General features: G+C 37.4%; 1 protein-coding gene and 1 long non-coding RNA gene across 5 annotated transcripts; one reads left to right on the plus strand and one right to left on the minus strand.

The window, feature by feature from the left end:
- Positions 1 to 1,418: 1,418 nt before the first annotated feature.
- Positions 1,419 to 69,276, minus strand: UBE2K (ubiquitin conjugating enzyme E2 K). Of its 3 annotated transcripts, XM_038533448.1 has the most exons (7): positions 68,977 to 69,272; positions 35,259 to 35,352; positions 30,748 to 30,806; positions 21,095 to 21,177; positions 10,081 to 10,180; positions 6,125 to 6,253; positions 1,419 to 5,833 (listed from the first exon to the last, which is right to left on the minus strand). In XM_038533448.1, exons 1-7 carry the CDS (start codon positions 69,037 to 69,039, stop codon positions 5,759 to 5,761), a joined length of 603 nt encoding a protein of 200 aa, XP_038389376.1. In that variant the 5' UTR covers positions 69,040 to 69,272; the 3' UTR covers positions 1,419 to 5,758. The 3 variants fall into 3 exon arrangements, with proteins under 3 accessions (XP_038389376.1, XP_038389378.1, XP_038389377.1); XM_038533450.1 differs by lacking the exon at positions 35,259 to 35,352 and having other exon boundaries at positions 68,977 to 69,254; XM_038533449.1 differs by lacking the exons at positions 30,748 to 30,806; positions 35,259 to 35,352 and having other exon boundaries at positions 68,977 to 69,276.
- Positions 69,277 to 69,381: 105 nt separating this feature from the next.
- LOC102155382 lies at positions 69,382 to 118,171 on the plus strand. 2 transcript variants are annotated; one of them, XR_005357280.1, is made up of 4 exons: positions 69,382 to 69,809; positions 105,858 to 105,970; positions 111,098 to 111,236; positions 118,097 to 118,171. It is a non-coding gene; the product is annotated as an uncharacterized LOC102155382 (long non-coding RNA). The 2 variants fall into 2 exon arrangements; XR_005357279.1 differs by lacking the exon at positions 118,097 to 118,171 and adding an exon at positions 115,476 to 115,626.
- Positions 118,172 to 119,617: the final 1,446 nt, after the last annotated feature.

The following is a 119,617-nucleotide window of genomic DNA, read 5'->3' on the forward strand; positions in this document are numbered from 1 at the left end:
ACCAAGTTTAGTAGGCACATAGAAATACAATATCATGGGGTTTCTACAACAAAACCCCTGTGACTCTAGGTATCCGACTCATGTCATTCATCTCATAATATAATGCAAACAATAATGTGCACAAAGGAAAAATGTATTTCACATATTAAAAACTGAGGAATAAATACCGTAACTAAAGAGCTGTATGTTAGCTGTGTAAGTGAAGAAAAGGCCTGTGACTAGCTGCTCTTACATCAAGTTAGTCATATTCTGTACATGCAGCAAAGCTTTTATGCTGTAAATGAGAAACAAAGTATTAGGTATATTAACTCTGTAAGAAAATACTTTGGGTGTCTCAAATGTCCAGTTTTATTGTATTTGTTTTACCTATATGTATTTATAAAAGGCTCTATATATTGTACACTGAGTATTTAAACAGCTTGGCCTTCTTGATTTTGGTTCTGTATCTTATTAAAAGGTCAGTTTACAATAGGGAGATTAAATAGAATAAAGTTGTGCTTTAATGTCTTTTTACTAAAATTAAATGGGGTAAAAGGAACATTACAACATGAATACATGAGTAGATAGTATATTACTATAGGACATTACTTCTAAAAGGCATTAGAGAATTCATATTATTTCACTGAAAATTTTCAATTCTTCAATGATTGAAACAAAACATATACCAAGTGTTTACTACCCTTGAATCTGACCATCTTTTGCTAGGGGTTGGTATGAGAGCTCACTTGAATTCCATGTTATTCTTGATTTAATATGTAAAGATCCAGCTTGCTCCATGAAAAGAGCACTTCATACTGGTATTCCAGTCAGGAGGAATTCCATCTCCAGGCTACAGAAAAGTCATAGGTCTGCTGAGAGCTGGTTATGAATGCCCTAGAGACATAAAGTAACAATCAGTTTTGCCATGTGAAAAAACTAGTACAAAACCTAACCAATAGAGCCTCTTTTAAATTATCAGTATTGGAGGCAGGGGGTAATCCAAGGATAGTAACCCAGGACTTCCTGAAACAATTCAGTCTTTTCCATGGGAACGGGCACCTTCTTTCCAGAATGATTTGTGTGCATATATGAAAACAGAATAAACATTACTTTCAGTACCAACTCACTCTGGATTACTCTGTATTTTGGATTAGAACCTAGCCAAATAATGTTCTATTTTCAAATAAATAACTTTAATTAAACAGTTTCAACACATTTTTAAATTCAAGGATCCAATATAATTTATCCCATTTATCATCATATCCTCATCACTATGAACCTTGTCTACATGGTTCTTTTTCTTGCTCAAAGTAATGTGGAAGCTTAACTGCCTATCCTTAGAGGAGTACCCAGAAAGAAGATATAAACCATTTTCAGGGGAAAACATGCATGCATTTATTTTTAAGAATTCCCAGTAAGGGGGGAAAAAAAATTCAACATCTTTAAAAATGTGTTTATTTTTAAAAAAATCAGTTGTGTACAAAAGTGTTTCGTAGTTTTTAATTCTCAAGACAAATACCCAACCCTCCACCCACAGCCCACCCTGCTTCAATGGTCTTTCTGGTAACCCTCCCATTTTCCCCTTACAGGAAGTTAATGGCTCAGAATAGACCCTCCTACAGAATTTATCATCACTAACAGATTGTTTAGAATAGAGATCTAGAGAAGCTAACAAGCAAGGTTCTTTTCTCAGTGAGGTTAATGAGAATCCCTATAATGGCAGTAGACTTCCAGCAGACACCACAACAAAGCACCATCAATTGCTGAAAGCTAAAAAATAGATATTATTTTCAATAGCATTTCATTTTCTATTGGAAAAGTCTTTAAATTACATTAAATAAGTCTCTTTCCCCCCAAAGAAATAGTCTAGCTTTTATTATGATGCCTGTAAAAAGTAGGTAACAGCAAGCACACAAAGATCATTTAACAGCACAGTGCAATGATTTGTATTCACTCACCCCCTAGAACCAAACTGATAAAACTGTGCCACACCTGATATATATAGCAGCATGGTTGAAATAACCAAGCAAAAGGTGACACATTCACAACTTACATTTAGGTGAAGATCACAGGTTTATGAGGGTAGATCAGTCCAATAAAGCAGTAACAGAACAAACAGGACAAGGGAGATACTAACATTCCCCTATCCCTATGCCACAAGATTTTTGATCCATATTGCAACAGTGCAAACAGAACATGTGACATTATATGTTAGACAAGGCAGAAAAGTAACATTGGGAAAAGGCTATTTATCAGTAAATACTTCAAGTTACCTTCTTCCCCAGTGATAGCAAACAGCTGATGTTAAGCATTTATATTAAACTGGTACTAAAGGAATGGAAATGCGAATTTTTAAAATCAATGGTTTGTACCCTGGAATTGAAATTTCTTTAACTAGAAAAAGTGATTAATACAACATCATTTTGTAAAAGTCCATGAAATAAAGTTAACTGTAAACAGACGGCTTCCTTTATCATCATATCCAAACATTGTTTCCATCTATGTACAAGAAAGTATACCTGACTCCAAAGCTTCCCTGCCTGAATCCATCTTAAATCTTTAAAACAACAAAAATGCTTTATTTTTTCCTGTGTTGCTATAAGTACTGTGGGAACATTATCATATCCCTACTGCAGAGTTTTAAAAGCTCAAATCAGGCATACACTTATAGCCAAGATCTGCTTTTCATAGCGATAAACTTATTAATAAGCAGCCTAAACAGTAACACAATATGCTGCAATCTATAGTGCATAAATAAGCAATATCCACTTTAACTGCCAATTCTTTCTCATAGATACTTTAAAAATTATTTTTGCATAGTTTTAAGCGCCACCAACAATCGTGAAATACTTCCAAAAAAAAAAAAGTCAGTCTTACTTTCATTTCATAGATTACTCTCCTCAAAAGAAAAATACCCAGAATCCAAACATATATATACTTGAATGTATTATGTGTTTAAGTAAACCACAGTCACAATTCCAAATATTTCGGGGAGCCAACTCAAAGAATTTAATTTAGTACAAAGTTCCTCAAATATTTATATACCACCTACTGTATACTTACTTGGGTGACAAATTGCTATTCATTCATTCAGTCAGTAATCTGTACTGAAATACTATACAATTAAGTATTTGTCTTTTTAAAAGTTGGGGACATACCCAGGAAACACCCAATTATAATAAAAGCCTACTGGAATATCAGTGACCTCTAGCAAATCTGCCTGCCCTAAATGAGGTATCATTTAATATATATATATATGCATTAAATATATATATATTTAACCATCATTTTTGAGGCCTTTACAACTGATGAATCACAAAAAAGTCAGAAATATAAAAAATAATTTCCACCAGGGTATCTTTTCTCTAGACCTGCACTTTTAGTGTCCTTTTCCCAAACACGTTAAGACCAGAGGGGGAAAAATTGCCTTAATTTTTATGTTTGGGGAAATACATTTATCTGTAGAAGAGTGAAAAACAAGAAACTGAAAGACGGTGAGAAATGCACCAGAAAAGAGAGAGGGATTATCACATTTAATGTAAAGGAGGTAAGTAAATTTTTGAAATGAAAATGCATCATGGAGAACCTCTCATACCAAATATTATTCTTTTCAATTTCCTGGGCACTGAGGATGTTGAAGTATAGTTGGATGAGATTACCTATGGGCTAATGTGCATAAAAATCAAAGGCAAGGTATAAAGGTATAGCTGCCTCCAAGAGCTAAGTATGTAATGCTTGACCTTAGTAACCTCTGAGTTCATTCTCTTTTGTCTAACCACAGGACAATTAAATATACCCTGATAATATAGGCAAATAGTTAACTGGGTAGATGTGTTTGATATTTAAAATAATCCAAATATTACCAAACCAACCCTCCACTAAAACAAAACAAAACAAAACAAACTAACCAATAGTGGAACAAAGCTGCCCACATTTTCACACAATCCCAACCTTACTTCAAAATATAAAGAAAAGTACAAGGTTTTAGCTATTTAAAATAAATAAAGAAAAATCTTGTTTCCTTTGGCATCTTTAGAAAGTAACTAAACTATAACAATTAAAGGAGGTGATTGTATAAAGAAATTTATGCTTAAGCAAATATATAGGGGAAAAAAACATAGCAACTTGTGTTTAGTATGCAATAATATCAACTACAAGAGTTTACTATTAATTAGGAAAGCCTTACAAGTTTTTGGAAGAACCTTCACATCTTTAATATTACAATATATTTAATAATGGTTCTTTTATTGCTTCTAAGATTATGGAGAAGTCAAATGAAATTATGCTGAATTTATGGTTCAAAACTATTTTCCAAACACTTAATGATTATAATTTAGGATAAATAACACTTGAAGAAAGCAAACCTTTTATAAATATGACTTTCAATATACAGCCTTACTTTAATTCATTCTCATTCCATTACATTTTTGTTATTCTGCATTGGTCCTGAAAATTTAATAAGAACTGTTTCTATGTATAGAACTGCCTGCATAAATCCATTTCAGTCTTCATAAAATGGTCACATTAGTGTTTGAGCTTGCAAAACTAATAATTTTCAAACTTTTGAACTTAGAATGAAATGTAACTTTAATACGAATAGAAAGTCTGACTATGTACAAGAAAAGGTAAAGTTTTCAATTCTCATATTATCAGAAACATCATAAAGAAAGCTAGATTTATAACACACTTCTATTCCTATGTGTATCTGAAGTATGTACAGTAGAACACCACACAGCTTTCATGTGTCAATAGGGGCAAATGCAATCAAGAGTGACTTTTAAAGTACCTGATAAAGTAATCTCTGTAAAGTCAAAATTAGGCTAAAAAACTGCCAATAGTTGATTGCATCATTTCAAGTTCTCAAAGAAAATTTCATCAGTTTAAAAATAGAAAGATGTCAAATTCACTGAAAAACTAAGTTAGGTTCTTTCATTAAATCTTGGGAATATTGCAACAAGTATTTACTATTTTTGCAAGAGGAACAAAATTGGCAGCTCCATTTTTACATTATTACTCACATTGGAAAGTTTTAAGAGTGAAGAGCTATAACAAAACATTCCAAATGGATGACCTAAAAATGGAGCAAGGGATACTGTCCCTCGGCATATTTCCCCACCAAATATAGAGAAATTTACTATTAGAATATTAGCTGTGTGTGGTAAGAAGGGGAAAAATAGATATGGTGTCCTAGTCTGTTGACAAGGACAAAAAGGCTCTGAATAGGTCACCATCTTCAATTCTGGATAAATCTCATATTTAAGAATTCTCAAATGCTTAAAATGGTGGTCTTTTCAGCTACCCATCCTAAGAAGTCAAGTACAAGCATGCAAGTAAATTCACAGGCACAGAGGATCCATGTTAAAAACAGTTAAGGTAGCTGTGATGCAACACCAACAATTTGAATGGCCCTGACACACTCAAAATATTATCTTAATTATTCAACGAAATCCTGAAGCAAACTCTTGCTAGTCTTGGTACACTGCTAAACACTAAAGTAGCATGTTTTTTCCATGGTTTTAGCTTAGCTCAAAGAATTTTTACACTATTAAGAAAAAAAAAATTAAAGTATTTCCCCTTTTTAAATTTACACAGACGTTTAATTAGCTTTATTTACAGAGCAGGGATTTTTTTTTTTTCAGTCTCCAATGGTGCCTAGATAACATCATTAGGCAAGAATGCCAGTTTAAAAGAAATCTATGCAGAATCCTAAAAATAACAGATGTTGATGCTCCTCAAGAAGGGGCAAGCTTGACTATATCAGCAGCTCTTTCTCTATGCCTCAGTTACTCAGAAGCAATTCTGTTGCAGTCTCTACATCCCATGATTTTGAAGACAAGGCCACTATTACCGCATTCTGTAGGGAAGAAAGGGGACAAAAAAAATCAAATCTCAAAACATATTTTTAAAATACTGAATCATGCACTGTCTTCATATTGAAAAATCACACCTTGTATCTGTAGTGCGTAACAAGCTTCTAAACCAATGACTGGAATTAGCCAAAGGGGAAAAAAATCACTGATTATAATAACAGAAGTTTATAAAACCTGATTTATAGCATCTCTGAACGACTTTTGTCAGCCAAGGATTTGCAGCAATAATTTTAAATCAATAACTACATCAGAAAAGCAAGCTTTTTGGTACTTACCCTATCAAAGCCCATAGCACATAGGTTTTCTATTTTTTTGGTGTATTCTGGACTAGAAACTGGTGCACCAGCATACACATGTGCCCAAAGTCGAGCTGTCTGTTTGAACATTTCGGGATTTTGTTTGTACTATAATGAAGAAAAAAATTGAACAATATGACAATGCAGTCACAATATTCAATACTTAATAACCTAAGAACTGGCTTTTTCTAAGTAAAAATAATTTACATTTAAAATGTGATTGATTCTAGGTAGCCCTGGTGGCTCAGGGGTTTAGCATCGCCTTCAGCCCAGGGCGTGATCTGGGATAGAGTCCCACATTGGGCTTCCTGCATGGAGCCTGCTTCTCCTCTGCCTGCGTCTCTGCCTCTCTTTCTCTCTCTCTCTTTCTGTCTCTCATGAATAAATAAATAAAATAATAAAATAATAAACAAATAAATAAATAAAATGTGATTGATTCAACTTTCTGTTGCAAACAAGGTCACTCAAGAAAAAAAGTCTGACCTGAAGCTCTGATTCACAAATGTTGACCAAAAAAGAAAAGAAAAAGAGCAATTATACTTACCAGTTTTAATCTCCAATTTCAATAGATGTAAGTAACAGAAAACTAATACCAGTGAAGTGATGTACACATATTTTTCTAAACACTGCAAAGTGTGAAACATTATACAACCAAAGAGAATTATCTGCTTCTAAAATTGTAGGGACAGTAACAAATGTGACCAACTTTCATATATATATTTTTAAATTTATTTATTCATGAGAGAGACAAGAGAGAAAGAGAGAGAGGCAGAGACACAGGCAGAGGGAGAAGCAGGCTCCATGCAGGAGCCCGATGCAGAACTCAATCCCGGACCCCAGGATTATGCCCCAAAGCTGAAGGCAGACTCTCAACCACTGAGCCACCCAGGCAAACCAACTTTCATATTAACCACAGCTCAGAATAGAATACAAGTGGACTTTGCTATTTTGCTGAAACTGTATTAATATACAGTGATTCAAGAAAATACCATGTGCAAAGGCTTTTTAAGAAAGATTTTATTCTGGGGGCACCTGGCTGGCTCAGAGGTAAAGCATGCAACTCTTTTACTTGGGGTTTTGAGTTCTGGCTCAATGTTGGGCATGGAGCCAACTTAAAGGAAAAAACAAGATTTTTAAGTAATCTCTGCACCCATCATGGAGCTCAAACTTACAATCCTGAGATCAAGAGTTGCATGCTCCACAGACTGAGTCAGTCAACCAGATGCCCTAATATGCAGTATTTTAATTTATACCATGTTTTGAGATGTTTATGAACCCACCATACAGTACTTTTAGTTTTTTTAAAAGATTTTACTTATTTATTCATGAGAGATACAGAGAAAGAGAGAGAGAGGCAGAGACATAGGCAGAGGGAGAAGCAGGCTCCATGCAGGGAGCTTGACGTGGGACTTGATCCTGGGTCTCCAGGATCACACCCTGGGCTGAAGGTGGCACCAAACCGCTGAGCCACCCAGGCTGCCCAGATAAATTTATTCTTAAATACTTTGGAACCAACATTACTTAATAATGGAAGTATATACATTTAAAGTAACTGTTCAATTCACTTTAGTATTCCTTTTAAAAGTACTTTACATGGGGATGCCTGGGTGGCTCAGTGGTTGAGCATCTGCCTTCGGCTCAGGGCCTGATTCTGGAGTGCTGGCATCCCTTGCAGGGAGCCTGCTTCTCCCTCTGCCTATGTCTCTGCCTCTCTCTGTCTCTCTCATGAATAAAATAAGTAAAATCTTTTGAAAAATAAGTAAAATTATATGTATTGAGTATTCTAAGACTGATATGCTTCTATTATATATTAAAATAATACATCTAGTTTCTACTTGTATTAAGAATTCTTGCGAATTCTAAACAAGGAAATATGTCAAATTATTGAACTGTTCTAGGAGCTGGAGAAAGTTCCATGTCCAGCCTCAGCCCTTGAGGCTCATAACTCCACAGGAAATCAAAGTTGAGACTTCAAGCCATGCCGACTACCAAAAGCGAACGAACAGCACATATATATAGCATGTAAAACCCTAATTCTAAGCACTCTGAAACAAACATTATATTAATAAGGATATACAGAAAATAAGGAGTGAACAGATTTTTTTTTTCAGATCTTAATTATTCATTCGAGAGAGAGAGAGAGAGAGAGAGGGAGGGGGAGAGAGAGAGAGAGAGAGGAAGAGAGAGAGGCTAGCCTGATACAGGACTCGATCCCAGGGCCCAGGATCACGACCTGAGCCAAAGGCAGATGCTCAACTCTGAGCCACCCAGGTACCCCAGAGCAAACAGCTTTTCAAGGGAAAGGAACAGGTTTATTAATAGGAACCAGGCAGAGGAAACATAGCAGACCAGGTGAACTGACGGGTAGAAATGAATGACATCTTAAAAAAAGCAGGAGTCCATAAAAAACGGGAGTCCGAGGAATAATAAGAATTTAGGAGATGAAGCTGGTTTTGTGGACAGTTAAATCATGGAAAAACTCTGCAAACCAAAGAATCTGGATTTACCAAGTAGGTGATATCCGAGCTTCTAATAAGTTTTTAGTAGTAAAGTAAGATTTCTACTTTAAAAAGCTCACTGCTATCAAGTAGATGAAGGAAGGGACAGCTATCAGAGCAGTTGAACTAAGACATTTTTTAAAATGTGAACTAAGGCCGATCAGAGAAGTATGAGAGATATTGGGAATGGAATCACCAAGAGAAAAGAAGGCACAGAGAATTTCAAGTCTGTGGCTTGGATACTTAACTAAATAGGCGATGGTATCATAGAAGGATGGTCACGTTTGCAGGATTTAAGATTTTTTTTTTAAGATTATTTATTCATGAGAGACACGGAGAGAGAGAGAGGCACAGACATAAGCAGAGGGAGAAGTAGGCTCCATACAGGGAGCTGATGTGGGACTCGATCCCAGGTCTCCAGGACCACGCTCTGGGCTGAAGTCGGCACTAAACCACTGAGCCACCCGCGCTGCCCTGAGGATTTAAGATTCTACATTCAGTTTTGGGAATGCTATGCTGAGGTATCCATGAAACATATATAACTATCCAGTTCTGAACAGGCTCTTGCACTCAAGGAGAGGTAATGCCTAAACATTTTCTCAACTTACAGGTGATAGTATCAGTGTAGATATGATCATCCATGTGACCATATACAACAGTAAAAGTAAAAGGAATGATGTCTAAACCAAGGAACTCTTTTTAGAAGGAAGAAAAGAAATAATTGTAGGAACTAAGAAGGAATAACTACAACTACCAAGATGAGAAGAGAGTAGTATGTTAGAAGTTAAGAGAAGAAAAAAATTCCAAGTGGGGGACAAAAAAAAAAGCTCAGTAAATCCTAATGGCGTAGAACAGGGTTTCTCACAGGACCAGATAAGTAAACAAATGGATGTGGCTGTATTCCAATAAAACATTATTTACAAAAACAATAACTCTAGGTGTAATTTGCGGACCTCTGCCTTGGAGATCACATCAACTGAAAGATCAAAACTAAAAAATATTTATTCCATCTGGCAATTTTAAGATCCTTGGTAACTTTTACACTATGCCACTTCAGTCACAGCAAGAGCTGGTTAAAATTACCAGGGAAGGATTATCACTAAATGGAGGGATGGATAGATACGCACATGATAAAGCACGTATAGTAAAATGCTAATCACAGAATCCAGATGCAGGTAGGAATATGCGTATTCACTATATAAATATTTTGACATTGTGTTTGAAAATTTCCATTAAGTTTTTTAAAAAGCATCATATACTCAAAGTAGTGTATTAAAAATCAGTAGGTTTTCGCTATTACATCTGACAAAATAATCTTACCATGAGAAAGAAAACCATTTCCAAATTTAGTCTTTCTAAATAGAACTATGCTCATGTGTTAACACTGCAAATCACTACAGTAGTAGAAATTCATAGGTAAGTACAAGCAAGTCTTACCTGATTTGCTACTACTGCATCTTGTGGATCATCCGGTTCTGCAGCTGCCAAAAGGGCTTGCAATGACAATAATACCGTGCGGAGAGTCATTGCTGCAGCCCTAAAAAAACAAAACAAGAAAACATCTCAGTTAAGAACATGCAGCGTGACAAAAGTTAAGTGATTTTCTGAATATAAAAACTACTGGAGCTAAAAATAATCTAGATTTTTATCTTAATCATATAACTAAGTTATAGAAATTTATATATCTGCCTATCATATTTTTTTCTCCTTGACTTTATAATGAACGAATGAGTCTTTCTATTTCTTTTTTTTTTTCTTTTTTTAATTTTTATTTATTTATGATAGTCACACAGAGAGAGAGAGAGAGAGAGAGAGAGAGAGAGAGAGAGGGGCAGAGACTCAGGCAGAGGGAGAAGCAGGCTCCATGCACCGGGAGCCCGACGTGGGACTCGATCCCGGGTCTCCAGGATCATGCCCTGGGCCAAAGGCAGGCGCTAAACCGCTGCGCCACCCAGGGATCCCCAGTCTTTCTATTTCTAAGAGCAATTCAAACCATCCTGAACTGGATTTACTTTTCTTATTGTTGCCAATATCCTTTTGGTCAGCTTTACTCACTGACTTGACTTTCTATCCATTTCTCTAGACATAAAGTGGTAAACTAGTACGTACATGTAACTTTCTTTCAATGCCACTCCAAAAACACATAAGATACCATCAAGCAAATATTCCTTATTTTCAAGAAAGCCTGAAATCATTTCATAACATACTGAACTAGAGCAAGTTATTTGCTTTAAATATATCAGTTAATTTATGCACCTATATAAAGCAAATATTTATCTAAAAAATGGTATCTACAACCAGCAAGGATTCTTAGCATTTCTGTTAGGGAACTCTTTGATCAATACAGAAATATTATAAATACAAACACAACAATGAAATACATAAAATGCTGAAGAGTACTAAATAATAAACCCATTTTATTTTTGAAAGATTTTAGGGCAGCCCCGGTGGCGCAGCGGTTTAGCGCCGCCTGCAGCCCGGGGTGTGATCCTGGAGACCCGGGATCGAGTCCCACATCGGGCTCGCTGCATGGAGCCTGCTTCTCCCTCTGCCTGTGTCTCTGCCTCTCTCTCTCTCTGTGTCTCTATGAATAAATGAATGAAATCTTTAAAAAAAAAGTTATTATTATTAAAAGATTTTAAAGTAATTTCTACACCCAACGTGGGGCTTAAACTCAAAATCCAGAGATCAAGAGTCACATGCTCTACTGACTGAGCTAGCCAGGCACCCCCCAATATACCCATTTTAACCATACAAATTAGATCATTCTAAATCTTTTTCAAATGGATTCTTCATTATAACCATGGATCAGAGAAAATTACTGAGTCACTTTTTTCTCAATTTTCCAGGACGTCACCATCCTAGATGATTACAATAAAAGTTAATTTTTTTACCAACAATGGACGCCTTAAGGCACTGTATCTCATAAAGTGTAGTTTCACCTACCAGTAGTGTCAACATCACCTGGGGAACTTTAAGAAATGAAAATCTTCAGTCTCATCCCAGACCTACTGAACCAGAAACTCTAGGGTGATTTATAACAAGCACTCCAAGTGATTCTTATGCAACCTAATATCTGAGAAATACTGCTTTAACGGATTACAGTTTGAGCTAATTAAGAAAGGCTGTTCTAGGGGCATGTGGGCGGCCCAGTCAGTTAAGTGTCCAACTCTTGGTTTTAGCTCAGGTAGTGATCTCAGGGTTGTGAGACAGATCCATGTCAGGCTCTCTCAATGCAAAGTCTGCTTAAGACTCTTTCCCTCCCTCTCTAAAATAAATAAAAAGGAAGGAAGGAAGGAAGGAAGGAAGGAAGGAAGGAAGGAAGGAAGGAAGGAAGGAAGGAAGGAAGGAAGGAAGGAAGGAGAGAGAGAGAGAGAGAGAGAGAGAGAGAGAAAGAAAGAAAGAAAGAAAGAAAGAAAGAAAGAAAGAAAGAAAGAAAGACTGTTTTAAAACAATACAATAAAATCAGTACACGACTGTAGATCTGTATCTTATATATTAATTAAAAATTACTTACAAATGAACCATCTAAAATGCAATCAGAGTAAAATTTTTTATTGATCAATCTACCCTTTTAGAAAGGCTTACAAGAATAGGAAAAATTGGTTAGAACACAAAAATTAGCTGAAATGCTAAACTAGCATTAAAGAGAACAGAATTTTTTTTAAAGATTTATATATTTATTTAAAAGAGAAAGAGCACGAGTCAGGGGGAAAAATGAGGGGGGCAGAGGAAGAAGAAGCAGACTCCCCTGAGTACAGAGCCCAATGCAGGGCTCAATCTCAGAACCCTGGGGCTCCCTGGTCAATGGGGAATCTGCTTCTCTCCCTCTACCCCTCTCCCCTGCTCACGCGCACCCTCACTCTCTCAAATAAATAAAATCTTAAGTTATATAATTTTAATTAATACAATTATTTCTTTCAAGGAAATTTATCTGAATACTAAAGAAAAATCTTCATTCAAGGAAGGTTTTTTTTTTTTTTTTTTTTTAAGATTTTATTTGACAGAGTGCGCACAGGCACACACAAAAGCAGGGGGAGTGGCAGGTAGAGGGAGAGGGAGAAGCAGGCAGACACTTAAACCAAGACACCCAGGCACCCTTCAAGGAAGTATTTCATACTAAAACAATTATTAAACCAACAATAATTTGGGGCACCTGGGTGGCTCCTTCTGTTAAGAATCTGCTTTTGGCTCAAGTCATGATCCTGGGATCTGGAATGGAGCCCCACATCTGGCTCCCTGATCAGTGGGAGGTCTGCTTCTCCCTCTGTCCCTCCCCTCACTCATGCATACTCAGTGAGATGAGTAAATAAAATCTTAAAAAAAAAAATAAACTCACAATAATTTTAAGTTGCAATAAAAATAAGAAAACATAAAATAAAAGCTATTTAAATCTCACAAATCTGAGCAAAACCTAATAACACTACATAGCTTTATATATTATATCTCAATAAGCCAAAATATTTTTAAAACTTGAGCCCTCAAAAGCATGAATTTGGATCCTTGTTTTACACATACATAAAAATTAAGTGAAAATGGATCAAAGACCCAAGTGCAAAAGCTAAAATTATACAACTCTCTCTTTTTTTTAAAGATTTTATTTATTTATTCATGAGAGAGAAGAGAGAGAAAGAGAAGAGAGAGAAAGAGAGAAAGAGAGAGAAGCAGACACAGGCAGAGGGAGAAGCAGCTCCACGCAGGGAGCCCAACATGAAACTTGATCCCGGGTCTTCAGGATCATGCCCTGGGCTATAAAGACGGCGCTAAACCGCTAAGCTACCTGGGCTGTCCCAAATTATCCAACTCTTAAAAGAAAACACAGGGGAAGGCTTCATGACACTGGAGTTGACAATGAGTTCTTGGATAGAACATCAAAAGCACAGGCAACAAAAGAAAAAACAGGGAAATTGGTCTAATAGCAAAATTTTTTTTTTTAAATCTTTATTTATTTATGATAGTCACACAGAGAGAGAGAGAGGCAGAGACACAGGCAGAGGGAGAAGCAGGCCCCATGCACCGGGAGCCCGATGTGGGACTCGATCCCGGGTCTCCAGGATCGCGCCCTGGGCCAAAGGCAGGCGCCAAACCGCTGCGCCACCCAGGGATCCCTCTAATAGCAAAATTAACTATGTAGACAGAAAAACCTCCTATGCAAAGGATAAAATGAAAAGCACGCCAGAGAATGTGAGAATATATATGCCAATCATGTATCTGATAAAGGGTTAATCTCTGAAATATATAACTCCTATCACTCAACAACAAAACCCAATTAAAAAATAAGAAAGGACCTGAACAAACATTTCTCCAGAGAAGATATACAAATTACCTGATAAGTGCATGAAAAGATGCTTAGTATCACTAACCCTTAGGGAAACAAATCAAATAATGAAATACTACCTCACATCTGTTAGGATGTTAACAAAACAAAAACAACAGCTGATGGTGAAGATGTGGAGTCATTGGAATCCTTATGCATGGAACAATTACAGAAAACAGTATAGCAATTCTCCAAAAAAATTAAACATAGAATTACTACATGATCTAACAATTCCACTTCTAGGTACATATCCAAAATAACTGAAAGCAGGGACTCAGATATTTGTACACTCATGTTCATAACAAGCATTATTCACAATAGCCAGAAGGTAGAAGTAACTAATTTCCATCAACCCATGAACAAAATGTGGTATATACATACACACAATGGAATATTATTCAGCCTTAAAAAAAAAGGAAGACAAATCAGACACATGCTGCAATGTGAATGAAACCTGATGACATTATGTTAAGTGAAGCCAGGAATACTATGATTCATGAAGTACTGAGAAAAGTCAAATTTAGAGAGACAGAAAGTAGAATGGTGGTTGTCATAGGTTGGAGGGTGAGAGAAATGGGAAGTTATTATTTAAAAGGTATAGATTCAGGTTCAAAAGATGAAAAGGTGGAAGGGAGTAGGGTAGAAGGATGAAGAGAGCACAGAGCACATTTTTAGAGTGCTGAAAATACTCTGTACACAATGATGGATACATGTCATCATACTACTTGTTCAAATGCACAGAATAGACAATACCAAGAGTGAATCATAATATAGACAAAAGGACTTTGGGTGACTGAGAGATGTCAATGCAGATTCATCAGCTGCAACAAATTTACCATTCTGATAGAAGATGTTGATAATGGAGGAGGCTATGCATATGTATATGGGAAATTTCTATACCTTCTTCTCAATTTTGCTGTGAACCTAGTACTGCTTTAAAAAAATTAAGTCCTAGAGACTAGTAGCACACTATGAATATACTTAATAATACTCATCTGTACACTTACCACTTACTTGAAACAGTTAAGATTTCATGTTATATATGTCAATTAAAAAAACTAAGATGATAAATTGTGTCATATGTATTTTACAGTATAAAAAACATTTTTTAAAGTGAGAAACTCTTCCCTTACAGATTTGTAAATTCTTATTATAAATACTTTCTACTTCTTTTATTTATAGTGTCTTAATTTAGAATACACAAACTATTATAAATTCCTGGACTTACAACTTCAAAAAATCAGAAACTAAGGACCTAAAGATGAATGCTGAAAGGGACACTTTGCTCTCAATATGGAAGAAAAAAAAAAATCTTAGATTTGATTCATAACAATCTCAATGAGAAAAAGTTATTTTTTTTTGTATGCTTAAAATTTTTCATAATGAAATATTAGGGGAGGTATTTATCAGCTATTAAGAATTAGTTGGTGGGATCCCTGGGTGGCTCAGCGTGGCGCCTGCTTTTCCCCTCTGTGTCTCTGCTTCTCTCTGTGTCCCTCATGAATAAATAAATAAAATCTTAAAAAAACATTAGTTGGCTAAAAGATACCTAAATGAAACCTGAAACTAATATTGTATGTCAACTACACTTCAATAAAAACAAAAAATGGACTCAGCTGGTTAAGTGTAGGACTCTTGATTTTGGCTCAAGTCATGATCTCAGGATTGTGAGATCAAGCCCCATGTTGGGCTCTGCACTGGGTGTGGAGTCTGCATAGAATTCTCTCCCCTCTCCCTCTCCTTCTGCACCCCTCCCTTAAAACACACACACACACACACACTTTAAGAGTGGGTGCAGGTAAAATGAATAAATAAATAAATAAATAAATAAATAAATAAATAAATAAATAAATAAATAAATAAATAAATAAATAAATACTAGATGCTAGAGGGAAAAATACCCTAAATGCAAAGTTTTAAAAAGCTGGACAAAAAATTAATAACCAGTTGTAATAAAATTATTATCAAACCAAAACCTAGTCTTCTGGCTTTAAATACTGTAATATAGCATCTTTGATAGTGTAAAGAAATGTGCGTATTTTTTGACTGCTCTACATTAATTTTTAAATCTAAATTTAGTAATGTGAAAAAGTATACAAGTGAAAATACAATCTTTCACTACATTTACTGTTCTTTTTACGTAGTACTGACTAAATTCATAATACACTGAGATTTTTAGGATTGTGTGGAAAAAACAAATCCTAACAGGCAAATAAGAATGTAAAATTTCAAAATGTGTCAGCTAATTTTAATAGTCAGTGGATGATGTACCTTGCAAACCTATCTTCAGTAAATTAATTTTGCTCAGATCTCAATAAACAGTTAAGAGGACTAATTAAATATTTATGCACACAGACTCAGTAGGGCTTTCAATCATCATAAATTAGTTTTGGCTTATTTTGAATTTGGTAACAGAATCATACAATATATGCTTCTTTGTGTCTGGCTTTGGTCACTCAGCATGTCTGTGAGAATTATCCATGTTGTTCATGTTAATGTGCTTTTTTTTTTTTAACTGCTGTGTAGCATTTCATTGTATAATTATTCCATTAGTATCCATTTTCTTATTGATAGACATTTGGGTTATTGATTAAACGTGCTATAAATACTCTTGTACAAGTCTTTTAGTGGACAAATGCATTCATCTCTCTTGCATAGAGACCTAGGAGTGGAATTGCTAGGCCATATCAAAGGTACATATTTAGCTTTGGTGGATACTGCAGGTTGAGTGGTTGAACCACATTCCTACCATCAGAGCACAAGAACTATTTATAAGTGTGTAGTAGTATCTAATTGTAATTTTAATTTGCATCTCCCTGATGACTAATAATGCTAAGCACTGCTTATCAACCATCTAGGTATTCTCTTAATGCCTGTTCATGTCTTTTAGAAGGACAATATCACTTAAGTACAATTTTTTTAAAAGATTTTATTTATTCATGAGAGACACAGAGAAGAGAGGCAGATATAGGCAGAGGCAGAAGTAAGCTCCATGTAGAGAGCCCGACGTGGGACTCAATCCCAGGTCTTCAGGATCACGCCCTGGGCTGCAGGTGGCGCTAAACCACTGAGCCACCCGGGCTGCCCACATTTAAGTACAATTTTTATGTGTAGTCGTTTTCTTCTATTTCCCCAGGTAAATAGACACCTATAGTCATAATAGGTTGTCAGTGGAAAAACATCAGAAAATAGTTTCTACATAGGACACATTGTGGAGTTAAAAAAATAAACCATACTAACATAGAGTTGTTAAACATTAAAGGTAACTCACCATCTACATGTATTAACAAAAGACCAAGACAAATTTTTTCTAGTACACCTAGAAATTACTCAATGTTTATTCAATTTATTTTCTTTTTTAAAAATATTCTATTTATTTATTCAGGAGAGATACAGAGAGAAGTAGATTCCCCGTGGGGAACCCGATGTGGGACCTGATTCCAGGATCCCACGATCATGCCCTGAGCCAAAGGCAGACGCTCAACGACTGAGCCATCCAGGCATCCCTTATTTTTCTGAATATTATTATCCTGTAGTTTTCTTTACCAAATTCCAGCTCTGAAGCTAAATAAACATGAATAACCACTGCCAATTATACCTCAATAAATCTGGTGGGAGGCAGCTTAGGGTATTAGATATCCATGTATACCTAATGTCACCTATTTTTATCCAATGTGTCTTTGACATTTTTAAATATTACAATTATATAAATATGAAATGAGACTAAATTCAGCTATTTCACACCAGCCTAAGGAAATGGGACAGTTGACAAAAAGTGTTTCTGTACAAAAGTGCCAAGTTCTCTTTCTACATAATATACCATAATCTTTCAACTGTCTATAGGGAGATAATCAGAAGTGCGGTTATTGCTGGCTTAATTCTGAACAAAAAGGGAAGTCAGTGGAAAATTTTAGTCTGGAGCTTTATTTGTTTTTAAAAGGGGATGTCAGGAGGAGCAGAGAGATAAGTATCATTCTGGCTGCCGAGAACTGCTGAGTAGGGTAAAATCAGAAGCAGAGAGGCAGGCTACAGTAATCATTCAGGAAAGAGGTAATGTGACTCGGGCCAGGTAGTAATAGTGAAACTGCTAATAAAATTTTGGAGGTTTTACCAACAGATTTATAAACAGAGTACAGGGTACCAGAGAAATAAGAACCAAGGATCATGATGAGGTTTTGACCAGAACAAATGCAAGAATGTAGCTGCCAATAACTTAGATGAAGTGATACAGGTTTTGGGTTGGGGGAACATCAATTCAGTTTTCAACATGTTTGAGATGTCTACTACACACATATTGAAGTAGAGATGTTAAGCAGACATGAGAATATGAGTCTGGAGTTCAAGAAAGATAAATTTATGAGTTGCTGGTATTTAAAATCAGATGAGTATACCAAGGAAGTGAGTACAGATGAAAAGCAGCAGAAGTAAAGAGAGGACCAAGGTATTCTCATTTGCAAAGCTCCTAGAAACGAGGGAGGAAATAGTTAAGGAGTCCAGGGAATAGGCACAGAAAGGGGGAGAATAGAAGAACTAATGTCCCAGAAACCAGGTGAAAGAAAGAAGTACAATGTCTGCAAAAATTCATTAGTATCATTGAATGACCAATCTACTCTAAGAGGACTCTGAGATAACTTTATGGATAAAAACACTGAGGCCTACAAAATGTGAAAAGTCACAAAATAAAAGAATGACAGAATCTAATCAAGAAATGGGCAGAAAACATGAAAAGACATTTCTCCTAAAAAGACATACAAATGGCCAACAGATGAAAAAATACTCAACATCACTCGGCATCAGGGAAATACAAATCAAAACCACAATGAGATACCACCTCACGCTGACCAGAATGGCTAAAATTAATAAGTAAATAAAAGACAGATGTTGGTGAGGATATGAAGAAAGGGGAACCTTCTTACACTGTTGGTGGGAATGCAAACTGGTATACCCACTCTGGAAAAAAGTATGGAGGTTCCTCAAAAAATGGAAAATAGAGCTACCCTACGACCGAGCAATTGCACTACTGGATATTTACCAAAAGATACAAATGTAGTGAGCTGAAGGGGCATGTGCACATAGCAGCAATTTCCACAACAGCCATCATGTCCATCAACAGAAGAGTAGATAAAGAAGATGTGGTGTGTGTGTTTGTGTATACTACTATTCAGCCATCAATTTAAAAAAATGAAATCTTTCATTTACCATGACATGGATGGAACTGGAGTATATTATGCAAAGCAAAATAAGTCAGAGAAAGACAATTACATGATCTCACTCAGATGTGGAATTCAAGAAACAAAACAGGATCATAGCGGAAGAAAGGAAAAAATAAAAGATGAAATCAGAGAGGGAGACAAATCATAAGAGACTCTCAATCAAAGGAAACAAACTGACAGTCGATGGAGAGGAGGAAGATGGAGGGATGGGGTAACTGGATGATGGACACTAAGGAGGGCATGTGATGTAATGAACATTGGGCATTATATAAGGCTGATGAATCACTGACCTCTATACCTCTGAAACCAGTAATACATTATATGTTAATGAACTGAATTTAAATAAAAATCTGAAAATTATTCAGTATAGCTACTGTACAGATTTTAAAATAAATAAAAGAGGGATCCCTGGGTGGCGCAGCAGTTTGGCGCCTGCCTTTGGACCAGGGCGCGATCCTGGAGACCCGGAATCGAATCCCACATCGGGCTCCCAGTGCATGGAGCCTGCTTCTCTCTGCCTGTGTCTCTGCTTCTCTCTCTCTCTCTCTCTCTCTCTCTCTCTCTCTCTCTCTATGACTATCATAAATAAAAATAAATAAATGAATAAAATAAAAAAATAAAAAATAAATAAAATAAATAAAAGAGTGACAGAATAAAACAAGGTCTATTCCACACTATTCAATGTTTAAGGGTATGGACTACAGATCACGAAATCAGACCCCAAGAGATGATCCGAGGGAGGAGGCTTTACTCAGATGTTCTATTAGAATGGAAAAGCAAAACCATATCAAGAGTTCTTGTCTGTTTATCCAGACTAAATAAACCAAATCACACAAACATTATATGTCATTCCTGTTTCACTTTGTTCAGGTTCCATTCTTTCCCTTTCTTAACAAATCAAACACATAGCTTATTAGTGTTTTTGCCCATTCTGATGTCCTGTTATATACTTCTTGTCTTAGTTTTTTATAGTCATACTGTTAGAATATGCCAGGCTCTACTCTAAGAAAATTACATAAAACAATTCACTTAATCCTTTTAATATCCTATGAAGTAGGTTTTAACCCCATCTTGTGAGATGAGGACACTAAGGCACAAAGTCTAGGTAATTTGCTCAAGACCACAGCTGAATTAATAGCAGAGTGAGGATTTGAACTTAATGGCTCCAGGGTAGGAACTCCTAAACACTCTGCTACTAACAGCAAATCAGACAAAACATGTTGAAAGCACTATAAAGTGCTATGCAAATAAAGATATCACTTACAAAGATAGGTACTCGTTTCTTTGAATTTGAGAACCTTGACTAAGCTCACTTAACATAACTTTTAAGATTTTTGTTGCCTATATTCCATCCAAATCAGAGCTGATTACTTCAATACTTAATTTTTTTAATCTTTCACAAGTATCTTCCAGAGATCGCAAAGAACCAAATTTACCACAAATGAAATCAAGACTTTTCAAAATATAAAGCTAGCATCTGACATTACCTAATAAGTCACTATGTAAATCACTGTGATCTCAATTCTAACACACTTCAAAAAAAAAAAAAGATTATTTATTGAGAGAGATCGTGAGTCCAAGTGCGCATGCAGAGGTGATGGCAGGGGTAAAGGAAGAGGTAGAGAGAATCTCAAGCAGACTCTGAGCTTATCTTGGGACTCAAAGTGGGGCTGGGGCTATGACTCTGAGATTGTGACCTGAGTTGAAACCAAGAGTCAGACGCTTAACCAACTGCGGCACCCACACATCCCAACACATTTTTGAATATGCACTTAAGAGATGTCATAAAGTTTTAAAATCACAGCCCAAATAAGAGAAAGTATAATATATGCTTATGTTCTGAGGCAATTACATGCGTAACATTCTAAATATAGCCTTGGAATTGATTGAGAGGGAAGAAGGTGAATTCAAAATCTCTTACCATTGATCTTTCAGGATATCCAAACAAATAGCCCCTGTGACGGAACTAATATTAGGATGCCATATTTTAGTGATAAACCGGACCTAGAATATAAAGCACACTTGAGTTTTTAAGTAACAGAAATAAAACACATATAGTTCAAGTATAACTACAAGAAAATGAAAACCTCAGATTAATATTAGGATGCCATATTTTAGTGATAAACCGGACCTAGAATATAAAACACACTTGAGTTTTTAAGTAACAAAAACACATATAATTCAAGTATAACTCCAAGAAAATGAAAACCTCAGATTAAAAAAAAAGTCCATACTTACATTACCATCATTTTGCCTAGCTGACGGGAGGGGCGTGGAAGACAAAGCATTCAGTAAACTGAATGTTGTCAATGACATAAATTCTTTTTAAACCTTTTAATAAATGCTCCACCTCTAAAGAAACCCAACAATTCCAGGTGTTTACAATTTATTTGAAAGGCACTGGCACTGAGGAGAGACTGAGGCTTTGAGTCTAAGAAATTTATCCAAAATCAAATAGTTAGCAATAGAATAACATGCAAACTTACACAATATCATTTCAGATTCTAAGTCTCTAATCACCTATTTGTCTTAGCATGGATGAATAAGAAGCCAACAAAGTGAAAATGCTAACTCTAACAGATCACCTTGAAATGAAATTGATCGAGTCCATCAGTTCTTACTTATGAGCGTTTGAAGGACCAATTACAATTATTATTTTGGGGGGGAACCTGTTACTATTATTTTTATATCTGACACATGTAACAGTCATTTGAGTCAAAACTCCTTTACAATTAATAGATTAATTACTACAAGTCAAGCAATGTCGTTTTTTTTTTTTTTTTTTTTTTTTAAAGTAGGCTCCATGCCCAGCGTGAAGCCCAATTAGGGCCTGACCTCACCATACTGAGATTAAGACCTGAAAGTCAGATGCTTAACCAACTAAGCCACCCAGGTGCCCCAAGTCAAGTAAGTACTCTACAAAAATTAACTCGTCAATATGTGCTCCAAATCTAAGACATTTATGGAAAGAAGCTAAGCAGATGGCTTTCACTCCTTGTGACTCGATTTGTCTATACTACCTGTTACTACTTCCCTACCTAATTACTAACTTATATGCTAAAAAAACATTTCAAGTTACCAATTACTTCAAAACACCTAAAATTGATGGAATTTTTTCATTCCTTGATCCTTTTTAATTCTTAGAATAATTTTACTGCTTTCAAAGATATCCACTTCATCCAAGAATCACCAACTCATTAAACAAGACCATCACTGTATACTTGGGTTACTGAACAGTTTACAGACTTTAATACCTTCAGTTCTGCTTCCTTCAATCCATTTTCGACATTGAAACCAAGAGGATACTTTAAAGTATAACTGACTTATTACCCTACTTAAGGCCCCTGAATGACTGCTCATTCCCTTTACATAAGCCTGCACCCTTAAACTGACCCCTAGCCTATATCTCAAATCATCTTAAAAAAAACTTTTTTTTTTTTTTTGCCTTGGGTCTTTTATATCTGTTTCTTCTCTCAATAACACATCTTGATGCCCTCTTCGGGTTAACTCCTATTTAATCCTTCAATTTTTAGTTTCCATATCACTTCTTCCTATCTGTTCTCATAGCACCCTGTATTTTCCTATGTCATCATATTGGTGACACTTCTATGATCTCTACCTTTTATGTCTGGCCTTCCCTAAAAGGCTGAGTATATATCCTGCTTACTAGAGCATCCCAAGTATCTAAAGTATCTCACACTCAATGAATATGCTATCAACATTATAACAAACCTATTACACAGCTAACCAGCATGCCTCTCAAATATAGAGCAGATCGAAGAAAGGCAAAAATGGCATATGTACAACAAATATCTCTTCATAACAGATATAACCACAATATCCATATCTTAATTTCTACCATTCATTGAGTTTAAAGCATAAAGATATAAAATAACCATATGCCATAATCTCAAGGACATAATCTCAGTAACTCAAGGACACTACAGCATTTTGTGACTTTATTTTTTTATTTTTTATTTTTATTTATTTTTTATTTATTTTATTTTTTTATTTATTTTATTTTATTTTATTTTATTTTATTTTATTTTATTTTATTTTTATTTTTATTTTTATTTTGTGACTTTAAAATGAAAATTGGGGATGCCTGCTGGGAGGCTCAGTGGTTGAGCATTTGCCTTTGGCTCAGGGCATGATGCCCTTGCAGGGAGCCTGCTTCTCTCTCTATGTCTCTGCCTCTCTTTTCATGAATAAATAAATAAAACCTAAAAAAAAAAAAAAAAAAAAAATGAAAATTGGTTTAATCTTTTCAACATTGGAAAAAGAATTTTATTTCATTTTTTGAAAAGTTTTTTTAAGTAACATCTACACTCAACATGGGGTTCCAACTCACAACCCTGAGATAAACAGGCACATGTTACACTGACTGAGCCAGCTAGAGGCCCCAAGAATTTTAAATTACTACTTAAGTCATTAGAAGGTTTATGGGATATGCAAGTGATCCAAGATGTCTTGATTTTTATTTTATTTTATTTTTTTTGATGTCTTGATTTTTAAAGAACAGTCTTTTAATACATGATCTCTATAGGATCTATATGAAAACAAATATGCACATATGCAGGATCAAGAAAATTTTTAAACTACTTTGTTACTTTGTATGAATCTATAGTTTTAGGAATAGACACCTTTGAACTTGTAAATGATGTAATAAAAAAATTTTCAAGAGGACACTCCATTATCCACTAGTATGGATATAAGATATAATTATCTTAGTTTTTTCTGTGATCAACCACTCTTTATCTCCCATTCCTCTTTTGTTATTCTGTATCAACTACCTCATTTCTTAGATTTTTCATGTCTTTCTCTTTCTCAAGCCTTAATATCACTAGTGGTATCCACATGTGTCTCAGAATTTTGTCCTATTATTCCAAACCCAATTAATATCTACTGTATTTGTCACTTTCTCTCATAGTGCTAACACCTCTGTTGTATATCAACAAAAATGTAGAATAAAAAAAAACTTGGAAGGGGTGAAACATAAGAGTAAGTAAGAATTCAATGACATTTATAACCTACTTCAGTCATAGTTGACATTGATTAAAAAACAGGTACAAAATATAGTATTAAGACGACTTACTAATTATAATTCAAGCTTCCTTATTTTCACAAATGAAACTAATGGCGCCATCTGGGTAACTTCAGAACACCTCATTACTTTTGAGGGGCACTCAAGGAATAGAAGTAAATCTTAACACCATGTACATAGTGTTACCAGACCAAAATGAAGGAAAGAGACTATTATTATCTATACTGGCACACCAATACTGAGGTCATCACTAATCTTATCTCCTCCTGGAGGACAATATCCTATTCATTCACTCTTTAGTTCAAACATTTCAGGAACTATTTCACGGTAACGTGAGCTCACACTCCCACATGAATTTCCGGTTTCAACCTTAAAACTCAAGGATGTTATGATATTAAACCAGCCTTAACTAAACTTATTGTACAAAAAAAACTGCTATTTTAAATATGTGTATACAGATGAGCAGATACATTAAAAGTTATTAGCAATGGTATTTAGGGACGCCTGGGGTGGCTCAGTGGTTGAGCGGCTGCCTTTGGCTCGGGGCGTGACCCCGGGATCCAGGATCGAGTCCCACGTTGGGCTCCCTGGGAGCCCTCTGCCTGTGTTTCTGCCTTACTCTCTATGTCTCTCATGAATAAATAAAACCTTTTTTAAAAAATCTTTAAAAAATGGTATTTATACTCAATTTCACATATAGGGACGCCTGGGTGGCTCAGTGGTTGAGTCCCTGCCTTTGGCCCAGGGCGTGATCCTGAGATCCGGGACTGAGTCAGTCCCACATCAGACTCCCCTCAGGAAGCCTGCTTCTCCCTCTGCCTATGTCTCTGTTTCTGTGTCTTTCATAAATAAATAAAATCTTAAAAAAAAAATTTTGACATATACAACTACGTTTATAATATCAAGAAAAAAAACAGGAAAATTCACAACCTAACCTCTAATACATACTGGACAAATCATAGAGCTACAGTTTTCCTATTTTAATGAGTTTTTCATTAATAGTTTATTATAATTCACCTTAGAAATAAAACTGGTTGTATGCATTGATTAAATTCCTTCTACACTATATTCAGCTGACTCAAAGATACATCTTCTCTGTCTAGAAGCAAACATTCTGCTCTTCAGGTTAATAATATACTACAGAATAATAAACAGGAAATACTCTGTGACCACTGTTATCAATGTAAGTTTCAATCAATCTTGTACAATTTTAGTTGCACAGAAGTAAGAGAATATAATCAACTACCTTCAATACTTTTATCTCATGAAGCTTAAAATTAAACTTGAGCCTACATACTAAACATATATGAACACAATGTCTTTACAAGAAATTTACAAATACTCCCCACCTTTTCCATTATATTTACTAATCAGTAAAAATTCTTATCAATGTAATACATATCTAGAATATATTTATATTATGTTCATTAACATTTACTGCAAAAGCTTAATGCCATAAATGGGATGAATATCATATTTAAAAGAATACTAAATTATAACTAAGGTTAATTAGTTGAAGGCAGAGGGAGACACATTAGAATGATTAAAGGAGGGATCCCTGGGTGGCACAGTGGTTTAGCGCCTGCCTTTGGCCCAGGGTGCGATCCTGGAGACCCGGGATCGAATCCCACATCAGGCTCCCGGTGCATGGAGCCTGCTTCTCCCTCTGCCTATGTCTCTGCCTCTCTCTCTCTCTCTGTGGCTATCATAAATAAATAAAAAATTTAAAAAAGTATTCAAAAAAAAGATTTAAAAAAAAAAAAAAAAAAGAATGATTAAAGGAAGACTTTTCTAAATCTTGAAGCTACCTCAATATGGAATGTCTGGAATTAGGATAGTAGTGGCCTGAAGAGCAACAGTTCTATTTTTATATTACAAGGGATTGAGTCCTACACCAGGCTCCCCGCAGGGAGCCTGCTTCTCACTAGGCCTGTGTCTCTGCCTCTCTCTGTCTCTCATAAATAAATAAATAACACCTTTTAAAAAACAAATGAAAAAAAAATTGATTAAATAAAATATCAAGTCTTGAAAAAGAGCCAGGGCTATGTAATCACTTTGGAGCTATATAAGATTACAAAGGGAAATGTTTAAACACTTTCACTGAGAGATCATAATTCATCCATTTAAAGTGCACAACTCCATGATGGTTTTCAGTATATTCACAGAGCAAACTGTGTAACCATCAGCAGTAACTCCCCATTCCTTCACAGAGCCCCAGTGTTAAGCGACCACTGACCTAATTTTTGACTCTCTGGATTTGCTTCTTCCAATGTTTCATATAAATGAAATCTTACAATATGTGGCCTTTTGTGTCTGGCTCCTTTCATGTAGCATGATGTTTGCAAAGCTCACCTATCTTATACCACATTATCAGTACTTCATTTGTTTTTATAACCAAATAATATTCCATGGTATGTATCTACCACACTTTATCCATTCAGTTGATGGAGATTTATGTCATTTCCACTTTTTGGCCATTATGAATACTGCCAGTATAAACATTTGTGTACCAAGTTGTTGTGTGGACATGTTTTCATTTCTACTAGGTAGATAACCAAGTAGAATTGATAGGTCAAAAAGTAACTCTATGTTGGGGCAGCCTGGGTGGCTCAGTGATTTAGCACCGCCTTCAGTCCAGGGCATGATCCTGGAGACCTGGGATCGAGTCCCATGTCGGGCTCCCTGCATGGAGCCTGCTTCTCCCTCTGCCTATGTCTCTGCCTCTCTCTCTCTGCCTGTGTCTCTCATGAATAAATAAATAAAATCTTAAAAAAAAAAAAAAACCCTCTATGTTTACCATTTTGATCAAACTATGTTCCAAACAGCGCCAACATTTTACATTCTCACCAGCAATGAACAAGAATTTCAATTTATACAGGAAATATAAGTATCAATGCTGTATTCTCAAATGATGTCACAGAAGGAAGTCAACAGACTACTTCAAGGAAGGACCTTTTAGAGTGGTAGTCACTGGTTAGTGCTAATATTTACATAATGCTTACTCTACATAGGCAGTTATAAGTATTACTATTTCAGGGACACCTGGGTGGCTCAGTGGTTGAGTGTCTGCCTTGGGTTCAGGTCGTGACCCTGGAGTCCCGGGATTAAGTACCGTTTGGGTCTCCCTGCAGGGAGCCTGCTTCTCCCTCTGCCTATGTCTCCGCCTCTCTCTCTGAGTCTCATGAATAAATAAAATCATTTAAAGAAAAAAAAAGCTTTACTATTTCATTAAATCTCAGATACCATGAATTAATACACCATTACTTTATGTACCCTAAGAAAAAAAACTGCAAATTAAATTATGACACGTCATCACTGAAAGGTATATCTTGATTTTGGAAATATTAAATATGTGAAAAAAAGTTTCATAGAATTATTGTAATAATTTGTCCATGGATTAATTCCTTTAATCTTTATAATCCTAAACGAGGATTTTATAGATAGGGCAACTAGGGCACACAGCAGTGATACAGCTTGCCTAAAATTATAAAGCCAGGGTGTTGGCTGGCTCAGTTGGAGCATGCAGCTCTTGATCTTGGGATACAAAGTTTGAGTTCTACATTGGGTATAGAGATCACTAAAAAATATATATATAAAGCCAGTTAAATGACTGAAGTAGATTTGAACTTTGGTGGACTGCTCTTGTTCTTAGTGGAGTCATATTCACTATTTTAGAGATTTTGCCCTCACTCCTTCCTTATCAGGATCAAAAAAGTAGTGCCCACTGGGTCCCATCATTTAAAATTTTCCTTTGTTAAATTTATGGTATTCAAACAATTAAACTATCCTCAAGTGAGTATTCATTCCAATGATAACACTGAAACCTAGACTGAATCCAGTGGAGGGAAACCAAGAGGAGGATAAAAATTAAGTCACAGATACAAGGTAACAGATCAATAGTGGTCATCTCTAAATGTCATGTTGAAAAATGTTCTCTTTTTTTTTATAATTCACTATGTAACTCTCAAATTTCTATCAAAGCACAAACTATTTTTTCCCCTCAAATGTATATTTATTTATTTTAGAAAGAGAAGAGAGGAACAGAGGGAGAGAATCTTTTTTTTTTTCCACCTTTGCACAAGTAATTTTATTATCTCCTGTGGGAAGGGAGAGAATCTTAAGCAGGCTCCATGCCCAGCATGGAGGAGCCCAACATGGAGACTTGATCCCCACGACCCTGAGATCATGACATGAGCCAAAATCAATAGTCAGATGCTTAACTGACTGGGCCACCCATGCACCCCCAAACTACTTTTATAATAGGAAAAAAAGAATCAACCAGCTAAAAAGGTAAACAACCAAAATGTCCCCTTGACGGTTGGATGGATAACATGGCATATATGAACACTGACTACAATTTAACCTTAAAAAAGAATGAAATTCAGATACATGCTGCAATATGGATAAACTAAATACAAAAGGACAAATATTGTGTGATTCCACTTAATTGAGGTACGTAATCAAATTCATACAGAAAAAGTAGAACAATGGTTACAGAGCTGGGGCATGGAGTAGGGGAAGTTACTGTTTAATTAGGTAAGATGAAAAAGTTCTGGAGATGGATAGTGCTGATGATTGCATATGACTGTATTCAATACCACTGAATGACACAGTTAGAAATGGTTAAAATGGTAAATTTTCTGTTATGTGTATTTTACAACAATTTAAAAAAATCAAATGGGTACTATAGAAAATAGATGTACATAAGATACAGAATAAGAGACACTCCAACCAACAGATGATCCCAATGCACCCTGGAACTTCCATTACTATGCCTATTCTTTTTTTTTTTTTTTTAATTTTTATTTATTTATGATAGTCACAGAGAGAGAGAGAGAGAGAGGCAGAGATATAGGCAGAGGGAGAAGCAGGCTCCATGCACTGGGAGCCCGATGTGGGATTCGATCCCGGGTCTCCAGGATCGCGCCCTGGGCCAAAGGCAGGTGCCAAACCGCTGCGCCACCCAGGGATCCCTACTATGCCTATTCTTAAATGGGAAAAAAACCAATAGACTGAATGAATTCCAGAACATTTTCTGAGTCACTGCTATCAGATGCTCAAGGACACTCAAGGAGCCACAGAAAATGCAAAGACGTATAATACATGATCCTTCACCTCATTAATTGGTACTGTACTTGAGTTGGTACCATAGTTGACCCTCAAACGGTATGGGTTTGAACTGCATTGGTCAACTTATATATGGATTTTTTTTGATACAGTATAGTACTATAAATGGATTTCCTCTTTATGTTTTTAGTATTTTTTTCTCTAGCTTTTATTATAAAAATAAAGTATACAATATATATACAAAATATGTTTTTTTTTTTTCAAAATATATGTTAACTGACTTTGTTATTGGTAAGGTTTCTGGATGACAATAGGCTACTAGTAGTTAAGATTTTGGGGAGTCAAAAGTTATATGTGGATTTCTAAGGCACAGGGAAGTCAGTGTACCTAACCTCTGCATTGTTCACAAAGGCAATTGTATATAAATTATATAAAATGTTAGTGAAGAGGAACAATTTAGTGGATACAGCTTAACATGAAAGGTGATACTTTACCTAGAACTCAAAAAGAATCTAGAATTTTAAGTGATACAGATAATGACTCCAGTGAAAATGAGAGAAAAGTATGAAATAGTAAGCAACATCTACAAACAGCAAATAGTCTAGACTGGAAAATGAGATCTATGTTTTGGGTAGAGGTGGTAAAAAATTAGGATCGAAAGGACAACTTGGGTCAGGCTGTAGGAGGTTTTAAATGCCCAGCTAAGGAGTTTAGACTTTATTAACAAAGAAAGAAAAACATCAAAACTGCACCTTAGGAAGACTTACAAAACAGCACTGCAAGGAATGAATAGGAATGGCAAAGATGGATTAAATTAATAGGCAAAACAGGAACATAATAAAGCTGAATTAGCCTAAAGTGATAATAGCAAAATTAAAGACATAAAGGAAGCTATTCAGTGAGAAAGTTTAGGTTAGGTCTTCTTGTTATACATGATCTAGGGCATTCCATTTCCTCTTTTAATATTTCTCTGTTGCGATTATTTATTCATGATTTTTTTCCTGCTAGAATGTGAGCTCCATGAAAGCAAGGACAGTGTAAGTCTTATTTATCACTACATTGGCACATAGTACTCAAATAACTATTGAATGAATTCAGAATATACTCTTCCCTAAAAGAAAACAAACAAACAAACAAAAAAAACAAAACTTTTTCGAGGCAAGTAAGAATTTGTATAAGGATTCTCTAAATTTGGGAACATTGCAAATTTTTCCAGACCTAGAATTTAAGCCATTGTCAGATGAAAATCCTATTCCTGTCTATAGCCATTACTAGATGCTTCTGAGTAAGCTTGCTTTTCATTCTAATTCCAGAAGCAAACCATCTGCCATTACCTGAAATCTTGTCCATACTAAATTCTAAGACAACAATTCAAAAAGCTGTAATCTTAATAAGCACTAAAATATAAATCAAATGGGAAAAAAATTTTAGAAGTTCATGCACAAAAAATAGGCTTACAATACCTTAGGGGGATTAAATGGATATGTTTCTGGTATTTTTATCTCTAGCTGATATCTTCCTCCTAAAAAATGGGGAAAACAGAAAGTTAAGAAGGCTACTCACCCCAAATATGTGAAGCCAAACATAGTGAAATAGCTTTTCAAACCATGTACTATTTTATATTCAATTACAACAAATTCATTTAAAAGTTGAAATTCAAAAAGTAAATATAAAAACACTAGTTTTTCATTTAGAAGTTATTTAAAACATATAGCCATTTTACACAACTATATCAGTTTATCAGTGAATAACAGAGCTAGAGATAGATAAATACATTAAATCCAAAGACAATGCAATGCGTCACTGGGACAATTAATACAGGTTCCGTCTCCTTTTGTTTCCTCTAGTTCACACTGAGAAGAGTCGCTAAGTAACAGAAAACACAGAAAGAATAAAAAGACATAAAGAACACAAGAAGTATAAAGGCATAGATGGTACAGAAAAAAAGTACATATGGTTATGTCATAAACCGGAAAAATCTACTTCTAGCTCGTTTCTCTCAAATACAAAAATGCCTCCAAACTTTTAACTTGTGCCCAAAATTAAAGGCCAACACTTCTTGTTAAAATTTTTAAAATAAAGTTCAACAATACCAGGTAGGCATAAAGATAAAAACAAAACAAAATAAAACCAAAAAACCCTATTATCGTCCTCTCAACAGGTATACAAAAAGAAACACTTTACAAAGAGGTTGTTTTTTGGGATCCCTGGGTGGCTCAGCAGTTTAGCGCCTGCCTTCGGCCCAGGGAGTGATCCTGGAGTCCCAGGATCGAGTCCTGCATCAGGTTCCCTGCATGGAACCTGCTTCTTCCCCTGCCTGTGTCTCTGCCTCTCTCTCTCTGTGTGTCTCTCATGAATAAATAAATAAAATCCTTAAAAAACAAAAACAAAGAGGTTGTTCTTGCCAATAATATGTAAAGAGAAGGCAACATTCTGTTTTGAAGTTATCGTGAGCAACTAGCAGCCAAATACATATTTTTAAAGAAGTTTATCTAGCATCCCGTAACTGGGTAATTCAAGGGGAAGATAACTGTCACTCAGGGAAACTCTGAAGGGGAAAGTCTTCCATTGGATGAGAGGGTGGATTTGAATTCTAACTTCAAGGAACCTTCTAATCCTAAGATTTTATGATTCATTAACAGAGAATACACACTATTCCAAAACGGAACAAATAAAACTGTCCTACTGAAACACATATGAAACTATGCCTAGGATTTGCTTCAAAATAATAAAGGGATGGATGAGATCAAAGACTGGCCTTAAGGTGATAGTTATTAAAGCTAGATGATGAGCACACCAAAGATTCATTATACCATTTGTCTTCTATATATAACACTTTCCATAATAAAAGTAAAATAAAATAAAAGTATGCATTAGCATTAACTTCATAATTTCATAATTCAACTCTCAGTATATCCTGGGTTCTCTCAAATCCACCTCCCTCCATTGTTAGGAATACATGAATGTGGACCTGGGAGAAAAACAAAAGAACAATTCACTTGGTACCACTTTTTTCAAGCCCTTTTTGGTTCCAATTCTTATTTTCTTGCTAATTCTTTTTAATGGTATCGCACAATGACTGATGCATGAGTTGAACTAGATGCCTAAATCAGAGCATACAGCAATAGTGAAATCAAAATAAAGGAAAGTAGGAAAATAGGAAAGTAGGAAAAGAAAAGAAAAAAAAGAAAAGAAAGAAAAGGAAGAAAAGGAAGAAAAGGAAGGAAGGAAGGAAGGAAGGGATAGGTAAAAGAAGAATACCGGAGAAAATTTTGTGTATATGGATACACCTGTTTTTGTTTAGAGTTATAACTGCTAGCTTCAAATAGAAGTTTGGCCTAAGTATTACATAGGTTCTTTTTCCTTTCTAAGAATCTTACTTTTTCTGATAAATTCTAAGATTACTGTCTCTATAAACTTTCATATAAAGTTCTTCCTTCTTGGATGCTCAAAACAATTTCTTGTTAGCAGTGTGAGAGTCCAGAGATACTATCTAAGTAATGTTGGACCCTAGAGTCCCCCCAATCCTATTTTTGCTCCACATGCTATTAATACCATCTATCAATATGCTCTATCTTGCCTTATTATCTGACAACTCTCAATATATAACCACTGTAACATTAACCATAGCATTATTTGATATATATATATATATACATCAGAGCAACACAACTAAGAGAGCTTTATAACTATATTACTCATAAGTTTTCACTATAAATCATTTCTTTTTAAAGAATAGCTTTTTAATATTAAAAACTTATAATCTTTAACTTCATCTAAAAAGAAGATAGGGAAGGGATGGAATTTTTTTAAATATCAACTATTCCATAAATTCAAAACAACTGTTAGGAAGAAAGGTTCAAGAACTAAACTGTTCCTTTGCCACTATTATAGCAAAAGAAGAAAATAGATTTAAGTATAGTATGTGCAATATGGTAATTTTAACATGGGTGTTCTGCTTTTCAATTTGATTACTTGTAACACACATAAAATAGTTTCCTCATTAGTTAATAATTATAACCAGTTTAACATTACACATGAAAACACTTGCCTTGGCTATGAGATTTAAAAAAACAACAAAAAAATTCTCAAAAACTAGCAAGAACCCGCAATAAATATCAAATACTTCTCATGTTCATGTTTCAAAAAAAAGTACCTTAGTTTATATGCCCTTCAATAGTGCTTTTCCTAAATAAAATGAACTTCTCAACAATCATTTTATTTATGATAAAAAGAATATGATTTATACTCAAAAAGCATATTGAAACTAGGCTTATCAAAACAAAAACAATTAGTATTATCAAACATTAATATCTTATTTAGTGGCAGCAGCAGAAATAAACACTTAAATATGACCAAACTTGTTTCTAATTAATAAAGAATATAGTACATTTATAACTCAAGTATCAAAAAAAATAACTCAATTATCTTTCAAATGAGTACTATCCAATTTTTTAAAATTTGTCTACTTTTCTGCCTACCTAGCTTTAGTTCAGGAGGTGCTTTGTTTATAAATACCAGTTTGCTGAAAGAGTCCTAGAATGATAATGCTACTGCCATACTGTTTTTTAAAAATACATCTAAACCTAAAAAAGATTCAAGAATATTCATAATGCCTGCTTTTAAGAAGTTAGTGTATCATTCCATACAATATCTACTACTAAGAACTTGATTTTTATAAGATAACTAAAGATCTTTTTTCCATCTAATGAATTGTCAAAAGGACTAAGTGAACAGCAGCCATCAAAGTATCCAGACAAGGCCTGGCATATAGGAGGCACTCAATAAACAATATAATACTAAAGGATTTCAAGAAATGGCTCATATGAACTATAAAACAGTAAATAGAATTTTATCATTTAAGATTTAGTAGAATATGCTAAAGACGTTCTAGGATCTTTAAAAATTTAAATGAAAACAAAGATATTCTAGACTATTGGACTTTTCTGATAACTTTTATCTGTTCATTACAGAATTATAGAACCACCTCAGAGTAGACATAACCACCATTTCCAATATTCAGTCAATCCTCATTTATTCAGAAGCAGAGTAATTGGAAACATTGGCTTTGAAGTCAAAGGCTATTAGGACTCAAATTCCAGCTGTGCCACTTAGATGTGTGACCTTAAACAAGGCACTTAATTTCTCTGAGCTTAAATTTCTTCATCTATGAATCAGTGATAACTACTTACCTCATAAGATTTAAGGATTCAATGAGAAAATGCATATAAAGCTCTATTACCACAAATTCTGTTATTATGATTTCTACTAAGCATATATTTGAATGCCTATTATATGCAAGAACCTTGGTTATGCTACATAACCCAAAATTACAATAATATTCATTACTGAAGATTTGCCTAATGAGGAAATAAAAAGCTATAAAGCTTGTTTCTATATCTTACCACCCAATTAGTCTAAAGTAGCTACAAACTTAGTTTGTGAACACAAAGTTCAACAAAGTTGCCTCCTTTCTTTTCTCCGTCTTAAAACGATAACTCAAAGCTTTCCTGAATAAAGAAAATTAAATATCTGGAATATAGCCTGTGTGAAGACATATGAATGAATGAAATGCTAAATGACAAACAAGGGAGAGGAGCTTTTAAAAAAAAATTTTTATCAGAAATTTAAGGCAAGGTTTGTTATAGATACCATATGAAGGGTAACTGAGCATCTATATAGTCCATATATTTGAGGCTTAACATGCTAGATGTTTTCTACTGCTAAATTCTAACCTGTATAACTGTAACTTGGCTCCACTAAATCTATATTGGGGAAAGAAAAAAAATCAGCTAAAATTCAGTAAGAAAAATCCATCTATATAAATATCTAAATTTATTATTAAATGTTGTAATATCCTAAGCCAAATGAAGTTATCTTCCATGTAGTTTATAGATGCTTAAGATTATTCTGATTTAATGTTTCAGATAAGTTCTAATACGCACAATATTTTGATACAGAAAAAAGTACTTGCCTTCATATGGTGTGTCTGGAGGTCCTGCTATTTCTCCTCTTAATTCTGTAAAATTCTCATCTACAAGATCTACTTTAATTTGATTTTTGCTCGTCTTAAAAATAAACAGAAAATAAATGTTAGTTATATCAGCAAGAAAAAAGCCTATTTTAAAGTATTATCTATAAAAAATTTTGAAACCCCCTCTTTAATAAACTTGATTTTCTGCTCTAGTAAAAATAATAGCCTGTGCTTTTCTAGAATTTAATTAGCCAGTTTTAAGAATATTTAAAACAAAAAAACTAACAAATTTTCACTTCATTGTTTTTAATGAAATAACACCACTTTGAACAACACTACAATGGCTTGTTAACTTTATTAGAATGTTTAGAAAAAAATAGCAGACACCTATTTTATATTTGCCAACTTCATGTAAGTTAGGTCCAAAGTGATAAGACTATTCATCTGCAGATGAACACTGCTATACTATACCCCCATATTACATGAGTTCTATCCATATAAACAGTGAGTTCTATCCATATAAACAGAAAACTCAGGATCATTAAAAGTCATTTAGGATATAAGCTCTCACTTAAACTGCAACAACTTGGCTGTTCTGGTTAACTGAAATACTATTCCATCCACCGAGATGGTGAAAACTCTAAGCATCTAATTTCCTTTTCCATTAAAAGTTACTAAAGCCTAAATGCCTCACTAGAATCATCTAATGCCTTCTTCAATTTAAGTTGCTTAGTTTAAACTTTTTAGTTACTTCAGTGGCAACTACCTACTTTTCAAAACAGACTTATTTTAAATTTATCTATATCTATTTATTTTGCAATTTACATATCTCAAAGTCCTTTCACATCTACAGTATCATTTCAATTTCTCAATCCATTCTGAGTCAATGGTGACCTTAAATGATTTAGAAAAATCTCCAGTGGGATTCACATTAATGTTCAAAAGTACCTGTCTACAAACGAGCTCTCCACTTACATTATCTAATCTATACTAGTACCTTACTGGTCCAAGTCTATATTCCTAATATGGTAAATTTTCTCTCTCAATGGTTAAAAACCTAAGTCCTTAATTTACAAGTTATGTTTTCATTTTTTTTGGTTAGGATTTCATATTTTTACCTAAGTAACACAATATAACCACTTTTATGAAAAAAAAGCCTTGCAATATTTCAAGAGTAAACTTTTTGCTTTCAAACCTACCTTCTTAAGCTTGCTTACTGGATGTACAATGTAAGAATTACTGTTTTAAGGTCCTTGGCTTCCTCCCCCCAAGCCTCCAACAAGAAGATAGCATTTTACATTTTCTCTACTAGTTTGTATTAATACAGAATGTTAAGAACTGAAAACATGTATCTTAAAACCCAAGTTTTAAAGATTTCATGACTTCTAATTAATCTTTTAATAACATAAGATTAAAAACTTATTTTATGCACTTAAAATATTCTAATTAGTAGGTTTATTTCATAACCTTTTACATTTGGGATTGTTTTTCATATTTTTCTGAAGTTAGTTTTGCCCCCAAACTAAAATTAATTACAAATCGACACATGAAAAACTTTTTCCTGTGCTCTCAAAAATCATTATCACCTTTGGTATTTGTGGTGGAGGATGAAATATACAATTTTACCAACAATAAATACGTTTCCAGTATGCACAGGAATGAAAAATGTTAAAATGAAAATCAGAGGCATCACACTTTCACGGACCAAGGAAAAAGCCCCAAGTGGAACTAAAGGACTTCCATTTCTCCCCTGAAAGTTCTAAGTAAAACTAGAGTAATCGATCTTACAAATCATCAATGTCTTCAAAGTTCTTTATAGCTTCCCACAATACCCACTTTCCAAAAGTACATAACCCTAAAATGTGAATATAGTAAAGGATGATTAAAGTTTTGGGGAGGAAAAGAAGAGATAAGAGAAATAAGAGAAGCTGCCTTCCAGATTGCCCCCAATTCTTGAGTTAGTAAAATGCTAAATAAACAATTATTAATTTTATTAGTATTCCTCTGTCCTTATTTCTGTCACTACCTCCAAATTATAATTTGAGAAAAATAGGTCTTTTTTTCTCCTCTAGAGAAAGCACACCATTAGTGTATGAAAAATGTACTAAATTAGCTAAAAAAAATACAATCACCATGATGAATCCATTATAAAGAAGAATCCTATATGGTCTAGAGTAGGGCCTTTATCTGCAGATAACCAAAGATAAAAAGAAAATGGAAAGTTAAAAACAGATTTTTCATAGCTTAATTTTTCTATCACACAACAATTATCCTTTATTATCTTCACAGTTTAACCTCCAATTACTCCATAATACAAAATTCTGTTCCCAGTGCCCAACTACCTTAAAATCCCACTTAAGACCAAGAACTGTAAGGAATATAATGAAAAATGGCAAGAGATGTAACAGTATTTTAAAAAGTATGGCCTTTGAAGTTAGATGGGAGTTGAATCCAAGTTGTCACTTACTTGTGGCATTAATTTAGGTAAGTCACATAACATCTCTCAATTTTATTACTGTAAAATGAGAATACAAATCTCAAATTTAAATGAGAATCTTCTGGAAAGCAGCAGCATAGTTACCCTTTCTCTAATAATGTTAGTTACAAAAACCTTTGATTTCAAAGCCCTATTTTAGAAATTTCTTTTCACAGCTCTGTTTCCAGTATAAGAAGGAAATGTTATTCCTAAAAATAAATACCAAAACAATGTGTTATTCATCTTAATGACCAGGAACACTATGGCTTTGGTATGAAACCTTGAAGAACTGTGTTACACATTTTTTGTGAGGACAGCTACAAAATTGCTTTTCTATACTTTCTTCTCCCAACTCAACTAAACACACAGGGGGGCCTCTGGTAGTCCTGGTTTTTCTGATGTTCCTTTGTGGCTCCAATGTGTTTCTAACATGTAAAAGGAAAAGAGATGAATAGAAGCTACAGTTCCTAGTAAAAATTTTAAATGAACTATTAAAATGTAATACAAAATATGCAAAATAGCACATAAGATCACACCTAATCTGAATTTGGTAAATTAGCATTACTGCCAATAAGCAATAGTGTGGAATTTAAAGCAATTCTAATAGATTTCCAAAGCCATGGCACATCTCTTGGTGAATTGACATCATCATCACAAAAATCTTTCAAATTCCTTGAGTATACTATATGCCAGAAAGAAATCTCAAGTGTTAAAGTCAACAAAACTAAGTCCTTGCCCACTTAGAGCTTACATTCTAGTGAGAAAAACTAAAAACTAAGATTTCATCATAAAAGCGCTAAATACATTGTTACTTAACCTGTTTAAACTAACATGTGACCTCAAGAAAGTTAATTAACAACTATGAAACTCAGTTTCATCCTCTATCAACTGGGGATTATCATAGTACTTACTATATACAGTTCCTGGGGGACTTTAACGAATACAGTATATAAAACAGTATAGAATAAATGCTGAATGTATAGTGGTCATTTAACATTGGAATATGTTGACTTTTGACAATGATGTAGGAGCAGAAAACTTCCACCTAAAGCAAATATTGGTTGTTGTTGTTTTTTAAGGAGCCCTTGTCACATTATTCTCACGTGTATTTATTCTGTAAAATTTATTCTAAAACAAAATTTCAATCTAAATTTCAGATAGACAAATATAACTCTGAATTACCCCTAACATTACAGAACATTCTCACATTCTCATATGCTATAAAGAAACTATTGGTTTGTTTCCCAGTCAAATCACAAGAACCAAAATTTAGGAGCACTGTTTATCAGTATCATGCAAATAAATGTGAAATTCAATTCTCCCTAAAATTTGCTGAAAATGCAGATGAAAAGGTTTAATAGTTGCCATTGTTTTCCCCGAATTTAATATGAATGACTTATTTTCCCCTACTAAGGCCCCTCAGGGCCTTATAAGAAAGATTCCCTTATAGGATTTCCCTTTTAAGAAAGATTTCCACCTTCCAAGCAGTTATTAAAAAAAAAAAAAAATTCTGAAGGTTAGGGCATGTCACAAATCCAAAACAGGCTGACATGGAAACAGAGTAGAAGGAAACTGAAGCCATGGGGAACATTTACGATACTCACTAAATACAAGTTCTAGATCGGTTCTAACAGATAGCTAATATGAGCCACAAAATTTTCTACTAATCACACTAAAAAGAATAACATGCAATCAAAATAAAATTTCCTGAGATATTTTCATTTTGTAAAAAGCTCACGTCTTGGGGACCCCTGGGTGGCGCAGCAGTTTAGCGCCTGCCTTTGGCCCAGGGTGAGATCCTGGAACCTGGGATCGAATCCCACATCGGGCTCCCAGTGCATGGAGCCTGCTTCTCCCTCTGCCTTTGTCTCTGCCTCTCTCTCTCTCTCTCTCTCTGTGACTATCATAAATAAATAAAAATAAAAAAATAAAAAAATAAAAATAAAAAAAAACACTGTGCTCATTACATCTATTAAAAAAAAAAGCTCACGTCTTCAAAATTCAGTGTTTAATTTACAAATCATATTCACATTTCGATTTGGATTACCCACATTACATGTGTTCAAAAGCCACATGTGATATTCAAATTCACAGATATAGAAAGTAAATTATTGGCTGTTAAGAAAGGAGAGGGAAGGGAGAGATGGGAAGGATCTGCTAATGGGCATGAGAATTATTTTAGGGGAGATGAAATGTTCTGAAATTACATAGTGGTAAGAGTTGCACAACTTTGTGTGTGAATATACTAATGACTGCTGAATTGTACATTCTAAAAAATCAAGAACAATTTTTTAAAACTTGAAAAAAAAATCACATGTGGCTAGTGGCTACAGTATTGGACAAGTACAGCTATAGAGAACCAGGAAATGACAGCCTTTCCAATTAAAACAGTCTGTCATGGGATCCCTGGGTGGCGCAGTGGTTTGGCACCTGCCTTTGGCCCAGGGCGCGATCCTGGAGACGCGGGATCGAATCCCACGTCGGGCTCCCGGTGCATGGAGCCTGCTTCTCCCTCTGCCTATGTCTCTGCCTCTCTCTCTCTCTCTCTCTCTCTGTGACTATCATAAATAAATAAAAATTAAAAAAAAAACAAAAAAAAACAGTCTGTCATTAAAATTTTATTTTTTGGACTTCTGTCCTCATACTTCAGACAATATGTAATTTGGAATAATTAAAGTTCTGAACATATTAATTCCATGAATATTTACTGAGTACTCATACTATTCACAAGGTTGTAGCATTTAATAGAATGCTACAAACAAAAATAAAGGAGTTTATTTCTGGTTTCCAATCCAGCATGTAAAAACTTAGAAATCATCACTCCCATCCACAAAAGAAAGAAGCTAAACACACTGGAAATCATCTCTTCTAAAATCCATCAGAGAATTGAAGCCACAGGACAAAATGCTGCCCCCAAATCATGGATACACAATGGGCAGAAAATAAAACTCAAACTTACCAGGGCAAAAGCTCACAAGTATGAAGCATTACCCAGGCAGGAAAGCCTAAACTGTAATTGACAAACTGCTGGAGGCACAGTCTGGATGAATTTGAGACTGAAAAACTCTCAAGGGGCCTTCCTGCTTTTGTTCAGTTTTTACCTCCAGGATCCCTACTGGTTCTCACAGTGAAAATCAGAAGAAAATGCCCTCATGCTCCTAGCAGGGGGAAGGTAAAGAAGCCATTTTGAAATAAACCTAGAGTTTTCTGATTTCCAAGGCCTGTCCTCAAGAGAAACTTCCAACAGGGGTCTTAACGTATCTAACCAACCTGAGGGAAGAGAAGTACCCTATTCCAAACCCCTCTAGTCTTCCAGTATTATATGAGGGGGAGGGAGAATGAGAAGTACTTTTGAAGCTTAGGGGTGTAGACTCCCTAAAACACTAAGACCCAATTACAGGACTACAGAATGCTTCCCCTCCTCAAACCACCACTTCAATAGGCCTCCTGTGTAATAACAGGGGATTACAACTCAAAGAACCACATGTCTCAGGCCTGACTTAAGATGTCTCTAAGGAGCCTCAGAGGCAACAGGGAAGACAAAAACAAGAGCATCAGAGATTTTGGATTCTGATATATACAGCAAACAGTAAACAGAGACTAATCCTCCCTGGACAGATAGACATAAAGTCTCACACCAAAGGCCTATTTATTTACTTCAGTTCCTTTTACCCATGACATCATGTATGGCTTTGGCTTTCAAAAGAAAAAAAAAAAATTAAGGCATACTAAAAAACAAAACCACAGAAAAAGACTCAGAAGGTAGAAATGCTAGAATTAGACTAAAAATTTAAACTACGGTTAATATGCTAAGTGCCATTAAGGAAAAAGCTGACAACATCCAAATCAAATGGGTAATGTTAGCAGAGAGATGGTAACTCCAAGAAGGAATTAAAATAATATGCTAGATAATTTTAAAAAATATGGTAACAGAAATTAGAAATGCCTTTGATGGGCTTATTAGTAAGTGAACACAAACAAAAAGTGAGTCCATAAGTTAGAAAAAATGTCAATAGAAACTCTAAAAACCGTAATCAAAGGAAAAACAAATGAAAAAGATAGAATAGAATCTCCAAGGGATGCCTGGGTGGCTCAGTGGCTGAGCATCTGCCTTCAGCTCAGGGCATGATCCTAGAGTCCAGGGATCGCGTCCCACATGGGGCTCCCTGCATGGAGCCTGCTTCTCTCTCTGCTTATGTCTCTGTGAGTCTCTCATGAATAAATAAATAAAATCTTAAAAAAAAAAAAAAACCCACGCAATATGATACACAGATCTATCAGGATGGCTACTATCAAAAAAACTGAAAATAACAAGCGTTGACATAGATGTGGAGAGACCGGGACCTTGTGCACTACTGGTGGGAATGTAAAACAGTGCAGCCACAGTGGAAAACAGTAAGTTGTTCATCAAAAAATTGAAAACAGGGGCACCTGAGTAGCTCAGTCAGTTGAGTGTCTGCCTTTGGCTCAGGTCATGATCCCAGCATCCTGAAATCAGGCCCCACATTCGGCTTCCTGCTCAGAAGGGAGTATGTTTCTCCCTCTCCCACCACACCCCCCCCCCCCCCCCGCTTATGCTCTCTTACTTTCAGTCAAATGAATAAACAAAATCTTTTTTAAAAAATGAAAATGGACTGACCATGTGATCAAGCAATTCCACTTCCAAGTGCATGCTCAAAAAGCAGGGTCTCAATCTGCACACTCATTTCATGGCAGCACTATTCAAAAAAGCCAAAGGGGCGGGGGGTGCAGCTGGGTGGGTGGCTCTCAGTTAAGCGTCTGACTCTTGATTTTGGCTCAGGTCATGATCTTAGGGTCCTGGGATCAAGCCCCACACTGTGTCCCACACTCGGCACGGAGTCTGCTTGAGGATTCCCTCTCCCTCTCCCCCACCAAAATAAATAAATCTTTTAAAAAAATCCTTAAAGTATATATCAGTGTAACAATGGAGTTTCAGAGGTGTCTGGGTGGCTCAATCGTTTAAGCATCCAATTCCTGATTTTGGCTCCGGTCACAATCTCAGGGTTGTGAGATCGACCCCACATTGGGCTCCATATTTAACAGGGAGTCTGCTTGAGATTCTTGCTCTCCCTTTCCCTCTGCCCCTCTCCCTCTCTAAAATAAATAAACAATTTTTAAAAAATGGAATATCAAAATACATAAGGCAGTAAGAACAAAACTGTAATGAGAGGGTGCCAGTCAGTTAAACGTCTGCCTTTGGCTCAGCGCATGATCTCAGAGTCCTGGGATCAAGTCTCACATCAGGCTCCAGCTCAGTGGGGAGTCTGCTTCTCCCTCTACCCATTCATTCCCTCTGCTTATGCTTTCTCATGCTTTGTCAAATAAATAAGACCTTAAAAAAAAAAACACTATAATGAGAAACAGATGAATCCACAACTATCGTCAAACTTTAACATCTCTCTACCACTATTTAATACATCCAGTAGGCAGGCATAGATGGATTGATCAACAAACACTAAATTGAATCTAATGTACATCTACAGACTACTTATGCAACAGTAGCAGAACATACACTCTTCTCAAGTTTACATAGAACATTCACTAGACCATACTCTGGGCCATAAAGCACAAATTCAAAAGAACAAGAATCATAGAAAGTATACTTTTAGGCCACAATGGAATTATGTTGGAAATCAGGGACACCTGGCTGGCTCAAACGGTAGAGCATGCAACTCTTGATCTCAGGTTTGTGAGCTCAAACCCCACACTGGTTGTAGAAATTACTTAAAAATAAAATATTTTAAAAATAAGTAAAAATAAAATACATATCGGGGCACCTGGGTGGCTCAGTGGTTGAGCATCTGCTTTTGGCTCAGGTCATGATCCCAGGGTTCTGGGATTGAGTCCCACATCAGGCTCCTCGCAGGGAGTCTGCTTCTCCCTCTGCCTATTATCTCTGCCTCTCATGAATAAACAAAATCTTAAAAAAAAAAAAAAAAAAAACTAGAAATCAATGATGCAAAGAGAACTAGAAAACCTCAAAACACTTGGAGATTAAACAACACGCTTCTAAATAACACATTTGTCAGAGAAGACATCTTAATAGAAACTTAAAAATATTCTGAACTAAATGAAACAAAAAGACAACTTATCAAAATCTACAGGATGTGATAAGAATAGTACTTTGAGGGAGATTCACATTGAATGCATATCAGAAAAAAGTCAAAATTAATAATCTAAGATTCCACCTATGAAACCAGAAACGGAACAAATTATAAACAAAGTAAAAGGAAAATAATTTAAAAGATGGAGCAATGAAAATGAGAAAAGTTAAACTGAATTCAATTAAACTGAAAATAAGAAATAGAAAAGCCAACTAAACCAAAAATTGGTTCTTTGAAATAATCAACTAAATTGATAAACCTCTAGACAGACTAAGAAAAAAGAGAGAAAACACAAATTACTAAATACCACAAATGAGAGACCCATCTCCACTAATCCCACAGACATTAAAAGGACAAGGTAATATTGCAAACAACACTATGCTCACAAATCTGATAATCTAAGAAGTGAACGGATTCCTTAATAGACACCATCTGCCAAAACTGAAGACAGACTATCTGAAGAGACTAAATAGGATTATATGTATTAAGGAAATTGAATCAATAATGAATAACTTTGGGGCACCTGGGTGGCTCAGTGGATGAGCATCTGCCTTCTGCTTAGGGCGTGATCCCAGAGTCCCGGGATGGAGTCCCACATCAGGCTCTCTGCATGGAGCCTGCTTCTCCTCCCTCTTTCTATGATTCTGCCTCTCTCTCTTGTGTGTCTCTCATGAATAAATAAATAAAATCTTAAAAAAAAAATGAATAACTTTACAGAAGAAAAAGCACCAGCCACAGATACTGTTAATGATGAATTCTACCAAATATTTAAAGAAGAAATTATGCCAGTTCTCTACCTCTTATAATCTCTTTTGTAAGGTAGAAGCAAAGCAGGAAGTATTTCCTAACTCATTCTATGAGGCCAGTATTACCAAACACACACGACAAGTACAGACCAGGGTCTCTCATGAACATGTCCGCAAAAATCCTCAAAAAAAATTAGCAACTTTACTCCAACAATGAAGAGAATCATATGGTTACCCTTGAACAACATGAGGGTCAAGGATGCCAATACCCTGCACAGTTGGGTATCTGCATGTAGCTTTGGATGCCCCCAAAACTTAAGTATTAATAATAGCCCACTACTGACCAGACGCCTTACTAGTAACACAATCAATAAACACTTAATTTGCATGTTACATGCATTAATGCTGTATTCTTATGACAAAGTAAGCTAGACAAAAGAAAATACTAACAAGGCCAAAAGGGAGAGAAAATACATTCACACCACTGTATTATATTTGTCAAAAATGCATAAGAGAATCTGTGCAATTCAACTCTGTGTTGTTCAAGGGTCAATTGTATACCATGACAAGTGGAATTTATCCTGGGTATACATGCTGGCTCAATGTTCAAAAAATCAATTAACATAACCCAATCACATCAACAGGCTACAACAAAAACCACACAATCACATCAATAGATGCAGAAAAAGAATTTCACAAAATCCAAAACCCATGCACAAAAACACTCTACACACTAGGAATAGAATGGAACTTTCTTAACTTGATAAGTAGTATTTACAAAAAAAACCTTACAGCTAACATACTCAATGGTGAGAAACTCAAAGCTTTCTCAGTTAAGATCAGGTATAAGGCAAGGATATCCCCTCTTACCACTCCTTTTCAAAATTACACTAGTTCTAGCTACTGCAATAAGAAAACATATACAAGTTGAGGAAGAAAAAATAAAACTTTGTTTGCAAATGACACCTTTGTAGAAATCTGCAAAAACATGACAAAAGTTAATTCTAAGAATAAGCAATTACAGGAAGGTTGCAGGATACATGGTAAACATATGAAAGTCAACCATTTTCTTATATATCAGCAATGAACAATTGGAATTTAACATTAAAACACAATACTATTTAACATTAGCACCAAAAGGGCAGCCTGGGTGGTTCAGCGGTTTAAACACAATACTATTTAACTTTAGCACCAACAGGGCAGCCTGGGTGGTTCAGCGGTTTAGCACCATCTTCAGCCCAGGGCGTGATCCTGGAGACCCGGGATCAATTCCCACATCAGGCTCCCTGCACGGAGCCTGCTTCTCCTTCTGCCTTTCTCTCTCTCTCTCTCTCATGAATAAATAAAATCTTAAAAAAAAAAAAATAGCACCAACAAGCCAACATACTGAGGTATATAAATCTAACAAAATATGTGCAAGAACTATATGAAGAAAACTTACAAAGCTCTGATGAATGATATCAAAGAACTAAAAAAATGGAGGAGTGAGCTTCAAGATTTACAGTAAAGCTACAGTAATCAAAAAATGGTATTGGCCAAAGAACAAAGGGATCCATGAAACAGAATAGACAACCCAGAAATAGACCCACATAAATATAATATAGTCAACTTGACAAAAGAACAAAGGAAATACAACAGAGCACTGTCTTTTCAACAAATATTTCTGAAACTAGATACACACATGCAAAAAAAAAAAAAAAAAAAAAAAAAAGAGAACCTAGACACAAACCTTACAACACCCTTCAGGAAAATTAACTCAAAATGGATTAGAGGGGCAGCCCCAGTGACACAGTGGTTTAGCGCCACCTTTGGCCCAGGCCTGATCCTGGAGACCCGAGATCGAGTCCCACGTTGGGCTCCCTGCTTCTCCCTCTGCCTGTGTCTCTGCCTCTCTCTCTGTGTCTCTCTCATGAATAAATAAAATCTTTAAAAAATGGATTAGAGATGTAAATGTAAAATACAGAAGTAAAAAACTAGAAAAGAGCAAAGGGGGAAAATCTAGATAAACTTGATATACCTATGACTTTTTAGATATAATACCAAGGTACAATCCGTGAAAGAAAGAAGTGGTAAGTAGGACTTCATTAAAATAAAAAACTACTCTGCAAAGGACAGTTTTGTCACAAGAATAATGAAAAAAGGGACTGTGAGAAAATATCTGCAAAAGACGTATCTGATAAAGGACTATTACTCAAAAAACACAAAGAATTCATAAAACTGAGTAAGAAAACACAATTAAAAAATGAACTTAACAGACATCTGACCAAACAAGATATATAGATTGCAAATAAGCATAGGAAAAGATGGTCCACTTCATATGCCATGGGGGAAATGCAAACTAAAACAATGAGATACTGGGGCAGCCCAGGTGGCTCGGTGGTTTAGCACCGCCTTCAGCCCAGGGCATGATCCTGGAGACAGGAGGTCAAATCCTGCATCGGGCTCCCTGCATGGAGCTTCTCCTTCTGCCTGTGTCTCTGCCTCTCTCTCTCTCTCTCTCTCTCTCTCTCTGTGTGTCTCTCATGAATGGATAAATAAAATCCTTAAAAAACAAACAAACAAACAAACAAAAAACAACACTATTAGAACAGCCAAAATCTGGACCAAATGCTGGCAAGGATATGGAGCAGCAGAAACTCTCAATCAATGGTGGTGGGAGTACAAAATTATGCTGTCACTTTGGAAAACTGAGTTGTGGTTTCCTTCAGAACTAAACATACAAAAAAAAAAAAAAAAAAAAAAAAGAACTAAACATACTCTTTACCATATGATACAACAATCATACTCCCTAATTATTTACCCAAAGGAGTTGAAAACTAACATCCACACAAAAACCTGCGCACAGATGTTTATAGCAGCTTTATTCATGATTGCCAAAACTTGGAGGCAACCAAGAGGTACTTCAGTAGATGAAGGGATAAACTGTAATATATTCAGATAACAGAATATTAAATATATATTAATTACATATGCAACAAATATATAATAAAAATAAATAGCTATGAAGCCACAAAGATACAGAGGAAACTTAAATGCTTATTGCTAAGTGAAAGAAGCCAAAATGAAAACGCTACATATTGTGAAATTCCAACTATATGCCATTCTGCAAAAGCAAAACTATGGAGACAGTAAAAAGGTCAGCAGTAGTGGTGGTGGGATGGAAACAGGATGACACAAAGAAGTTTTAGGGCAATGAAAATACACTGGGCGGGAGCGGGAGAGTGTGCCTGGTTGGCTCAGTTGGAAGAGCATGCAACTTTTGATACTGGGGTCATGAGTTCATGCCCCATGTAGGGTGTGGAGACTACTAATAAATAAACATTAAAAAAAAAGAAAGAAAAGAAAATACTCTATAAGAATTATAATGATGAACACATGTCATTACATACATTGTTTCCAGAATAAAAACCACCAAGAGTGAACCTTAAGGTATGGACTTTGGGTGATTATGATCTATCAGTGTACGTTCATATTTTAACAAATGTAACCGTATATCTTGGTGGTTTGTAGGGAATGCTGATAATGTAAGAAGCTATGCATCTGTGGGAGCAAAGGATGTCAAAAACTTGTTCTTAAGTCTTGTGATACTGCGCAAGCTTTCCTTTACAGTAACTGTCACCACACACAGAGCTGAAATACTTTTAGTGTGGTTGTACACTTGTTCAAATTTATAAAGTTCATAAACTGAAAATTCCTGTATTTACTAAATATATAAATGCATAAAAAATTATTCAAAGTTACTACTGAAAGAAAGGATTAGGACTGAGGAGAGGAAGAAAAGAGTAAGTATGGATAACTTTTACTCTGGGATGCGTGGGTGGCTGGTTAAGCAACCATCTCTTGGTTTTGGCTCAGCTTGTGATCTCTTCCACATTAGGCTCTATGCTCAGCATACAGTCCACTTAAAACTCTCTCCCTCTCTTTCCCACCATGCGTGCTCGCACTCTCCCTCTCTCTCTCTCTCTCAGTAAATAATTTAAAAAGAAAAAAAAAAGAAAACTTTTACTCTGGGCCAACCCTCTCAGGTCCCCTCCCACTTCGGGTGCTTATCACTCAATAAACTTCATGGTCCACCAAAAACAAAACAAAACAAAACAAAACAAAACAAAAACAAAAAACAACAACAACAAAAGCTTTTACTCTGTATTTCTTCTTTGAAAAAATTTTCACAGGGATGCCTGGATGGCTCAGCGGCTGAGCGTCTGCCTTGGGCTCTCAGGTCGTGATCCTGCAGTCCTGAGATCGAGTCCCACAGTGGGTTCCCCACAGGGAGACTGCTTCTCCCTCTGCCTATGTCTCTGTCTCTCTCTGTGTGTCTCTCATGAATAAATAAAATCTTTAAAAAATTACTGGATTTATTCCAAGAATTCAAGAATGATTTCTTTTCTTTCTTCTTCTTCTTCTCCTTCTTTTTTTTTTTTTTTTTTTGTCATTTCCCTTCTTTAGGAAAATAAAATTTTGTCTCAATTTCAGGTCTGTATTTGTCGGGGGTACTTGGGTGGCTCAGTGATTGAGCAACTGCCTTTGGCTCAGGACGTGATCCCGGGGTCCTGGAATTCAGTCCTGCATTGGGCTCCCTGCAGGGAGCCTGCTTCTCCCTCTGCCTCTCTCTCTCTCAAAAAAGGTCTAAGTCAAATTAAGGCATTTCCAAGTCCCTTCTTTTTTTATTTTTAATTTATTTATGATAGTCACAGAGAGAGAGAGAGAGAGAGACAGAGACATAGAAAGAGGGAGAAGCAGGCTCCATGCACTGGGAGCCCGACGTGGGACTCGATCTCGGGTCTCCAGGACCAAAGGCAGGCGCTAAACTGCTGCGCCACCCAGGGATCCCCGTCCCTTTAAAAAAAAAAAAAAAAAAAAAAAAGATTTTATTTATTTATTCATGACAGACACAGATAGAGAGGCAAAGAGATAGAGGGAAAAGCAGGCTCTTTGCAGGGAGCCTGATGCAGGACTGGATCCCGGAACAGGATCACGCCCTGAGCCAAAGGCAGATGGTCAACCTCTGAGCCACCCAGGTGTCCCTCCATGTCCCTTTAAAAAAAAAATTTTTTTTGTTCATTTTTAATATTTACTGGGGCACCAATAAAAAAAACATCACTTCTACCACTTAAGACTAATTTTCCACCTAAACACTTTTATAAAATCCAACATGCAAATCCAAGTTTGCATAAATGTTATTTTAACCACAAGAATATTAAACAACAGAGACAAAGCTCAAATTACTTTTGAAGCTGTAACTTGAAGTCCCCAACCTCCAGAACTTCGTGAGAAAACTAATTTCTGTTGTTTATGCCATCTACTTTATGGTATTTTGTTATGGTAGCCCAAGTTGGCTAAGATCCACACATTCAATCATAAAAGAAGAGAAAGGAAAAAATCATTATTGCCATTGGAGGGGACTATTAAACCAAATATTTACTCTGATAGTAAGTAATTTTCATTCCAGTTGATGATGGAAAACTCTTCTTTCTAGTAGAATATTAGCTAACCAAATTTAAAGCTGGCAATTAGGAAAATCAACTTTCTACAACCCCCCAATGAAATAACTAATGCAGGCAACGATCAAATGACCTAGCATTGCTAACAGTTGAGGACAACCTGATATTATTACACATTTATTAATCACTGAATATGAAACATATACTACAAGTCTTTTTGTCAAAAACATTTATCCTGGGATCCCTGGGTGGCGCAGCGGTTTGGCGCCTGCCTTTGGCCCAGGGCGCGATCCTGGAGACCCGGGATCGATTCCCTCGTCGGGCTCCCGGTGCATGGAGCCTGCTTCTCCCTCTGCCTATGTCTCTGCCTCTCTCTCTCTCTCTGTGACTATCATAAATAAATAAAAATTAAAAAAAAAAAAAAACATTTATCCTGAATCTAGTCAAACCTTTACACATAAACTCCTAGTTTACAAGAATTATAAAAAGCACCACCATAAAGAAATCTCCAAGATTTTCAGTGTCAAAAAGAAAAAAAAAAAAAAGGGTGCGTGTGAGAGAACCACTGTAAATTTTAAATGACTAAAAATAACATTCATATGCAATTTGTAAACCTTAAGTAGATTCTGCTCTCCCAAAAGGCTAATAAACCTGAGGAAATATGAATGTTAGATACCAAGGAATTAACATCTTCTCTGGTAGAATAGTAAAAGAATGTTATTTTTAGCAGATGCAAACTCAAGATTTTGGTAACAGCAATATTAACAATTGTAAAATCTCAGTAGTGGGAATGTAATTATACTTCAACTTTCCATTTGAAAATTTTCTTAATAAAACGTTAAGTAGGGATTCCCTGGGTGGCTCAGCGATTTAGTGCCTGCCTTCAGCCTAGGGCGTGATCCTGGAGTCCCAGGATCAAGTCCTGAATTGGGCTCCCTGCATGGAGCCTGCTTCTCCCTCTGCCTCCCTCTTTCTGTGTCTCTCACAAATAAATAAATCTTTTTTTTTTAAGTTAAGTAAAATTAAAATATAAAATTGGACAATTAATTTTCCTATTTCGTTCTTAAAAAAGATTGTTTTAAAGGTGAGAATATGATGAATCTGGCTGCCCCATGCAGGGCCAGTGCTAGAGTAATTTACAACAAACTTTCTGGGAAGCACTTTAGTCATAAGCATATGAAAAGTTCAGACACTATGATCCAGGATCTTTTTTCCAGGAAATCTATCTTAGAGAAATAAACTCATATAAAAATTATACAAAGATATTCCATTCAGTACACACACACATGCACATAGTGGTATAAAACAGAAACAACTTTTAAACATTCAACCAAAGAACAGTTTAGGGGTACCTGGCTGGCTCAGTCAAAAGAGCGTAAGACTCTTTTTTTTTTTTAATTTTTTTTTTAATTTTTATTTATTTATGATAGTCAGAGAGAGAAAGAGAGACAGACAGAGAAATAGGCAGAGGGAGAAGCAGGCTCCGTGCACCGGGAGCCCGATGTGGGATTCGATCCCGGGTCTCCAGGATCGCGCCCTGGGCCAAAGGCAGGCGACAAACCGCTGCGCCACCCAGGGATCCCGAGCATAAGACTCTTGATCTCAGGGTTTTGAGTTCAACCCCCACACAGAGATTGTATAAATAAGTTTTATTTAAATAAAACTTTAAAAAATATTAAATATATAAATTAAATGCTATTAATATTTAATACTACTTAATATTTAAATATTTCATTTTTAAAAAAGATTTAAGTAATCTCTATACCCAACGTGGGGCTCAAACTCATATTCCCAAGATCAAGAGTTGCCCACTTCACCAACTCAGCCAGCCAACCCTAAAGAGGAAAACATTTTAAAAGAATATTTAATGCCACATAGAAAATATAAGATGTCTCGGATGCCTTGGTGGTTCAGTCAATTAAACATCTCACTCTTGATATCAACTCTGGTCTTGATCTTATCAAGGTGGTGAGTTCAAGCCCCTCTTGGGCATAGAGCCTATGAAGGAAAGGAGGAGGGAGGGAGAAAGGGAGGAAGGAAGGAAGGAAGAAACTAATGAAAGAAAGAAATATAAATTAAGAAAAAAAATACAAAACAGTATACTACATACTAAGACCTTGATTTAGTAAAAAGAAAAAAGTATGTTAATAGCAATGGCTATATTTGGCCTATGAGAGACTGCTACTTACATCTGTCATCTTTGTACATTTTTAAATTTTTTAAAAAAGGTAAGGAGATAGAGACTGTTTCTAATATTTATAGACTGTAAGCTCTTATCCCTATGGTCATACACATAATTTTGTCATCACCAAAAACTGTACTTTCTCTGAAATCCATTTCAAGTTTCTCAGATTTCCAACCTCCTTAGATCAAGTTCACTATTTAGTACTCCAAATTCAGCTATTAGCTGGATTAATTGTACATCACCATTGTGTCATTATCAATCACTCCCTTGCTAACATTGATGCTTTTGTTCCTTCATGGTACTCATATGGCAAAGCCCCACTGCTAGTTAAACTCATTCCTCAATTAACTTAAAACAAAACAAAACAAAACTACCTTCCTGTGTCTGCCCCAAGCAGCACTGCTGGGGAAAGAAACACACACAACCATCATTAATTGGTTTCATGTTCAAGTGAAGACCACAAATCCCAAATGAAAATTTAACATTGCCCTAAGTGTCTCTGCTCCTATTAAAGATTAATCCTTTCATTTATGCTAGTAATACCACTCCTGTTATTCTCAAGGACTTTGCAGGCTCAATTACTCCTCCTTCCTCTAGCATAATCAATTTCTCCCATCCATCAACATATAAACATCATCAACATAATATTAGAAAATTTTTAAGAGGCACTTAGGGAACTCAGTTAAGCACCTGACTCTTGATTTGGGTTCAGGTCATGATCTCAGAGTTATGAGATTGAGCCCCACATCAGGCTCCAAGCAGCTCAGTATAGAGTCTGTCTGTCCCTTTCCCTCCTTGAACTTGGGTACATACCCGTTCCAAAATAAATTAAAAATTTTTTGAAGCCATATTCTTCTGCAGCTCCGCCTCTTCTCTGTTCTCTGTCAGAGTACAACTTTAAAAAGTTGACTACAGCTGCCAGTTCCTCACATTATTCTGTCCAATCATATATCCATCTTCACCATTCCAATCATATATCCATCCTTACCATTCCAATGAAAATATTATAGCCAAGGTCACCAATGATAACTGCGCTGCAAATTCACAGTGGGCATTTCTCTCACTCAGCAGCATGACAAAGTTAACCACTCTTGGAACTGTCTCGGTTTCAGAGATACCACATTCCGCTGGTTTTCCTAATATATCACTAATAGCTCACTTTCCTTATCTTTCCATGTTTTTTCTAAGCTCAACTACAAAAGATGCTTGGGATTCATGGTGAAAACCAGAACTTTGTCCTACTACGTTCCCTCCTTTTCTAACCAAATTCTCCTAGAGTTAGGTTACCCACTCTAAGCTTTAACCTAACAAGAATGAAGCAAAAATTTTATATCTCCCAACTTTTAATGTACTCCACCCACTCTTTCCCATCTCAGAAATTAGCACCATCATCTGTCTGGTTGCTAAAGACAAAAGTCTAGGGGTTTTTCTAAGTTCTTCACTTTTCCTCTACACCATCAGCAAGCCCTTGTGAATCTACCTTTAGTTTAGTTTAGGTTTTTTTTTAAGATTCTATTTATTTATTTACTCATGAGAGACCCACAGAAAGAGAGGCAGACACAGGCAGAGAGGGAAGCAGGCTCCATGCAGGGAGCCCGACGTGGGACTCGATCCCAGGTCTGCAGGATCACATCTTGGGCCAAAGGCAGGCACTCAACTGCTGAGTCACCCAGGCATCCCTGAATCTGCTTTTAATACATATCCCCAATACTCTTCTTTAGTCTCCTATTCAACTGTAAGCTACAATCATCTACAAGCTATAATCATCTCTTGCCCGGGCTATTTAGAAAGACTTCACAAAAGGTCTTCCTAAGAGACACCTGGGTGGCTTAGTGGTTGAGCATCTGCTTTTGGCTCAGGACATGATACCAGTCCCGGGATCGAGTCCCGCATCAGGCTCCCTCCTGCAAGGAGCCTGCTTCTCCCTGTCTGTGTCTCTGCCTCTCTCTCTATCTCGTTTGTGTGTCCCACCTTGCCCCACTCATCACTATATTCCCAGCACATATCATGGCACCAAGGATAAAAGGAGCCCTCAAATATTTGTTAAATAAATTAAAGAGCTGTTGGTACTGAATAGACAAAGATGAGCCACAATGCTTATTCTTGAACTTCTCAAGAATAGGGAGTCTAGTAGGGAAAGACAGCTTCAGATCACTAAAAAAAAAAAAAACATTAAAAATTACAAATTTGGGTTGAAAGTCAGATTGGAATTATATTTAAAAGTCTTTTAAAAACTTCTATATAGGGACGCCTGAGTGGCTCAGCAGTTGAGCACCTACCTGCCTTTGGCTCAGGGCATGAATCCAAGGGTCCAGAATGGAGTCTCACATCAGGCTCCTTGCTGGAAGCCTGCTTTTCCCTCTACCTGTGTCTCTGCCTCTCTCCCTGTCCCTCATGAATAAATAAATAAAATCTTAAAAATAAATAAATAATAAAAACTTCTAAATAAGTGTGTATATATACATATGTAAAAAAAAAATTAAAGAAAAAAGTGGAAGGAAATAACCAAAATTAAGATGTATCTCTACATGTTTGAAATTTCAGACAGACAAAAATATTTTAAAGGAAAGAATTAGGGCGGCCCATGCGGCTCAGCAGTTTAGTACAGCTCAGGGCCTGATCTTGGACTTGATCTGATCAAGTCCCACATCGGGCTCCCAGCATGGAGCCTGCTCTTCTCCCTCTGCCTGTGTCTTTGCGCCTCTCTCTCTGTGTCTCTCGTTAATAAATAAATAAAATCTTAAAAAAAAAAAAAAGAATTATCCCTGGGGTGGGATTACAGATAATTTTTACTTTATTATAATTCGTTATATTTTCAAAAATTCAATAACAAGCAAATGTTTGTTACTTTTGTATTCATAGAAACTGGGTATTTATTTAAAAGGGAAAAGCAATTAAATGGTTTTATATTCTTGACTGTATGATTACTCGTGCTTTTGGTATGCGTGAAAAAATAGATCAACCTAATGTATGACTAAGTTAATTCCAATTTACCCTCCCAAATACCAGTTTAAGGGTTATTCCTAAGGATCTTTCCCTGAGGTTTAGGTTACCCCACCCCAGACAGTTCTCCTTACTTAAACTCAATAAACAAATAATTGTTGAATGTTTCACTGCCTTACTAGGCTATAATTTATTCCATAATAGCATGGACTATGTCTATCTTAATTACCAACAATAGAGGGCATTCAATAAATATTTGTGGAACAGGGACAGCTGGGTGGCTCAGCAGTTGAGCATCTGCCTTGGGCTAAGGGCGTGGTCCCAGGATCTGTGATCCAGTCCCACATTGGGTTCCCTGCAGGGAGCCTGCTTCTCCCTCTGCCTATGTCTCTGCCTCTCTGTCTCTCATGAATAAATAATTAATCTTTAATAAATAAATATTAAGCATGTAGCCTTAAAATAGTTAACCCATAGTGATACACCATAGGTCATAAAGAACACTAAACAGATGCCCCCTAAGATCTTTAACAGGGAAAACTACAGAACTCATGAATAAATAATTAATCTTTAATAAATAAATATTAAGCATGTAGCCTTAAAATAGTTAACCCATAGTGATACACCATAGGTCATAAAGAACACTAAACAGATGCCCCCTAAGATCTTTAACAGGGAAAACTACAGAATAAAGCAAAAAAAAGGCTGCCTTCCTACCACCTTATTTCCCAGTTTTTGCCGTTTATATTATATCACTTCAAATCATGGCCTGACTACATTATCAACACTTAAAATGAACAGAAACCCAACTTCATCTACAGGCCACCTTTCTCAACATATTATAAAGTCCCTAGTCCCAGAAGCAGGATAAGTGGTTACACTTTCATAATGGTTGATGATGAGCTCCTTGGCACTTTAAAAAAAAACAAAACTTAAACTCATGTAGGAAAACAAATGCCTGCTGCTGCCTGGTAATGAGCTAAGCAATGGAAAATTAAAAATATAAGATAGGTCTCTGCCTTCAATGACTCTCACTCACAGTTCCTAAGAGTAAATAAAACATTTAAGTAAACAACTAAGGATATAATCAAAGTATAACCAACCTACAGATATAAATGTCTGAGACATATAACCACCTAATATCTCACCCAAATACCTAACATCTCATCCAAACACTCAATGGCCTAGTAATACGACTCTCAGATATACACTCAAAATTCTTATATATGTGCCCCAGCAAAAAACTGGAAATTACCAGATGTTCAATAGATGAATGAACTTCAGTATATTCTACATATGTAGAATAAAACTGAGCTGGGTGGCTCAGCAGTTGAGCGTGCCTTTGGCTCTTCCCGGGATCAAGTCCCACATCAGGCTTCCTGCATAGAGCCTACTTCTCTCTCTCTGTGTGTCTCCCATGAAGAATAAATAAAATCTCTCAATAAATAAATAAATAAATGAACAGAAAAAATAAAAAGAAGGAACTACTACAGAAAGATTGAAGAAAAATGAAGCAAAGTGTATTATCACTGCTGAAAAGCAACAGTATCAGACAACCAACTCTTGAACTAGTTCACATAAAACATGGGCAGCCCCGGTGGCCCAGCGGTTTAGCACCGCCTTCAGCCTAGAGCGTGATCCTGGAGATCCGGGATCGAGTTCCATGTCGGGCTCCCTGCATGGAGCTTGCTTCTCCCTCTGCCTGTGTCTCTGCCTCTCTTTCTCTCTCATTCTGTGCCTCTTATGAATAAATTAGAAAATCAATAATCTTAAAAAATAATAAAAATAAAGTACCAACCGTCACTTGAGAGAGAAGGCTACATATACTAGCCCTGCATTTGTAATCACTAGAAAAATATGTAATTCCAAAAAGGCTAAAAATAAGTCCTAGAGTACTAGGCCTTCCCTAAAACCTATGAAAGGTTTATGCACTTTCAGCAGCAGCTCCAAAAAAAAGTACATGCCTATCAAAAATTTTTTGGCTTACGGTAAATGTCACTAAGCCTACTAATTCCAGGCACTATATAGAAAAAAAGATGAGTAAGTATCCTCAAGGAGCTCAAGGATATATAGCAGGAACAGAAAGACATATGTACAATTACCAATAATACAGTAACTAACTAAATCCTCAGAAAATGACACTGGAGAACAGGGGTAAATTGTGTTTTCACAAAAGGTTTATCAGAAGTGGCATTTTAGGATAAGTATATTTCAAAAGGCAAAGGAGGAGGTATGGGCTTGTTCCAGGCAGAGCAACTAAACAGTGAGTAATTTAGTGTAGCTGAAGATATGAGAGAGTGAAGTATGCATAGGCATGCAACTGTGTTGAGACTTGACAGGAAGTAGGTCAAGAAAAGTAGGCTAGAACAAAAGTATAAAAGTTTTGACTTTATGCAACAGGCAGTAGAGACCCTAAAGGAAAATGATCATATTTTAAAAATTAAATCCTGTGGCACAGAGGCACCCAGGTGGCTGAGTCAGTTGGGTGTCTGCCTTTGGCTCAGGTCATGATCCCAGAGTCCCTCGATGGAGCTCCACGTTGGGCTCCCTACTCAGCGAGGAGTCTGTTTCTTCCTCTCCCTCTGCTCCTGCTCTCTCAAAAAAATTAAGTATTTTTAGGTAAGCAAGTAAGCAAGTAAATAAATAAATAAAATGAATGAATAAATCCATCCATCCATCCATCCATCCTGTGGCATGGCACCAAGAGGGCTGAACAGAAATTGCAGAGAAATACATGTAAATAAAACTGTTTTACTATAGTCTATCTGAGATATGAAAACCTGACCTAGAGTGATTAATAACACAGGATGAAGGAAAACCAGCAGCATCAGAGCAACCCCAAGAGGAAACCTCTGAGAAATGAAGAGAATGGTATACAAAATGGATTGCTGAGAAGTTACTCTGCATTTGACATATCAGAAGATACTGGTAATGCCTGAAGAAATAGTTTGCATTTGATATGGTAGAGACAGAAGCCTGACTATAGAGGTTAAGGAATACAACTTACAATTGTTCCTAAAACCAAATATGAGGTATCTTTATGATAATCAAAGTAAAGATTTCTTAACGAAATACAAAAAGCATACCATACAAGAAAAAATAGAAAAATGTGACTTACTTCTTTCTAGGTCAACTCTACCCCCAACGTAGGGTTTGAACTCACAACTCCAAGATAGAGTCACACGTTCTACCAACTGAGCCCACCAGGTGCCCCTCTAAAAATGTGACTACTTAAAATTAAACTTCAGTTATATAAAGAATATGCCAAAGTTAAGCCAAATAAAATAGTCACTAGAGAACAAATAACATATAATAGAGTAGTTCATAAAGACAAAAGTAGAACAATGAATGCCATAGGCAGGGCAACAAAGAAGTGACAAGCTAGGATTTTATAGATACAGAGTTTCAATTTTACAAGATGAAATAAATTCTGGAGATGGACAGTAGTAATGGTACGATAATGTACACTGAAACTGTACACTTCAAAATATACAAGATAGTAAGTTTTACATGTGTAATATACCACATTAAAAAAAAAGCATAAAAGTTAAAAAATCAAGCCACATAATGGAAGTAGACAAAATTACACAAACACATAAAGAATTCCTGCCCATCAATAAGAAAAATACAAACCATCCAAATTTTTTTAAATGGATAAGAAATGAAAACACTAAATTTACAAAAGAAAGTCTAATGGCCAAAACACAAAAATATGCTTAATATCTCTACTGGCAATGGAAATTAAAATAAGCTACAATTTCACATCCATCAGACCGACAAGAATGTTATCTTAAAAATGTCAGGTCACTAGAACTCTTATACACTGCTAGAAGAGCATAAATTGATACAATCACGGGTAGAATGAAGTAATATTCAGTAACGCAGAAGATGCAAATACGCTCAGATCCTACAATCCTATTTCCTAGGAAACTCCTAAGTATAATAATGTTCAATGCTTTTTTTTTTTTTTTTTAACACAACTAAAAGTTGAAACTACATGCTGTCCACAGAGAATAAACAACAACAAATCTGATGTGAGGGACTCAGCTGATTAAGCATCTGCCTTCAGCTCAGATCATGATCTCAGGGTACGGGGATCGAGCCCTCCATAGGTCTCCCTGCTCAGCTGCAAGTCTGCTTCTCCCTCTCCCATTGTGCTCTCTTTTGCTCTCACTCTTTCAAGTAAATAAATAAAACCCTAAAAAAAAAAAAAAATGACGTGAAATACTACAATAATTTAAAGAACTAGGGATGCCTGGGTGGCTCAGTGGTTGAGCATCTGCCTTTGGCTCAGGGCATGATGCCCTTGCAGGGAGCCTGCTTCTCTCTCTGCCTATGTCTCTGCCTCTCTCTCTCATGAATAAATAAAATCTAAAAAAAAAAAAAAATTTAAAGAACTAAAACAATATGCATTGTCATAGAGAAATTCTCAAAAGAATAACACTAAGAAGAAAAATTGCAGAAGATGCAGAATACTATAATCATCTATGAAAAAAATGTTAAACTTTTAAAAACACTAAAAAGGGTTTTCACACTCAAAAATACTATGGTTTCAATAGTAAAAACAAACGTATGAATGGGAAGAACAAAGGCATCTTCAGCACAGTGGTTACTTCTAAAAAAGAGAACGGAAGGGCAGCCGGGTGGCTCAGTGGTTTAGCGCCGCCTTCAGCCCAGGACGCAATCCTGGAGTCCTGGGATCGAGTCTCACGTCGGCCTCCTGGCATGAAGCCTGCTTCTCCCTCTGCCTGTGTCTCTGCCTCTCTCTCTCTCTCTCTCTCTCTCTATGTCTATCATAAAAAAGAAAAAAAGATTTTATTTATTTATTCATAAATAAATAAATTGAGCCACCCAGGGATCCCCAATAAATAAAATCTTAAAAAAAAAAAAAAAACGGAAAAGGGAAAAGGTTACAAAGTTAGCTTCATCTGTACGTTTTGTTTTATTCCTTGGGGGAGAGGCAAGTTAACCTAATATGAGAGAGTTAAGATCTGTTAAATCTATACCATGAACATAAAGGTATTCACACCAATGTTTTCTGAACTTTAAATGTAAATTATTCCATAATTGTTTAAAAATCTTCAAAAATAATGGGCAGGTAGCAAGCAGCAGACATGTTTGTATGCTATTCTTTCCACGATAATCAGTAAATATTTGGGAGACTTGGTTTCCAATCCCTGTTCCACCAACAAGTTCCTTGAGACTGAAAAAGTTAAGTAATTTCTTCGGAGCTGCAATTTTCTAATCTGTAAAACAAGAATAACATCAATCTCATAAAGCTGCCATACATATAAAACATCAGATAGTAGGCATTCAACTGTAGGTATTATTTTAAATCTGCAATAAAAGCAAAGAACTAGGGGAGAAAAAGGACAAGGGGTTTTGTTTTTTGTTTTTAAAGATTTTATTTATGTATTCATGAAAGACACAGAGAGAGGGAGAAGCAGAGACACAGGCGGAGGGAGAAGCAGGCTCCATACAGGGAGCCTGACATGGGACTTGATCCTAGGTCTCCAGGATCCCGCTACCCTGGGCTGAAGGCGGCGCTAAACCGCTGAGCCACCAGGGCTGCCCAGGATAAGGGTTTTGAATGAAATTTCTCTCCTTTGCAAAATTACAAAAGAGAACACCATGGATGTCAGACAGATGTGACTGCCACTTTTTATCTTTCAAGACCAATTTTAAAACAGGAATTTTAGGGTCACCTGAATGGCTCATTAGTTAAGCATCTGCCTTCAGCTCTATTCTGAGATGGAGCCCTGCCTCAGGCTCCCTATTCACCCACCCCAATAATCCCCACCCCAGCTCAGGCTCTCACACTCTCTCAGATAAATAAATATTTTTAAAAATAAAATAGGAATTTTACCACGGGATTCAAGATTACATAGACCACAGGATTAGAATCTAGATTTCTTAGTCCAGAGCCACATGAAGAAATCCCAAATAATCCCATAAAGCTGTATTATTTGAAAGGCTTCCAAATAATGTACTTTTTTTTCGCTTAAAAAGGTCACATTTAGGGGATCCCTGGGTGGCTCAGCGGTTTAGCGCCTGCCTTCGGCCCAGGGCGTGATCCTGGAGACCAGGGATGGAGTCCCACATCAGGCTTCCTGCCTGGAGCCTGCCTCTCTCTCGAATACATAAACAAAATCTTAAAAAAAAAAAGGTCACATTTTTTTAAAAAGTCACATTTTAACACAAACTCTTCCTCAATTTATAACTGGCCCCTAAAGAAAGATTAATTAACCCCTTGAGAATAAGGCCCACATATATTCTTTTGTATTCCCCTTGGCCACAGTTGTTTGCACATAGATGACAAAGAAACACTATCAGAAGTACTAAACCCCCTTCATTTTAAATCTTTTCTTCAGGCAAATTCACATAGAGCTATCACTACACCACTGTAGGAAACCTTTATGATCCAAGAACAATAAGCAGAATATGAACATACAGCTAATTTTGACATCTTAACAGCTATCCATTCACATAGCCCTGGAATTGCTCTGAGCACTGTAAAGACTCTCTTATCTTCCTATATTCCTACAGATAAGAAAACTAAGATACAGTCAGTCCTGCAGGTATTAAGTAGAAAAGCCAGGACTCAAAGCAAATCTAATTCCAAAGCCCACGCTCTTAATCACTAAGCTAAATTTACTGTATCATGCTTAAGGAGTGAAATATCTCTGCCTCCTGCCAGATTTAAGTTCTCACACCAAGAGAGGGAAAAAAAGGTATACTTAAACACAACAGCCAATTTTTTTTAAAGATTTTATTTATTTATTCATAGAGATGCAGAGAGAGAGAGAGAGAGAGGCAGAGACACAGGCAGAGGGAGAAGCAGGCTCCATGCAGAGAGCCTGACGTGGGACTTGATCCAGGGTCTCCAGATCACGCCCAGAGCTGCAGGCGGCGCTAAACCGCTGCACCACCGGGGCTGCCCCCAAAAGCCAATTTTAAAAATTTTTTTATTTATTTACTCATGAGACAGAGAGAGAGAAGCAGAGACATAGGCAGAGGGAGAAGCAGGCTCCCGGTAGGGAGCCCAATGTGGGACTCGATCCCAGGACTCTGGGATCATGCGCTGAACCAAAAGCAGATGCTCAACTGCTGAGCCACCCAGGCACCCCTATGATAGTCAATATTAAACGTCACTCCTTCTTGGAAGTTTTATTAGCATTCAGCACTTACAGTATTATGGGGGGGAGAGAGAAGTCCCATAAAGCAACCATATATAATGGTTAGAATGGACCAGATGCCAAAAGCCTGGGTTCATTAACCAGATCTGTATCACTGAATAACAATCAATGTCTTCGGGCCTCAGTTTCCTAATCTTTTAGGTATGGGATTTGGCCTAGATCTAAGGTCTCTTTCAACTTGAATACTTAATGCATTTTAACACATTTTCTAAGATACGACTAACACATTTTTTGAACAAAGATTTTTTTGTTTTGTTTTTTAAAGATTTTATTTATTCATGAGAGACACAGAGAGAGAGGCAGAGACACAGGCAGATGGAGAAGCAGGCTCCACGCAGGGAGCCCGACATGGGACTCGATCCCGGGTCTCCAAGGATCATACCCTGGGCTGAAGGCGGCGCTAAAATGCTGAGCCACCCAGGCTGCCCCTTGTTTTTTTTTTTTAAAGCAGGCTCAATGCCCAGTGTGGAGCCCAATGGCAGGGCACAAACTCACAACTCTGAGTTGGAGAACTGAGCCAAGATCAAGAGTCAGAAGCTTAACTAACTGAACCACCCAGGCGTCACCTGAACAAAGAATTTGAAGGGCATCTTTTGAAGACCTTTAATATTAAAACAATTGGGCAGCCCTGGTGGCGCAGTGGTTTAGCGCCACCTGCAGCCCGGGGTGTGATCCTGGAGACAGGGGATTGAGTCCCACGTGGGGCTCCCTGCATGGAGCCTGCTTCTCCTCTGCCTGTGTCTCTGCTTCTCTCTCTCTCTGTGTCTCTATGAATAAATAAGTAAAAAATCTTTTAAAAAATAAGAATATTTAGAATTAAAACAATCATATAGTATATACTTGTGTCTATTCTTTTACTCAAACATATCCTAAGCTAATCTGTACTATTAGAAATCAAGAAAATGCCTGGAAAGGGATGGCTGAGGGTTCCTGTGGTGCTGGTAATACTGTTGCACACCTGATCTGTGAGCTGGTCACACTTTATTGTTACCTTTTACTTTGACGTGAAAAAGATGTTTTTTCCTAAAGACAGTAGTGCAGATACTTAGGTGCTAATTCCACAACTATGTGTATATCAGAACTGTGCATATAACCTTTCTAAATATGTAAAAGTTTCTTGCCTAATTTTGTCAATAATCTCTGTTCCCTAGTTTCAATTCAGGTGCCGACAGAAAATAAATCATTTACTTATAAATAAATTCCAGTACTCCTGAAATTCCTTTGGCACTGTCTTCTGAAATTTTAGGTTGGTCTTAACCCTCCTTTGGAACAGGACTCAAAAATCTCCCTCCAATATTAAAGACCTGAAACTAATATAACCCTGTATGTTAACTAACTGAATTAAAATAAAAACTAAAAAAAAAAAAAACAAAAACCCTCCTCCATACACATACCCTCAAAACTCCCATAACATTTACCCTTTGCATCTAACATTTTTATCTATATCCAACGAAGTAAGTCTTCTTGGGATGTGGTCCCAATAACTGCTCAATAACTATTGATAACCTTATTTACTGGAAGGTAAATCTATACCTGATAGAGATCAGTCTTTTTATAACAGTAAAATGAAACAAAAAATGTACCCCAAACAGTATTACTTGGACAGGCACCATTTTTTAATCCAATCAAAAGCTTTCCTCACTCAACCCACACCCAGAACCCCGTAAAGTAGACTATTTAAATGTTACACGGAGCTGTAACTTACATAACTATAAAAACCACTTTTTGACTGAAAAAATTGTTCACATTCTAGTTACATCCATTCTGAGCGGGGAATTTCACCTTTTCCTTTAAGTCAAAAAGGAAAAAGTTTAAAAGAAAAAATAATCATTAATTTACAAAGGGAAAAATATAAAATCTTAAAAACAAAACACCACTCAAAACTAGTAGTAGCCATACTACAAACTTTTTTGTACCTTTACTGTCCATTCAACTTTTAGATAAAATATACTACATATCTTACACAGATAACTGTTTGAGATGTTCTTCTAAAGAGTTCTGTCTACAGCAGTGGTTCTCAACATTAGGCAAAGTCTGGAGACATTTTTAGTTGATACAACTGGCAGGGAAAGAGGGCAAAGAGGTAGGGAAGAGCATTGGCGGTGCTACTGGCAACTAGTGATAGAAGCTAGAGATACTACTAAACATCCTACAAGGCAAGGGAGAGCCACTCACAGCAAAGAATTCATTATCTGCCTAAAATGTCAATAGAGCTAAGGACAGAAACTATGGTCGACAAAATCAACAGACTTACTTCTAAAGACTCGCCAATTAGTTTTTTGGATCAAATTAGATGAAATATATTAAATTTAAAATGACACTAAAAGGGACATCTAGGTGGCTCAGTGGTTGAGCATCTGCCTTTGGCTCAGGTTGTGATCTCGGAGTCCTGCATCAGGTACCGCAGGGAGCCTGCTTCTCCCCCTGCCTATGTCTCTGCCCCTGTGTCTCTCATGAATAAATAAAATCTTAAAAAAATAAAAAAATTAAATATAATAATGACACTAAATACAAAATCCACTGAAACAGAAAAAAACTTCACAATAGCAGTTTTCATGAAATCAACTTGTAATGCCATAAATTACATATGGGAATTTCACGAATCAACTTGTAATTGCCATATCCCCTATTATTTTTAAAATATTTTATTTATTTATTCATGAGAGACACAGAGAGAGAGAGGCAGAGACACAGGCAGAGGGAGAAGTGGGCTCCATGCAGGGAGCCTGACGTGGGACTTGATCCTGGGTCTCCAGGATCAGGCCCTGGGCTGAAGGCGGTGCTAAACCACCAGGGCTGAGCCACCTGGGCTGCCTAAATATACTCTATTAGAATCATAGCAAATGTTAGCAAAGTACAGCTACAATATGAAAAAACTACAGATAACACATAACAACAACAACAAAAACCCCAAGAGTCTGAGCATTGACTTGGGACATATTATTTTATTGAGTTTCAAATTTAAAAGTATTTTGCAGGGGTGTCTAGGTGGCTTAGTCGGTTAAGCATCTGATTCTTGATTTTGGCTCAGATCATGACCTCGAGGTCATCAGGGCTCTGAGGTCCAGGGGAGTATGCTTAAGATTCTCTCTCTCTCTCCTTCTGCCCCATACCCCCCCACCCCGCCCCCTGCCCCTGCTGGCTTGTAAGCATGCGTGCTCTCTTTCTCTCTGAAGTAAACAACAACAAAAAATATGTTTTAAAGTACTTTGCATACTGACATGCAAATAAATATTTAAGTTACTTAACAGGTAATACTTCTTTTAATGTTTAAACTATTAAATTAGGTTGTGTTTATATCCTTTAATCAGTAATACAAACCAGTCTCAGTTATTTTTAAATAATTAAAGCATGCCTATCCTTGGAAAGTAATGACACTGTGTACAATATAAACACAAGCACACCTAGATCTAAGTCCCAAAGCTACATGCTTGCAGACAAATAATTTAACTTCTTTGAATCTCAATTTCCTCATCGAAGAAACAGGAAATCTAATTCAAAGAACTGTTCCTGAAAATTAGCAAGAATGCATAAACAAATGTTATTAAGAGTCAATCTACAAATGGTGCTTAGTTGTTAACAACAATAATACAACCCGAATATAAATTATGGTTTTATTATATCCTCACAATCAACATTTCACTTAGTAATTCGACTCATAAAATAACTATAAAATGTAGTTTAAAAAAAATGTAGTTTAATCAATTTTCCATTCCTGGCAATTTGAAATATTAAAATTCACACAGATTTAAAATTAGTATCTGAAACATAGAGGATGGATTTCCAAACAGTCTCAAGGAAAAAAGACCTAGATGCCTTTATTATTTTATTTAAGTAAATAATATATATGCATGACTCCAAACTCAAAAGGGATCCTTTAATGCCCATTACCCCAGACCACCCAATTCCCTCATACAGAAGTAATCAATTTTCCAATTTCTCACGGAGAAAAATACACATATTTCCCCCCTTATTCCAATACAAATGGTAGCCTCCTCCACACTATTCTGCACCTAGCTTTTCACATTTGATTTATCTTCAAGCCTAGATTTTAATTAACACACTCCAAGAGTGACTACTTATAACCTCTTATGGTTAGAACTCAGCAAACATCAGCTATCTTTAGAAAACAAAAGACAAAAAAAAAAAAAAATTCCTTAAACCAATCAGTATTCTTAGTAAACAAGACCATATGAAACAAACTTTGGGAAACCTAGAGATTTATGTAGATGATATGATGAAATACTTAATTACTTGACCAGACACTCAAAATACTACATTTCCACACTTAAAAAGGAAAACACGTGGACTCTACTACAAGTCATTCAATGAGCTGAAAATAATCAACACAATCCACTTATAAAACTGGACCTACTAAAATATCGATGAAAATAAAGCTATTTATTGGTTATAATCCAAGATTAAATTATCTGACCCTTTCCTAAATGTACTCTGCAATTTATTTTCTAGAAGAAATTTCCTTCCAGGTTTATAAAGGTACTCTTCTTAAAACAATTTATTAGCATTTCCTATTCTCTTTCTCTGAAATACCATAATGCTTACTTGAAGCAAGACTTCAACATCCCTTACAGAGCAGTATTGTTTTAACAATATGCATACTAGAGTTGATACAAGATTTCTTTTAAGCTTTAATTGAAGTACTAAAAATATAGTGAAAGTCACCTCATACGAAGCAAAGAGACCATATGAATTGAGAGCAGTAACTTACCATTTTTAATAGAAAATAAAGCACTAGAAAGAAGTCATATTAAGTCTCAGGCTTGTACAACTTTATTAACAGAAGAAATGTTTTAGGCTGTTGGCAACAGTATTAGCTGAATATTTCATAGGATTATATATATGTCGACTATCCTGGAACATATTTTCTTGCGAATAAAAAGTTAGAATCATTGTTTCACTGTATATCAGTACAGACATTTATGATCCTATTTCTGCATTGTACCACAAAAATACAAAGTCATCCTTCCATTCAGAGTTTTGGCTCTTGAACAAATACAGAGGTCAGAGTTCATACACATGCTCTGTAAAACAGATCATTTCTTATAGACTACTACATTAGTAAATCGCTAGTATTTGTTATTTTAAGTTAATCTTAAAGAATTATATTCTCCATGTCTAATTGGAGAAATGATTACTGTAGAATCAGTGACATAAATAAAGCTCAAGTATTGCCACTTATGTCAATTACTCATTAGAATGCTGAATTTCACAAATCATTGAGATTATCAACGCTCCAACATAAAAGAAAAATACAAATAGTAATGATACATCCAATAATGGTATGTGACATCTTGAAAATAATAACTATTTCAGTATTACTTTTTCATCTCTCTCTTTGTTAAATCCAAGGAGGAAAAACTTGGCATTCTTGTTGTTGTGGGTATAAAAAATTGTACTGATCCTTGTACAGTTTTGAGTCAAATCACTAGAATATTCTGAATATACTATATAAGTAAATATGGCAAACAGCAGAGTATTTAAATTCTGCAGGACTCAAGAGCAGCTTGAGACAAAAAAAAAGTGTTTCCAATAATTTCAATTATGATACAAACCTACTCAATAAGGAGGTATAATAATATATTAATCCGGGGGAAATCCCATGTTTTTAATAGGGCTGGTTTTTCAAAAGTAAGAATCAAGTTAACTATGAGAGACATCATAATGAAGTTTCATGGCATAACACAACAGTCACAGAGGCATTGTCTTAGGAGAGACTCTGACCTGTAACTTGTAAACAATATTTTGAAATAAGCTACTCTTTACCCTCCATTATTTTTTCCTATCGAAAAATATCTAAATGCCTTTAATACACCAAACAACATGCCTTCGACCCAATCAAAAAGCTTTAGATGTCAACAGAAAAGAGGCCTAGGAATTGGGGGTGGGGTGAAGGAAGGGTTGTGGGGGGGGGGGAAGTCGGGAAAAATGAGATAATGATCTATTTTGGAATTAATTCCCTACCTCAGGTGAAAATTCCCTCATTCCCCACTCCAATAGAATAGTATCCCATTACGTCTCCTCTTCTCTCCCAACACCGAACTAAGGAGGGAGTAACTCTGAAACGTCCTTCTTTCATCAGTACCTAAGGTCTTTTTACCGCTCCTTCCCAAAAGAAAAGGACAGTGGAGGCCAAAGAGGCTGTAACGTAGAAAACCCTCAAAAGTGCGGGCCTCGGAGCGGCGCGGCTCTCGGGATCCAGTTACCACCTTTCCCCTTCCCCCAACCCACTTCCCGGGTTTTCTCAGGCCCGGCCTGCTCCCTCCCCACCCTACATCCACACTTCCAGCTGTTGCCACGGCCTCGGGCTCTCTCTAGAGCTCACACCCCTCCAGGAGGCGCCCCCTTCTCCATCTGCCCCCCAAACCGTGCTCCTCTCCAGACCGCCCGCCCGCGAGACTGTCCATCCCAGGGCCCGGGGAGGGGAGGGGAGGGCGACGGAAGCAGGGGGGAGACTGCTGCTTCCCCACAGGCAGAAAGGGCGGCCGCCAAGAGGGCCACCCAGGGGTTACCGGGGGGCCGGGGTCGCCGCTGGGAGCACCCTCCCGCCCAGGGCTGGGGTGGGGGCATGTCTGGGAGTTCATTTCTGACCTCCTCGCTCTTCAGCACCTCCTTGAACTCCCGCTTGATTCGCTGCACCGCGATGTTGGCCATGTCTCCGCCCGCAGCTGATTCGTACCCGCCTCCTCCGCCACCGCTACGACCACCGCCACCGCCGCCACCTCTTCCACCAGCGCCTCCTCCCTCGGCGACTCACACCCGAGCACACGAACGCTGCCACTGCCACCCGGCCGCCGCGCTCTCCTCAGTGTGGAATCACCTCCGCGCCCGGCCACCAAAATGGCGCCGGGTCCGCGCATGCGCAAGACGCTGACCCGGCCGGGCGGCGCAGCCGCTCCCGTTGTAGCCCCATACGCCTCAAACGCGAGCCCGCGCCGCGCTGCGCCGCGCGTCTCTGCCGGAGCTGCGGCCGCGTGGCTCCGCCCTGCCGGCGTCTGAGGCCAGGAGGGTGCGGCTTCCGCGCTGGCCGGCCCTGCGCGGGCCTCCCGGGTCCTCTCGGGTGCCTCCGCCCCTCTCCAAATCGCTGTGGTGCGGCCGAGGCTTCCCACCCGCGGCCTCTGACGGAGGGCTGGGCGCGAGCTAGCGGGTTCTCGCGGCCCCGGTCGGCTGCGAGCGCCGTCCTGACCCAGCCAGACCCAGGACCCCCGGGCTTGCTGCGCCTGACTGGGTCGAGGGCACGAAAACACCATTCCAGAACTCATCCGGCCCATTTTCTGTCGGTGTAGGCCCAGAAAAATCCCACGGCGGTCCGTTTTTGTTCTGAAGCCATTAAAGTGCCACTACTAACGCGATTGTTCCAGATACTCCACGTCGCTGAATTCAAAGTGGTCATTGTTGGGTCGCATCAGGTGTATTTGAAACAGGTAACTCCATGTAGATGCCTGAGGTAGATTTCGAAGTCAGATGTTGATCTTTGAGCTACTTAGATCATCAGTACCGAGGTGTAAGAGTTTTTAACCTTGGGGGCACCCTGGGTGGCTCAGCAGTTGAGCGGCTGCCTTGGGTTCGGGTCATGATCCCGGGGTCCTGGGATCGAGTCCCACATCGGGCTCCCTGCATGGAGCCTGCTTCTCCCTCTGCCTGTGTCTCTGCCTCTCTCTCTCTCTCTCTGTGACTATCATAAATAAATAAAATTTTTTTAAAAATTAAAAAAAAGAGAACAGGGTTTCTTAACCTTGACACTAGTGACATTTTTTTTTTAAGTTTTTAACATTGAATCTACATCAGAATCCCTCAAGAGTTTGTTTAAAAAAACGAAACAAAACAAAAACAGGTTGCTAGACCCCATCCCTAGAGTGTGGGGTGGACCTAATAATTTGCTTCTCTAACAAGTTCTCAAATGCTGCTGCTCTTGCTGCTGGTTCAGGGACCACACTACCAGCACCACTAAACTAAAACATGTGAAAATAGTTTGTATGTTAAAGTGGAAAATGGAGAAATAAAATAAATAAATACATATTTTTTTAAATGGAGAAATAGATGCTTCTTGTGGAGGAATGGTAGCTTTACTTCTGTAAACCTAAGGGCCTATGACTGTCTCGCACTAGTAGGCACTCAATAAATATTGAGTGAACAAATGAAGATAAGAGAAAAATGTTTTAAGTATATAGTAAGTTTGAAAGGCAAATTGAAAATGGTTGCTAGGGTTTCAGGAAGTGATATGGTTTTGGTGCTGAGCGGTACTTTACATAGAACATTCTGGAATAAAGTAATAAAGTTTATTTAGAAGTTTTTATTTCATGAGCTGCTTTCTCCTCATCAGTTAGTAAAGTATCCTCCGAGAAAAATATCACAAATACACGGTCTTAGCAAGAATTACTAAAATTGTGGCACCAAAGTGATTCACAGGCAGTGAATCATTCAAGTGGAGGCACATGGAAAAAAAGTTCTTGAACTTCTGCCATCGGAACCAAGAGGAAATTTTTGATTCCAGCTCTACTCCATGCTAGCTATCTTGGCCAACCTTGGTTTCCTCATCTGTAATATAAGGAAGCTGGACTAGATGTTCTCTTTCAGGTTTTAAGAGGTCAGAATTCTAAAGCATCATTTGGAAATACCTCCCTAGTGGACTAATATAAATTATAAAAAACCCTTCCAGCAGAGCCCCCTAGTGGTCCGCAGAGGTTATACATGTGGGTCACGGTACAATGAATTATTGGTGTAATGTAAATCATTGCAATGCTATGTGTATTTGTGTCAATATATTAAAAATAATTATTTGGGGGGCACCTGGGTGGCTCAGCGGTTGAGCATCTGCCTTTGGGTCAGGTTGTAATCTCAGGGTCCTGGGATAGAGTACTGCATCAGTGCTCCCGGCAGGGAGCCTGCTTCTCCCTCTGCCTATGTCTCTGCCTCTCTGTGTCTCTCATGATAAATAAATAAAACCTTGAAAAAATAAACAAATAAATAAAAATAATTATTTTGAAGTGTTTTGAGTACTTTACATTTATCAACTTCATTCAGTCCCCAATCTTAATTTTGGAACTTCAAGGAGACGTGCAACATTCAAATCACAGGGGGACAACTTGGGAGAGTATGGTCATTTCTTTGATAGAGAGGGATTTGGGTTTGTTTGTTTGTTTGTTTGTTTTCTTGAGAGACAGAAAGAGGGAAAGGGGCAGATGGAAAGGGAGAGACAGAATCTTAAGCAGGCTCCCTGCTTAGCATGGAGCCAGACATAGGGCTCCATCTCAAAACCTTGAGATAATGATCTGAGCCAAAATAGAGATCCAACGCTTAAACGACTAAGCCACCAAGGCGCCCCATGTCGTTTTTAAATACACATAATCATTGGCTCTGAAATTCTACTTCTAGGAAGTCATTCTACAATCCTTCCAGAGAATGAGACAACTATATATTAGCTGATATGAGACAATCCCCAAAGTACATTTTAAGGGCAAAAAAAAGCAATATGCTAAATGCAACGTGGTATCTTGGATTAGATCCTAGAACTGAAAGGACCTAACTAGTAACTAGTAAAATCTAAATAAATCCTGTAATTTAGTTAATAGTATTGTGTCAATATTAATTTCTTAGTTTTGATGTGGTACTATGGTTATATAAGATGTTAACATTAGGAGAAGTGAACAGTGTACAAGAATCTCTGAAACTTTTCTATAAATCTACAATTACTCCAAAAGAAAAAGTTTACTTTTAAAAAACCACTATGCAGTCCATATTGTGTATAGGATACCACCATATGTGTGAGGGAAGAAAGGAATATGCTTGTGTTTATAATGCTTGCGAATCCTCAAAATATCACTAGAAAATTGCATAAGAAACTGACAGTAGTGGGTATCTCTGAGAAAGCAATTTAAATGCCTTGGAGAAGGCAAAGTGGGAGAATTTTCACCATGTACCCTCTTGTATATTTTACCTATTTAAAACTAAATTTTTAAAAATGAGTTTCCAGGAATGTAGATTCTAAGTTCTCCACTATAATGATATAGTTCCAGTTGATTACTTCATTAAAATTAACTAAACAAGTATGTATTGAGTGTCTACTATGAGCCAGGCATGATGTAGGCCCTAGAGATAAATCAGTGAACAAGAAACAGAAAACCTTTGGAATTGCAGGATTTACATTCTATCAGGGATAGGGAGAATTCATTTCAAAAGTATAGCCCACAGAAATACAAGGGTCCCTGATAATGTTTTCAAGGGTCGGTCTGCAATAACGTTTTAACTATTATCATAATACAACTAAGACATTATTTGACTTTTACTGTGTTGACATTTGCACTGATGACATAAAAGCAATAGTGGACAAAAACAATTACTGTACTAGTAATAATTTGATTAATGCCACCCACTCACTATTAAAAAATATCAGTTTTGGGGCTTTTGGGTGGCTCAGTCAGTTAAATGTTTGGTTTCAGTTCAGGTCATGATCTCATAGTTGGTGAGATGGAGCCCTGCATCTGTTTCTGTGCTTCTGTGCTCAGTGGGGAGTCTTTTGAGATTCTCTCCCTCTGCACCAGCGCCCCCGCCCCCTCGCCCCGCCAAATAAGTAAATCTTTATTTATTTATTTTTTTTTGAGTAAATCTTTAAATAGAAAAAAGGTACCAGTTTCCAGGGCACCTGGCTGGCTCAGGTGGTAGACCATGCACCTTGATCTCAGGGTTGTGAGTTCAAGCCCTGCATTGGGTATAGAGTTTACTTTAAAAAAAAAATACCAGTTTCACTTTTTTCTTTTTAATAAGAATTGCTTGTTTGTTTGTTTGTTTGTTTGTTTGTTTGAGAAAGCACAAGGGGTGGGCCGAGGGAGAGAGAGAAGCAGGCTTCTCACTAAGCTGGGAGTCTGATCTGGAGATCATGATCTGAGCCAAACCAACTGAACCACCCAGGCACCCCTCACTTTTTCTTTTTTTTTAAGATTTTAAGTAATTGCTTACACCCGTGATGGAGCTCAAACTTAACAATTGCAAGATCAAGAATTGCATACTCTACTTACTGAGCCAACAAGGTGCCACTCTTTTTTTTTTTCTTTTTTACCAGTTTCACTTTAGAATGTGTTTGACGAAGCAGTAGAAATTGATTTAATCAAACTTCAGCTTTTGAATACATGCCTTTTTAATATTCTGTGTGATTCATGGGAAGGATCAAGAAAGCACTTCTATTGCATACCGAAGCACACGATAAAGCACTTGCCAAACTGGTTGAGTTGGGAGCTAAATTAGCCACTATTTCCATGGAACACCATTTTTACTTAAAATAATTATTGAAGCAAACTATGTTTATCAAGGGTTGGGTATTTGGCAGACATTTTATCATAAATGAACAAGGTAAGCCTGTCACTTCAAGGAAAACAGCTGGCAGAATTTGTTGCCAATGATAAAATTCAAACTTTCAACTGAAAATTAGAGTTTTAGAAAATATTTGTCACTGTGACTTGACAACTTCCCAATATGCTTAAAGATGTTTCTGATTAAATTGGTGGTGATATTAACAAATGTGGTTGCTTGATAATGTACAATGAAATATATTAATATTTTAAAAATCTGCAGAAGTCAGTGAACAAATATTTTCCAAATGACCAATACATGATGTTACAAAACCATGCATAGGTATAACATACATTCAAGGTTTGAGAGAGACCAATGCATTTTAATGTAACAGAGTACAAAAAATTCACTGGGTACATTTCAGATTCCACATTGCAACTAACCTTTGAGGAATGACCCCCTTGTTTGGAGTTAGTGTAGTACTAAAGAATAATATCCACAATTATTTGGAAAAATTATTAAAATATTTCTTTCCTTTCCAACTGAATTTGTATGAGATTGGATTTTCTTTATATACTTCAACCAAAACAATATATGCACATACTGAATGCAAAAGTATATATGAAAATCCAGCTGTGTTCTATTAAACCAGGCATTAGAAAGAGATTATATCTTGGGAAATATAATTATTTTTCACTAAAGATATATTATTTATGTAAGTATGTAATAGGTTTATTATAGTTTTTTGTTTATTATAGTAACTGTATTATTAAAGGGGGGAGGGGCAGAGGAAGAGAGGGAATCCCAAGCAGACTCTGTACCAAGCATGACCCTGAGATCATGACCCAAGTGGAAATCAAGAGTCAGCTGCCCAACTGATTGAGCCACGCAGGCACCCCTATTATAGTTATTTTAAAATAAATATTTCAATAATTTGTTTTAATTTCTACCACAATGCTTAACCATGTAAACTGTGCTCTTTGGAATCCTCAGTATTTCCAAAGAGTATAAATGAGTCTTACATACATTTGAGTATATACTGTACTGCTTAGACACAAGGGTTAGATATAAAAAGTCACACACTCTCAGAGTATAATTTACAAAAACATTATATATGTGAACGTTTGTCAACTTGGTTTTAGACTGATGGAGAGTTAATCTGGTAACTCTTCTGTTGCCTCTAACTGAACAATGTGTTTTTATGTGTTGATTCACAGTAAAAAAAAAAAAAATGCAGCAAGGCGTAATGCTAATCCTTGGTTCATCTGACCCTGATGATAATCGCCATTGTTTGAAATGTTCAAGTCTTCCTTTTTGTAGCTCCTGCTACTGTTACTGCTCTTCAGATTCAAATTTCCTCTTCTTCCAAATGCAGAGCAATTTTTTTTCCCTACCACTCTATCCTGATCTTGTGTTTACCAGCTTTTTGAGACTTTTTTCTTTTCTTTCTCTCATCACTGCCTGTTTTACCCAAGCCTCTCATTTAACTTTCTTTTGAAACACCCAGTCCTAACTCTGAGGTCATTTTGCCTTCTTCTTCTTCTTTTTTTTTTTTTTTTTTTTTCACTGAATTTTGCCATTCCCATCTTGTTAGCTTCTATCTCCTACTCACCCCAGCTGTGGTGAGGAGCTCTAGCGGCAAGAATGGAAAGCAGCATTTAGATCCACAGTCTTTGCTCCAGGCCAGTGACTACCACAGTATTGATTGTAATGCACGTTATATTATTCCAGATTTGTAGAATAGAGCAGAACTCCCACCATTGTGGCTTTCAGAATACCTGCAGTATGGAGTGGAAAGCTATTTTGATAGCACAGAATATGTTTCCTTGTCTTATGTTACTGATTTGGTTCCTGTTAGGCACAGGGATTCTTTAGTTGGGAATTTTTTAAGGGAACGACTTTATAATTTCACTCCTTCCAAGGAATATCTGGCTACAACTGGGACATGGCTATAAAGCCTTCACACTTTAAGACACTGGCCGACTTTCCGGTAGACTGCCCTCTGCTGACCATCTCAGTTGTTTTTGCTGAGTTAGTTAATTAATTCCTTTCTGTCCTCTAAACCAGAGTCCTCTCTGTTAGACCCTAGAATCGCTGGGGCCCCAGTGCAAAGATCCCAATCCTTTAGAAGCTGTTCTTCAAAAGCTGCCCCCTTCCTTTGGTCATATCAAAGGCCATGAACTTCCCACTAAATAAAATCCACGACCAGCTTCTACCTACTTGACCCCTCAATCATGTGTCAATTATTTATCATCCATTTAGAATACAGAATTTCATAAATCATATAAGCCTTGTTAAGTTGGTCAGATAGTCTTCATTTGCTCCTGCAAATCCACTCTCCAACATTCTCTACTCTGTGCCCCTAGATGCTGGAAGTATCATCTGATGTCTTGACATCAATAAGACTTCATTACCTTCTGGATTCCAGCTGAGTGTGGCTAGGCTCTGGCTGGAGATGAACCAAGGATTAGCAATGCTATATTTCCCTACTAAAGGTTGCACTTCTTGTCCAATAGCTCTCTCTTTCAGCTGTAGCTAAAGCTATTGCTATGGCTCTTTTAGGATTCTGGTAATCTTGGGGCACCTGGGTGTCTCAATGGTTGAACATCTGCCTTTGGCTCAGGTCATAATCCTGGGGTCCTTGGATTGAGTCCTGCATCAGACTCCCAGAGGGAGCCTGCTTCTCCCTCTGCTTATGTCTCTGACTCTCTCTGTGTCTCTCATGAATAAATAAATAAAATCTTTAAAAAAAAAGTATTCTGGTAACTTGCTCCCTCTACCCCTTCAAGCATGGAGGTGCCAAGTGGCCCCTGCTATTGTTAGCATTTGTCAGCTTCCTGTAACTTTTATAGTCTCTTAAACTCTTCTAATTAACCACTAGCTTCCTGCCAGGACCCTATCTGATACAACAAGGTACAACCATAATTTCTTACTTTCCTGAATATTGCTGTTATGAGGAGGGCTACACTCTGTCTCTGCTGTTCTGTAGCCTCTGCACTAGGATTAGAGGAGCATGGTGTAACAACTTTCCCCACTAGGGTGATGACCTAACTCAGAAGGACCAAGTGAGAGTGACTACAGTAGGTAGTGTCCTATAAATAATAGATAAATATCTTTCCCTTTCTTGATGCTCCCTGGGGTGGAAATTCATAGCCACTTGCAGATCTCTGTAGCTGAGCATTCAACTCTACCATCCTAGGGAATGACTCCCTTCTATGTTGAATGATCCAGCTTTAAGTCTTTCTTCCCAGAGGTTTAGGAAAGCATATGCAAACAATTCTCCCTGTGCCCTCTGAAGCTAGAAAGCAGCATGTCTTAGGCACTCTCAGGAGATCCCACAGAGGCCAAGCTTCTCTGTATAGGAGAACTGTAATGAAAAGCATAATCCAAAGTAGCAGGAGATAGACTTATATAAAGATCTCAGCAAAAGCACTGTGTTCTGATCTGATGCAAGTAGATTTTATCCTCCTTTTTATGATTTCTATGTATTAACAAGGTTGTGAATTCTTACATATCTTTAACCTATTAATATAATATGTATATATATTTTCAGAGGTTTTATTCACAAGAGATACAGAGAGAGGGGCAGAGACACAACACAGGCAGAGGGAGGAAAAGCAGGCTCCATGCAGGGAGCCCAATGTGGGACTCGATCCCAGGACTCCAGGATCACGCCCTGAGGCAAAGGCAGATGCTCAACCACTGAGCCACCCAGGCGTCCCAATATAATATATTTTTAAGTTAACATTAGGAAAGACAGTTTTGTGTATTTATTTTTCATTTTTCCCTCCTCCCCAGGAAGTTAGTTTAAAAGAAAAGTTTAAATAGCATTTGATAATATATTATTCCTCAATTTTGTATATTTGATTAAGAAAGATGCATTCCCATATTTCCCATCTGAAAAGTGCAGGAAAAGTATACTACCACAATTAGAGCTTCAAAAGTATCTGGAGTAGTATGTAGTCTTTTTTTTTAAGATTTATTTATTATTTATTCATAGACAGAGAGAGAGAGAAAGAGAGAGAGGCAGAGAGAGAAGCAGGCTCCATGCCGGGAGCCTGACGTGGGACTTGATCCCGGGACTCCAGGATCGCGCCGCGGGCCAAAGGCAGGAGCTAAACCGTGGAGCCACCCAGGGATCCCCTGGAGTAGTATGTAGTCTAAGCACACTTATTGATAAAGAGAATAACTTTTTTAAAACAACAAAACCTTATTCTCTGCACTAGACAATTAGATTTTTAGATTTCTGTCCTTATATAAAACTAAGTAACAAGGATTTCTATCAGGCTCACAAGGCTTTGTTCCAATTCATCATCTCAAGGTTTTGGGTTTTTCTAAAGATTTAAAAAATATTTATTTATTCATGAGAGCATACAGAGAGAGGCAGGAATATAGGCAGAGGAAGAAGCAGACTCCCTGCTGGGAGCCTGATGCAGGACTCAATCCCAGGACCCCGGGATCATGACCCGAGCCAAAGGCAGACATTCAACCACTGAGCCACCCAGGCACCCCAATCTCAAGCTTTTTATTTTTATTTTTTTATTTTTTAAAGATTTTATTTATTTATTCATGAGAGACCGAGAGAGAGAGGCAGAGACATAAGCAGAGGGAGAAGCAGGGTCCCCACAAGGAGCCTGATGTGGGACTCGATCCCGGATTCTGGGATCAGGACCTGAGCCAAAGGCAGATGCTTAACTGAGCCATCCAGGCGTCTCTCAAGCTTTTTATTTTTTTAAAGTTGTGGTAAAATAAAATTCACCATTTTAGCCATTTTTAAGTGTGGAACTCAAGGGCATTAAGTATCTTCATATTGTGGAACCATCACCTCACCATCCATCTCTGGAACTTTTCATCATCCCAGACTGAAACTCCATACCCTTTAAATAAAAACTTCCCATTCTTCCTGCCATTCTTCCCTCCTCTACCCTCCTTGTATCCACTATTCTACTTTCTACCGCTATGAAGTTTTCTATTCTAGGTACCTCTTATAAGTGGAGTCATACGATGTTTGTCCTTTTATGTCTGACTTATTTTTCGTATAATGTGTTCAAGTTTCATCCATGTTGTAGCATGCATCAGAATTTCCTTCCTTTTTAAGACTGAATATTAGCTCATTGTATGTGTATAGTACATTTTGTTTATCTATTTATCATCCATCTATGGGCGCTTTATTTTTCATCTTTTGCCTGCTGTGAATAATGCTGTTAGGAACATGTGTATGGAAATTATCTCTTTGAGACCCTGCTGCAATTATTCTATTCTAGAAGTAAAACTGCTGGATTACTTGGTAATCTGTATTTAATTTTTTTAAACTTTTTTTTAAGTAAAGTCTACTCCCCACCAATGTGAAGCCCAAACCCATAACCTCAAAATCAAGAGTTGCATGCTTTACTGACTGAGCCAGCCAGGTACCCCATCCATATTTTATTTTTTATCTTTGTTAAAAGATGTATTTGTTTGTTTGAGAGGGATAAAGAGAGAGAGTTCAGCAAGGAGGGGCAGACGGAGAGGGAAAGAGAGAGAATCTCCAGCAGATTCCCCACTGAGTGGGGAGCCCTATGTGGGGCTTAATCTCAAAACCATGAGATCATGACCTGAGCTGAAATCAAGAGTGGGTCACTTAACCGACTGAGCCACCCAGGTGCCCCAATACTTAATTTTTAAAGGAAATACCATGTAATTATTCACAAAGGCTGTATCATTTTACATTCCCACCAGTAGTGCACAAGGATTCCAATTTCTTCACATCCTCACAAAAACTTGTTATTTTTTGTTGTTGTTGTTGTTGTTAATAGCCCTAAAGGCAAGTGTGAGGTGATATCTTACTGTGGTTTTTATATGCATGTCCCTAATAGTTAATGATGTTAAGCATCTTTTTATGTGTTTATTGATCATTTGTATACTTTCTTTGAAGAAATATTTATTTAAGTCCTTTTCTTATTTTTGAATCAGTTGTTTTGTTGTTGTTGAGTTGTAAGAGGTTTATTTATTTTTATTAAAAATTTTTATTTTGGGGGGGATCCCTGGGTGGCTTAGTGGTTTAGAGCCTACCTTTGGCCCAGGGTGTGATCCTGGAGTCCCGGAATCGAGTCCCACATCAGGCTTCTGGCATGGAGACTGCTTCTCCCTCTGCCTGTGTCTCTGCCTCTCTCTCTCTCTCTGTCTCTTGTGAATAAATAAAAATAAAATCTTAAAAAAATTTTTTTTATTTTTTAAATAAAGCCCTGTGGGGCTCAAATTTACAACCCTGAGATCAAGATTTGCATGGTCTAGGTAGGGGGCCCTGGGTGGCTCAGTCAGTTAAGCATCTGCCTTCGGCTCAGGTCACAATCATGGAGCCTGCTTCTCCCTCTGCCTGTGTCTCTGACTCTCTCTGTGTCTCTCTCATGAATAAATAAATAAAATCTTTAAAAAAATAAAATAAAAAAATAAAAAATAAAATAAAATAAAATAAAATAAAAAATAAAATAAAATAAAAAGAAAATCCTTTGACCATATATGTAAGGGATCATCTCAAGCTTTTTTTTTTTTTTTTTTTTTTTTAAGATTTTTATTTACTTATTCATGAGAGTCAGAGACACAGAGAGAGAGGCAGAAGCAGGCTCCATGTAAGGAGCCTGATGTGGGACTCGACCCTGAGAATCCGGGATCACACGCTGAGCCAAAGGCAGGCGCTCAACCGCTGAGCCACTCAGGCATTCCCGTCGCAAGCTTTTAAACACAGGTTATTCTCATCTTTCTTCCCAGGCAAAGTTTTACATGTGAAGAAAAGCTGCTGTTATCAACATTTATGAGTATGCTCATAGATGCTAGGGATATATAGAAGTGAGTATGCTCATAGATGCTAGGGATACATAGAAGAATAAGATGTAGACTCTGAAGACTCTGAAACTATCAATTTATTGGGGGAAATAGAATATTTCATTAACATACATGCAAATAACACAACATATGCTAATTTAAAAATAAGTGCCACTTGGCGGCACCTGGCTCACTCAGTCGGTGGAGTGTGTAACTCTTGATCTCAGAGTTGTGAGTTCAAGTACCAAGTTGGGTGTAGAGATTACTAAAAAATAAACTCTTTTTTTTAAAATAAACTCTTTATAAAGAAAAAAAGATAAAAGAAATTACCAAACTGTCTTCCAAAGTTGTGATGCCATTTTGCATTGAGAGTTCCTGTTGCTCTACATCCTCACCAACATTTGGTATTGTCAGCAGTTGAGATTTTAGCCATTCTATTAATATATTTTATTGTTTTAATTCACAATTCCCTAACAACATATATTTTTCTTATTGTTGAATTTTAGAGGTTCTCTCTATATTCTGAATATTAAGTGCTATATCAGATATGGATTTTGCAAATATTTTCTCCCAGTTTATGGCTTATTTTTTCATGACTATCTTTTGCAGAAAGGAAGTTTTAAATTTTAATTAAGTCCAATTTATTAATATATTTCATAGATATTCATTCTTTTGGTGTTATTTCTAAAATTTCTAGTTTTACCTAGAATTATCTGGATATTACCTTCTAGAAGTTTTATAGTTTTGCGATTTTTTTAGTTAAGTCCATTTGAGCTAATTCTTCTGAAAGATTTAAGTAAGGTTAGTATCTAGATTCATATATATGTATGTGTATATCTAGTTGTCCAGCACCTTTTGTGAAAAGACTATCTCTTCTCCATAATTTTTTTTTCCAGCATTGCCTTTGCTCCTTGTCAAAGATCAGTTCACTATATTCACTATACATACAAATATATGTATATATTTGCATATATTTGTATGGGTCTGTTTCTGGGTACTCTATTTCTTTTTGTCCATTCTTTCATCATATCACCCTGTCTTGATTATTGTAGCTTTATAGTAAATTTTGAAGTCTGCTAGTGTCTGTCCTGCAACTTTGTTCTTTTTCAATATTGTGTTGGCTTTTCTGTGCTTCAGCACTTTTTTAGAACATTTTAAAGTAAACTGCCCAGGGATCATCTCTGACTCAGAAATTGTAACACTAACCAATAATTGATTAGGGACTAGATGTCTTCCTGTAATAGTTGAGCTTAATTTATAGAAATGAATAGGATGTAATTTTTTTCTGTTAGGAGTAAGGATAAGGGGATCCCTGGGTGGCGCAGCGGTTTGGCTCCTGCCTTTGGCCCAGGGCGCGATCCTGGAGACCCGGGATCCAATCCCACGTCGGGCTCCCGGTGCATGGAGCCTGCTTCTCCTTCTGCCTGTGTCTCTGCCTCTCTCTCTGTGACTATCATAAATAAAAATTAAAAAAAAAAAAAAGGAGTAAGGATAAGCCCAAGATTATATTTTATTGTTCCTAGAACAGTAAAACTGACCGGTTTTGCATCTAATTTAGCAATCTTATTTCAGCATTATTTTCCCACTAACTCTATGCTTCTACTTCTCCTTTTCTTTTTCTTTTTTAAATACTTTATTATTTTTTAAACATTTTATTTATTTATTCATGAGAGACACACAGAGAGAAGTGGAGACATAGGCAGAGGGATAAGCAGGCTCGCTGCCAGGAACCTGATGCAGGACTTGATCCCAGGATCCCGGGATCACCTGAGCCAAAGGCGCTCAACCACTGAGCCACCCAGGTGCCCGTTAAAGACTTTATTTATTTAAGTAATCTCTACATACAATGTGGAGCTCAAGCTCACAACCCCAAGATCAAGAGTCATATACTCTGGGGTGCCTGAGTGACTCAGTCAGTTAAGTATCCAACTCTTGATTTCTGCTCAGATCATGATCTCAGGGTCATGAGATGGAGTGTTGCCTGATTAAGATTCACTCTCTCGCTCTCCCTCTGCCCTTACCACTCTCCAGTGCATGAGTTCCTCAAAAGAAGAAAAAAAGAGTTACATGCTCTTCCAACTGCCCATAGTTCTTTTCTGAAGGACCTCAATTTTACTGATTGTCTCATTAATGAATTAAATAAAACTTTGACATGAATTCACTATGTATTTGTATAATAATTTTAAGAATCAATTTCAGGGACACTTGGCTGGCTCAGTTGGTTAAGTGTCTGCCTTTGGCTCACGTCATGATCTCAGGTTCCTGGGGTTGAACCCTGCATTGGGCTCCCTGCACAATGGGGAGCCTGTTTCCCCTTCTTTCTCTACCATTCCCCCTGCTTGTGCTCTCTGGCTCTATCTCGCTGTCAAATAAATAAATAACATCTTAAAAAAATAAAAAATTAATTTCATAATTGTGTTTTCATAAAACAAAACTAAAATAATTATCTAGCAATAAACATTATAATTGTATAGCACATAAACATAAAACTTTATTGAGAAGACTCAAATAAAAAGACACATTTCTTTATTGGAAGACTCAAAATTTTAATGATTTTCCCATCTACTTAAGATACTTTATAAATTTAATGTTATTCCAACTAAAATTCCAAGGGGCTTTTTTTTCCTCATCTGAACCATTTCATTCTAAATCTAAGAATCTTTGCAAAAGAAAGACACTATTAGATATCAAAATATATTTTAAAGTTGTTGAGAAACAAATCATTTTCTGAACAGGTAGTAAAGCAGGAATGGGCTGATCTGACAGCTTATAAAGATTTAGTATGTAATACATGTGGCATTTCAAATAGGTAGAGAAATAATGAATTGTTTAATAAGCAACTTCAGGATAATTTGAGAAAAACAATGCTACCCTCTACACAACATGCACCATGTACAACAGCTATGTCATTCTATTTACTGCTTCCCAAACATATGATGCTATTTTCATGCTTCCATGCCCTTGTGTATGCTATTCTCTTTGCTTGGAATTACTTCTTTGCCTCAACCATTTCTTGATCCAAATTAAACACTTGTGAAACTTTTCTTCCTTCTCCAAACAAACTTACATTCTCTTTTGTGCAGCCACTGTATCTACCACATATATCTACTATTGCAGTCATAATGTTCCATTATGATTATTTATATTTCTACACCCTTTACTAGACTGTAATCATTTTATGGTCAGGGAGCATGTCTTTTTAATGTTGTCTTTTTATATCTAGTACAAGGTGTTTCATATGGGTGCTCAATAAATATTTTTTAAATTAATGAATGAAATTAAATGTGATGATACTTTTTTCTTTATTTTTTACATTTCTTTTTTTTTTTTTAAAGATTTTATTTATTTATTCATGATAGTCACAGAGAGAGAGAGGGGGGCAGAGACACAGGCAGAGAGAGAAGCAGGCTCCATGCATCGGAAGCCCGACGTGGGATTCGATCCCGGGTCTCCAGGATCGCGCCCTGGGCCAAAGGCAGGCGCCAAACCGCTGCGTCACCCAGGGATCCCATTTTTTACATTTCTTATTTAAATTCAATTTGCCAACATATAGTATAATACCCAGTGCTCATCCCATCAAGTGCCCTCTTCATTGCCCATCACCCAGTTATCCCATCCCCCACCCACCTCCCTTTCTGCAACCCTTTGTTTCCTAGAGTTAGGAGTCTCTCATGGTTTGTTTCCCTCACTAATTTTTCCCACTCAGTTCCCCTCTTTTCCCTTATAATACCTTTCACTATTTCTCATATTCCACCTAGGAGTGAAACTATATGATGATTGTCCTTCTCCGATTGACTTATTTCACTCAGCATGATACCCTACAGCTCCTTCCACATTGGGTATTCTTCTCTTCTGATGGCTGAATAATATTCCATTGTATATTTATACCACATCTTCTTTATCCATTCATCTGTCGAAGGACATCATGGTTCCTCCCACAGTTTAGCTATTGTGGACATTGCTGCTATGAACATTGGGGTGCAGGTGTCCCGGCATTTCACTAAAACGTGATGATACTTTGACTGAAATGTAGTGATGAATAAATAAATGGTTGTCATAAGCCTATGTGGTGGTCGTGAGCATGGGCTCTGACACCACACTGCCTCAGTTTAAATCTCATATTCCCACTTGCTAGTTGTGTGATCTTGGGCAAATGACAACCAGTCTGTATCCAGTTTCACTATTTGAAATGGCTATAATAATAGTTACCACATAGGATTGACAAGAGGATTTTAAAAGTTAGCATAGACTTCTACATACCCTACTCTTTCCACTAAGTGCAACTAAAATCCCTGGATACATGGAGAGGATAAAGCAGACCAGCTAATGATGGTAAGTCTCAAGAAATAACATGGTGCTGAGTTGTTGGGTTTTCTTTTCACTGCATATATTCCAGACTGTATACTGGAAAAGCCAGCAACATGGAACTACCAATGGACACAGATTTAAAAAATAGTGTCCCCAAGAAAAGCCTGTTCTCTCTAGCCAAAGGACTGGGAAGGGGATATTTGCTAGCCAAAAACTCTTTAAATAGTAACTGCCGTACTTTATACAAACATCAAAGGAAAAAAATCTGTGGCTCCACCCACATAATCACCAGCAAAGGCCCAGTAGGGAGCCTAGACTTCCACTTTTTCCAGGCTGTAATGAATCATCCCAATCCCCCTGCTTGGGTAAGGGTCAGAGAAAGCCAAATGAAGAGCTTGGTGATTAAGAACATAGGGATTCCCTGTGGTGTCAGTGAAGACCATGTGGAGAGCCTGGACTTCCATCTGTACCCAAGACATCCCTCCTCCTTGCTGAGTGGTGTCAGAAGAAGCCTAATAGAGATTCAGGACTTTCACCACCTCTCAGTAGTAACAATACCATACACACCCCCATGGTGTCAGCAGAGGTCATGTAGGAAGCCAGAACTCTCACCCTTACTCAGGAGTAATCAAATCCCTCTTATCCACCCAGGGTATCATAGAAGAGAATCAACACTTCCACCATCACCTGGCAGTAATGAAGTAGTGTTCCCCCCTTTTCCCACCAGCGCAGAGAGGCCTGCTAAAACACAAGATCTAAATAAGATCTGGAGTCTTGTAATAACTCAAATGTCCAGGTTTCAGTAAAAAAAATCGCTCATACTAAAAACCAGGAAGATCTCAAAATGAATGAAAAAAGACAATTAACAGATGCCAACACCAAAATGACAAGGATGTTAGAATAATTTTACAAGGATTTCAAAGCAGATATCATAAATATGTTTTAACAAGCAATTATGAGCATGCTTAAAGAAAAAAAAGTTTTGCAAAGAAACAAAGTCTTAAAAGAGAAATAGGTTATATAAAGGAGAACCAAATGGAAAATTTTAAAAAAAGATTTTATTTATTCTATGAGAGACACAGAGAGAGAGAAAGGCAAAGACACAGGCAGAGAGAGAGAAGCAGGCTCCATGCAGGAGCCCAACGTGGAACTTGATCCCAAGACTCCAGGATCACGCGCTGGGCTGAAGGCAGGCGCTCAATCGCTGAGCCACCCAGGCATCCCCAAATGGAAATTTAGAGCTAAAAAGTTCAATAACCAAAATAAAAATCTTAATGGATGGGCTCAACAGATTAATGGAGAGGACAGATGAAGAATTGGTGAACTTGAAGATAGAAGAATTAGGAATTACCCAGTCTAGGGTGCCTGGGTGGCTCAGTTAGTTAAGTGACTGACTCTTGATTTCAGCTCAGATCATGGTCTCAGAGTTCCTGAGATGGAGCCTCATGTAGGGCTCTGCATTCAGCATGGAGTCTGCTTGGGATTCTCTCTCCCCACTCTGTCAGCCCCTACCCCTGCTTGCACTTTCTATTTCTAAATAAATAAATAAAATTCTTTAAAAAGAAAAGAAATTACCCAGTCTGAACAATGAGAGGAAATGAATTTTTAGAAAATTAGCAATCTTGAGGACTTGTGGGCTTATAACAAAAAAGACTAATAGTCATGTTTTCAGAGTCCTACACAGAGAAGTAGAAGAAAACAGGGCTGAAAAAGTATTTGTTAAAGAACTGAAAAGTTCCTGATTTTGGCAAAACCAACCAACCAACCAGCCAACCAACCAAAAAACCCATAAGTAGTTGTCAGAAACTGACTGAACTCCAAACAGGAAAAACTTAAAGAAATCTATGTCAAGGCATATCATAGTCAAACTTTTGAAAACTGAAGACATGGGAGAATTTTGAAAGCACTCAGAAATGAAATATTATATAGAGTAAACAATTGGAATAATAAATTTTGTATCAGCAACTGTAGAACCAGAAGTAAATGGCAAAACATTATGAAGTTATGAAAGAGAAGAAGAGTCAAATCAGAATTCTCTATCCAGAAGCAATATCCTTCAGAAGTAAGCATTGATCAAGACATACTGAGATGGAGGAGAACTAAAAGAATATGACATCAAATTCATGAAATTAGACCTACCCTAAAAGGGTAGGTAGCTAAGGGAAGTTTTATTTATTTATTTTTAAAGATTTTATTCATTTATTCATGAGAGACACAGAGAGACAGAGATACAGGCAGAGGGAGAAGCAGGCTCCATGCAAGGAGCCCAATGTGGGACTCGATCCCGAGACTCTAGGCTCACGCCATGGGCCAAAGGCAGGCACCAAACCGCTGAGCCAACCAGGGATCCCCGGAAGTTCTCTTTTATTTTATTTTTTAAAAAAGATTTTATTTATTTATTCATGAGAGACACACAGAGGCAGAGACACAGGCAGAGGGAGAAGCAGGCTCCACGCCAGGAGCCCAACGTGGGACTCGATCCCAGGTCTCCAGGATCACGCCGGGCTGAAGGCGGCGCTAAACCACTGGGCCACCCGGGATACCCCTGGAAGTTCTCTTTTAAACAGAAAGGAAATGATAAAAGAATCTTGTAACATCAGAAAGAAAGAAAGAACACAGAAAGAGTAAAATAGGGCACCTGGATGGCTCAGTTGGTTAAGGGTCTGCCTTTGGCTCAGGTCATGGTCCTAGGGTCCTGGGATCAAGTCCTGCATTGGGCTTCCTGCTCCATGGGGAGCCTGCTTCTCTCTTTCCCTCTGCTCCTCCCCCTGCTTGTGCTCTGTCAAATGGATAAATAAAATCTTAAAAAAAAAAAAAAAAAAAAGAGGGATCCCTGGTGGTGCAGCGGTTTGGTGCCTGCCTTTGGCCCAGGGCGCCATCCTGGAGACCCGGGATCGAATCCCACGTCGGCTCCCGGTGCGTGGAGCCTGCTTCTCCCTCTGCCTATGTCTCTGCCTCTCTCTCTCTCTGTGACTATCATAAATAAATAAAAATTTTTAAAAAAGAGCAAAATATAGGTAAACACAACAGTCTTCCTTTGTCTTGGGTTTTCTGTTTGGCCATTGAAACAAAAATTGTAACACTGTCTAATGTGGTTCTCAATGTATATAGAGGAAATATTTAAGACAGTTATACTATAAATGTGGGATGGTAAAGGAACATAAAGGAAGGTAAGCTAAAATGTCAACACCAATAGATTTGATTGTAGCAGTGGTTACACAAATCTACACGTGAGAAAATGACACAGAATTAAACACACACTTTGTACTAATGTCAAATTCCTGGTTTTGTTTTTGCACTATAATTATGTAAGAGGTAACCATTGGGGGAAACTTGACTTTACATTAACCCATATTAAAATGCTTTTTTGTATCACCCTTTTCAGATCTTCTGGAATCTTGGTTTTGTCATTAAGCTTGTCATCTATTCACCACCACCACCCATTTTATATTAACTACAAATTTGATGAGCATGTGTCTAATACCCTCCTTTATGTTAAGTGATTCATGAAAATGTTTAACAGCATAGGATCATAGAGGCCTCTGACAAACTACTAGAAACTTCTATTTCACCTTTGTATAAATTGTTTCAACTTCCAATGAACTGTACTATCATCCAACCCTCCTTTTCCATGAAGATTAGTCAAACACCTTGAAAAAATAAGGATATACAGAGTCCGTACCATTTTCTTGCTCTATCACAGCAGTGAGAGTAGTGGTGAATAATAATGGCTACTACTTATTATGTGATGAGACCAAAACTTTTTCACATATAATTGGTAAGCTAGTCCTATCAAAAAGTTTCTGACATAGGTATTATTATTTTAATTTTTGATGTGACCAAATTCAGGCTCCCTAGGGTACACATGAGTATGGTCTGGTTTTAGCTAAGCACAAATTCATTTCCTAAATATTGGCATTTTATTGAAAGCAAAAATATACCTGGAGAAGCTGTGTAGAGTGGAATTTTTTGGTGTTTTGTCTGTTTGTTTTGAGGGAGTTAAAGTGAAGGAGATGATGTAGATTCCTGAGGGGAAGAATTTTAAGGAAAGAGGTTAGTTAAGGGGATTTTTGAGAAGTTTTGTTGTGTCATGTATAACATAATCCCCATTATTTATCAATGCCTTCAAAGTTTGAATCGTTTTGTAATAAGACCACACATGTCTTGAGATTGGTCTCAAGTAAGTCCCTGGGTGAGAGCAGAGCCAGCTCAAAGAAGCTCCATCACATTTGGGTTAAAAGACAGGCTCCAAGAATTTGAGTGGCCAAGTCTCACTTTTGGTAAGTAGGGGAGCTGGGAAGAGAATTCAGCCTCATTCCACTCCTACGCCCACCTTCTTCCCTCGTGTCACCCTGAAGGGGTCAGACCAGGGAGAATAGGAACCCTATTAGGAAGGAAGAATGCTTCATTTAGATCCACTTGTTTTTTAGTGAATTCATGCTGTGTCTTATTTTCACCACTTTTAAAAAGATTCACAAACCATTTGTCTAATTTTCCATTCCAGAGTTTTGCCAAGGAAAAAAATGTGTTCACAGGCTGATAGTTTCTTCTTTTAGAAAATGAGGACATTTGTCCATCTCCAGTCTTCTGGCACTTTTCCTGTTCCCAACAAAGTTACCACCACATTTCAAATTTTCTTAGTACACCAGAGAGGTGAAGTTACACTAAAGAGCTGGATGCTTTCTCACATCCTCACCTGCCTTTCATGTGTAGCTCTTACCTTTTCTAATTTGAGGATAATTCTTTGTGATGGAAAATGAAAGCAAAGTAGGAACTGATGAATTCTTTTTCCTCATTCATCTGTTATCATTACACCTTCTGTTCATTGTTCTTCTTGCTGAGGACATCAATTTTCCTGACACTGCCTTTATGTATTGGAGCTCCTTTTTTTAAATTTTTTTTAAGATTTTATTTATTCATAGAGACGCAGAGAGAGAGAGGGGCAGAGACACAGGCAGAGGGAGAAGCAGGCACCATGCAGAGAGCCTGACGTGGGACTTGATCCAGGATCTCCAGGATCATGCCCTGGGCTGCAGGCGGCGCTAAACCACTGCGCCACCAGGGCTGACCTATTGGTGCTCTTAAATACTAATATTACAAGGTAGTATTTTTGGATTAATTTATTAAAACATATCATAGACAGTTTGGTACAAAATCTTGCTTTTAAAATTATTTTGCCTATCTCACAGCATTTTATTTTATTATTTTTAAAAAATATTTATTATTTATTTATTCATGAGAGACACACAAAGAGGCAGAGACACAGGCAGAGGAAGAAGCAGGCTCTATGCAGGGAGCCCAATGTGGGACCTGATCCCAGGACTCCAGGATGCCCTGGGCCGAAGGCAGACACTAAACCGCTGAGCCACCCAGGGATCCCCTTAAAGCATTTTAGAGCTGTTCTGCTGCATAAAAAATAGTAGCTACAAAATATCCTATTTACAATGTTTCTTGTAAAATATAAAGTTTCAGGCAGTAATTCAACAACTTTATTGATGAAACAAAGACCTTTTTTTCCAGCTTCATTGAGATATCAGTGACATACGACATTGGGTAAGTTTAAACTATACACATATATTGCAAAAATGATAACTGCCAAAGAATTAGCTAACACCTCCATCCTGTCACATAATTACCATTTCTTTTTCTGTGGTGAGAATATTTAAGATCTACTCTTTTTTTAAAAAAAATATTTTATTTATTTGTTCATGACAGACACAGAGAGAGAGGCAGAGACACAGACAGAGGGAGAAGCAGGGAGCCTGACATGGGACACGATCCTGGGTCTCCAGGATCAGGCCCTGGGCTGAAGGCAGCGCTAAACTGCTGGGCCACTGGGGCTGCCCAAGATCTACTCTTTTAGCAATTTTCAAATATATAATATTGTATTATTAGCTGTAATCACCATTCTATACATTAGATCCCTAGAAATTAGCCATCTTATTACTGGAAGTTTATACCCTTTGACCAATATCTCCCCATTTCCTCCACCCACCTCCAGCCTCTAGCAACCACCACTCTATTCTATCTTTATCTGACTTCAGCTTTTTTAGATTAAAAAAAAAATCTAAAGGATTTTTTGGAGGACTTTTCATCTTTTAATTTTTTTAAAAGATTTTATTTATTCATTCACAGAGACAGAGAGAGAGAGAGAGAGAGAGAGGCAGAGACACAGGCAGAGAGAGAAGCAGGCTCCATGCAGGGAGCCCGACACAGGACTCGATCCCAGGTCTCCAGGATCACACCCTGGGCTGCAGGCGGCTAAACTACTGTGCCACTGGGGCTGCCCTGGAGGACCTATCAAATGGTGGGAATAGAAATTGAGTTCTAGCTCTCAGAGAGTACAAAATGATAATGCAAGAAAAAAATATACTATATTAATAAATAGAAATTTTGTTTATACCATCTTCCTCCTTCCAAGTTATTCATTCTCTCTGTTCATAAACTAGCCTTATATTTTAACACTCGATTTGAATTTCCATAGATTTCCTGTTTAAAAAAAAAGATATTTGCCATAATTTTGTATTTCCCCAAGTAGCTAGCAAGAAATCCTCTTAAAAGTAAGTGGTTAAAATGCTACATTCAGTTGCTTCATTTATGTGTTTTCAAACCTCAAAAGATGTGACTCAGAGCTGACTCTTTGGGTGGGCATCCTAGAATTCAGCCACGCAAAGTTTATGCTTGGCATTTTCAGTATTTCATCTCTTCACTGCTCTTCCTAAATTCTCTTAATGTGACAAGATTTTTAGTTCACTTCAACGAGCTGTTCTAGAACACCTGCCACATGGAGTACTTGTCCTTTGCATTGGATTACAACTATGAGTCAGTCTCTGTAAGACACAGCCTCGTTGGGAAGACAACCATGTCAATAAAATAACGGCGTGTGATGTGTAAAACAATTGAAGCATGTGCAAAGCTATGAAATAGTGCAGAGGAGGAAATTCTCACTGCAAGGTTTGGGAAAGTGTCTCAGCACCAGTGAGTGATGCAGTCACCGGATATGAAAGGATGAACAGGTTCTCGAGAAGTCAAAGTGGGAATAATATTCCAGACAGCAGAAACACTATGTACAAGAATGTGATGTGTATGGGGAACAAAGATGTGACCATTGTTCTGGTGCATGTGTAAGTCAAGTGTGTGGTCCAGATCATGAGGCCATGTGGGCCATGTAAATGAATTTGAACTTTGTCCTGGCTACTGAGGGTTTTGAGTGGGGAAATGACCTGGTCAGAAAAGATCTTTGAAGATTATCTTGGCAACAATTTGGATGATGACTTGGAGAGGGCTGGATTGGAGGCAGGATCACCAATTAGGCTAATTTTATTAGCCTTCCCCTAATCTAAGTATTGGTACTGAAGCAGAGATTCTGCCCAAATTTAAGCTGACTAGGAGGTTACATTAACCCGGTGACCTGGTGATAGTTTGGATGTGGGAAAGAAAGTTGATAAAATGGCTCCTAGATTTCTGTGGTTTGGCTCACTCCTTAAGACTTCCAAACTAAGATCCCTGCTTCAACTCTTCCCACTCTACTGTCTCACATAGCAGTCTGGGTGATATTTCCCTTTTGACTTTTTGCTTTGTAAAATTTCAATTGAAAGAATAGTATAGGGGGAACCTGGGTGGCTCAGTCGGTTAAGCGTTTGACTCTAGATTTCAGCCCAGGTCATGATCTCAAGGTCGTGAGATTGAGCCCCATGTGGGCTCTGCACTGAGTGTGGAGTCTGCCCAGGGTTCTCTCTCTCCCTCTCTTCTGCCCTTCCCCTGCTCTCTCTCTCTCTTTCTAAAAAAAAAAAAAAAAAAATAGTGTAATGAACACCCACATAGCTTTCATCTGGATGAACCAATTGCTAACATTTTACCACATACTCCCTCCTTCTCTCGCCCCTTAGACCTCTCTCCCTTTGTCTCTCTGCAGTGGATTTGTGTTGTATCAATTTATTGAAGCTGGAACCACATTTTCCAGATTTTACCCTCTTAAAAGTCTGCCACAGTTCATGGATCTGGTGTAAGATGTGAGATACGCAGGTTAGAGATAGAGGTCTTTATTTCTCATGGCATAAGCAGTCAGCATGAGCTTCATGTTCATACATGTTGAACATGTATGAACATGAAGCTGTTGCCCTCATGCCCACCCCCACCAAGCCCTGCAGGGGCAACATGAAGGTGGACTCAGGTGGGTGCTACATATGTCATAGGTTTGTGTCACAGCTAAGGGACTTTCAGTTTAGGAAAACTCCCAGTCTTTTATAATGAGCAGCAAGCAAACCTGCCCAACCTTTGCCTTGGAAATGTCATTATTACATTATTGTCTTACATTGGAGAGCAAGTAAATGTAACTTCTGTCCCAGAGGGAGACACTACCTCTTTCTTTCAAGGCTGTTCACTAGACGAATATCTCTTAAAAGATATTCCCAGGCATTCCCATGGCTCAGATGGTTAAGCATCTGCCATGATGATGCTCAGGTTATGATCTCAGGGTCATGTTGGGCTCCCTGCTCAGTGGGTAGTCTGTTTCTCCCTTTCTGTCTGCCTGCCACTCCCCCAAAATAAATAAATAAATAAGAAATAAATGATATTCCCAAATAAAGTCTGACACTGCCTTTGCTCTAAAAATGTATAGAAAAGTGAGAGGGATGCCTGGGTGGCTCAGCAGTTGAGCATCTGCCTTTGGCTCAGGGCGTGATCCTGGGGTCCTGGGATCGAGTCCCACATCGGGCTCCCTGCAGGGAGCCTGCTTCTCCCTCTGCCTATGTCTCTGCCTCTCTCTGTGTGTGTCTCTCATGAATAAATAAATAAATTCTTTAAAAAAAAAAGTGAGAGAACTATGGAGAATAGTTGCCCAACACATAGTTCCAGGGCCATGAGGGATTTCTTCGCATGAGATTTAGAAAGCAGAAGGGAAGTAGCAGCTATTTTCTTCCTATACTTGTAATGTCAGTGCAGAGCACCAGCAAGTGTTACAGTTGTTTCTTATCTGCTGGTGTGGACAGTACAGCAACTCTAGCTCCTGCCAGATCTCCTCCTGCAGCTTCTTTGCCTCCTGGGGAGGGTACCTGAATAGCTCTTAGATAAAAGGCACCAGCTGGATTCCTTGCATGCACCCCCATCATTAAAATTGGAAGCTTGAAGGCGATAAAAGTTCCAGTCCATCTTATTGGCATCCAGCTCAACCTTACAAATTTCAGTTTGTTCTTGCCTCCCCCACTTCACATCCATTTTCCTTTCCTGAGTACTTGCCCTGTGGACTACAGGCTCTAGAACCAGTCATACCAACAACAGTCATATAGACCAATCAAGATAGTGTGGTACCAGCGTAAAATCAATAAATAGATCAATGGAACAAAATAGCCCCTTAATAGATCCACACTTATAAGATCAGTTTTTTGTTTTTTGTTTTTTTGATGTCCCAAGTGTCCCAGATCAGTTTATTTTTGACAAGAGCATCAAAGTAATGGAATGGGGAAACAAAACTCTTTCAACAGTGTTGAAATAACATAGGTTATCCAAAATTGTTTTATTTTAGTTTCTTACATTTCCATATAAATTTAAAAACAAACTTGTCTATTTCTCCAAAGAGTTTTCAGACACTTAGATTAAGATTGCATTGATTCTATAGACCAATTTAGGTACAACTGATCTCTTAATAATTTTGAATCTTTCAATTCATGAATATGATATATTTTTCTGTTATTTAGATCTTTAATTTCTCCCAGTCATGCTTTACTTTTCTTCAGTGAAGAAGTCTTAGACACCTTTTGTTAAATTATTCCTAATTATGTTATTTTTAAATACTATCATAAATAGCATTAAAATTTTTTTATTTTCCAGTAGTTTGTTGCTGGCATATTGACATACAAGTGATTCTCTAACCCTGATTCCCTGCGAAATTTGTTCTTAATTACAGCACTTTTGGGATCTCTGGGTGGCTCAGCGGTTTAGCACCTGCCTTTGGCCCAGGGCGTGATCCTGGAGTCCCGGATTGATTACCGCATCAGGCTCCCTGCATGGAGCCTGCTTCTCCCTCAGCCTGTGCCTCTCATGAATAAATAAATAAAATCTTAAAAAAATATATATAGCACTTTTTTTCTAATTTTCTATGTAAGCAATCAATAATGTGATCTGTCAATAGAGACACTTTTATTCTTCCTTTTTAATTTCTGTATCTTTTTTTCTTGCCTTATTGCATCAGCTAAGACCTCTGATACAATAATACTAGATATGTTGAATGTGGATATCCTATCTTTATGCCCAGTCTTAGAGGGAAAGCATTCCTTTGTCCATCAAGAAGTGATATTATCTGCAGTTTTTGTACATGTTTCTACACAGACTAAGAAAATTTCTATTTTTAAAAAATATTTATTCGTGAGAGACACAGAGAGAGGCAGAGACATAGGCAGAGGGAGAAGCAGGCTCCCCCCAGGGAGCCTGATGTAGAACTCGATCCCTGAACCCCAGGATCACGCCCTAAGCTGAAAGCAGAGCTCAACTGCTGAGCCATCCAGGTGTCCCAGAACATTTCTATTTTTAATTTGATAAGAGAATTTATGTCATGAATGGTTATTTTATCAAATGCTTTTTCTGTGTTGATAGGAGATATATAACTATATAAATTTATATATCTATACCTAGCCGTTCTCCCCTGCTGCTCTCTTGCTACATATGTATGTGTGTGTAGTGCTATATAGTTCAGTGTAACAAAAAAATATATAGCTTTATAGATCTAGATAGCTAGATGTAAATGTATCTGAACCCCCCTTTATGTACAGCTGTACCTGTACCTCTCCAATGCCTTCCCCCTGAGATTTTAGCCAACCCAAGGTGCCACAGAGTGTTATGTCTGCCTTCTCAGTTCAGCAGGATCTCTATGCTCTTTGCAAATTCAAACTCTCTGCACTATAGTTAGGAAATTTTCCCTATGCAGAGAGCTGATCAATCATGAGACTCACTTCATGAGTTTTCTTTCTCTCAGAAACTGCAGTCTACGCTGTTAATTGTACACTGTCTGAAAATAGTTGCTGAATATGTTTAACGCAGGTTTACAGTTGATTATTCCACTATGTGAAATTCAAACACAGCAAAATTTTCAAAAGTGGTTTTCTCTTTCTCTTAATTAAGGAATAACAGGTTTCTTATTTTTTCTTATTTCCAATATTTCTGTATTTTCCAAATTGCTTCAATGACAAAATTTTCCCTGTGTTCAGGAAAACACTATGGTTTTAAATATATGTATGTTTATTTTGGCACAACTATACTCATTTTGATTCTACCCTGGGGTGAACACACTGTACTTTGAAGGCCAACATTAGACCCTGGAATGAAATTGAAAAGATTGTTAGCTAGGAGAACAGTAGAAAACAAATATTGCACCAAGGAATTGGGACATGCTGTTTCTCTTTTAGCATCATGTCTGGTCAGGTAGGAATAAGGGTAAAGGTGAAAGTGTGTTAAATGAGTTTGTCTCTATTTTATTTGCAAGGGTGAATAGCTTAATGGATATTGGGTAGATAATTGGAAATGTCTGCCATGAACTCTAACAATTGAGACCTAAGATATCATCTAGTTTAGGGGCACCTGGCTGGCTTTGTCTGCAGAGCATGTAACTCTTAATCTCAGAGTTGAGTCTGAACCCCATGTTGAGTGTAGATTACTTAAAAAACAAATTTAAAAAATCACCCAGTTCATAGTCATTTTGCAAATAAGTAATTTGCAAGGCCTTAAGAAGTTAATTAGTTTGCTTTAGTAATATAGCTTGTTAATGATAAATTGGAGTAGAAAGAATATGGGCTTTTGAGATCTGTTTCTTTTTTTAAGATTTTATTTATTCATGAGAGACAGAGAGAGAGAGAGAGAGAGAGGGAGAGAGGCAGAGACACAGGCAGAGGGAGAAGCAGGCTGCATGCAGGGAGCCCAATGTGGGACTCGATCCGGGGACTCTGGGATCATGCCCTGAGCTGAAGGCAGCCGCTCAACTGCGGAGTCATCCAGGCATCCCTAATATCGGTTTCTATTTCTAGAATCATATTCTGCTCCTTTGGAGCAAGTTATTTAACCTCTCTAAGTCTCAGTTTCTTTGCTCTAAAATAATAGTAATCTTACCTACCTCAGTTGATTATTGTGAAAATTAAATGTACAAACAACTAATTCCAAATAAATGGTTAGTACTCGATGAATATTATCTCCATATTCTTTCCAGTTATTTGTAGAGTAAAGACACTGTCTACAATAACTCATTTAGAGATTGTACAGTCTACTTCTTTGAAGAAAGAAATTTATAAGACTCAAACAACAAATACTAAAACAATATGCTCATTATAGAACAATTATGCTGTAAACATTTTAAAGAGTATGCAGGACAAAGAAACATATTTTAATTTGTATATGTTGATAATACCTGTGATTTTATGTATCTACTCGACTGGGCCATGGGGTGCCTAGGTATTTGGCCAAACATTATTTTGGGTGTATCTGTGAAGGTGTTTCTGATGAGATTAACATTTTTTTTTAAAGATTTATGTATTTATTCATGAGAGACAGAGAGAGAGGCAGAGACCTAGGCAGAGCCCAATGCGGGACTCCGTTCCCGGACTCCAGGATCACGATCTGAGAAGAAGGCAGACGTGCAACCGCTGAGCCACCCAGGGTCCCGAGATTAAAATTTGCATCAGTGGACTAAGTAAAGCACATCCCCCTAAACGTGGATGTGCCTCAACCAAACAGTTGAAGGGTTTGAATAAAACACAAAGGCTAATCTTCCCTCAAGTAAAGGAGAATTTTTTCTGTTTGGACTCAAACTGAAACACCAACTCTTCCTGGAGTCTCGAGCCTGTCAGGCTTTGAATTGGAATTGAAAATTGGTTTTCCTAGTTCTCAGGCTTTGAATTTGGACTGGAATTGTACCATCAGCTCTTCTCCATCTCCAGATGCCAACTTACCCTGCAGATCCAGGGACTTGTCAGCTTCCATAATTTCATGAGCAAATTGCTTATAATAAATCTCTTTATAAATATAAATATATAGGGGCACCTGGGTGGCTTAGTCATGACCCCTGGGGTTTTGGGATCAAGCCTTTCACCAGGCTCCCTGCTCAGCAGGGAGTCTGCTTCTCCCTCTCCCTTTGCCCTTCCTCTGCTTGTGTGTTTTCTCTCTCAAATAAATTTTTAAAAATCTTTTTAAAATGTCATTAAAAAAATAAAGATATGTAGAAACAGAACCATTGTGATATGTGTATATGTAGATACATAAAAACATAGACATGTATATAATTATATATATGTCTATATATATCTATATTTGCATCTGTATATCTAGAGAACCCTCATACAATACATAGAGAATACACATTCACATACTTATTCCTCATGTTTTCATAATAGTCAACAAGTGAGAATCCATTTCAGGGAATGCTTATCCAGCCACAGGAAATTGGGAAATACTGGACAACAGTTAACTTCTCACAAATGATAAATTGCGTAAGGAATATATTTGCTTCTCTGAGAGAACAGCTCTTCTCCCAAAGAACATGGCCAGTTGTAGGAGAAATAGAGGTGACTTAGGAGCAGCAGAACCAAAGAAGACATGTCAGTCAAATCCTTTCAAAACCCATGTCAAGGGATGCCTGGGTGGCTCAGCGGTTGGGTGGTTGAACGGTTGAGCGTCTGCCCTCAGCTTAGGGCATGATCCCAGAGTTCCTGGGATCTAGTCCCACGTTGGGCTCCCTGCAGGGAGCCTGCTTCTCCTTCTGCCTGTGTCTCTGCCTTCTCTCTGTGTCTCTCATGAATAAATAAAATCTTTTTTTTTTTAATTGAATAAATAAAATCTTAAAAAAAATTTTCAAAATCCAAAAAGGATATCTTGAGCAACTCTTCTGTAATATTTCCTGTTCATGGTGCCTTCAAGCATTTTTGCAATTCTCTATTTATGGTATCTTTTTAGAGTCCTGGCAATATCATGAATCAAATTTTTGTGATTTGTTTCCTTACCTGTTGGTGACTGATGGCAGTTAAATGGGGAATGCATTAGGTAGGATACATTTTTCTAATCCTTTCACATATTTGGACTAAGTGCTATTATCAACTCATTAAAGAAATGTTTTTTGGTCCTTACTTTTAAGTCTCTAAAATGAAAATATTATTAATATATTTAACAAATAAGTAGAACTATGAAAAGTAACAGTATCATTTTACTTTTCAGAATGGAAATGGTGCAAATACAAAATGTTACTGCAAACACTAGAAGGCACTATTTCTCTACTGAGGCAGAAAATGAATATAACACAAATGTCTTGTATCCTGAACTCCTCCTTTTGCCCAGTATCTATTAAAGAACAAAAAGTACAGCATAACAAATTTAGAAATATGCATTTCTACAATGTACTAAGCAGTGTAAAAAAAGGGAAAAGGAGAACTGGTGAGATAAAGGACACAATGAAAAATGTAAATTCAATAAAAAGACAAAAACCTGCAAAATGCGATAAAGGAGAAAAGGGCTAATGAGAAGAAAATGAGGTCAAAGCAAGTTTTATTATTTTTTTATATAACATAATATATGGGAACTGTTTTCCATGTCATAGCTCTCCATCATGTTATGTTGAAAAATGCTAATTTATAATTAATCAGTGGCTCTGTAGGAACACACTGGCTCCTCTTTCCAATTTTAGCCATCCTGTTTCTCTCAACTGTACCTTATAGGAAAGAAAGTGGAAAGGCATCAGAATCCATAACGAAGGGGATCCCTGAGTGGCTCAGCGGTTTAGTGCCTGCCTTTGGCCCAGGGCGTGATCCTGGAGTCCCCCGATCCTGGAGTCCTGGGATCCTGGAGTCCCGGGATCAAGTCCTGGGATCGAGTCCTGAGTCGGGCTTCCGGCATGGAGCCTGCTTCTCCCTCCTTTTGTGTCTCTGCCTCTCTCTCTCTCTCTCTCTCTCAAATAAATAAATACATCTTTTAAAAATATATTTTAAAAAAAGAATCCATAATGAAGGAGGACAAAGGGGAGGGGTTTGGAGTTACCATGGAAATGCAAATACTGTTTGATAGTACTGGCTGGTAGGAAGAGTAGACAAATGTCCTACTTATCCCTCACTAAATGATTGTGTCTGAACACTTGGTTGAGACTTACAAAGGGATTGAAAGGAGTCTGAATGCCAGAGAACAAGACTGGCCTGGACTCTGGTTAGAAGCTCTCCTTCTTTTTTTTTAAGTGGTTTTTTTTTTTTTTTTTTTTTTTTTTTTTTTATGGAAACTAACTCTACACCCGGCAAGGCATACCAACTCACAACCTGGGTCACATGTTCTACCAAATTACCCAGCCAGCCCCTAGAGGCTTTTCTTTTCTTAAACTTTTGGGACTTTAGGTTCCACAATAGCTAAGATTCATTTGTTCTTGTTTTTTATTTTGTTTTCTTTTTCTCTCTCTCTGAAAGAATGCTTCCTGAACCTTTTAGTTCTTGGCAACTGAAGGCAACCAGGAGAAGGTGACATAGAGCTAGCTGCTTAGGATTCGATCTAGTTTTAAAGAGGAATCTTTTTTTTTTTTAAGATTTATTTATTTATTCATTCAGAGAGAGAGAGAGAGAGAGGCAGAGACACAGGCAGAGGGAGAAGCAGGCTCCATGCAGGGAGCCCGACGTGGGACTCGATCCCAGGTCTCCAGGATCACACCCCGGGCTGCAGGTGGCGCTAAACCGCTGCACCACCGGGGCTGCCCTTAAAGAGGAATCTTGAGTGGCACCTGGGTGGCTCAGTTGGTTGGTATCTGCCTTCTGCTCAGGTCATGATATAGGGTCCTGGGATGGAGGCCCCTGTTGTGCTCTCTGCCCAGTGGGGAGCCTGCTTCTCCCTCTACTTGCCACCCCTCCTGCTTGTGCTCTCTCTCTGTCAAATAAATAAAATCTAAAAAAAAAAAAAAAAAAGAGGGATCTTAGTCTATCTTTGAAATTGATTTAGGAAGCAGGAATTAAAGATCACATATTGTCCAAATCAAATATTGTACACTTACGAATGTAGACTCTGAGGAAGTTTTACTAAGTGCGGACAAGGAATTTGAGGACAAGGAAATCAAAGGGACTCACTTAGCAAATTGAGGATTAGACTGGAGATTAAAACATCCGGCCAAGCAATTTCTCAATAATCAATCCTCTATTAAGCTACGAATTCTCAGAGAATCATGTGGTACATGTTTTACATCTTACTTGTCTTTGTACCCAGAATGCCTGCCATATAGCAGGCACTCAATAAATAGTATTTGAGTGAATAAACATGAAAATATTCTCCTGGAGTTATGCATTTAAGCTATCAACTTGTTTGTTTTTCTCTGATTTTTTTTTAAGTTCATTTATGTAATCTCTAAATTTTTTTTTTTTTTATGATAGAGAGAGAGAGAGAGAGAGAGGCAGAGACATAGGCAGAGGGAGAAGCAGGCTCCATGCACCGGGAGCCCGACGTGGGATTCGATCCCGGGTCTCCAGGATCACACCCTGAGCCAAAGGCAGGCACCAAACAGCTGCGCCACCCAGGGATCCCCATTTATGTAATCTCTATACCCAATGCGGGTCTAGAACTCATGACCCAAAATCAAGAATCACATGCTCTTCTGACTGAGCCAACCAGATACCCTTTCCCTGATCTTTTCCATTCTTGCTTTCATTAGACCATGCCCTAATGATGGAAAGTATCAACAATTTCCTTCTCATCTCTTTTTTTTTTAAGAATTTATTTATTTATTCACAGAGACCCAAAGAGAGAGAGAGACAGAGACATAGGCAGAGGGAGAAGCAGGCTCCGCGCAGATAGCCCAACATGGGACTCAATCCTGGGTCTCCAGGATAAGGCCCTGGGCGGAAAGCGGTGCTAAACCACTGCGCCACCGGGGCTGCCAATCCTTCTTATCTCTTATCAGGAGGAGTGTCTGAGTCTAAAGAACACAACTGAGGCTGGTGCCAGTCTCTGAGTTAAAGAGAAGGAAGACTTTAAAAGTCACTAATTTTGTAATGGCTCAAGCTACTTGGAGGAGTAGGAAAGAAACCACTGGGAACTTATTAGCACAACAGGGAATCTTGATGACAGAGGGCACATTCTTTCTTCAGTATGAATTTAGACTTTGATATCTTCAAGATAAATCATTAATGCAAGGTCCTGGGAGATATACTTACCTCCAAATGACCAAAAGGACTGGCAGTGTTGCTGCTCATCTAGTTGAAGTTCAGAAAATTACTTGAGACCAGAATCACTAAGAGTGGGTACCCACTGATGAAAAATTCTTACTCACCAGAAGATTAGTATTAATAAGCAATATAGTTAGACTTCTTATAGTGATTTGAGCTGACTTCTCTTAGAGTCTCTTTTTGAAACAGTATGGCCTAGATTGTAGGGAGATGGTAGGAGAAAGGTCCAGAGAAGAAATCTTTTCCTATTGAAAGAGAAGGGCCAGGTTTTTTTCCAAGGATAGTGTGGGGTTGTAGGATTATCTTGAAGAGGAGATGTTTGGAGCAGAGGCAAGGGCAAGAGCCTGGACTGTCCTGTTAGGAATGGAGGGAACAGCCCCATGAGGGCTCCCTCCCAATGAAGTCTTTGGGTGCTTTTCCTTCTGAGATATAAAGGAAAATTCAAGTTAGTTGATATGTTAACTCTTGTCTCTTGCATATTATAGTTCTCCTTTATAAATAATTATTTTTCTATTCCAGCACAATCTGTTGTGTTAATCTGTGGAGGCTCAATGTACAGGGTGGTAAGGAGGGAAAGGCTCCCCCATCATTGTTCTTTTAAGCACCCCAGTAGAGAAAGATTATAAGCTTATCAGATAGACCCTGGCTGTTGGCTGAAGGCCTTGGTTCTTTGCCATATGGACCTCCTCTCATGAAATGGCAACTGGCTTTCCCATGATGAGTGATACAAGAAAAACCAATACAGAAGCTAACCTCTATGACCTAACCTTGGACTGACATATCATCATTTCTACCATAATCTAGTGCTCACATAAACCAATCCTGATTGAGTATGGGAAGGCATCACAGAAGGGAGTAAGTACCAGAAGATAGGAAGGATCATTGGGGACTATCACAGAATTTGGCTACCACAGATGAAATTTCTAAATGTATTTAATCACAAAACCCTTTCTTTGATATTTTCCTGAAACTATTGTATGGAACGCATTTAGGAAATATTGTTATAGGCAATGAAATCCATTCGAATCCTGCAAAGTTATAGCATCAATCTTGTCTATGTTTTATTTTTAAAAATCTGTTTTCATTCTATGTTTTAAAAAGTTACTATAAGAAAGAAACACGTCGAATGAATTGAAAGAAGAGGAAAGATTAAAAGTAGAGAGACTCCAGTTAGGAAGCATTGCAATATTGTAGGTCAGAGGTAATGGCCATGGGGGATGACAACAGGGAATGAAAAAGAGGAGCTAAGGTGAGATAGATTATGGAGTCAGAAACAACAGAGCAATTTGATTGTGAAAGAGGGAGGCATCTCCAGTGACTTTGATTTCTAGTTTAAGTGAGTGTGTATATGATGATTCCATTAACCAACAATGAGTATATGAACTAGAATGCTTTTGGCTACAAGCAACATAAGCCCTTAAACAGGCTGGAATAATAAGGATAGTATTGGGCTCACAATCAGAAATCCACAAGTGGGATGGGCTTTTAGGGTTAAACTAAAGTACCTCCAGTTCCATTTCCCTTCTCTTGCTCTGTCCTCTTTCTTGTGTCAACCTCTTCCTTAGGCTAGTTTTTATGATTCCTGCAAATTTTCTGGCCTCATACCTGCATAAGACGTTTGATAGGGTTTGGGGCATGCTACCACCAAATATGCCACTTTGGCATCTTGATTCTTTTGAATTAAAGTTACTTAAGAAAGAAACAGTGCACGAAAGGCACTCTAACCTTCTGTCCACCTCAAGACAGAAAATAAATTCCCTATGTGAAGTGTGCCCTCCTTGCTCCTGGAGGGAAGAAGGCATCCTTATTGCCAGAGATAAGAAATTCGGGGCTGAGAAGGCTTTATAAACAAACTTAGTTACGCACTCACTCTTCATGAGTAGTGCATACAAACCTCTTCAAGTATTTTACTATCCCATGCCCAAACTTGTCTTGTCAGTTCTTCACAAATTTATTTTCTTTTTTTCTTTTTATTATTTTAAGATTTTATTTATTTATTCATGAGAGACACACACAGAGAGGCAGAGACACAGGCAGAGGGAGAAGCAGGCTCCATGCAGGGAGCCCAACGTGGGACTCAATCCCGGGTCTCCAGGATCAGGCCCTGGGCCAAAGGCGGCGCCAAACTGCTGAGCCACCCAGGCTGCCCACAAATTTATTTTCTATTTGTCTAATAGGTATAAAAACTGTCTGCTTTGTCACTTCTTTGAGCTTTATGAGCTCCCATTAGTATGAAATTAGATTTTTCTCCTGCTAATCTGTCTCATGTCAATTTTATTATTTTACCAGCTGAAGAATGTAGATAGGAAGAAAAAACAAGTTTTCCTCCCTTACACTATATTGAGGAAGAAAGAGGCCATCTCTCCATGTGGTGCTCTCCATTTATTTGCTTGTCAATGCCTAGATTGAGTCTCAATGCCCAGCACTAAATCAGTCTGAGACCTAAAAGAATGCTTTGTGCTCATTTAAACCAGTAACCAGCAAGAGAGGTAGACAGAATTCTTGGCCCAGTGAAGCCTAGCTCTGGACCTGGGATGTGATGCATGTAAGGAGATAACCACAAAGTCCACTGGAATGAATCCAGCAGGCAGTTGGAAATGTGATTCCACAGCACAAAGAGGTAGAGATATGGGAGTCATTTGCATTGACGTTAATTTGAAGACTTGGAAGAATTGAGATCATTTAGGGTGACCGTGTATAGTGAGAACAAGAGAACATTGAGGAGGAGTTACATTAAAGGGTCAATGCTGAGTGACGGGAGCCAGCAAAAGAAAGTGAGGGGTGGCCAGAGTCAGGTATTTGTGGAGTCAAGATAGTAACAGCTTCTCTGTAGCCATGGGATGAATATTTTAAAAGGAATTCATTTTTCATTTGTTTTTTTCTCTCTCCCACTCAGTGTAGTTCTTCATAGGCAAATGCCCTGTCATCTATTTCTTTTCTCTCTTACAATGTCCATCAAAGTCTTATAAATAGTAAATGCTCAGTAATTAGTATATGTGCTGCTGAAGCGAGCACATCAAATGCTCAGTAATTATCTGTTGATTGTTTATGGTGGGAAATTTGGCTAATAAAGCACATTGTATGAATGTATACGGAAAAGTGTAACTAACTAAAAGCAAGAACACTTGAAGAACTATGATCTTAGTTAAATTCAAGTGTGGGTGTCATATCTCACAAAAATTTTTTTAAACTAAAAGTTATTTTTGTGCTAGTAAAACCACTGGAAGCATCTCCTGAATACACTGGGGACTTTAGAAATGTTGTTTCTAAATGTAATAAAATGGTTAATATAACAAAAATGGTTAAAATGTAAAATTTCAATTAAATGTATTAGATGCCTATCTGTTAAATTTGAAAACATCTACCTTACATAATGTCAATTCAGTGGTTCTCTTGTTACTTTTTTTCCTCTCAGAATAGGAGTTTAAATGTGTACATTTTAGATATAAGAAAGAGAAAAATCAAGGAATCACCTCTTTATCAGACAGCTCAGTCTCTGTTTTACACATTTTAATTTTGCATTATTTTGTGTTGTGCATCTTCTCAAACTTTGTGTAGGTGGGGATTGTTTTGCTTTATTGAAGGGGAGTGGGGATCTGTTAAAATCCTTAGCATACCAGGAAAGCAGAAGGTAAGGACTTTTTGATTGATTCTTTGACTAAGATTTAGTATATTAGTGCAAAGCACAGTTTACAGTTAACACTGAGTGATGATGATGAAGAAGAAAGAAACGAGTGGAATGGAGAATAAAATACTTTATAAAAGTGGTAATTTAATTGGTGCTGTGATTCATATAAATTATGCATAATGTATAAATTAATGTATAGAAGAAGAGATAGAATAAATTCTTACGAATTCTTCGTTTGAAGTAATCACTTTTGGTGATGAAAGTCTAGTGAGCTGCTTTTTTCCTTTCAGATACTCTTTCTCCTTTGCTGCCACCAGCCACTCTGCACAGATCATTAAACAATGGCCTGATGTCAGAAAACTGGAGTGACTTTATGGCTCTCAGTTTTCTCATCTGTGAAAAGGTAATAATAATGTTATCTATTGCATTATTGTTAATCACATCCTATACCTAGCACATAGTGCAAGAACTTGCATATCAGGGGCGCCTGGGTGGCTCAGTGGTTGAGCATCTGCCTTCAGCTCGGGTCGTGATCCCGGGGTCCTGGGATGGGGTCCCATATTGGGCTCCCCTGCTTCTCCCTCTGCCTGTGTCTCTGCCTCTCTCTGTGTCTCTCATGAATAAATACATAAAATCTTTAAAAAAAAAAAAAAAGTACTAGCACATCAAAAATGCTCAACTACTGCCAGCTAATGACTATCAGGTTTTATTTTAGACTGTCTCTGATGACCTATCTACTCTGCTTACAAGTAATTGGTGGACAGAGTCATCCAAAATTTAATGGCAGTTGCTCCTTATGTGTATTTGGGTGGAGAACTATTTATCAAAGCCAAGTACTGTATGTTCTTTTTTCTGTGTCATGTTTATTCAGTCATCAAATAACCACAGTGTCTGTCTTATATTACTCAGTAGGTCCTATGATTTAATTGTTGAAAATGATATCAGGACCTAAATTATGTTTATAGGGTCAGTCTTCCAGTAGGAAAAGCAGGCCTCCACCCATATAGATCATTCAGTTAAGGAAAACTTTTGTTCCTAGTTCAGCTATGAATACCTTGGTTTCTATGATTTTAGGGTAAGATTTTTGTTGCTTTCCCACTGTCCTTTCAAAATATTGTCACATACCATCTCTTTTTCATTCTTATCTGTTGGATCTAAGATTATGCTCTGATGAAACTTTTGCTCTAGTCCTAGATAACTTATATTTAAGAACTGAAAATTTTTCTATGGTAGGGTTTCTAAATTCTTCCCATTTCAACTCATGTGGGATGCTACAAAATATTTCACCAAACAATTCAATTTATTCATGAATATCTCTCTTTATATTCCCCACTGTCTATGTGAAACATGGTGCCCTTAGCTTGGAGTTACGGGAAACTCTAGGATTTAATAGGAAACTCTAAGTTTAAATATCATAAGATAATTCTCTGGAATCTGACCAAATTCTTGGTCAACCACAGTGTGATATCATAACAGCTGAAAGTTTAGTCAAGTTTTAAAATTTCAAATTAACTGCTATGTGTTGAGGATAGTTCTAATTGGAACAAGAACCCTCTTAAGTAGTGGGGTTCTGGAGTCAAAATATTCTGATTATGTTTCTCCTAAATTAGGTAATATTACAACCTTTTGTCATCCTTTCTATCTTTTCTTATCTTCTAAACAGAGTCCCTGATGATAACCTATATTGCACACCCTTATTTTCTTAGAATATTTTTAATGTATAATATCTATACATGCATTAACAGTGATAAACAGGGTTTTATTGCTCAAGAAAAGTCACAAGACTCAAAATCACAACGCTTACAAATTTATACTCTATTAAAAAAAGAATATATTGATGGCATTAAAATAAAGATTGCATCACATCAAAGGCTGCCTCACTCTCAGGGGTCCAGAGAGGCTAGGGTAGGCTGCTTTGTTTGCCCTACGTAAGGGTGGAGGCCAGATGCAGTTTCTCTCCCAGATCAGGAGCCACTGATGTGTGCACAGAATATCAGCAAAAGGCCCAAAATAAAGTTTGGGTGGAGTTTGTTACATTTTACTTATCATATAGGTATATTCCTGCTAAATAGCTAGTCCCAACAGCAGAGCTGAGACCAGCTATAAAGCACTGGTCTCAATGATATTAATATTCAATGTCAACCAAGTGGTACAAATCACAACTACCCCAAAGTTCCTCAGACCTATGGTTACGAAACAACACTATCAATATGTTTCATGCCTTGTCCAGGGGTCAGTGCCATACAGTAACTAGCAAAACAATGCAGGCTCATTTCTGGCCTGTGGGAGTCAACTGTCACAGTATATAGTCCACCATTCTAATCTATGGGTAAAACAACTATCCTTATTTTGAAAGAAATTAACTTTCTGTACAATTGAAATGCACACACAGGGGTACCTTGGTGGCTCAGTCAGATGAGTGTCTGCCTTTGGCTCAGGTCATGATGGGGGGTCCTGGGATGGCACCCTATATCGGGCTCCTTGGTCAGTGGGGAGCCTGCTTCCTCCTCTGCCCCTCTCCCTCAGCTCGTGCTCTGTCTCTGCTTTCTCTCTTTCAAAGAAAAAAGAAAAAAGAAATGTACACACAGATTCTAAATAAGCATTTGCAATAACTAGTAAGAAAGAGGTATGATTTCAAGCAGAAACCAAACCAGTAAATAATATCAACATGCATTTTCTTATATTTTTATACCAACTTTTATAATTCTTCTGCCTCCTGAATCTAAAGCTATCTGAACTTTAAGCATACATCTGCTGAATGATTAAGAACTGTAATCAACCTATCATTAATCAAGTCTACCTCTTCCTTGGAAATGCCAGTTCTCCTCCATAGGGATAATGTCCTGTGATACAAAAACCAAAAGACACAGCCACATTAGTATTTTTCTGTATAGTCATAGTTAAAACTTCCCACTTTTTGATTCATTTTGAGAATGTAGACTGTTCCTGGTAGACTGTTTTTCTTCATCTCACTTCCTGGCTCTTCAAAAGAGGAAGAGGTTTTGGCAGACTCCTTCCCCTAGAACAGGCACCTGAGTCTAAGCTAAGACAGAATATTATTCTCTTATTCTAAGTCTCTATCTAAGCCTCACGGACACTGTTAGATTTTCCCTTCTGCAAAAGCAATTTGTTGGCTCCTTTCCTCTAGCAATAATTTCACTTTTCTTTCAATAGTCATTAATTTTAGTTCAAACCTTTCCCCTGAAGAAGATCTCTCTGCTTTAGTGGCTAGGCTAGTCCATGTAGTTGGTAACAAGATGAGATGTGTTTGGACTTAGCTTCCAGTCTGCTCCAAATTTAGGGGATCAGATTCAAGAAGTAGAGAAAATGGAGCTATCTTGTCCACTAGCAACAAAACATTTGCATAGTTAGCCCCAACTTGGAAAAGTGGGGGAAGGGATAGTCTATCCCATTAATGTCTTTGAAATTCTTGCATTAGGTTCAAATCAGTAGATACTATCTTGTTTTACATTGTTGGCCTTGGGAGCCCTTAACTATACATCCAGTCCAGGGACTACCAGTCCAGTGTGTTTGTTATGGACTGATTGTGTCCATACCCATCCCCCAAACTTATATCAAAACCCTCCCCTTGGGGCCTGTGGGTGGCTCAGTCCATTAAATGGCTGCCTTCGGCTCAGGTCATGATTTCAGGATCCTGGGATAGAGCCCCGTGTCAGATCACTGTTCAGCAGCAGGGCAGCTTCTACTTCTTCCTTTCCCTCTGTGATTTCTCTGGCTCATACTCTCTTTCAAATAAATAAATAAAATCTTAAAAAAAAAAAAAAGCCCCTCCTCATTGTGATGGTACTAGGAGGTGGAGCCTTTGGGAGGTGATTAGGATTAAATGAGGGTTGTTCCCTCATAAATGGGATTATTGCCCCTATAAAAGTCGTAAGGGAAATTGTTGGTCTCTGCTCTGTGCCTTGTGAGGATTCAGTGAGAAATCAGTAGTTTACAAACTGAAAGAGGGCCCTCATTAGAACTCAACCAAGATGGCATTGTGATCTCTGACTTTCAGCCTCCAGAACTGTGAGAAACAAATTTCTGTTGTACATAAGCCACCCAGTCTGTGGTACTTCGTTTTAACGACCCAAAGGGACTAAGACAGCATTAAAAAAGAAAACTGTCATGAACTATGAAAGACCTGTTTTTATGTACCTCTATTATTCCCCACTCTCTTTTCCCTTCCACTGTAAAAGTGTAACAGTTTGTTTTTAACTGAGACCCAAATACAGTCTCCTTGATGTTAAGTTGCAAAACACAAGCTACAAGTTTGTAGACCAATCCTTCAATCCATCGTCATCCCAGCATCTTTTTAAGTAGTTGCTGTGTTTAGTCCAATTCTAATTGTCTATTAATCTACTCCTTTGAGGGTAATAAGGAATATGATAAGCCCAGTCCATTAACTGGGATGTTTCTTTGCCCATTGTTGTACTATGTGGGCAGAGAAGTGAGTGCTTTGATCTGAGGAGGTGTAACTAAGAGAGCCAAATGGGCACAATATTCTCGTTCCAGCTCTTTGGAAATTTTAAAGACAGTGGCTTTAGTCACTAGGTATGCAAAACCCAACACAGAATATGCATCAAGTTCTGTCAATAATCATCTAATTTCCCCTAGAGCAATAGCTAAAGGGTCAATATTATCTACTTGCCAGCTCTGTACTGGACCTTCTCCCCTGGGAATACTTCCAAAGGCTAATTGTAAACAGAATTGTTATTAACAGCATTTCAGCAAAGGCCACCAGTACATTTTGTCATGTGGTCCATTGCTGCATGGCTTGAATTCCCTAATGTCAATTCATTTTGTGAACCCAGATTGCCCCTTCAAGAGATCACACTTGTTGACCCTTTGCATAAAGTTTCTTTGTTGAGCAGCAACATGTTTCACTTTTATTTGCCTTTGGAATTCATGTAAAGATTTCCAAAGAGCGGGTACCCCTTTTATCATCCAGTTATGTTTGGCCCACTTGCTAGACCAGATTACAAATCCATTGGTAACAGCCCAAGAATCAGTAGACACTCAAAGAGTAGGGCTTCTATTTGTATCTAATTCTATCACTGCCAGGAATACTGCCTGCAAGTTAGCCCCCTGGACCAACTTGTTCTTTTTCTTCTTTCACAAGAATTTTGCCATCTGCTGGACACTGGGCTACTGCTTTCCATGACCCTGTGTTCTGGAACTGATACCAGTGAACCAGGTTGATTGGCAGATATCCTTGAACAATCAGTTGAAATGAGGGACCCAATTTTGCAATAACAGCAGGCAGGGGCTGGATTAAGTAACTCTAAATCTTCTCATTTCACATCCCCAACTAGTACTGGTTAAATAATCAATTAATATATTATTCTTTTAAATTTTACCCATTAGGGAGAGAAATAAATCACATTTTAATTTGTATCCCTTTTATAGTGGCATTTCATATCCCTTAAATTAATTCTATCACCCTAAGAGGCTGATTAGTAAGCTTAACCAGTATTGTACATTGTACTCCTATATTCAATAGAACTAAAAGTTTATTTTTTACCCCCAGGCCACTTCATCCAGTCTTGGTGTTCATCTGATATACTAAAGCAGAACATGGGGGAAAATCCAAGTGATAATCTCGAGCTGAATATCTTAAAGAACAAGAGCTCACAAAAAAATTATTGGATAAGACATCTTCTGGGCAGGTATTTTTGAATAAGGAGTGAAGATCGTATAGGCCAGTTAACTCTTCATTAATTATACACTTAGATGCCTTATTGACAGAAAGTATTCTCAAATTGTAAGTGTGTAATGATGTAACAGGATTTGATCAGAAAAACAGTATCCCTGGAAATGACATAGGATTTGTTATATATAGGAATTTGACCTCACACAATTAATGGAAGCTGGTTAAATAGTTTATGCATGGCTTTTGCTTCTGTGGTGCTAAGCCTGATGGCAGGCAGTCTAGAAAGAAAATGGACCAATGGCAAAAACTAGTAGGAGAGGACAAGTTGGAACCTGCTTCGGTCCCTTACCACCTCTAAGCCTTTAACTTTAGTGGTACAGGTAACCACAAGAGAAGCTAGAATCCTTCATTATGAAGCTAATGTGCAGCTGACTCAGGAGTCAGAGTTGGAGAAGCTAAAGGAAGAGACTCAGCAGGAAGGTAGAGTTGCTTTACACCCGCTGCAGTTTCATACCTCCAAACGAGCCAACAAATGGGTGACAATGTGCGTGAACTGCAACAGTATGTGGTGTACTGCATTGACCCTTCCTGTGTAAAAAGAAGAGGATAATGGGCTAGTTATATGGTTATATGGAGAGTGAATTATGTTGCCATAATTTTTTTTTAAAGATAGCTCCTTTTTCACCTCTGTCTTCCAAATTTTGCTCTCGTCCAAAATGTCTCCTGTGGCCCAGGTTAACCTGTAACTATGTAAAGAAGAAAATTTCTGGGACTCAGTTCTTGCTCAACTAAGTTAACACAGTACAAGACCAAATGTTTTCTGTTAATGTATGCAAATTTTGCTTAAAAGTATGTTTTTTCTGTTAACATAAATAAATTTTGTTTAAAAGTAAACTTTGAAGCTAGTTGTTCTAGCTCTAATGAAGTTATGACTGGATATAAGTTAAGGTTCTACCAATATCTTTGCAATTTAAAAAATGATACATTTATACAAGAAACTATAGGACTAAATAATAATGCCAAGAGTTACATTTTCTTGTTTCTAAAGAATAATATGAGCTATTACTGTACTAGGAAACATGGTTTTTTAAAAAGCAAATCTAGCTTAGTTCCTGGACATCTTTCAGATGTGAAAGCAAACTAAACTATGACTATTCATGTTCAAGTCATAAGATGACAGATAACTCTGGCAGACATTAAATTAAGTATGATGATACTGAGCTTTGAAATTAAGTGATGCATGAGTTTTCCACAGACATATTCCCAATTAGAGATTAAAACTATTAAAAAGATATTGAAAGGGCAGCCCTGGTGGCGCAGCGGTTTAGCGCCGCCGGCAGCCCAGGGCGTGATTCTGGAGACTGGAGATCAAGTCCCACGTCAGGCTCTCTGCATGGAGCCTGCTTCTCCCCTGCCTGTGTCTCTGCCTCTCTCTCTCTCTCTCTCTCTCTCTCTCTCTCTCTCTGCATCTCTATGAATAAATAATTTTTAAAAATTTTTTAAAAAAATTTATTTATGATAGTCACACAGAGAGAGAGAGAGAGAGGCAGAGACACAGGCAGAGAGAGAAGCAGGCTCCATGCACCGGGAGCCCGACGTGGGATTCGATCCCAGGTCTCCAGGATCGCGCCCTGGGCCAAAGGCAGGCGCCAAACCGCTGCGCCACCCAGGGATCCCGAAATTTTTAAAAATCTTTAAAAAAATTTTTAAATATTTAAAAAAAAAGATGTTGAAAGTCTTTTCGACAAATGGTACTGGGACAACTGGATCTCCATAGGCAAATGAATGAAGTTGGACCCCTAATTCATAATACATAAAAATTAATTCAAAATGGATCATAGCCCTAAGAGTTAAAACAGTAAAACACATAGAAAAAACATAGGGGTAAATTTTCATGACCTCAGATTAGGCAATAGTTCCTTAGGTATGACACCAAAATACAAGTGCCAAAGAAAAAAATACACAAACTAGATTTTACCAAAATTAAAAACTCTGAAGCATTCCATTTCAAAGAAATGCTGCTTCAAAGCCACTATCAAGAAAGTGAAAGGATAATTAATCTACTGAATAAAAAAAATATTTATAGGGACACCTGGTGCTCAGTGGTTGAGCGGCTGCCTTCAGCTCAGGGTGTGGTCCCAGTGTCCTGGGACAGAGTCCTGCATCAGGCTCCCTGCAGGGAGCCTGCTTTTCTCTCTGCCTTTGTCTCTGCCTCTCTCTTTGTGTCTCTCGTGAATAAATAAATAAAATATTTTTTAAAAATTTACAAATTATGTAACTGGTAAGGGAGTTGAATCCAAAATATACAAATAACTCTTACAGAGATGCCTGGGTGGCTCAGTGGTTGAGTGTTTGCCTTCGGCTCAGGGCGTGATCCCAGGGTGCCGTGATCCCAGGGTGCCGGGATCGAGTCCCACATGAGGCTTCTCGCAGTGAGCCTGCTTCTCCCTCTGCTATGTCTCTACCTCTCTCTGTGTCTCTCATGAATAAATAAAATCTTCAAAAAAAAAATCTTTAAAACCAAACAAAAAAGAAAATCCCTAAAAAACAAATAACTCTTACAAATCAAAAATAAAAAGACAATTTGATTAAAAGATGGGTGAAAGATATGAATAGACACTTCTCCAAGGAAGATATACAAATGACCATTAAGTGCATGCAAAGATGCCCTCACATAATTAGTCGCTAGGGAAATGCAAGTCAAAAACCACATTGACATACCACTTCATACTCACTAAGATGGCTAAAACCCAAAAGACAATAACAAGTTGATGAGAATGTAGAATGTATGTGGAATGCAAGGAACTTCCATACATTGCTGGTAGGATTGTAAAATGGTATAGCCACTTTAGAAGGCAGTTTGATAATTACTCAAATGCTGTACCTAGAGTTACCGTACGCCTGAGTAATTCTACTGCTAGGCCAGAATAGGCAAATCCACAGAAACAGAAACTGTAGTAGTGGTTTCCAGGGCAGAAAAAGGAGGTGCATGGAAAGTGATTCTTACTGATTATGCGTTTTTTTTGTTAGAGTGATGAAAATGTTCTGAAAGTAGACAATAGTAGTAGTTGCACGAATCTATGAATATACTAAAAACTATGAATTATACACTTTAAAAGGATGGATTTTATGGTGTATGAATCATATCTCAATAAAGTTATCATTTAAACCAACTATTAAAAAGGAACTCTTAGAGGAAATAGTAAATACCTGGAAGTTTAAGTTTTATGTTTGTATCTCTTGAAAGCTACTTCATTAAAATCTTTAGACTTACTTGACCAAAGACGGTATATAATATAGCAAATAAACACATGCAAAGATGCTCAACATCATTAGATATGAGGGAAATACAAATTATTATCACAATGAGATAACACTCCACACAAACATCTAAAACTGAAAAGACTGTACCAGTTACTGGTGATGATAAGAAGGAATTAACCCTCACACATTGCTGATGGGAATGTAAAATGGTACTTTGGCAGTTTGATAGTTTCTTAAAAGTTAAATATGTGCCTTCCATATGACACAACCATTCCACTCTTAGGTATTTATACAAGAAACATGAAAGTATATATTCATACAAAGACACATACACAAATGTTCCTAGTAGCTTTATTTTTAATAGCCCAAACTGAAAACCCAGAGATTCATGGATAAACAAATTATGGTATACCCTACAACAGAATGTTACACAGCAATAAAAAGGAATGAACTCTTGATACACAAAACAGGGATAAATCTCAAAATAATTATGCTGAGTGAAAGAAGTTAGACAAAAAAGGAGTACATGTTGTGTGAATACATTTATATAAAAGTCCATAAAATGCAAAACAATCTACAGAAACTGAGGTCATGATTGTTTGGGAAAGAGGGGATAGAATGAAGAGGAATTAGGGACTACAAAATGACATGTGTGATAAATAGTTTTCTTGGATGTGGTGGTTTCATGGTTGTCTACATATATTAATACTTACGAAATTATACTCTTTCAATTTGTGCTATTTAAGTTAATTTTACTTCATTAAAACTGTTCTAATGGGACATCTGGGTGGATCAGCGGTTGAGCGTCTGCCTGCGGCTCAGGATGTGATCCCAGGGTCCTGGGATTGAGTCCCATGTCGTGCTCCTTGTGGGGAGCCTGATTCTCCCTCTGCCTAGGTCTCTGCCTCTCCCTCTCTCTCTCATGACTGAATAAATAAAATATATATTTAAAAAAAACTGTTCTAAAAGATTGTTGATCTTTCGTGCACAGGTGTAAGAGACATCTTAGAGAAAGACTGGTATGGTTTTAAAGAGCTTCACTTTCATGCAACAGATTTATGAAAACTTGTAAGCTCAATATGGATAACAAGGTACCATTCTTTAAAGCATCAAGGATGCTTTTTATGCAGGTAATTATTTTTTCTGTCAAATAAAAAAATACATAAAAATTCATGTTTTCAGTGTATGTACAGATCTATGATATGTTATGCATGTGTAGATTTTTTTTGCACATGTATCTTTTTGTAACCACTATCACAGAGAATGAAACAATTCAACACCTGAAATAATTCCCTCCTGCTGTCTGTATGACCCTTTTCCACTCCTAATCTTGGAAACCAGTGATCCATGTGCATTATATTTGTTCCTATATTTTTTTAAAAAAAGATTTTTAAAATTTTTAAAATGTTTTTTAAAAAAGATTTTATTTGTGAGAGACAGAGATAGCAACAGAGATAGTGAGAGAGAGAGCACAAGTAGAGGGGAGAGGGAGAACCAGGTTCTTCACTGAGCAGGGAGCCTAAAGTGGGGCTTGATCCTAGGACCCTGGAATCATGACCTGAGCTGAAGGCAGATGCTTAACCAACTGAGCCACACAGGCACCCCTATTTTTACTTAAAAAATATTTTATTTATTTATTTGGGAGAAAGAGCAAGCATGAGTGGGGAAGTGGCAGAAGGAGAGGGAGAAGCAGACTCGCTGCTGATCATGAGCCCACATAGGACTCCATCCCAGGACCCTGGGATTGTGTCCTGAGTCGAAGTCAGACGCTCAACTAACTGAACCACCTATATTTTTACTTTTATCAGAATGTTGTAGATGGAATACTACAGTATGTAACCTTTGACATGGAGTTATTTCACTTGGCATAATCCATTTGAGATTTATCCATGTTGTTTTGTATATCCACAATCCATTCCTGTTTATTGCTGAGTAGTTTTCTTTGTGTGTGGGGGAGGGGAAGGAGAGGCGGGGCGGGGGGGGGGGGGGAGGGAGAGAGAGAGAGAGAGAGAGAATCCTGAGCAGGGTTGATCTCATGACTCTGAGATCATGACCTGAGCTGAAATCAAGAGTCAGATGCTCAACTGACTGAGCCACCCAGGCACCCCTATACTTAAGATTTTAAATATGGATTCCCAGTTATTCCAGCACCAGCACTCCAATGATTTCCTTTTAGAAGGCACTATTTATTTGAAGTTAACCATGACTGCAGCAGCAGAAAGACTTGACCTTCTATAAGTGCTTTATAGATATTTGTTAATGTTGCTGATAATGATGACTACTTGTATACTGTGAACTTTCTTATGGTCCAAAAAACATTTTGCCTAGAAGTCAGGTACATAATGATTAATTAAAATTACAGTTATTCCAAATGAGTACTTTTTGGGGGAAGGGATCTTCCATAAATATAACTTATTAGAGAGATAAAATATGTAACCCTTTTGCCAACTACAGTCATGTCATAATGGCAATTAAATTTTACATTAAACATTATTAGATATTATAGGACAATGACATTATTCTTCAGATTTTTACCTCAAAATGGAAGACTCAGTCAGGAAATGGAACATATCTTCTTTTACAATGGATCAGTTTCCCCAATTTTGTTATCATCAAAATATATGTATCTTTTAAGATTTTATTTATTTATTCATGAGAGACACAGAGAGATAGAAAGGCAGAGACATAGACAGAGGGAGAAGCAGGCTCCATGCAGGGAGCCCGATGCAGGACTCGATCCTGGAACTCCAGGATCACACCCTGAGGCGAAGGCAGACACCTAACCGCTGAGCCACCCAGGTATCCCATCATCAAAATATTGGTTGCAGGGATCCCTGGGTGGCGCAGCGGTTTGGCGCCTGCCTTTGGCCCAGGGCGCGATACTGGAGACCCGGGATCGAATCCCACATCGGGCTCCCGGTGCATGGAGCCTGCTTCTCCCTCTGCCTGTGTCTCTGCCTCTCTCTCTCTCACTGTGTGCCTATCATAAATAAATAAAAAAAAATTAAAAAAAAAAAAAAAAAAAATATTGGTTGCAGATAACTGTGCTGTGATATCTCTTTTACCTTCCTTCCATTCACTTTTTAAAATGAGCTTGCCCATGCCTCCTTCTCTAAGAGTTTGCTCATTCATAATACTGCTCTTGAGCCCCTAGTTGATTGGACCAGGAATGGACTAAGCTGGGCTAATTGGTTTTTCTCTCCTCAGAATTTGGAATTGGGAGTTTCTTTTGACCGCTTGAGCTGGAAATAATACACAGCTGGTATGGGTATGCACCGCACGTGCATTTGTGCATGTGTGGTGATGGGGCAGTTGTCTAGGGCCCTGCTATACCATCTAGTACAACTTGAGTCTTGGGAAACTTGCCATTCCAAACAGTAGGTATGCAGACAGCTCCACTACTCAGCTGATACCTCCCTCTCTCAGCTTTACCCAGTTCCTCATGTCTTTTTAAAAATATTTAAATTTTTATTTATGTACTTTTTTTTTATGTTTCTTTAAGCTCTATGCCCTATGTGGGGCTTGAACTTATGACCCTAAGATAAAGAGTTGCATGCTCTACTGACTGAGCCAGTTAGGTGCCCCTCTCATGTCTCTTTTTCTATTCCCTAGCAACATCAGGGAAATGGCTTAGCAATTTTTAGACCAGAGGCAATCACTGATTCTCAACTTACTGAAGCAGGTAATGATTCAGAAGGTTCAAGCACCTCTACTTAGTGAATGGTTCTTCTGGTAACTCCCTTTCTGGTCTTAGAGAAGGGGGAAATTCTCTACTCTCCCTCACGATGTAAGGAAAGAAAATACCCTCTCTTTATAATACTGTATTCCCTCTAAAAGGCAACTTTCACTGTTCCTGTCTTCTCTTACATGAGGGATGGAATAATGGTGGGGGTTGTACTAATTTTCTTAACTGGTACCTCTCACTTAACCCAATGACAGAAGGGATAGCCTCCAAAAGCTGATGCTTTTTCAAACACAGAATGAATTAGGGGAGGATAATCTTTTTTTTTTTTTTTTTTTTTTTTTTTTAAGTAATCTCTACACCCAATGTGGGGTTTGAACCCATGACCCTGAGATCAAGAGTCCCATGACCCACTGATAGCCAGCCAGGTGTCCTAGGGGAGGGTAGTATTTATCATGTATCAAGTATTTTTAGTTGTGGGGTCAAAATCAGGACTCCTTTTCACTTCAAATGAAACAATCCCTGATACAATGATTTGACCTGGACTCCTTTCAAACTGTTTTTTTCATTTTCTTCTTTTTTTTTATTTTTTATTTTATTTATTTATGATAGTCACAGAGAGAGAGAGAGAGAGAGAGAGGCAGAGACATAGGTAGAGGGAGAAGCAGGCTCCATGCACCGGGAGCCCGACGTGGGATTGGATCCCGGGTCTCCAGGATCGCGCCCTGGGCCAAAGGCAGGCGCTAAACTGCTGAGCCACCCAGGGATCCTTCTTCTTTTTTTTTTTTAAAGATGTTTTGTTTATTTATTCCTGAGAGACATATAGAGAGAGGCAGAGACATAGGCAGAGGGAGAAGCAGGTTCCCTGTGGGGAGCCTGATGCACAATTCAATCCCAGGACCCCAGGATCACGACCTGAGGCAAAGGCAGATGTTCAACCACTGAGCCACCAGGTGCCCTCCTTTCAAACTGTTTCATATAATTAGAAGTATAAGTGTACATCTTGCAAATATGTATATAAGACTAATTTTATAAATCATTCAGAATTGGTTGGTTTTTTAATAGTCTAGTTTATTATTGTTTACAGAGCATTTTAAGATATACTGTGCCATTTAATTACGTGTGGGCTTGTTGCTGACTCACAATCCTATGAAATTGAATCTATGAACATTCCAGATCATCCCTGATATCCCAGTCTACTTTTTAATTATCTTTCCTCCTCAAGGTCCACAGCCTTCTTCCCAGAGCCCACGGATTTCTAGTCATAGCTAATCCTAGATTAAAGCCTAGTTCAGGAAAGGAACATCTTTCATCTATTTTAATCTCCCATTAATTTGGCATTTAGATAAAGTTGATTTCCATTAGCAAGGAATTAATAGGTGGCATTTTTGAATGTGGCTGAAGCTAAAAGTCTGTGGATTTAGTCAGATAAAGAGATAATATAACAGCCA

This window comes from Canis lupus, chromosome 3, assembly GCF_011100685.1.
Source record: "Canis lupus familiaris isolate Mischka breed German Shepherd chromosome 3, alternate assembly UU_Cfam_GSD_1.0, whole genome shotgun sequence".
NCBI classification, from domain to species: domain Eukaryota; kingdom Metazoa; phylum Chordata; class Mammalia; order Carnivora; family Canidae; genus Canis; species Canis lupus.

Excerpts from the sequence above, each read along its gene's own strand:
- UBE2K (XM_038533448.1), bottom strand. The coding sequence starts at position 69,039 with ATGGCCAACATCGCGGTGCAGCGAATCAAGCGGGAGTTCAAGGAGGTG. Across the intron at positions 35,353-68,976 it reads AGGTGCTGAAGAGCGAGGAG|ACGAGCAAAAATCAAATTAA; the intron begins GTCAGAAATGAA and ends TTTATTTTTAAG. Across the intron at positions 30,807-35,258 it reads TCCAGACACACCATATGAAG|GAGGAAGATATCAGCTAGAG; the intron begins GCAAGTACTTTT and ends CCCATTTTTTAG.